At 39.6% G+C, this 102,386-nt stretch overlaps 1 protein-coding gene across 12 annotated transcripts; it reads left to right on the top strand.

The window, feature by feature from the left end:
• Positions 1 to 10,472: 10,472 nt before the first annotated feature.
• sgip1a (SH3GL interacting endocytic adaptor 1a) lies at positions 10,473 to 100,005 on the top strand. 12 transcript variants are annotated; one of them, XM_051947496.1, is made up of 28 exons: positions 10,473 to 10,632; positions 15,000 to 15,110; positions 24,735 to 24,869; positions 30,768 to 30,812; positions 67,092 to 67,155; positions 67,881 to 67,905; positions 68,048 to 68,068; positions 68,644 to 68,706; positions 69,189 to 69,279; positions 70,882 to 71,057; positions 75,454 to 75,465; positions 78,349 to 78,370; positions 78,484 to 78,568; positions 80,443 to 80,528; positions 81,879 to 81,959; positions 82,594 to 82,668; positions 82,897 to 83,691; positions 84,311 to 84,432; positions 84,685 to 84,838; positions 86,008 to 86,067; positions 88,956 to 89,015; positions 90,047 to 90,158; positions 90,725 to 90,880; positions 92,268 to 92,403; positions 92,566 to 92,768; positions 93,147 to 93,211; positions 94,836 to 95,000; positions 96,300 to 100,005. In XM_051947496.1, exons 3-28 carry the CDS (start codon positions 24,827 to 24,829, stop codon positions 96,320 to 96,322), a joined length of 2,940 nt encoding a protein of 979 aa, XP_051803456.1. In that variant the 5' UTR covers positions 10,473 to 10,632; positions 15,000 to 15,110; positions 24,735 to 24,826; the 3' UTR covers positions 96,323 to 100,005. The 12 variants fall into 12 exon arrangements, with proteins under 12 accessions (XP_051803456.1, XP_051803455.1, XP_051803454.1 ...); XM_051947495.1 differs by having other exon boundaries at positions 24,735 to 24,878; positions 80,446 to 80,528; XM_051947494.1 differs by having other exon boundaries at positions 24,735 to 24,878.
• Positions 100,006 to 102,386: the final 2,381 nt, after the last annotated feature.

Genomic DNA, 102,386 nt, shown 5'->3' with positions numbered 1-102,386 from the left:
CAACATTTTGTTATCTCCTCTCTGCCACTGTGGAAATCTCACTTCAACTTTACTGTGACATAACCTAGTAAAACAAAGGGATTTAACTTGAAGCCACTTCTTGCGTACATCAGACTGACATATGGGACAAGGGGCCTCTCCTGTCACTATCTTTACAAAGGCATTGAGTTCCATGGGGATGGCCAAGTTATCTAACAACACTAAAAACAGAGCAAAGCATTTCCCACCAGTCGAGGTAAATGACACCACTTAGCTTCTCCCCTGTGTGGCACAAAGAAAATGATGACGGATATTTTCAGCCCAGAAAAGGAAATGGTTAGCTCAGGAGATAATTGGGAACTGGCTTAAGGCTTTAAAATTCCCCATTGTAATTGTCCATTCATTGTGAATAAATGAGACAGAGACAAAGAGAAAGAAAAAGAGAAGGAGAGTGTGCAGGTACATTTCTAAGGGCCCAAATTGACAAAAATCTAAATAAAAAAATAGAAATTCTTTCAACGTAAAGAAAATATTTGACCTTCTTGCTCACAGTACTCCATAAGCATGTGTAGGGCTTTTGATAGTAATGCAGCATTTACTTAGCCTAGTCGCGCTAGACCCAGCTCTTATGACGCAAGGATCTAGTTACCCTAGGCAGGGAGGGAGGCAGGCTAAAAGGTTGTCTTTCAAATCACTCTGCAGCAATTGGGTAGGTATACAACCAATCAGCGCAACAAATAGGCTCCTGGAGCACCGGAAATCAGAGGATGCGGTAGTTCGGTGAAGCCTTATTTATACAGTCAATGGGTGAAGCTCAATTATATTAAAGACATGTTAACAGAAAGATTATTCAGAGTCTGTGCTAATGGAGCTCAACGACTGTTGTCGTTTTTGTTGTCGACCCTGGCAGAGAATTAAATTCGTTGCAGTGGGTTGTCTAGCGCGGCTAGGCTAGTTGTTTCCGGTTGTTTATGTCAGAATCGTCGTGCCTCTGTCATCACTTAGTTACGCCCGCCTTCTGACTCTACACTTCATGGTGATTCGTCGGCCAGTTTTAGGAGCATCCAGCCTCGAGGCTTACCGAGGGTAACTAGACCCTTGCGTCGTCAAAGCTGGGTCTAGCGTGGCTAGGCTAGCATATACTCTGAGCCGGTCTACTTGTTTAAAGGATAAATGGATTCGATGTCTGATTAAAACGAGAAACTACTTAAATATTGCAGTTTAAAATACCCCCCTCCCTCTTCCATTCCTATTAATTAATAGTGTTTGTTTTTAATTATGCAAAATAAAAAAGTTGGCTAAACATCCTATGCAGTGAGATGCTAAGCCGCTGCAACAATTTACACACATCTAAAGTTATAGTTTCATAAGGGGAAAGAGACCAAAACAGAGAGCGTGTAAGAAGCTGTCCTGAATAGAGGAAGGCCTCATTGAAATTTTAAGAAAATCAATTTAAATTTTCAGATCCCACGTGTTGTTTCACAGTATGCAGTGACAACAGTGGAGTTCTTCATTCTGTTAACCTAAGTCTAAGAGACTTCTTTGCTTCAACAAAAAGAAAAAATTATCAAAAATTTCTTGGTCATCTTCAAGACAAAGCAAAGTGTTTTGCACGTCAACCATTTTATGCAGCTTAAAAAGACTCAGTCCAATTAAATCAGACACAGTCTTTCACATCAACGTAAATGCCACCTCATACGTGTGTTAGAAGGAACTCAACTGTTCCTAGATGTTGACTGTTAACACTTTATGGTTGTCTGCAGAATGACAACTGATCATGACAAAAAAATGCCTGCCTCTAAAACAGCATGTATAAGAGCTTGCATGCATGCTGTGCTGTAAGTACAGAGTATGAGGCTATACACAGAAATGCTTAATTTTCCCAGTGTTTCATGCCAGTAGGGAACTGGAAATACAAATTAAGATGTCTTGTTAGGGGGTATTTGTGAAATAATAAACAGGTGGACTAGAAGTACCGGTTCAGTAGGGGTTAATGATGCCGTGTGATAAAGGCAGCCCACTTGTGTACATGCAGGACTTTAATTTATTTCTCAGGACTGTAATTTATTTATTTACTTTTTAAATAAGAAGTTCACACCTTACACTGTTTCCTTTTTTACTTGGCACGGAGTGGCTAAATTGGGAATTCTGATCTAAGTAAGAGATCACACATACAGGGTGCATTCTTTATCCAGTCTTTTTAGAGTTAGCATATAGTTATTATGACCATATAGGGTTAACTATCATCTTTTTTTAATGCAGATTATGTAGCCCCAGCTTTTGCGTCATTCTGGTTTTATAGCTGGCTGCAGCTGGGTCAAATACTGCTGCAGCTGCTCTCAGAGGAATACACTGTTAAAAATGGCAAGCACAGCAATTGATTTTAATTTGGATTAACCCTTTAACACCCAAGGGTCATACAGGCCACCTCTTTTTAAAAAAAAAAAAAAAATTTGGGCTGTAAAAGAGTCAGATATCATACTATGAGTGACTGCTTTTATCATTTTGTTTTTTCAAAACAACCTAAGCTTTCAATATCTGGCAATAGCTGACATAAACCATGCTCAGATAATGGAGCAATAGTTTAAAGTGGAAAACAACAAAAAAATGATTTGTTTGGATGAACAAAATATCAGACAACAAAAAATTTAAATATAAACTATAATAAATATTTACAAAAAAAATTATTTTATAATACATGTAAAATGGGAGCGGCGGTGCTTCCGTGGGATTTTGTGATGGATGTCATGGTGCACATGGTTCCTTTGACATACCGTAATACCCTGTAAAGTGTGTCTTCTCTTCTTTCAGGAACCGTTTGAATTTTCTCTTTAGTGCAAATAGTTGAGTTACGGTAATTTAAAGAGCGCCCGCAAAATTGGAGTGGCACCGCTCCCATGGGATTTAAAGGGTTAAGAACTACGGAGTTGTCTTATGACCATGAGAAGATCATTTTGTGAAGAAATTTTTTTTTTCTAAAATGAAAAGACACTGAAATTATTGCATGCATTTTCTGGATTAAATGATTGTTGAAAATTTGCTGTCGTCTTCTGGTTGTTCCATTAAGCCAGTTCTATTATATGTAAAAACAGTAAGCAAACACTTTTACAAAATACAGGATAAATACAGGACAGTTTTTTTTGTAGTTTTGTTGTTACTACTGTGCCATTCAGTGAAGAGGCAACATGATTCACCCTTTTTTGGTTCCCTGGGGCTACATAAACCTTGTCATGAAGCAAGTAAAATCAGTCTAGTGATGATACATGTGGCTATTTATATCCCTTGAGTTAATTTGAGGAGAAATGATAAAGTGGCAGAGGGTGTACAGAAACACCATTGACAGCCAGTTTAAGGAACCATAACACATTTATTTCAGGGTTCCAGAGTGCAACTGATTAGTTGGATTTTTACAGCTAATTGCATTTAGGTGTGAGCAGGACTTTGCTCCAAGCACATCTGAGAGTGCTGTATCCACAGCTGACGAGCCCTAAGACAATGCAAAAAGGGTACAGGACATATGGGAGACAGAGGGTGAAACAGAAAATGCAGCTGAAGATAAAGGAAATCGTGTGGCGAACAGAGTTCTGTATGCAAAACAATAAATACAGTACAATACAATAAAGAGAAAAAAACAAGATGCACTGTGAGAATTGTGCAAAATGCAGTGTTGACAGAGTTGGCAAGGTTTTCAAGAGCCTCCATGTCATGAAACTAGCACTTCAAAATGACAGCATGTGATACAAGCAGGAATGCTTATATTACCTGAAAAGCAGCTCCACGGCTGGTATCAAGATGAGTTAGGCGATGACTACCAAACTAGCAAATGTCCAAAACGATGACAGAAAATTTGGACACAGCATCCAGCATTTTTGGAACTATAAGTCACCACTTCTAGGTTGTAACTACAGCTCTATTTATGATGACTGTGTTGCTCACAAACAAATAAAGCAGAAGTCTCAAATATGCTGCATACGATGACAATGGATCAATATTATTCGAAGTATATCTTAGGTTCTACCCTGGAAAGAGCTGTGTGGTAATGAAGGTAAAAACTAAGAGCTGAGACTACAACCACCTGCTAATGTATGGAATAAGATTACTGTCAAAAGTATTCATCCACGATTCTAACCATTCGTATTCGTAATGTTAAACATTTGTATGTTAATAAAAAATGTGTACACAAAATTCTGCTGTCATATGCATGCGTTTGATAAATTAAGGGTTAGGATTGTTTTTACGAGTATGAACCTAAAAGTTGTGAGTGCAACTCTAATTTCTACGACTACGAAGTCTTCTCTGTGAGGACGAATTCAAGTTTATGGGTACGAGTAGAAAAATACTGGAATGACGTCACATAGGTCACAGGGGAAGGTAATCGAACACAGATTGCTCCAAACGCGCACGCGCCATTTATAAAGAGTAGACGCCGGGTGGACCCGGTGGACCTACCGGGGCAGGTGATGCCTCACAGGTCAAGTAAATGACACATCCAACTTCGTGTAATTTATTTATTTCATGAAACTGTACTGTTTTAATTGATATACAGTTTATGGACGAAAGACGTTACTGCTTAGCTTGCACGCTAACGAGCCGGGCCGGTGACACATTAGCCTTCTAATGCAAGGAGGCTAATGAGGAGGCTAAGGAGGCTTAATAACAAAACAAACATAATTTGAGATTATGAATCGTGGCAATTGGCGTATGAATCAGCCCATTGTACAGCCTAAATTGCTGTAAATTAAGTCCAGTTTTAGTTCTTTGCAAACTCAGACACGTGCATTAGTTTAGTTTACAATGAATCTGGCGGAGTTCGGTAAAGTTGGAAAGATATTCACAGATTCGGACTTCCGACATCAATAACTCATGAGATATATGTTGTCAAAACATGAACGACGCCTCTTTCAAATCGTTGTAAGGTAGACAATGTGCTACAAGGCCAATTTTATCAAAAGTCGCTGTATTTCAAGCTACAGAAATAACATTGGCGTCTATGAGCAGCCGGCGGTGCAACGAGTGAACAGGGACCGTCTGCAAATAGCAAAACCGCTGCAACAGCGAAAAGAGACACTACACATATATTCAATAACTTCACTGTAGAGCCACCAAAATCACTGGAGCCATGAATGGGCTCTTGCTGGTCAAACTACAACTCTTGCTTTGGCGCTAAATTAAAAATCTGAATTTTAAGGAATTTTTATGTTTTGTATGATTATTTTATGAGTATTAAAATGGCACTTTTCTTCATGTATGTGGTATATTTTATATAACACACAGGAAAAATGGCATAAGGGCATAGTGTACTTGCTGTGACCTGTGCTGGTCAGACCGTCAGGTTTATTACCTCCAAGTATTGTCTGTACAGTCCTTAACTAGAAAAATATTACTCTCAATTTAACATTATGGTATAAATGAATCAATTGACACTGAAACTTTGCAATAAAGTGTCTTATCGTCTTTCTTCTCAATCATCAGTACTTGAGGTGATAGTCTAAACAGTTTGTTTGGTATATTGGCGTTATCTGATACTCTCTTTGGTAAGGATTGTAAATTCCATTACTATACAGAATTATGTGTTTGGACAAACAAGTACACTATGCCCTTATGCCATTTTTCCTGTGTGTTATATAAAATATACCACATACATGAAGAAAAGTGCCATTTTAATACTCATAAAATAATCATACAAAACATAAAAAATCCTTAAAATTCAATTTTTCATTTAGCACCAAACAAAGAGTTGTAGTTTGACCAGCCGCAGCCGATTCATGGCTCCAGTGATTTTAGTGGCTCTACAGGGTACAAGAGTAAAGTTATTGAATAAATGTGCAGTGTCTCTTTTCGCTGTTGCAGCGGTTTTGCTATTTGCAGACGGTCCCTGTTCACTCGTTGCACCGCCGGCTGCTCATAGACGCCAATGTTATTTCTGTAGCTTGAAATACAGCGACTTTTGATAAAATTGGCCTTGTAGCACATTGTCTACCTTACAACGATTTGAAAGAGGCATCGTTCATGTTTTGACAACATATATCTCATGAGTTATTGATGCCGGAAGTCCGAATCTGTGAATATCTTTCCAACTTTACCGAACTCCGCCAGATTCATTGTAAACTAAACTAATGCACGTGTCTGAGTTTGCAAAGAACTAAAACTGGACTTAATTTACAGCAATTTAGGCTGTACAATGGGCTGATTCATACGCCAATTGCCACGATTCATAATCTCAAATTATGTTTGTTTTGTTATTAAGCCTCCTTAGCCTCCTCATTAGCCTCCTTGCATTAGAAGGCTAATGTGTCACCGGCCCGGCTCGTTAGCGTGCAAGCTAAGCAGTACCGTCTTTCGTCCATAAACTGTATATCAATTAAAACAGTACAGTTTCATGAAATAAATAAATTACAAGAAGTTGGATGTGTTATTTACTTGACCTGTGAGGCGTCACCTGCCCCGGTAGGTCCACCGGGTCCACCCGGCGTCTACTCTTTATAAATGGCGCGTGCGCGTTTGGAGCAATCTGTGTTCGATTACCTTCCCCTGTGACCTATGTGACGTCATTCCAGTATTTTTCTACTCGTACCCATAAACTTGAATTCGTCCTCACAGAGAAGACTTCGTAGTCGTAGAAATTAGAGTTGCACTCACAACTTTTAGGTTCATACTCGTAAAAACAATCCTAACCCTTAATTTATCAAACTCATGCATATGACAGCAGAATTTTGTGTACAAGTTTTTTATTAACATACAAACGTTTAACATTACGAATACGAATGGTTAGAATTGTGGATGAATACTTTTGACAGTAATCTTACTCCATACTAATGAAGACTAGCACATCCTTGCATCCTGGGGGCTGCTTACCATAAATAAAATTAGTTATAAAGGTTTGGGTGGTCTACGATAGTTCTTGTGTGTAGCCACAGTTTCACACAACAGCACCATAGGAGTTTAATTATCATCAAGTTTAAAATTACAATATACCAAAACTCTCACTTCAGCAAAAGCCAGCTAACCTCTGGGAACAGCCAGGTCAAAGACTGATGATTGATAAGATTTAGATAACGATAGGATTTGCTCATTGGGCTGAAAGTAACACAAGCTGTAGACAAAACATGCTAATCCTAGCAATACTTAAACAAAACAATGGTCCCCGAAACTCAGCTGATAGCAATTGCTTCCAAAAACAATGCATCAGTGTCAAATTCTGCTTAGACTGTGCTGTTTATCATAATCAAAAAATGCCCAGTATGGTAAAAGATGTACATGGAGCATACTGTAAGCGCCATCTGCACCCCAGACTCATAACCTCAAAATTATGAAAATATTTGACTAACCTGCTTCATCTCAGTCACCGAATGCAGTGAAAAGCTGTGTTGTGACCAGTCTGCCATGGACCAGCTCACTATAACCATATATCTATCACAACATTTCTACTGAATCACTGACATGAACAGACATAAACAGCTCAGTAATTGTCTCAACTGTTGACTCGAATGACGCAGAGAGAGAGAAAATTCCTAACTGAGAGCCAGGCTGATGAAAGTGTGTTTTTCTGTAGCGTGACCAATTTCACAGTTGTTTCTGTTTCCGTTTTCTTTGGTTCTTTCACAGCTGTGTCACTGAGCCCTTTGGTTCTAAGCTTCATTATTTATTTGTTGCTCTCACGCACCCTCGCCAAGTCATAGAGGTCTGCAGCACATGGGAACAATTCTTTGGCTTGCCTGAGAACTTGTGTGATGACACACGTGTATGTGTGTGTGTGTGTGTGTGTGTGTGTGTGTGTGTGTGTGTGTGTGTGTGTGTGTGTGTGTGTGTGTGTGTGTGTGAGTGTGAGTGTGTGCGTCTTTCACTCACCGTGCTCATGTAATGTCATTCTTTCCAGTAATCTGCTGTGCTTCACAGCATTTATAGTTTATGGCAGGCCCACAGAGGTCAGCTGCAAGCCTTGAACAGGATCATCTTGCATACGAACTCATCCTCTGACCGTTAAGCAACAATACTATTAGATTTTTATCAAAAGCTAAATAATAATTTGATATATAGAACAACTTTTAAAAGAGTTTACAAACACTGTGAAAAACGGAGAGTCAAACAGTAGGACTAAAGCAACGAAAAATTAAGGCAAAGTTAAGATAAAGTTTCAAATAAATGCTAAAAAATGCAAAAACCAACATAAAGAAATACAAATAAAAGAAAAAAGTAAAAGAAGCAAGTGAAAAGAAAAAAACCCCACCACCACCACATGAAAAGGGTTTTAAGAAGTGATTTAAAAGAGTTTGTGTATGTATCTCCTTGGTCACTGTATTGCTGGAGAAAGCACAATCTCCTTTAGGTTTAAGTCTCAAAAGCCAGGGGGATCTCATCCCATGATCTAAGGTTGTGAGCTGGGTCACATCAGATCAGCATTTCAGCAGCTAGCGATGCACCAAATGACAATGCAACAGAGTAGTGATGAACCTTCTGAGTATTACCACTCGCATCATAGCTACACTAAATGCTTAGCACCAAACAGCAAATAGACACAATCAGTAAGTAGCTACTGAAAAACATTATGCATTTATTAGCTTGTAGTCAACACCCAAATAAATAATAACGCTCCTCTACAGTTGCTGTAAGTGGAAATAAGCAACTGCCAACAAGTTTGACATATCACAATGTGGATGAACTGAAAAGTAAACAACTGGAAGTAGTAAATCTTTTAAATACTGTGTATTAGGACATACCAAATCTTCTTCTGGCATATGATAATGCCTTATACATAGTAGCTTAAATTCCTCATTTTTGAATTTTAGGTCTATAAAACTCTTTGAAAACTATAAATACTGTATATCGCAAAGAAAAATAATTTGAAACACAAGCTAGGAGCCAATGACTTACTGTACCAAGACAGTTTGGTGTGTCTTGTGTTTCCAATTGGCTTGACAAAATTATATATTATAATATTCAACACAAATTTGTGATTTGAGTGACAGAAAAGAATAACACAGAGAATGAACTCCAGTAGTATGTAGTAGCATTACTAAAGAGAGGAACTTACATTTCCGACAGACCTTGGTAAATGTCGTGCTTGAAGACATCTTAGACTCTGTCTCCAGCATTTAGGCCATGCTTCACAGGACAGGAACTTGCGGTGCACATGGAGCTTCATGTATTAAGCAGAATTCTTGATGTCAGAGTTCTGAATAAAATAAAAAGAATTCAAATTTTATATTTTAAGAAATGAACCGCACAGTTTGACTTACATGTTGTCAGTGGCAGATCCATGGCAGAAACAGAAATATCAAACAAGAAGTAAGATTTCAGCAGCTAAATAAACTAGGATCTTGTGGTTTGGTCACTTGACATAACTTAGCTGTTTCTCAAGGAAAGAGTATTGATCTAAGCTGTTCTTGTGGATGGATAGGCAGTGTTCCATCCACACATTGATTAGGGTGTGTTCACGAGTCTGTGGAAGTGTGTGGAAGTGAATGAGCAGACGAGCAGAAATGGACATGATAGGAAGAGTAAGAGAGACAGAGCCAGCCAGACAGCAAGTCGAGGCAGTGAATTAGGATTTTGACAGGGTCTTTCTCTCACGTTGTATCACAGGAACGACCAAGTCCTTTCAGTCAATCAGGTTGCCACAGCAACTGTGCCAGAGCTGAGTACAGAGACACATTCTCTAGGCATTTGTGTGGCGTAACATCACCACAGTCACATGTAGGAAACAGCTCATACAGCAGATGCCAGCACAGACAGATGAACTGAAACACGCATCTATAAATGCACATGTGGATTACAGCTGAATGTAAAAATGCCATGTACAATGTAATGCAGCCCGGCAGCACTGTTTTTCCTCTGTCAACATTACGTGGAAGTTAGCAAACCCGTTTGTCAGCAAAGACTTGGAATTCTAAGAGTTTAAAAAAATCAACTAAGATGATCAGCCAAATGAGCAGAAATTCTGCTAATCAATCAACTGTTCAATTATTTGAGATAAAAATGTCAAATATTCTGTGGCTCAAGCTTCTCATATGCAAACTTTTATTATTTTCTTAGACTTTAGTGAAAGTAAGCTAAATATCTTTGGGTATGGGACTGTTGGTTTGAACACAAGCATGCTGTTTACAGTATATTTAAATAATGAAAAATGAGAATTATCTGGGTTTCTATTCATTTTGTCCACTCCCTTTATATTAATGACAGCTGTATAAACAGAAACATCTAGTTATATACTGTATCAGAGGTCAGCAGCACTCCAAACTTTACCAAAAATATTAGAAAGATAAATCAACTGCTCAAAAAGGTCTAAATAACATTGGTGGATATATTGTAGCACAGTGTTTTTTGTGTTAGTTTTGTATAATTGTTATTGAATGTAAATTGACTGAACTGATTTTTTTTTTTTTTTAATCTATGTAATGTTTTTTGTAAAGGCCTTTTGATTGGGGAAACAGTGGCCAGGGACAAACAGATGGACTCAGCAGGTTGCTTGTAGCCTGCCTACACAAACAAACACGACGTCTACTGCCCAAAACCTGCATAGCACGCATACCCAAACAGTACCTGCAGTCAGGCAGGCGTCATTCTTAAAACACTGTATGCTCACTGTGAACCGACAAAACTAACTAACATTCTGCACGTCGTTAAAAGAGGAGACTGGACAGACACACGGACCAGGTAATGTTTGCATGCTCGGCCCAAGCTGGCCTCACGCTGCTACTGTAGAAACATTAGGAAAGATCAAATGCGGGCGGGCAGGAGGGAACACCTCCCTGTTATGCAACACTATTAGGCTGGCCGTCAAATTATTGAGATTTGCTGAAGGAAATTACTTTTCCTGGGCGGCTTTGATTAATTATTGACAGAAGTCTTCGGGGGAGTAGAGGAGCTGCTGCATGGCCAGGTGTGTGACTCAACCCAAACAGTGACACGCGACCTCTGAACGTGTGTATTTAGCTACGAATAGAAATAAATGAACAACTCACAACTACTACTAATGCACAAAAATATTATGTAGCAGTTTAGGAATAGAGGACAGTCTCTTTCCTTGTCGTGTGTACCAGCTAAAATACGGCAGCGTCCTCCATGCTAACTATCAACGCTGGAGGTAGGACCTGATTCACCGACAGCTTTAACTTTGCATTTCTGAAATGCAGGCTAAACTCAACTGCTACGGGCCAGTAGAAAACACTTACCTCTGTTTTGAAGACAATTCCATAAACAAGGAAAGTATATTTTCCACACACAATACCGTAAGGACGAACTTTTAGTAAGTTTCCTTGTTTTTTTCAAGTGGTTAACATTGAAAGGTCATGCCAGCTGGAAGTGAAACCCCTCCTCGATAATTTTGTCAAATAGTGCTATAAATCTATTTTTTCAATTTAATTTATTCAGTTTACATATACATATATTCAAAACCAAATTTAAATAAGTAATAACAAAAATGTGGAATATTAAACCTTTAAAGTTAGTAGTGCATGTTTCAAAACGAACAAGAAATTTTGTCACTCTCGGCCACCATCTTTGATAAACAAATGTAAAGAATTGAGAATTGTTTACGTTGTACAGAAGACGAAATATGTTTGGTTTTACCTGAGCTGTAAAGACTCAAGGGGAAGAGTTTATATAGTTTTTCCAAAAAAAGCCGTAAGTATTGTATTTATCTTTGAGGAAGAATGAAGATAACAGTTAACTAACTTTAACCAAACTCTTTGACTCAACGTTGAATGTTATTTGCAACGGTTTTAACCGTTAAAGTGAAAATGATGGCTAGCTACTTGAGAGATAGTGGGTCTAAACACTGCCTTAAGAATATTAATTTGTACAATATAGCTAAGTGTGTAATGTTACCAGCTTGCATTTCAAATCTTGTGCAGGGCTTTACTTGAGTTTGCCTGCTGAAATAATGGGAATTAGTACCAATCCACAAATGTAGTTATTCAAAGGCCAGCTCCACACATTAAACCACTGCAGACATTACACTGATAATGGTATCAATAAAAAATATAAAACAAGTTCTCAAGTTTGTATTCTTAATCAAGTTAAATGTGAGAATTCACAAGCCTGGGGGTCAGTTTTAGAGCTACGGCTATGAGGGAGCTAAACCACTGAATAAACTGTGACTCAGTCTCTCTTTGCTAACTTTTTAGAATGTGAGCAGCTGTGAACACTGAAATTGAAAGTGAGCCCAGTCCTTTGCAGTAAATGATATCATAGCTAGAAATTTATGATGCTAAATAAACCATGTTCCTAGAATTTCATTTACAGTAAACATACTTCCAACCCCAGAGTGTGCCTGTGCAGTTTTTGGATTTTAGTAATGCTCTCGTAACCATGGAGATCCTGTGCAGAACATCTTACATCCTAGAAATGAAACAGGAAACTGGTAGGATTTTTTTTGGTAACAGGAATTATCACTTATCATACTCGTTTCAGTCATGGCTGGGAAGTGTCAAACTTCTGGGAATCTGAGGGGCTGAACTCATGAGTTACAGCTTTGGTACAAGTGCACATAGATGACATATGTGTATTAAATCAGTGTCCTACTTTTGTTTACCAGTACGATTTCCAATTCAGATCCTGCCTGAGTCCTTTTAAAAGGTTGAAATGTTGTTGCCTAACCATTGTTTACATGTTAGTGTTGTAGTTAAAGATACATGTTCGTAATTGACCCCTTGAATTGTTTACAACTGCAAGTTGGTACTGTGGTTTAGGAAATATAGTCACATTAATTTTGAACCAGGAAGACTAAAAATGTGTTGGCCAGTTAACAACCCCTTAATGCAGAAAATGTTGCAATGGCTTTTTGGTAAGCCATACATTAACCAAATTTTGCATGTGTCTGTGTGATTAACACATTTGGGGTGACTTTGTTTTAGATGCTGCTTGCTGTGTGAATACAAGCAATTTAACAGTCTCCTTTTCAATATTGCATTCCAGATGCAGTGTTTGTTTCTGATTAACTTTAATGGCTTTCAGTTAAGTAAGTGCCTTTGGGTGTACAAGCAGCTGTAGTCTTGACAAAGTTGGGTCCTGACATTAGTCACCAAAGGTCCAGTGAGATCCCTGATTGTATATTTAAAAAAGAATGGGGGGGAGGGAAATAGATCAACCAGCTCAAGTTCATTGCGCAATGTTGCAGCACTGTACTTTCTGTCTTGGGGCTGGAGTAGGGGGTACAGGGAGTAGAGGTGGTCACAAGAGTGGTCCTGATTTTGATAAAATGACTGAGTGATTATATTTTGTCATCAGTTTGCCGCAGTCGATTCATTCTAGTGGACTGGTTGAGCTCACTGCACCTTGAGGATTGGCTCATCTGAACATTAATTACTCTTTGCATTGAAATGAATAATCAATTTGATTAATTAGATTGAGCACATTTTGTAAGAACTGTGGTGTTTATGCCGGAGGACAGTTGAATCGAAATGCCAGACTGCACACCTTTTAGCAGGTGATGTAATTTGTTTCCAGTCGATATGCAAATGTTTTTTCATTTGTTATTTATATTTAACAAGTGTTGTTGCATGTGATGATTCACATGGAGATACATCTGAGTTGTGGAGCTGGCTCCATTTCCAACACTTCCATCCTGTACCAGTGGTGGTCTGAGCATGGGCCAGCCAGCATCTGATCCATCGTGTCTGAGTCTCTCTCAGAACGTGCATGTTGTGTGATAACACATTCAAGATGTTTAAATGGGAACAAGTTGATAACACTTATGAAGTCAGATACTCTGGGAAGCAATTGCATACTAAATTCATATACTCTATGTTCATAACTAAATAAAACATTTGTTTGGCATACAAGTATAGACAGTGCCAGAAGACATGTAGCAGGTGTCTAGAAACAGCAACTCAGTTTAGACATTTGATGTGTGTTTCGGGGTATCATGTTGGAACAGCCTTTATATCCCAGAGGCCAGCTGCACATGTGAGTGTTGAAACCGAGTGAGTTCAAGTAGAGGTTAGTAATATGTGGGAAAAGCTGTGGGAGAGAGAACAAATTGCCAAGCTTGATGAATGAGGAATGAGGTTCCAGTTTTGGATGTACTCCGCCTGGGAATTTAGCCTAGGGAAATTTCTGATCCCTGTTTCCTGTGTTGAGCTATTAAAACCCTTACATGCAGCATTATCAGGCAATGGAGACTGAGCTCTAACCATTGAGACATTACTGTGTCCCCTAAGACACTTCTGTCTGGTGGGAGAGATACATGATGCAAACACAGACCTGTCCAGATATGTTCAAGTAGCATAAGTCAGAGTGGCAGGACTGAAATACCAGAATATTAAATTTTAACCCTTGTTCAGGACTTTGGTTTTCACGGTTTGTTCTGTAAATATAGGCAAACATCAGTTTACTTCAGAACTGCTGGTATACTTAAATTCTTATTTTATTGTTTTATTCTGAAATATTTCATGAACATCGCTAGAAAATTTGTGTGCCAGTGTAGTAAATTAGCAACACCTGCATGGTTTTTGTGAGTGATTTCCTGTAAGTCCTTTTCTGTACAGTGTTTGAGTTGTTTGTTTAAGGAAATAGAAATTGACTTTGAACTTAAAATGCATCTTTAGCTGATTTGCGTGGTTAAATGCACAAAGTGTTGGTGCTGCTGAAGAAGAGTGAATCATTCATGCTGTCTTTGCCATATATTTTTATTGGGGGAAACCTTATGTACTAGTGTGGAGGGAGAAGTGTTTCCTCAGCATGTCAATCATTCAGGTCTCTCTGCATATTCAAGGAAAACACCAACTATTATTCAAGCATTTCAACAGTTGTGTTTTACATTTTATGGCTGTTTCTGTTTTAAGTATTGAATGTTAGGCGTTTTCTAACTCCGTTAATGATTTTAAACAAGTCCTCCTTTTTAAATCGGTTGTCTGACAGCCAGTAAATGTTTATCAGCAAATATCCTGCTCATTGCTTGTTTTTCATTTTATTTTTAATGTTAGATATTTTTAAAACATATCTAACATCCATGAAGTAGTCATATATATATATATTAAGGGATTTATTCAGATATTTTGTAATGCTTTGTTGTGTTACAGATCCAGACGGACCATGCTGTAGAACAGCAGCTTACTAAAGGGAGAAGAGAACATCCTTGGACCACAGACTCTCTGATCGAGTGGTATCAGAGTTTTAATTTCCACATTGAAGTAGGTGTGGTTTAAATAATAATATACTGTATCATTTCAGTGCAAAAATGTACATATCAATATGTGTGCCTTTTGAGTCTAATCAGTGCTGGTGATTTTAAGGCAGAGAATTCTCCAGAAGTGTGTGTGCATGAGGGGTTTGGGTGAGCTGTTTGTGTGTGGGTGAGCTGTGGCTTTCTGTGAGAAAAAGAGCAGAATGCATGCTCAAATATTTAACACTCAGGAATTTCTGTGAAATAAGTCAGCGATGAGTAAGACAACGCAGCACGCTCTGCCTGAAGTGTCTATGTATGTACGTGTAAATAAAGATGCATGTGTGCGTATTTTTATAGACATGACTGTTTCTCCTGATTTATATTTATATTATCTGTATGTACGGGAATGCCTTACATGCACACGTTCTCCCAAAATAGTTCTTGGGACTCCTGTTAGTACATCTCCCCATAGTAAATCTAGATGGAATAGTGCATTCTGGCTAACACAAAAGTCACCAAAGAACTTAACTAACGGTGCTTTCAGACAGAAAGCAGTTGCTGCCACTGCATCGATTGTGGCAGATATGTCACTTAGGTCAGTGGCAGGTGCAAGGCCAGAGAGCACTCTCGTGACCATGCACAGTTCTGTGCAATGGCTGTCAGCATTCACAGTAGTTCAACTTTTTCAGCTCGTCACTATGACTATTGTGTGGCCATAGCAATTACAGCAAAGGAAATGATGGGAACTGATTTTGTCGCACCTGGGTTTCTGAGTTTCTCTACCATTGGGTTAATTCACACCCTAGCCAGGTGTGGCTTTAAAAGACAATGATCAGACAACATGACCAGTACACATACAGTCCGTTGTCAAGTTACTATGAAAGACCACCTTAAAATGCCAGCTTCATTTAACCCTGTGAATTCCAAGTTTCTGAGTTTTTTTTCTTTTTGCCCCTGTCACATGTTTTTTGCAGACTAATTTTTACTGAAATTTTAAATATTTTAATTTTTTGTTCAGATATGGTAGGTTTTTCAAGACAGATCCAAAAGCTACGCATGATTAGTTCAAGGACTGTTGGAAAGTTAAAAATCCAACAATTTGTGTTGTTTTTATGGTTTCTTGCTGAGATACACACGTGGACAAAATTGTTGGTACCCCTCAGTTAAAGAAGGAAAAACCCACAATTCTCACTGAAATCACTTGAAACTCACAAAAGTAACAATAAATAAAAATGTATTGAAAATTAAATAATCAAAATCAGCCATCACTTTTGAATTGTTGATTAACATAATTATTTAAAAAAACAAACTAATGAAATAGGGCTGGACAAAAATGATGGTACCCATAACTTAATATTTTGTTGCACAACCTTTTGAGGCAATCACTGCAATTAAACAATTTCTGTATTTGTCAATGAGCGTTCTGCAGCTGTCAACAGGTATTTTGGCCCACTCCTCATGAGCAAACAGCTCCAGTTGTCTCAGGTTTGATGGGTGTCTTCTCCAAATGGCATGTTTCAGCTCCTTCCTCATATGTTCAATGGGATTCAGATCTGGGCTCATAGAAGGCCACTTTAGAATAGTCCAACGCTTTTCTCTCAGCCATTCTTGGGCGTTTTTGGCTGTGTGTTTTGGATCGTTGTCCTGTTGGAAGACCCATGACCTGCGACTGAGACCAAGCTTTCTGACACTAGGCAGCACATTTCTCTCCAGAATGCCTTGATAGTCTTCAGATTTCATCGTACCTTGCACACTTTCAAGACACCCTGTGCCAGATGCAGCAAAGCAGCCCCAAAACATTACTGAGCCTCCTCCATGTTTCACCGTAGGGACAGTGTTCTTTTCTTCGTATGCTTGGTTTTTGAGTCTATGAACATAGAGTTGATGTGCCTTACCAAAAAGCTCCAGTTTGGTCTCATCTGTCCAAAGGACATTCTCCCAGAAGCTTTGTGGCTTGTCAACATGCATTTTTGCAAATTCCAGTCTGGCTTTTTATGAGTTTTTTCAGCACTGGTGTCCTCCTTGGTCGTCTCCCATGAAGTCCACTTTGGCTCAAACAATGACGAATGGTGCGATCTGACACTGATGTACCTTGGCCTTGGAGTTCACCTTTAATTTCTTTGGAGGTTGCTCTGGGCTCTTTGGATACAATTCCAATGATCCGTCTCTTCAATTTGTCATCAATTTTCCTCTTGCGGCCACGTCCAGGGAGGTTGGCTACTGTCCCGTGGGTCTTGAACTTCTGAATAATATGAGCCACTGTTGTCACAGGAACTTCAAGCTGTTTAGAGATGGTCTTATAGCCTTTACCTTTAAGATGTTTGTCTATAATTTTTTTTCGGATGTCCTGGGACAATTCTCTCCTTCGCTTTCTGTTGTCCATGTTCAGTGTGGTACACACCTTTTCACCAAACAGCAGGGTGACTACTTGTCTCCCTTTAAATAGGCAGACTGACTGATTATGAGTTTGGAAACACCTGTGATGTCAATTAAATGACACACCTGAGTTAATCATGTCACTCTGGTCAAATAGTTTTCAATCTTTTATAGAGGTACCATCATTTTTGTCCAGGCCTGTTTCATTAGTTTGTTTTTTTAAATAATTATGTTAATCAACAATTCAAAAGTAATGGCTGTTTTTGATTATTTAATTTTCAATAAATTTTTATTTATTGTTACTTTTGTGAGTTTAGTGATTTCAGTGAGAATTGTGGGTTTTTCCTTCTCTAACTGAGGGGTACCAACAATTTTGTCCACGTGTGTAAATGGTTATTTTAAAATTTGAAATAGGCTGCTGGATGCAGGCATGTCAGCTGGGGCCGAAGCTAGGCACTGTCCACATCTGTCCAGTTTGTCATTTAAGAACTAATTTTTCAGGATGGACAGATGCAACCATGAGATCCTATCCCCTAAAATATTCACCGACATCACCAAGCCCCTCAGAAAGATTGGGACAACATTCCACCAGCCAATATCGACAACCTCATTAACTCGATGCGTGTGTGGCACTGTGCGGTGTACATGGTGGATACAGTGACTTCTGGTCTTTGACCCCACTGTCAATCTGCCTGTTGTCATTTTCAGTACGACGTCCATTACGTTGTAGAGATGCTTTGTGTTGAAACAGCAACTGCTTTTTCTCCCTACATTAAAGATGTTGATCAAATTTAATCAAATATTACATCTTACATTTATATTTTTCCTGTATAGATGCTTCTTCAACAGCTGAGATTAGCTGGATCAATAAAGAGAAATAGTCTGCCAGAGACATCAGCTTCAAGGTGCTTTTAGATCTACCACTAAGCAGCATTGGCGTTCTGTATTTTTAATCAGCAGCAGCAGGGCGCAAAGTTGCGGCAGCTGCTCCCATGCAGCATCAATGCCGCGGGCTACTGCTTTCCACACCAGTCTGGAGTGGGTTATGCTTAAAATCAAGTAAGTGGTATAACAAGATGGATATAGCCAGTTTATCAACCAATATTTCCCTATCCCACATATGTAAATGTTTGCATGAATATGGAAAAAAGCAGTGAAATAGATAAATGCATTGACTGTAGATGATTTTCAATGTGTTCAACTCAAATTTGCTGCCTTAAATATATAACGGTTATCGAGTAGCAGTGCCCTCTCACAACCATCTGCTATTTTTGGAGTAATCTCATGACTTGCTTGAGTTAGTAAGACTCTCAATTTGATCTGTCTAATGAAATTACAGGAAAAATGGAACTGAAATCAGTAAAAACAGTGGCTGCATGCTTCTCGGAGGCCTCCCTTTACGTATACACAAAAATCTCACTTGTGTATTTTGTAGTATATCATATAAGATTCCCACATTGGTATTGATTATCGTTTTATTTCCTCCTTGGGCTCAGGAAATGTGGTGAATGGGTCATTTGTTGGTCCTGGATTGCTTATGCTTTCAGTTAGAGACCTGAAAGACTGGGAGAAGAGAAATACCACTGTGGCCACTATTTTTTAATTTTATTTTTTTAAGATCATATACTTCCTGCGTCATGACTTTGAGTCTCCCCTCATGACCTGTTATCGTAAGTCAGTAGACAGGTTCATTCTTCTTATTCTGCTTGGAAGGGCTGTCGGGTCCAGGAGTTTTGCTTAAAAATCTACGGTCCTATTTTAAGGTGCTTCATGAATTATGGGTCAGTTACATGCGTCATAGGGAGGCCTATCCGGGCTGCTATCTGCACGTCACAGCTTCTACACACATACACACGTAACCTATATTAGCAGCGTTCTTGTGGGTGGCCAGTAAGCAAGCGTAGGCAAGTTCTTTCTTTGTTCCAGCTAGAATTCAGCACTGGACCATGGGTTTTTCTTGTGTAAGTTGTCTTACACATCTTGGTGTGCTTTCCCGTTCCCACCACAGGTTTCGACAGAGAAGTTGCGTAACTCAGTGTCTTCTTTATTGGGGTTATGCCACAATTAAAGAGACCCAAACCTCTCAAATTAAATTAAAATCAGAGTTGAATTATCCAAAGAAGCTGTTGGGGAGTATAGAACCTGCATCTGCGCTATTCATGACGCCATTAAAATACACCTTTGAAATTCCCTACAGTGAGTTGATCTGACTTTATTCTGTCATCTCAGCCTGCCTGTCCAAGCAAAGTAGAATTCTTTTGGGACTGGTCTAATTTATACTGCTCCACTGTTTATAGATATAAGCTGATTGTATAGCAAGTTTGGGCTGTGTTTATTTAGGCCTGAGCCCTGTGTGGAAATGGTAATTGGTGTGAGTAAGAGGGACATATTGGAGTGGTGTTGACATCCTGGAGACCATTAGGAAGACCACAGAGCGACCGGCACTGTATCAGAGCGATGAGCTCATCTTTTCCATCCCCTGTTCTGAGGATGTAGGGGTGGACGGGGGTTTTAGAAAGGGCATGTTACAAGAGGTTGACTCTGGATGGGGTTTGGGTGTACAGAGTAGTTCAAGTTGATAGTGTTTGTTATTAAACTGGTGTTACAGGGCAGGGACCCAGTGGGAAATCAAAAATTCATTTTTAAGGTTAAAGTCTCAAGTTAATTTTCACTTTGTTCTGAGCTAATCACTGCCAATATAAACTGTGCCTTACCAACTACAACACTGGCTAACTTGCCCATTAACTGACTACTGATTGATCCACTGACCTGGCACCTAAAATACAATAACACAGTACTATATGTCCAAGAGAACAGTGTCATGCTATTCAAAGCTACCTCTCACTATAAGAACATAAAGCTGTGAATTAAAATAATGCCCCCAGGACATGAGACTAAATAAGCTAAATTTCCTATAGCAGTCAGCCTCCTCAGCATCATCAAGTAATTAAGAAGTGGGTGGTAATTATAAAGAAAACCTTAATACATGATGTAGTGTGTGTGTGGGGCTGTGTGCCTGCCCATCTGGGCAGGGCGGCAGTGGAGTAATGACAGAGAACAGTGTTTCTGCCTGGCAGTACTAACAGATAGAAGGCATCATGCGTGGCTTAATGGCACGTAGGCAAACAACAGGGCACCCAGCCATTGCCCCACCTTATCTTTCTATATGCCTTCCCCAGCTACTGAGTGGAATGTTGTTTTGGTTTGACTGCACTCACTGCTGCTTAATCGGTGGGTGGGAGTTGTCTGTGTACATTTAATGGCTGCTGCCTAATCATCATCCCTCATCAGTGCGCTTCGTGGGTGGGGAGGGATGGAGCGGGGTGGAGATTTGCAGGGATGTTTCTTTAGCAGTTTGCAGGAAATGGCAGAAGGATTTTGGACATGAGACGTGACCGCTGCAACATGAGCAAAGGGAAATCCCAGTATAGATATGACATTTACTGAGAGGCAAAATGTCTGTAAAACTCCTGCTCTGTGTTGACGGTACAGTTTCAAGGAAAAACTTGTCTAATTATGGAGCTGGGCCACCACCTGCTGCCAGAACAGCTTCAGCCCTACGTGGCATTGATTTGCCAAGTCCCTACAACTCTTCATGAGCCTTTTCCTTCAAAAGATAATCTTTCTTTTGAAGATTTGATGATGGTGATGGAGTACTCCAACATTTCTAACATAAATCTCCTGTAGGTATTAAACTCAATTGACTTCTGGTGAATAGCTAGGCCATAGCATATGATTTACGCCATTTTCATACTCATCAAACTTTTCAACCCAATAATGGGCCTTTTAATGAGGACTTTGTCATACTGAAAAAGACCAGTCCCATCAGCACAGAAATGGTTCATCATAGGATAAAGGTGATTACTCAGCACATGTGTGTTGATTTGCAGTGACTCATGCCTCCAAGGGGGATGAGTGGACCCAAACCATTCTAGCAAAATGCTCCCGGAAGCATTTGAACACCATACGGTCCCCTCACTGTAGGGATCAACAGTTCAAGCTTTTCCCTTAATTTGTCACTTATTTTTACCTCAAGCGTATGGAACACTCCTGGTAGCCGGTGACCTGTTCTTATAATTACACTCATCGCCCTGCTGTCCTCGATTGAGGGGTGAGAGAAAGAATCTCACTGAATTGGTGTCACATTTTCTTTTTCTTTTCTCTTTCTAACCTTTTCTAAAGTTAAAAGGTGACCCAAGTCAAGGCACACAATGCAGTAGTCACTTTCCTTTTGGTTAACCTGTCCTGTTGAGGCTCGTAGCCAGTCTATCAGCTGATGGCCTACATAAGGATAGAGTCACTAATCTCTTAATTGTTTTAATGATAGATTAGTCAATTTAAACATGACAGCAAATACAAACAGCTACTTTTCATCCAAGTTTTTATATTTAGAATGTTCATTTTGTCTCACCATCAACATAGCTTTCCTTTTACTAAAGCAGAAAATCGGCAGAGAGGTGGCATTTTCATTTGATTAGTCAGTAATCAGGTTTTACAAATGCTATTGATTGATTTATTGTTGATAGTCTAATCAACAAAGTTTTTTGTCATCAGCTGTTGCTAATGCAAAGGGAAAAGTACAATGTGTGCAAGATTGTTTTTTTTTTTGTTGTTGTATGGGCAAACTGAGGATGTAACTAGAACACATTTGATAAATGATCAGCAATTCAGGGACCCATACCTCATCCTCCACTCCCAGTGGCTCCTTACCTGCCAGATTATACCAACAGTTTTCTGTTAAATGGAGCATCTCTTTCCTAACTATGGTCATACGTTAACATTGATGAGCTCTTTGAGTTTGTCTTTTGGGTTTTGCTGGCGGTGTAAACACTTTTGGATCCGCAAACAGATGCAGAGATACATCACTGAAAAATATCCAGATTAGAGCAACACTGCACCCCACAGGCGAAAGGAATGAGCAAAGGTGGAGAGAAAGTAGGTCAGGAGGAGGGAGGTGGAGGGTTGTTTGTTGGTCTGTGGGGGGTGAAGAGAGAATGATACAAGGTAGACAGTGGGAAAACGTGAAAAAGAGAGACAGATAAGGTGAGAATAAAGAACAGTTGCTTTTTTTCTTTCTTTTTTTCTTTGCATCCTCTGCTTTTGAAATAAACATGCTCACTTTACACAAGTGGTTGCCGTCTGGGAGGTATATTTAATGTGCCAGAAATGAGAGCAGTCTTTCCCAGTCTATTTCTGAATAGTAAGTGCAGTCCGTCTAAATGCCAGAACCAATTCTGCTATCAGTGTTTTACAGAGATTTGCACCTTGGAACGTGCAGCGCTGTGAATATGACACTGAAATAAAATGTCATTGCTGTCACTGCAGGTATCAAGCTTATACTTAAAGCTAAATCATTCATATACTCCTGTACAGTGACTAGCTAATACTGGGATTATTGAGGTGAACCAGTCTGAATATCATTTTGCATATCTTGTGTCTGGATACTGGACAATCAAAAAAATCTGTGACAAACTGTATACCAAGCAGGTATATAAGCTTATTCAGAGACAGCGGTGACAGAGGCAGTGGTGTTTTTATAGGGAATAAAGCACTGTGTTTAAGTGAACAGCAGATGGCACTAATAGCACGTACATTTTTGGCTTCTCATTATTAAAGTGAATGAACCCATTTTGTTCCAGTTCACCTGTATTTGCCAATACTGTATGGATTTTTGGATGTCCTTATTATTGTACCATCTTACATTTAAAATCTGTAGATCCCATTCATATGTACTGACTGGTAGCAGGTTTTTTTTGGTAGCTTCTTACATAATGAATTTATGCATTCAATAAAAGATAGTCTGAGATACTGCTAATGTTTACAACATGCATTTATTTGATCAAAGTGGCAACCATTTTATATTACTGGAGTAAAAATAATTGACTGTATACACACACTTTTGTGTCTGTAAGGAGGTCATCAGGTTGGGATGACCCTAGCTCTTTGTATTACAAGGCCTGACCTTGCTGGAGCCCTAGCTGAAATTCTGGGAGTGTTCTGTGATTCTCAGGAGTGCTCCCACCTAAAACATGGCCGTGCACTCTCACCTGACATCCCAGTGCTCCCACTACTATCATCCCTGCTGTGAAACAATTTGCTCCACCTGTCGATCTAAGAATTACATAAATCACAAAAGACGCATACTGTGTACTGTAAAAGTACACAACGGGCATCTTTACTGTCCTTTAATTTCTTAATATGTGCTTAAAACAACCGAAAACTAGAATTGTAAGCTGATAACTAAGAGCCATGAAATAATACATGTGATGCAAAGTCCGACTAGTCAATTATTCCTTCAAATAATTATAGTCAAAATATTTGTTATTGCATTCCTAGTGCTGAACCACCCTGCTCTGCTGGCAAAATCCCAGAATACCCTGCCTTCTCATTACTTAGACTAGCCACCAGAGAAATGTAGGCAGGCGAGAATGAGAACTGTGTCATGTAGTGTCCCCTGGGTAATGTAGTTCATCTAGGACTATTATGAATCGCTCAGAGAACCTGATATGTAGAGAGTAGAAAATGGTGCTGGCAGTTACTGAGAAGTGCCAGTGCACAAGAAAAAGTTGCGGTCATCAAAGAGTAAAAGGTACAAGTGCAGCCTATGAGCAATGGAAACAATGGCCAAATATTCAAGGGCGTTTTTGCAGTGCAACTGAATCAGAGGGCTTCTTTGATTCAAGATAGCAAACTTAAGAGGTGAGAAAAGACTGAAATGCACTGATTACTTTCTCATCCTTAAGACAGTAAACCGACATTTTACACCACCTGTAATCACCATAGAACAAGAAAAGGTGGGGAAAAAGTTAGATTGTTCACTTTGATTTCATTATTTGTAGTGGAATTTACCTCTTTTAAATGGGCTAAGACAGCTTCTTTTTTCATATCACAAAAGACTTAATTATGCATATTAAATCATTTGGACAACAAACATATATAATGTATGAAGGCTTTTGCCTACATTGCAGAATTTGTACGGGATTTGGGAAAGCCATTTCTATTGTTTCTGTGTATAGATGTGTGAGTCTGTCTGTATGGCAGTAAAGGACACGTTGACCTTCAATGCCCGACCAGTCTGGACTCATAGCCTGCTGTGCCACATTACTATTCTCCACAGGTTGTGTGCCTGTCTTCGCTGGTACACTTGCAGTTGTAAATTTATGTCCTAGTATCGGCATCGGCATACACGCATGTGCTCTGAGCAGCTCAGGCTGTTGGTTTCTCCTCAGTCCTTGGTTACCGCTCATTGTCGTCTCCCTCTTCCCTTTTCCAGAGAGCCGTCTTTGTCTCCCGGTCATTCTTCTCCCTTTTCATCCCTCTTTTTGGCTGATGTGAAAGCAGGAGTGTCCATGGAGAGAGCTGTAAATGGCTGAGGAGCTGTGTACCGGATGGTTTCGTATCGTTGCAGGTACAGTAGGTAAAGCCTTTTTTTTTTTTTTTTTTAAACAGTAGCACAGAAGCACCTCAGCAGTGAGAATGTGCATTGTCAATGTGCCTTCAGTTTATTGCATTTTTATATTCTCAACCGGTTTACTCAGGTTATCTGAGCCTTGTAGTTGACTTTTGCTTTGCTAGTAAATATGTGTGCTTGTAGCTTTGTATGTTTGTAGCTACTCACCCTACCTTTATTAGCTGACTAAACTGACATGTTATTGGTGTAATACATGAACGTTTGTGTTCATATACACAATGTGGTCAACTGTGCAGTGTGCTGTGCCCTTAAAGAAGGTGCATCAGCAAAATGAAATATTTTGATACTGTCACTAAGTGATAGTAGTTACAGAGGACAGCATCTTCAGTGTACCAAACAGGGAAGAATATACGTCGTTTGCATCTTTTCAAGCTCATACAATTAAATTCCCTGAGGTTGCAAGCTTTAATAATTCTCTGTTTCTCTATTCTGCTCTCCATAAATAATCTGTATTTTAGTTGCATTTATTCCAAACCTCATACAGGTCAGATAACACTAGAGTTATCACAGGCAATCGTATCATCTTTTGCCAGTTAACTTGCATATTTGCATATCTGCCTTTAGTGCAAAAGTTTACTGGATACTAGCCTACATTTCTATGTTGATTTAGCATTTCAGTATTAAGTTAATGTCTGCAGTAAGAGAAGTGTTACCAGTTTGAATATTTTAATCATCATCTTTCAGTTAATAGGTGAATAATAATGTCACATGATGTACATCACATGAGTTGTGGATCACGTGGCACACAGAAGTTCCCAGTCGTAGCTTTGGCTGCAGTGTTTCAATGCAAGTTATAGCAGTGTTAAAGGTGAACATGCCAAGTCATACCAAGTTGTTTGCTACCCCACTGCATTTTAGGTTCATATTCAGTATTTTAAAAGACTGCTTCTGATTTGTCCGTTTGTGAGCAAGTGAGAAATGGAAACAATCGAGTTTGCAACCAGCCACCCACAATACAACTAATAGCAGCACTAATAACCATAAGTATTGTTTGGTCTGAAAATGTAAACACATCTAGTCTTAAAATCGTGGCATTTCACCAAAATCACATTATTGTGCTTGTCTCATTTAAAATTGACCAAAAAAATAAACCTTTAAGAATAACCAGATTTTACTAAAAACAAACATTTTTTAAAAAATTCTGTGCTTCCTGGTGCTCCCAAGAAACAATGAGTGGCTTAGCTGTGACCAGAGGTCATGACACAAATTCAGGGACTTGCAGTTGAAACAGGCTGAACGGTAGGCTGTGTTTGCACAGAGCTGACAGATGAAAAGTATGGAAACAGGTTCAAAATGTAAGTAGTAAGCTATTTATAGTATTTAGAGTCACATTTTTTTTTTTCCAGTATTTGGTTACAGCTATGGGTACAAGGAAAATTGTTGTACATGTGAATTACAATTTTTTCAGTTTTTGTCTAAGTAATCAAAGAAATTCAACTTTCAATTTTTATTTTTTTGTGATTCATGGCATTAAACTATGCCATGCTACACAGATGACATTCTAGAGTTTAATCTACTTCTGCAATGGTTATGATGTTTCTACAGATGTGCAGGAGTTCAAATTGAAATAAAAAAAAATAAACAAGCCCACAATGAGCAAAAATGTCACACTAGCAAAAACTGCTACTGGTTCAGAAATTAACAGTAGATTAATATCATGAAATTCTGAGTTGTTTTAGGATTTTTTTTATGTGGAGTGCATTGAATTATAAAATAATGTTGACTCAACTGCTAATCAAGATGACAATAATTGGCACTTCTCTCAAATTTTCTGTGCAGAAAATACCTTCTTATCTTCCATGGGAATTATTTGTCTATTCCCCTCCAGAGGAAACGACAAAGTGTGTTTCTTAACTTTAGCTGCTCCACTTCAAAACAGAGCTTATAGAGCATTAGGCTGTATCTAGCAAATCCCCCTCCCTTCTTTCTTTATTCAACACTCCTCTGCTAGATGTCAAGGCAGCACCAATCATCTGCATGATTGAAAGCTATGGCCATTTTTATCTAAGTACATGGCCAAATATTAGAATAATCAGCAGAGATATGTGTGGTATTTTAATGGTATTGCAGTACAGTAAAAGCAAAAAAGTAATTTGAAAAGTATCTGTTCTTCCTCAGCAGTGACCCCACTGCAACAGCACAATGGTAAATATCACTCATAATTCTCGGTGAACACTAGATGGCAGTGCAGGAAAAGATGCTGTTTGTTTCACGGCAAAGACAAGTGAGCAGGGGTAAGACGAGAGGAGCAATACAGAAGAAAATGGGAGAGGGAAAGAGAAGGTGATTGGAAATGGAGATTTAGAAAACATGGAGAGGCTGAGATACTTATGGGGAAGGAGCAGAAAGTGATCAAAATGGGAGAAAGGCAAAGAAGTCACAATTTAAGGTTTAGAGTGAGGGAGGCATAGGCAAAAAGAGGGGGATGGGAGTTCAGGCTGGGGCCAGGATTTGAGGGGGGATCTTCTCTTTGGGGGGCATCTGCTGTTTTTAATGCAGAGGAGCTGAGCATGATACAACAGGATGATGAAAGGAGGGAGGAGGCAAGTGACAGAATGAGCAACATGGAGGCAGCTTGACAAAAATAACTCTGTGAACACAAGCACAAAAAAGGGAAATCAGCAAAGACTCGAGAAGAAATAATGAATGTGTGAGCGAGAAAGAGAATTGGAGAACGCAGGTCAATATCACATGGTTTTAAGCATGGCTAAAGAGGTTTCATTGTGAAAATAAACTCATGTTGTCCCTCTGGATGAAATAAGTCACCATGGACTTCAAGTTTTCCAGTAAACATACAGTATAGAAAGCAGTTGTATGTATGCAAAGTAATCTATGTGAATGTACATATATCACATGTTATGCCTGCTGTGGAGACTAAATATTTTGTTTACACATAGAGCTTCTGAGATGTTGATTGTTTTATAATCTGTCATTTATCAGTGACTGCTATAATAAATACCATTATTTTGTTATTAACCTGGAATAATGGGAAAGATTATATTTTTTACAAGAATGACAAATATACAGATTGGTGGCTCGTTTTGAGCCAAAGCTTTAGCGTTGTTTTCATGTTTCTATTTAGATTTTTGTCAACTTGAATGAACAGTTAACAGCTCCGAGCTTGTAGTTAAAAGAACGATCAAATTTCCTTCTGTGTAAATGTTACATCTGCAATATAGGGACCAATGCACAGACATAGATGAACATACAGTAGACCAAGCAGCCACTTTCAGACAAGCATTCCCTTTACTTAATCTGACAACATCTGAAAGTGTGAATGAGCACCCTGGTCACCTTATACACACATTGTGATGGCAGTCTTTCTAGGTTGGGCCTAGCAACTTTACACAATAATAAATAGAAATCATCAATATTGTGTGCAACACAACAGTCTACAAAGTGACGCTGTGAAAACTGCAACCTAATCCCATGTATGTGGGGAAAAACAACACTGACTTATTTTATTTCTTTATACCAATCGCAGCTGTCTTTGCAATAGGTATAGATATACATCTAAGGAATCAGACTACTGTTGTGGGTATTCTGAATAATGTCAAGAGGAAGATTATCATAAAAAATAACTTAATTCTGATTGAAAGAATGTTCTCACCTTTTTAAATGTTTTGTATACCTTGTCTGGAAGGGCTTCTGTGACATTGCTATTCTTACATTAAGCATAAAGACGCTATGTAGGAAAATATTAAGCTGTTTGCAGTACAGGCTTTAATGATTTTAGCTGCAAAAGTGTGAACCACTTGTAAGGTTACTTAAAATTTAGACCTTTTTCCAAATTTCTTGGTTGTCTGGAACAGCTTGTGGACTTATGTATAAAGCGTGCAGGACACATTTTCACATGAAAATCTGCTTTGCTTCTGTTTGTCTTCATTTCCTGAAATACACTTCGTGTAAGCACAAAAAGAGGAGTGCATCCTGCTAAACACAGAGTGGGCTAATTTCAGGGGGAACGCTATAGGGACAGTCGGAAGCTGGCTGCAGTTCACCCAACAGTTACCAATGTCATTAATAGCAAGTGTTATCTCAGTGTTACAAAGACAATCTTTAATGTCATTGTTTTGCTGACATCTTGCTTTCTAATATTTAATTTAATTGTACTTGTATACATTCATTTGTCTTTCTAATTAGGTTTGTTTGACTGACCTTTTGAAATATAAATGCTCAGTTTTGTTTTACAACATGGTTATGATGTATGTATATAAAGACATATTGATTATTTAAAAAATGCAAATGTATTTACCTAAAAATAATGGAAAATGTATAAATATTTCAATCTTGTCATATGGACCTGGTGGCTTACCATATGGGCTATGTATTTACTGTACCAAATATTGATACGCAATGCCCTACTACTGCTGCTATGTACTACTGCGGTCAACAATACATATTATTGTACCACTAGTTTTGAAAATAATAGACACAGTTTGCTTACTGCTTTCATTCCCAGATTTTGATTTCTCATTAAGTGTCACTTCACTTCTTTTTTTTTTTTGTACATTTGTCTGATAGCCAGTGTTGTTGTGTATGTCCACATAAATATTCTCCCCACCCCTCTCTCTCACTCCACCCTCTCATAGAACATTAATGAGCACAAACACAAGCACACACCCCTCTCTGGAGGCTGGTCTACCCTCAGCCCTTCCTGCTTGTTGGTTGCAGCTGTAGCCTGCGTTGCCATGACGTCACGCCGATCGATCCTCGTCCCAGTGCAGTGGGAAAGCACAGAGACAGAAAAAGGCAGCTGAGTGAAACGGGCTGGCAGAGAGAGGATAAGGTGGGAGGGGACGGGGGAGGAGGAGAGAAGAGAGGGCAGTGTGAAACCACGGCGATATTCCATGGAGGGCGGGACACTGAGACAGGCACACACAGGCAGCTACTACAGAAATAGTCAGTGTACAGGACAGTGCAGAGCAAATATTTTGTGCAGTGGTGTGTTATTATAGAGTACATGTGTGTTTTCTCAACATGGGTTGTCACTTGACTCACACCTGCACATTATTCTCTCCGCGGCCACATAATTAATGCCATTCAGGACTGGGCAGGCTCGGCACACCGCACTGACATAAGGTAGGGTGAAGGGGAGGGGTGCATGTGTGTATATTTACCACGTTTGTGTATCTTTTGTATTTGCTCGTGTACATGCTTGCTTACATTTGCAGTGCCTCTGTTTGGATGTGTAAACATGTATGTGTATTTAGTGTATGCATAGTTATTTGTCAAGCAAGGGAGGTTACTAATGTAAGCGTCCTCTTGGGCCATCGTGTCAGGAGATTCAGTCTTCAAGCCATGTGACTCCACAAAGAGCTGCACGGATTGGCTGAGGCCATCTGTGACCTCAGCATACTGCCTCTGTCCCTCCTCAACACTACCGCCCCCCTCCCAAACACACACACAGCCCTCCCTCCCTCTCAGTCTCTCTGACTCCCTCCCTCCCCTCTCCATACCCTGCCTCTGTTTTTTTTTTCTTCAGTTAGCTATTTCCCCACCTCTCAGCATCCTCTGCTGTGTGTAGGTCAGAGTCGCAGTAGCAGCAGCAGTAGGAGTAGGAGTAGCAGCATCCATGGCTTAAGCCCGAGTTCTGATCGACAGCTAGCCTGGCCCCTACCCCTCCTCTTTCCTCTCTCTCTTTTTCTGTCTATCTCTATATCTCTCTCCCGGGCTAGTTGACAGGCGACGTCTGGGGGTGTTGGAGGCTCACAGTTAGCCAGGGCGTTAGCCACAAGCACACAGCTGCTCTGCTGCCCATCAATTCTACTGTATTTGTGTAACCGGGGGCTTCTTCTCTTCTCCCCCTCCCGACACCTCCTGCTTTCATTTCAGGCTCCTTGGAGATAGAGGAATGCAAATCTGCAACCATGATGGAAGGTAAGATTTGTCTTTTCTGTTGTAAAATCAGGTTAATCCTCCTTTATGTCCCTGTCCTGCGGTGCTTCATCTTGCTGGCAAGTGTGTATATCAGTGGTTATTTTTGAGTGGTTCAAATGTCATAAGCGGCCCCTCTATTTTGAGGGAATGCATTTCGGTGACTTGCATGTTATTCTTAGGAAAAGGGCACAGCCACTGAATGTCTACCACAGAGGCACAATGGCGAGGCTAATTGAAGCGTGTGTACCTTTGTGAGTGTGTGTGTGTGTGTGCGCGCATATGTCTGAGTGCCCCCCCCACCCCCCCTTTTCCCGCTTCCCATCGTAAAGGATTATTTGGATTTATTGTGCAGGAGAGCTTATGTGCCCAGCTGGCTCACTTGTATAAATTCTCTTTGTATGGCGTGTCCTGAAACACATGCACACGCTCGCTGTTCTGTATGACTATGCTGCGTGCTCACCCTACATTGCTATTTAACCCAGCTCTTGCATGTGGATTGCATGACTGTATGGGGGAGTGCATATGTGCATTTGCACCCACCCATGGTTGAACTGATCCATTTCTGTTGGGTTAAGTATAATATTGAAAATGAAAATTGGTGATTGTTTTAGAATTATGTCCCTTTAACTGATGACATCATCAGGGGCAGGCCGGTAATATAGGGATGAATCGTTACAGCTCTGCAGCTGGTACTCGAAACCCTCCGTCCATCTATGTCATTTGTCTTTCATTTTATGTATTTTGTTTAAATATTCTGTACTGACTGACTAGTAGTCATTTGTATCAGAATAACCTAACATGGTATCTTGTTTTAGTCAACCTTGAATTATGTAAGAGTTCACATTTGAGGCTACAAATGTACAAAAGTACGAATCGTATGCCTAAGATCATGGTTATTGCTGACTATTTGTCATCCAGTGCATCTTCTAGAAACAAGACAGTGTTCAAGTTTGATTATTCCAGTGCATTTAGTAAATCATCTTGATGCCAATTTGTCTGCTGCAAAGCGAGAACCTTATTAGCATGTTGTCTGGTTGTGAGTGTTTGTTTGACTATCAGTGTTTTACAATTAGTGGATGTTCTTGTGTTGTCCAAAAGTAGATGGACAAATACTTAATTAAATTGCAGTGACAGGTTACCAATAAGTTGGATTTTGTATTATTCATAGTGTTTGTCAGCCGCATTTACTTCTGTGAATATTAAGGATACTGACTTCAGCTCACATTTCTTAGTTTACAGAGCTGTGGTGCTAACTATAAAAAATACTGCGTAATGAACTGAAATGGACATTTGACAAAAATGGCAGTGTACATCTCTTGAACGATATCGGACTTTTGCCAATACCTAATATGCTGGTGTTTTCCACTTGTCATGGCTCGGTTGCTGATACAGATATACCTCAACATTTTCTCTACCTAAGGACACAGAAAATGAGATCTCTTCGTAGTGGAATTAACATATTAAAATATCTACTTTTATTGGAATGGCCCACTGGCAGATGCAGTAGATGTAGTGTTTTTAATGCTTCATTGAGCAAAAGAAAGAAATAACTTTAAAATACATATATAACATGCCGTATTTATTTTTTATCCAACATTTTCAAACAAAACTATAAATGCTGAACCTTACAAGCTTTATCAGCCTGCAGTTTAGACCAATGTCAGTATTTCATTTTAAAACCTTTGCCAGCCAATATCAGTGATCGTCAATGATGATGATGATCGCCGTACATCCCAAGTTGGCGAACTCATTTTCAGATTATTGATTTTAGGAGCTCATTATTTGGATATTTCATGTGCATTCAATGTTCTTTGGTTTCTGGCCTGCTGTGTTATGTCAGTGTACTGTAGGTCTGAAACTGAATGACATCAAAAAATCAGCCAAACTATCTGGTAAAACAGCATTGGCCTCTCTTGAATAGTTTGATTACAGTGAACTGCCATACTACTGTATGATGAAAAGGACAAAGTTGGCCAGACACCATAGAAAAGGTTGTCCTAACAGCTATCATTACTAGTATCGCCGCTGCATCATTTGTCATTATACAAACTTTGACTTGCTCAGTAGGTTATAATTTACAGTGCACTCAAAGTGTTCAGAATTTGCAAAACTTTATAAAATTCTTTTCACTTTGTCATTATGTAATATTGAATGTAGTGAAAAATCGATGTGAATAACTAAGAGAACAGTTAAAATCAGTAGTTGATGAGTACTGAGTTTGATTTTAGTGATCCTACAATAAAATAATCATACCCACATAGGGTGATTCTGCAAAATTTCAAGCATTTTGATGAGCAGACCTTCTTAACTTTACTTCCTCTTAGGCATAGTAGAAATAAATGCACCTCTACAGTTTGAGAAGCTAAACTAAAAACCTCCAAAAATTATGAAAGGCAGTAAGTTCAATTAGCCATAAGTCCACTTTTTCCTTTTTTCTCTGACTGTATCTGATGGGGCTTCACTATCAGAGCATAGAAGAATCTGTGTAGCTTAAAATGGCAATTTGTAGCTGCTGATAACCCGTTTGATCTCTTTCAAAGTACTACTGTTGTACACTGCTTATTTATTGCTTTCTGCTGGTGACATGGCCAACACATGACTAGTTGCAGATTCTAAGAGTTCGCTTAGCACAGATGGTCTCAGTACCTTCTTTAAAGTTGTCTGTATTTTTAACCTTTCATCTTTACCTGATACATTTCCTAAAGTATGCAAGGTAACTCGTTTACCTCCTGCTATGGTACATCTGACCTCTTTAATAACAGGCCTGTCTCCAGATGATCATTTCCTGCAAAAATATTACAATTACTTGCAAATAATCGGCTTAAATAATTTCTCTAAACACATTTGTGGACACACACTATTTTATGCATACGTGTTTTAAATGTTATTATTGTGGCTTTGAATAGAAAGAAAGACTGTGTGCCACGTTTTATTGATTTGTCTAATGCATGCATTGATCATACAGGAGTTAATTACTTATTTCCTTTGCAAATGCCTCACCGTGTTGGAGCTGATGAAAATAATAGTTGATTTCAGAGTTGTATTATGGTCAGACAACAGTTTGTGGCTACTGGAAAAAGTACATCTGAAATTGTGCAAATTACAGTTGGTTTCCTTCAAGGATCAAATTTTGGGGTTGTCCTCTTTTTGTGTCATGGTTTCTCTTGAAAGTGGATCTAAAGTACATCTTTATGCTGATGATTCCATTTTTTTGTACTACAGTGCAGATCCTGATCACTTCTTTGCTTCTTTGCAGATTGCACTCAGTAACCATGAATTACTTCTTAATGTAAATCAAGCTAAGTATACCCAAAGTCAACATGTCAACATGTCATCTCTACTGTGAATGTTACAGATATTAAAAGAAGCATAGAATAAAAGTATCTTGCATTTAGAATCAATGAGAAGGTGACATTTAAATATCATGTGGCTGTTAGTGAGCAGTTGGTGCTTATGGAGGCAGCTTTTTGATATAATGATATTTTATCCATTAGCAAGGATTTTCAAGCAACAGAATGTTACTTAATGCTCTGTTTCTAGTAAAGAGAACTAGTGCTGCAGTTAGTATATATTGTATTGTTCTGTTTGGTTGGTTCTGTAGTCCCAAAGCAGAACTAGTGTGCGTGCAAGAACCAAACCGATTTTGTGTTGAATGAAAAGCTTTTCATGATTTGTCAAGTGTGGTTAAGTCTTGGATAATCGGTGTTATAATGCTCATCATTGGGAGCTGTATTCTAAAAGTACAACTGTTGTACACTGGTTATTTATTTTTTGTGATAAACATTGGTATTTACTTATTTATAAAGCCTTGCTGTGCTTTTTACCTCCTCACATTACTTCATTGCTGTCTTAATGTTGACTCTTATCGATTACACTCAAATGATTGGTGCTGGAAATAACAGTTTTACTCCGTGTGCACCTGCAACCTAGAATATCGTGCAGAACAATCTAAAGCTTGACCTATTTTTAGAATTCGAGATTTGAATGTTGCCATATTATACTACAGCTTTTCTTGTTTTAGTTGACTTCTTTGTTTTAGATTACATTTGTTTTATTTACAGGTTATTGGCAGTCTATTAAATCTCTTCTCCTCTTGCAGGGCACTGTAATTCAACATGATATCATTATATGCCAGTGCTGAACCATGGTATTCAATCACAATAGTTGAAATTCTCAAAAAAATAGCCCAGTCACAGGACTGATTGATTTGTCAATACGTAATTTCTTTCAATAAAGAAATCTTCAAAATTATCTCCAGATTGGAAAATAATGAGCTGTTTCATTACTTGTCCTCCTGTGCTCGAGTGCTGCCCTTTCATCAACTGCATTTGTCATGAGCCAAGTTGTTAGGTAACAGTTGCAAGAAAAAAATAGGCTGTCTGCAAACACCTTCCCTTCCATTAGCATGGCTAGCACAGGCTTAGTGTGGACTCTGTGAGAGCAGGATTACAGTCAGGTGTTAAAATTGGATGCTAATCCTTGTTAGCTCTGCTTTTTAAAGCCCAATGCCATGGCCAGCATGACTGTCCCTGAGTAACACTCAGGGCAGAAGTTGTGTGGTAGTTACTTGATTATAATTCAGAGGTATAGCCAAGGATCTTGTGCTCATATTAGTGACAACCCATCCCTTGCCTCTAGAAAGAGGATAGAGAACAGAATAGATCGAAGACAAGGATGTTAAGAAAAAGCTGTGCAAGAGTGACAACACAATGAGGCAATGCTACCTCTCATGTGTGACTGCTTGGTGCATTCTTAGCTATTTTTGTTTTTAGCTGGTGTTGAATATTAGGACTGGAGCATCTCAATTTCAGAGACAGGCCTGAGTGAAACAGGTCTGTTGCAATGCCTCTTTTATTTGAAGGAGATTTTTTATGAATTTTACTTAGCATTGTGCTCTTTTTGACGTTGAAATTTGTAAAGCTGAAGCTTTTCCATACCACTAGAGTCAAGCTTATTTTGTCATTACCAGCTACTGCTGCTGGCATTTAAGAGGGTTTGACTGGCAAAGCTCACATATGCAGGTGTCAACATATGTTACTGTCATGACTCCAGGAAGCTGTTTCTAATTGCTAGCAGTGGTGTGGTTTAAGAGACCGTGGAAGAATATATCTTATTTTACAATTTACGAATCATTCACAGTGTGTAAGGACAAAAAGTTGAATTAAACATGAATTAACATGAATTAATTCAATATACTGACCAGTTCAGTCTTTCCTTAAATTTTTTAACAGTCTTTCACTGTAATGATCATTTGCTATGAAATTCCTATATTTGTGTGTGAGATTATCATGTGATTGTGGTGCACATTGATAGGCACATGACATTTTAAATCTCCTGTGTGTTTTTGTGGAGGATTGTGTCCATTGTTTGATAGTTTGCCTGTTCGTCTAAGACATACTCATCCAATGGCATGATATTCAGAATAATGTTTGTGGTATCTGTGACCCATAATTGATTCGGTAAAAGTGTTTAGCTTTTATCTAGCTCAATGTTTGGTTAAAGTGACACATCTTGACAGCCAAAGTGTTGATTGCCAGGCGCTTTGCTGTAAATATATTTTTACTGCGGAGGATGAATCTAAATGTTTCTACTAACAATCTGACCTTTCCTCTGGCATTACTATGAAGTCAAAACTTCCTCTTGTATGCAAAAAACATCGACATTTATTAGGTGTACTACCCTGACATTTTCACTTGGCTCCCATGAGCCTAAACATTTTCCATTTTGGATGCTTTCTCTTGTTTTACCCCTGGCCAAATTGTAGTGTTTGTACACACAATATCATATTAATGGATTGTTGTAAAGTGTGCTAATCGTGTTTATGTTCCCAGTGGAACAACCCTTGTAATTTTAATGACCCCGTGGCATTTCCTCTGGCATGACCATAAGGAGACAGTTAACATTGCAGTCTCAGCACAGATAAGATGCTAAGAATAACAAAATCAGTTTGTCTTTTGTTGGCAAATGTTGTTGACTACATTAAAACATTTTGTGGACCGCAAAGAATATTGTTGACTGTCATAGATTGACTTCAGACATGCAGTCTTGGTAATCCTAGTCACTAGGAGTAGGAATTAGACTGTGACAGAGAGGCCCCGTATTTAGAGCTTGCCTGGCTGAAACTTGGATAAACCCTTGACTGGAATGCTACATAGCAGAGGGCAAAGAGGACGTTAGGCCATATGGTGGGCTCCACGTTATTCCTTTAACGATGTGTTAGCTGATTTTACTTCAAAGTCTACCTTGTTTATTTTTTTAGCTTTTATGAATGTGTCAAATAGTTAATTATGTAAATATGATTATTTTGTTTCTGCTATCGTATCATTGAAAATTAATTAAATTCTGAATACCAATGTGTCATGGCACGCAAGCTCACCGGGTCATATAGACTGATTCAGCTTGTTAAAGCTGCTGTCCGGAGTTTCCGTTTGTTTTCAATTTATGTATCATTTTTTAACAAAGCTTAAATGTGTTAGTCTAGTTCGATACTATAATATAAAGTTAGTATAACGCGATATGAAAATGTATTCCTGAGCTCCGCCTTCCTCTCATAGACCCCCATGTTATTCCAAAAAGCGCCGGTTGCTGCCGACCAATCAAGTTCGAGCTTCAGCTTTGTCATGCTGTCAATCAACGGTTACGCGCACAGCAAGCAAGCCCATGCGGAGGTGTGGGAGAGCTCCGCACTACGCAACCGCACGCACATTTGTTTTGCTTGTGGAGGAGAGAGCATCAGGGCTCAGCAACTTCCAGAAAAGTTACCAATCCCACGGCTTGTCAGGCCAAGAGACTGCAGGACGTTTTTTGGCTCGGGGTGCTCGCATCGCTCCCCGACCACGGCCTCCATAGCCCGCCTGACGGCTTCGTTTAGATGCCCGACCTCTGGAGGAAGATGTTGGGGCGTCTGGGACATACTCTTCGTCAGAGGAGTCATGCGATTCTGAACTCTAGATAGAAATAAATAAACAATGTAACACATATACACACGTAAATACACTAAGTTTGATAAACAACGTCATCGAGAGGGAGTGTAATCACATATTGAAACTTTACTCGTTCGTCCTAGCAGATTCATGTTATTTTGGTATTAGGACAAGTTAGACTCAATACAGCATTCTAACGTAATTCCTTTATTATTTACTAAATGTACTAAATGTAGAAGAGGGGAAAACAGCAGAACAGGCGAGATGCTGCAGCACTCCGGGCACTCCTCTCATGTACTGCGCGCGTGCACAAATAAAGGGGCGAAATCAGAGGGAGGGAGGGACCAACAGTGTTTTGGGAGACGCTGCGATTCAAACTCCGGACAGCAGCTTTAAAGGAAACATCAGCATAAAATACCATCTCTTTCAGCTGAGTTGGAATGAAAGCATCATGACACTGCTGCTGAGATCTTAGATCCTAGATTAACCCGTCTGTGCCAGCACTTGGACTGCAGCTTAGCATTAAACCATCAATATTATCAAATTTGTCACAACATGCTTCCGTATCTATTCATGATGCATTGTTAAAAAATGTTGACAGACTTGTAATTAGTAAGACAGCACCATCATATTGAGTGCTTGAAGCATATATACTGCTATATTTTCATACTTTAGGGTCTGATGCCTTGAATAAGAATATTGGGGGTCAATTGCACAGTCAAATGCTGCCAGTTTTATCTTCACAGCCCTAAACTGCATCAGGAGAATTTGATTTCTGAAACACAACACACTCCTACAGCACTAACAAAAGACTAAAAGGGGAACTTCGGTTTTTTTCAACACTGGGTCTGTTTACATTTGTCATTTCATACATGTGAGTGATGGAGAAATGAATTTTCGACATAGCCCCAGTATTTAGCCAGGCAGGCAGCTTAGCAGCTCAGCGAGCAGCTCAGCTAGCGAAAAGTATGGGGCAACTTGCCCCCCCGCATCAAAGTCCGCCCGAGCGTGCTTCTTCCCCACACATTGACCGGCTCGGATAGTCTCAACGAGTGTCCCACAACATAAGAGAGATGAGAAGTGAACGAAAACCTCCACATTACTTGGCGATCGCTATTTGTTGTGGTCTGTATCCAAATCTCAGGATGCGAGAAAGCAAATCTCGTTCTGAAATCGCGCAATCGCTCGCGCCAACACCGGTGTTTTGCCGCGAGCTATTGCGCGATTTCGGAACAAGATTTGCTTTCTAGCGTCCTGAGATTTGGATACAGACCACAACAAATAGCGTCGGAGGTGCGGTAGTGGCGGCGGCGGCGGCGGCGGCTTGTGGCAGAGACGGCCCGAAAATTCGGATCCTTTCTCATTTTTAGAAAGTTCTGGCCACCATTTCCTGATGACAGATTGAACCCAGTGTAAACCAACCTTCGTTGCCTTCCTTTTGTCTTCAGTTAAACTGAAGAATTCCCAAACAGCAGAGGTCTTCGACATCTTGTCTTGTGTTTATGCAACGAAGTGAAGCGTGACGTCAGAGTCGGCAGCCACCGCCATTCGGGTGGTGTTTACAAACACGAATGGAGGGGCCGAAATGAGCCGAAGAACACGGCGGGATGAACCGAAGTGGGCCGAAGGCGCAGGGAAGAGACGAGCTCCGAATATTTTCGTCTGGGGGGAAGGAGGGAGTGATCACTTAGACATATGTGTATATGTTTATGTGATCACATGATGAGATGAGCCGATAAGTGCTGATGTGGGCCGAAGGCGGAGGGAAGACAGTAATGCGGCATATTCTTTCCGCCCGGTAACGTCCGATGGGGGGGGTATTCGGATACCAAATTAATATCCGGATAGTGCCGTAGCGAACGAATATTCGGATATTCGGGTCCAGCCATAATTAAAATAGAGTTGAAGTAGTATAACCATGCTTGATTGTGGAGAAATGTTTTCTTCCACTTAGTTAAAGCTTCCTTTAAACCAGCAACTGTGATACAGCTGTTAACAGACACAGTGACACATTACATTATCCCAAAAACATTACCAATCCCTTCGAGAGTCTTTGGGCTGTGTTCAAAGTCACTTCCTCTCTACTACATAGTGCACTGCATTCACTATACATTGTGTTTATTGTCCAGTTCATCTATGTGAAATTATTCACTGTATAGTGCTATGGATTTAAAAAAGTCACTGTGCGTGGCATGTGCGTCACTTTCTGCTAACACTTCCACAATGCAATGTGTCACATTGTGTGCATGCCAAAATTATGTTGTTGTGTGACTCAACAGCTGATGACAATGACACAAAATAATGATGATAAAATCTCATTCTATGGCTTAATATGGAGTCAATGAGTGACCATTATATAAGGAGTAGTAAATGAGTGGACAAAAGGGTGATTTTTGTCAAAAAGCCAGCATGTCTCCATGTCAAATCTGTGTAGGGGCAGGTGCCAATGTGCACATGTTCCTTTATTTCTGAATTAACAGTCACTTGCTTTGTTCATATGAGCTCAAAATGTAAAGTATGGTAGCCAGTGGTGCACCACTTCTCCCACTGTGGTGAAAACATTGTGAGCTTTATATCCTTTCTGTTGAGGTCTTTTGTGCTATACTGCTCCCCATCCCAGACCCAAATGGGTAATCTGAGGTCTTGTCGTTGGTCCATAACTTGGCACACATAATTCATATGGGCTGGTATATTGTTAACAGCCCTCAGTAGCCTAAGAAAACATTTATGATGGTATGACACAAAGCAACATGCTGCCTTTGAATGGGAAATGTAGAATTGGATCTTCCTGCCAATTAAGACATAAAAGTACTTGCATATAGGCAAGTTAAAGAGGAAAAAATCTGTCATCATCCAGTTAATACTTGTTAGACTGCTGTAGTTCCCTATTATATTAAGGAGACATTTTCTGTAGCCATATGCTTAAAGATATACAATCACAGAGACAAATAAAATGATGAAAGCATTGATACTCCCAACTAAGAAATTTCTGTACTGGAGAGCACAGTGTTTTCCTGGTTTGAGCATAAATAGATGCAAAATTCTATGTCTTAATGTAAATATGACAGGTTTGAGTTATTGGCTTTTTCTATTAGTAACTTATTATATTAAGTGTATGCATGGATGCAAACACAGCAATGCTAGTATGAAGAAGAAAAAAAGGAACGTATATGTCTGTTTAGTCTTCTTCACAGTGCTTTTTTGTGTGTGGTGGACAAAGTAAGGCTCATTGTTGAATGTGTCGCAGCAGAATGGGTCCATTGTGGCTGTGCTTGACAGTAAGTTTGACAGAGACTCAAATGAACTTTCCCACAACAAAGACATGCAGGGGCAGAGATTCAGGAGAGGAGGTGAAGTGAAAGCACTCAAAATAATATTGCTTGTTCTTGTTCACACTCTTTGTAACACCATGTTCATTCATAGGCACAACATCCTCACAACAGCCCATCCAAATTCCGTCTTGTTTTCTGTGCAGACACACCCACTCATGCACACACACTAGACAAGCTTATGTAATGATGCCCAAAATTCATAGCCAGATAAACAGACATGTTTGTGTAGTATAGTGGTGCTAAGATGGGCTTCTCTTACAGTGTAAACAAACAGTTTTCTTGAATAAAGTTCAGATTGAAAAGTGTCTTTGTCAAGAAGATTTTCAGATAAACACAACAGTTTAAACTGCTCAGGGTATTTACACATTTGGCCGGATCACACTTTAATGATGTCAAGTAGTTAAAAATGAAAAGCACAGCACACAATTTAGCCAGTAATTTCCCATGAATAAATAATGCTTTCTATGCGCTAGTTGATTCTAATCTTCCCATTAGTTGTGTGCTGGTTTTATCGAATTGAGATGTTACACATGGCACATTAAAAACACAAAGAAAGTAGCACAGAGCGCTAAACAACAGACTATGGGTGCTGTTTTAGCCCGACAGGGTCCACTCCAAGATTTAGGTGCCCACTGTCAGAACAGTACATGATTTGCTATTGTAGATATGCACTTCAGTTTAGTCAGGGGCTGTAGTTTTATCATAATCTGGAAGGGCACTTGGATAGAACAGTCCTCCACCAAGGCCTATGCCCTATCTCACAGTGTTAAAGAAAGTTATCCACATCCCCACTGGAATTGAATATTTTTCCTTTTTAATGATGCTTCACCTTTCCGCCATGTGGAGAGCCAGGTATTTTTTTTCTTCCTGACAGACAAATAGGATACGAGGCATATCATGAGGAAAAAACAAGTCTAGTGCTGTGTCTATTACTGTTGCAACACTAATACCATCATTAGCACCCTGGATGTGTTTGTGTTGTGGTTTACGACAAGAAAGAGGCAGAAAGAGTCCCTAATAGATTGATCACCAAAGCAGAATTCAGGCAAGGACCGGTTCAGTATAGTGCAGTGCCCTGTGATGCTCTATTATACTGTTGTGTTGTTACTGAGACAAGGTTTGGTGAATCGCAGGCTGAGCTGTTTGTTTGACTGATACAGTGGACGGTATCAGTGTTGTATCAAATCCAAATCCACTGTCCAATCCACTTATGTAATCTCACTGAATTAAATTGAATCTTGTTAAGTTTAACTTTCATCATTTGCAGCTAACTAAAGTTGCAGATCATTCAAACTCAAGGTATCAGTGATTCAGAATATGATCTGTGATCATCTGTTGTTAGGTCAGAAAACAGGGATCCTAAATTTTTTGTGGTCGCTGTTAGGATTTTTGATGATTTATTGTTGGTTGATTAATTGCCATTAGTAATTGAATCAATTAAACATATAGTACCAGTCAAAAGTTTGGACACACCTTCTCATTCAATGCTTTTTATTTATTTATATTATTTTCTATGTTGTAGTTTAATACTGAAGATTATCACTTATTTGTTCACAACATGATTCCATAATGTATTCTTTTATCATTTTGATCTTCAATATTCAAAATTCTTCAATGTACAAAATAATTAAATAAAAACCACTGAATGAGAATTTGTGTCCAAACTCTTGACTGGTAATGTGTATTACTGAACAAGGTGGGAGGCATGCATGCCAAAAAATGTACTGCACAGTACTTTGTTGTGCCATAAAGTGGAGTGTCTTACTATTTAAAGAGATGTAGAATTGTAGCTCATTTGCTGTGTTTTACACTGTAGCAACATTAGGAAGCAGTCACTCAAGCTACAGACAGTTTGTTGGCTTTTGTTAGGCTTTAGCTGGAATAGGTCACCATCACAGGGACTTTTGTGGCAAACAATGACTTCTACCCAGAGCTCACGTACTAAATACAAGCAAAAATTCACCAAGACAGTATTGTTATAGTCTAGTGCCAATGTAACTGAGCCACTTTAACAGCAACTGCTCCATGAGATTTATTAATTATGGCTTCATCAGTTTATAGAAAAATGTCCACTGTACATAATCCAAAATGAAATCTGATTGACTTTTACATCTCAGTTTTCACAAACTTCTTGATCCAAACAGTTGGAGATCCTGATTCACAACATTGAGCTCAAAATATTGATTTTTTGCATTTTTTTTCAACTGAGACTGCTGTATTTAACATATTCCTCTTTGATGCAAACACTATTGTTTACAAGGTCTCTCTTCGATTTGAGGCAGACACATTCAAAAAAATAAATGCTTCCATATTAGTGTATTCACAGATTCCACAGCAGAGCAGCTCAGAGAGCATTCTGGAGTATACAATTAGAGAAGAGACAGTAACAGAGACACAGAAGGAAGCTGACACAAGCTGGGAGAATGAAAGGAGAGTGAAACTATTTTCAGAAACCTAAACAAAAATGAGGAGTGGTGGAGATAGAAGAGAAGATGATGTGAGTTAAAATGTCCAAGAAGGATAGCGTGAGAGCGGCAGAGATACATAGAGAGGAGGAATTCGTGTCAGAGCCCCAGAGGGAGAGGGGAAAACAAATGGATACAGAGGAAGAGAGAGAGAGAGAGGGCAGCAGATCGTCACTCACATGAAAGGCCTGTGTTTTGTTGAGTCACTTCCTTCTTGGTATGACATTAGTGGCATTTTTGGATCAGTACAGCTCATATGGTAGGAAGGGAGATTTAAAATGGAAAGAAGGGGATGTCCCAAACTTTCATTTTGTTTTGTCATTAACATTGTTACCTTTCTGTATCTGGATTCACACAAAATGTTAAAAATGTAAGGCGTTTTATCACTTCTGTCATCACTCCACTTTCCCTACAACTAAATTATGGTTAGTTGTTGGAAGCTTGTTCACATCATTGAGCCGATGCAAACTGATATATAATAAACCCTCTCACTCCAATTTAATGCCCTAAATTAGTAACAGTGGCAACCACAACTCAGGTGTTGTCTCTGTCTTCAGTCTGTCTGCCTCATACCGTCACTATTTTGGCAAAGAACGTTTCGCTTTCTGGAAATATCTTTGCTTCTTTTCTCTATGAGTGTCTCTCGTACTTCCTGCTGTTGTGGAATGGTCCCCTTTGCTATCTTTCATATTACCGAAGAAAGAGTGATGGTGGCAGGGAAGCCCTCGGGGAAGTTGGATTTATTTGGCAGTATAATATTAATGTGCTTCTCTGCATAATGTATTCATCTCCCAAGCTGATTTTTAGTGTTTGGCTCAGTCTCCTTCGACTGTACTTAATTAATTAATCAACATGAAATCTTATTGCCATTAAATGGATTAAATTTGTGTGGTCTTTTTCTCTGTGACATAAACGTCAGTGCACATGATCATTAAATGATGCACTGATGAGATGTTTTGGCTTTTTAGTTGTTTTTTTAAGAGAACCTGCTTATGCTCAACTTACATCATCTCAGTTAGTGATTCCTTAGTTTCCCTGAATACCTTTTAACAATGCCTGGGGAAATTACATGAGCCTGTTCTGCGATGTGTAGGAATATTACAAGGGGGAGAATTAAAGGAATACTAATGCTGTACAAAAAGCAACTTATACTTACACTCTCTGTAGAAAGTGATGGTTATGCTTCCATTTATTGGACAATGACATATTTTGTCTGCATTTAATGAAGAATATATTTGTAAAATCTATTTTCTCTTTCATTTCTTCTCTGATTGACTCAAGAAAGAACTCTTTTCTCTTCAGTCTGCAAGCTGACATAAAAAACATGCATTTTATTGTTTGAAAAATATAGCAAAGAACAAATCAGGTAATGAAATACAAGAAAAAATGCTGACACCGGTTTTGCTTTTTAGCCTTACAATTTCATGTCCCTTCCTTCCCCTTGTCCTCCTTTCATTTTATAAATGTTTCCTTCCAGCACTAGAATTATGAGTGATTCTGTTTTCTTCCTTGTATGTGTGACAAATCACCTCTTTGCTGTATCTGGGGATGTGTCTGGGTCGAGAGCTGCATGTGTATTTGTGCTGTATGGCTACAAGCCATACCAGTGCAAACAGATGTCAGTTTCAATCAGCACAGGATGCACTAGCACAGTGACGCAGAGACACAGCTACAGGAAGAGATTACCAGCGTTTAGATTGATACTGGGTGGGTTGAGAGATGTAGTGATGAGGGAGGGATTTAAGGCTGGGGGGCTAGAGAGAGAGATGTAGGGATTGAGGGTGAGAGAAGTGTAATTCATGAAGAGGGATAAATTTTATCAGAGAAACATTGAATATGTAACAGTGTTCCGCAAGCTGGCATATTTTCAAGCCTGTTCTGTTTGCATGGTACATTTGTGTTTGTGTACGAGGCATTATATGTCTTTACTCTGTGTATATTGAACCATAGGCCCAATTTACATCCAGCCTGGTGCTGGGAGCTAAAGGAAAACTGCTAAGAAAAATAACCTCCTTCATTCTTGCATGCAGGATTTCAAAATCATGTAGTTCACTCACATGAATGCACCACACTGTGTGAAAACTTGTAAAGTAATGATGTTGCAAAGCTGACACCTCATGTTGGCAGCCTCTTAAATGAAACCATTGTTATTGGCACTCAAGATATTATTAGACAGTCACTGGTCCTTTGCCTCTATGTTTTTGTGTCTGTGTGTGTGTGTTTGTGTCAATTTTAATCCTGGCAATATATTTACTTCAAGCTATCAGTCAATGCTTACAAAAAGCAGATACACCAATCAGCTACAAGATTCATCTTCCTGTTACAGTTCAGTGTTCTGCTGGGAAACCTTGGAGCATAGCATTTATGTGGATTTTACTGTGACACATACCTAAACATTGCTGCAGTTCTAGGTCTCTTCCAGCAAGAGAATGCACGCAACTACACCACAGAACTGCTCAGTTACTGCTTGAGGAACACGACAAAAAGCCCAGCATGTTGGCCCGTCCTCTAAACCAATGGTTCTCAACCCTGTTCCTCAGGACCCACTGTCCTGCATGTTTTGGATGCTTCCCTGCTCCAACACACCTGATTCAAATGATCATCTCGTCATCAGGCTTCTGCAGAGGCTTGATGACGAGCTGATCATTTGAATCAGGTGTGGTGGAAGAGGGAAGCATCTAAAACATGCAGGACAGTGGGTCCTGAGGAACAGGGTTGAGAACCACTGCTCTAAACTCTGCAGATCTAAGTCTAGTTAATCATCCATTGGATACAGCAAAACAAGCCTTATCCAAAGAGACCACACCTCAAAACCCACAATATTCACAGGGTTCACTGTCAGTTTCTCAGTGCCAAACACCACAGGGCACCCAGGAGGGCCATGGTCTAACTGGTCGGTGCTGTTTTGGTGGCTTGAGGGAAATCCACAGAATATAAGGCGAGTGGTTTTACAGTTGTGCCTGATCGGTGTACATCAGTGCTAGTGTATGTGTCGGCCAATAAATAAGAGAGTTTCAGGACTTAAATGACATACTGTTTGAGGTGGCATAGAAACTGTAATACCACTAAATATATAGTGCACTAGAGAAAGCAGAGAACCGTAATTTTTCATTCATAATAGAAGCTAGCAGTCAAAAAGAATGACGACTGTTCCTTTGAAGTCATGGCTGCTAAACTTTGGGTATCCCGCTCAGTGGACTTAGGATCTGTGGATACCTTCAAAGAGCAGCTCAAGACCCTTCTGTTTAGACCTACCAATGAGTAAAGTTCTTGTCTTTTATCTTTTTTCATCTGTTTCTTTCTTTTGTCTTTTTTTGTAAAGCACTTTATGATGTCTGATCTGGAGAGGTGCTTTATAAATACTTTTACTCACTTCATCAAGTGTGTTATTCCCGTGGGTCACAATTTGTTTAAAAGCTAATTCATTGCAAGAATGTTTATCTTAATATTGGTTGAAATATATTTATTTATTTTTAAACTGTGTTCAGCTGTTCATAATTTATAATGGTATTATTACGTTCTGGTATCATGAGATAATGGTGTTATGAATAAAGTAGTGAATAGGAAAGAGTAATAACCACAGTTAATACATCAAGACTTAATGCATAGACTTGACATGGCCGCTGATGAAAAGCTGTGTGCTGCCAGATGCCTAGTTTGTTGTAGAATTATGTCTACTGCTGAATTTAGTTAAAGAGGAAATTAGCCGATCCAAATGTTGATCACTATATTTTTAATTTAATTTTAATCTCACCAAAACTGTGGCTGCAAGTTAAATGGCAGTTTCATGCTGATCCAATTAAAAAAATAAACATTCATGCTGAAAAAATAAGTGTCACTTTACATAAAAGTTAAAGTCAGCTTTATTGTCAGTTGTTCAACATGTACATGACATACCAAAAATTGAAATTAACTTACTGTCTGTTTGTGCAGCAGTAGACATTAAATAAACACCAAACAAGTTCTGAGACAGAAAATATAGTATAAATTTCAAAATATAATATAAATAATAAAAAAGGAAAAATAGAAAACGATTTAAAGAGGCAAACCTAGGTGAATTAGGAACTCAAAAGCAACAAGAAGTTTTGCCAAACTTGGACCGCCCGGCGACAAAGATGACCCCTGTGACCTTAAAAATGAGGTCACGGTCACCAAATGCGAACTTGACCTGTGTCTTATTATGGTACACCTGTGTACCAAATATGGTGAGGCTACATCAATATTTTATGGAGTTATCGCGCGGAAACCAAATTGTTGCAGACAAACAAGCAAGCAAGACCATGCAGCTGAAAACAATACCTTCCAGAAAACGCAGTTTTGCTGGGCGGTAAAAATCAGGTGAACTAAGAACATGGCCAGCAAAACTAGAACTAAGCAACTAAGAAAAGCTGGACTGAGTGATATGTAAACATGACAGTGAGAGAGTGGCAAATATATTTGCAGTGCAAATATGCTTGACAGCAGGATAACTGAATGAGGTTATATGCTGGTCTAAAGTCTGTATGTGCAGGTACATCATATGAAAGTTTATGCTTAATCATATGTCCAAAGCTAGTGGCCATGGTAGTACTTTGACCTTAAACAGAAACAGCTCAGCTTCTGTTTGAGAGAATATATGTGTATTGGATTGAGTCTAATGTGGGCAGTATAATTTGGACTGGGACCTCATATCAGTGTTTGCTTCTGTAGACAACACACTTATGTTTGCAAGAATGAATGTGACCATAAAGGTGTGCATGTTTGTGTTTGTGTGTGAGGTTATAAATGATGCTAGAGAGACGATCCTTCTGCCAGTCATTGCCACAGCAGCTATCAGATGGATGACTCATAGCAGATAGGATTTCATTAGCAGACATCAGACCAGTCCACAGAATAGAGGAGCCATTGATTTTCACCGTATCAGCAGTGAGAGAGAGAGAGAAAGAAAGAGAAGGAAGGCATACTTAGCAGTAAGAGGTACTGAGAGAAAACTTCACATCGCTGAAACTAAAGTACGCGGCACAAAGGACCTGTCATCTGTAGTCCCAATGTAAGACTACTGAACAGTACTGAAAGAAATGTTGGTTGTACACTGTTCAGTATCTGTGTCTTTTGTGAAAGCAGCTGCAAAGGATTTTTGATATTCTGTTTGTGTCTGATTCATTTTGATGCCAATATCATTTAGTAAATTGATAAGATTCACCAGTGAAGGATGGAGAGAGACTTCTTTATTAGACTTTTTACTGAGAACTGTGTTGTTGTGGGAAATGCAGTTTGTAATTTCAAGTGTGTTTTCTGTGTTTAATACAAATGTATTTGACCAACCAGTTTTCAGTTTGACACAATGGCCACTGTTTTCATAGCTTTCTCATAGGAGTTCCTCTATCTTCACTCAAGTCCTTTTTGGTCACCTGTGATTATTTGAATCAATTTTGTTTTAGTCTAGTTTTGTAAAAATCTGAATTCAAGCATAAACCAAACGAAATTCAGTGATCCGTGCAGTGTTTATTGCAACTGTGTGCTTCGTCAGTCTTCCTGAAAGACGTGATAGGATAATGCAGAGTTTAAACCAGCCTCTCAGCTCCCAATAGCAATAGTGTCTCATGTTAGAGAAGTGAAGGTAGTCATATAGTGTGGCATGTCTTCTTTTTTGTCTTTAAGTGTGATACATTGTCACCCAAGAGTTCAGATTTTATTTAGTTTCATCAGTCTTTTTTTTATTGTGTTCTTATAAATGCAGTACCAGAGAAGTGAAATGCTGATCAAGGCCAGAAAAGGGTAGAAACATCTATAGATCAGAGACAAAAAAGCCTGATTAATGTCAAAGTTCTTCCAAGTACATCGATTTTTAGAGCACTGTTAGTTATGCTGGGTTGCTGTGTCCTGCTGGGGTGATAAATGTCAAAAGAGTCAACAAAGTCATTTTCTCTTTGACTGGGTACGAGAGAAGACGGTATCATAACGAGAGGAGAGGGTAGAAATAAGGAAGTCTAAGTCAAATAAATTGAAACAAAATTACAAATACATTTTCTTAGAGATTCAGTGTCTCATTGACCTTATTGTTCAGGGACTGCACAGAGGCTTAAATCTGGATGTTTAGCATGCTGTCAAAAACAAATGGGTGAAGCAAACCCACTCTGTGGCCAGGGTCCAATTTGTCCAAATTAAAAAGGAGACTGGAAGAAAAAAATTACTGCCCTCACTTTTCCTCACATGTTAATTGCTATCTGTAGCTTCTGACATTGATGCAAGGACAGAAATACCTTCCATTTCTCATGAATCGAGATTAGGCTGTGTAACTACACCTTTAAACATCAGCTGAATGTTTCATCTTTGAAGGTTGTTTGAGAATGCTTTGCATTCAACACAAATACAGGATCTTTGACAAACTATTGCACCCATGCTGAGGGGCTTTTTCCCAGAATCACAAGGCTTGGTTGTTTCCTTTTTCTCCTCCTGCAAGTCATAAGGCTCTCTGCAAATAGCTTTATTTGCGAGCATTTGGGAACTAAAGTGGGAATTGTTTTCACTGCCTTTCAGAAGCTTTTTTTTTTGGCCAATGCCCTTAAGGAAACATCAGCATCTATTTACTGCAGCATTTGCCTTTAATGAAAGTGGTATCCAAGCACAAAATCAGCTGACTGTACATCTGCTCCCTACCACGTATTTTGTGTACAACATGAAATGGAACTTGTGTTTTAATTTTTCTGCCAACAGGACTTTTACAAATCATGCAGTTCAATATACTAGTAACAGAATCCCAGTCCATCCATAATATTTTGTGTAAACGAAATGCTTGCAGCGTGTTAACTTTGTCTCTGTCAGTGCTTCAAAGTATTATTTAAACTCTTACAAAATATCTTCAATTAATTTAATATTCTCTTTAATGACAATATGAACCAGAGTTGGAAGGGCTAGCAGTATGTAATCCAGCTCCTACCAGCACCCTTTACACTGTCTTGTAAGAGCATAGCATAAGAGCATAGCAATGAAGATCGACATAGTTGTATGCTGGTATGCATCTGTGTGTGCTCTTATCTATTTGTGTGTGTATGCATCTGCTGAGGAATGCTGTTTAGGACAGAGTCACACTGTCTTTCATTTTTCATTACTTCAGTGCAGCAGTTGTTGCAGTATTTTTTTCCCAGCAATGGCCCTTTTTGGTAGTTTTAGAAGTATCAGCTAGTTACATAACATGGAGTCACTGACAACAATTTCTTTTTTTAAGTACATTTGTGCAGCTTGCACAACATGTGCACCCAGTGTTAACAGGGCATACTCACAAATGTTGTACAAAGAAAAACATACAGGGCAGGTACACAATTGTTAAGGATTATGAAAAGAAAAACTTAGATCTGTTTTTTTTTGTGTGTATTCAAACTGTTAAAAATGACTTGAGGGAAAATGAAACGGTTCATGACTTGTAATTCTTACCTGTGCCTTTGCAATGCTTGCATGTGGTGTGTGTGTGTACAACCAGACTGAGTCAGTAAAATGATTCATATTTCTGACCAGAGATTCTGTTTAAGATTATATGTTTAGATATTTAGATACACGATTAGGGTAGGGAGATGCAGTCTCTATGTGTTGCCTCGGTCAACTTGTGGGTTGTATAAACTTTTCCAAAACACTGGATTGCTGGGCGTTAGAGTGACACTGGAATTGATGGTGCGTTCCCTCAAAGTGGTTCCAGATCTTGTGGTTCATCATGGTTTCTCCTGTCTCTCTTTCTGCCTCTCCTGCTCTGCTCTTCACCTCTTCTCTTAGATACAAATGGCACCCTAACTTCTCATGTTATTCATTTGAGGACTGTGACAGTGAATAGATGCATTCAGAGGTTTTTAATACACCCTTGTCTTAATAAACCAGTCAGGACATTCCTTTGCCGGCCAAAATCTGGCCAAGCCTATAATCTGGGTGTGAACAGGGGATGGGTGGAGTCAGTGGTCCGCCTTAACCAGAATGAACTGAGATTAGATTGTTGGGACGGAATAAGGCAAATGTAATCCACAGGAATTCAGAGTAGCTTTTTAGATTCCCATCTCAATAAGAGGGACAAGAGATAGAAGATAGTTTGTTGCTGACCTCATCCATTTTAATGTAAAAAGTTTGTAGGGTTGACAGCTCCTCTCTGTTGTATCCCTCTTTCTCTGCTTCAATCCACCTTTTTGTCCTCATTTTCATGATTATTTTTTCTACAAACAAAGTAATTTCCTGTCCTCCCCTCGAGGCGCATGGAAGGAGGACGTGACCAGGCTGCATCTGAGCTACTGATACATATCAACTTTCTGTCAAGTCTCATGTGGACAAGACCACACACACACACACACACACACACACACACACACACACACACACACACACACACACACACACACTTTGTATTCCTATCCTTGTGGGGACATACCATTGACTCCCATTCATATCTAACCCCTAACCCTTACCCTTTACCTAACCTTAACCCAGACCAAAACAATGCCTAACCCTAAAGAAACGTTTTTGCACTTTTACTTTTTTCAGTAACAACAACATGGCCAAGAAAACACTGTTTCCCCTCATGGGGACCCAAATGAGGTCCCCACAAATGACATTTCTTTTGGTTTTCCTATGGTTGTGAGGACATTAGGTCCCCACAACCCCTATAATTACCCGCCCACACATGCGCACGCACACACACACACACACACACACAGAGTAGTAGTGTGTTGTGTGCAGCGCTGCTTCCAGCTGATGTGGAAACGTGTCTTCTGTGCAAACTCATAATCTGACTGGTGATTTTCTATTTGTCTCTGCATTAGGGCTGGACCCGAATATCCAAATATTCGTTTGCTACGGCGGTATTCGGATATTAATTTTGGTATCCGAATGTTCCACTTTATACAGGCGTTTAAGAGATGGAGTTACGGCCATTTATGTGATGGGTACATTAGCCTACAGAAACAGGATTTGTCATTGAGAAGAGTTCACATAGACACACACCTACTCTACAAAACCTAGAAATGAAGCTGTCCTGAGGACCATTAAAGAAAGGTTTCCTGGGTGTAACTGAGAGTGTAAGCAGAGTTTCTGTAGCATAACATGCCTTTTCAAGACTGTAAAATATGTGTTAGACTTTATTATCTCAAGTCTCCCCATGAAGTGTCAGTTTTACCATAAAAGCATTCAAGGTGGGCAAATAACACTCAAACTACCGTTCCAAGCTCCTAATTGTGGCTTGGACCAAAGCCTTTGCTGATCAATATAAGCCAAAAGACTATACTAATACAACTCTGTTTTTCTTGTGTCAAACCACAGAGTTTCATCTAACTCCTTGCTATTGTGGGATAACCTCATGAACATTTCTTTTGCCATCCAACACAATGCCATAGCAACAAATAATACATTGTAAAGCAATAATATAACGTGTATAGACTTCACAAAGGGAATAATTGTTTCCGGTCTGTCAGATGGCATTGCATGGCACAGAGCTGCAGAATATTCTGTCAAGGCCTTGTATGTGCACTAAAGCGTATATTTAGTCTGTCATAGAGGTTCTTCTGCATATGGTCATTTATTTTATCTTAAACTGAAAACAAAGAAGAAAACTTTTATAGTCAATATAGTAACAAACTTCCCATACAAGCAAGCATAGATCATATCATGATGAATTTGAACAATGTCATGTGGCAGTTTCTAGACTTGGCTCTCTCATTTCCAGTTCTACTGCCAAGCTTTTATTGATTGAACTGTCGGCAGTGATCAGACTTGTACATGTTAATTTTACAGTATTTTTTTCTTGGAATAAAATAGCAAGGCCTGCATGTGTGTGCGTGCATGTGTGTGTCCAAGGGAGTGATGAATATTCATGTTTCCTTAGAGATGCCTCCCCTGATTTTCATCAAAATTTTTTCTGAAACAAACACAAAATGTATAAATACCAATACATTGTTACTTGTTGACTGGTAGTCTTTTTCATGTCAAAAATATCTTGCCATATTTCCTTTTGCAAACAACCTTGATGCTCCCAAAGAGATATTTTGTTTTTGCTACCTCATGGCCATTCCTCTTGCACTTTTGGAGTGTTTCCCACCCATGGCAAACTTTAATTCTGTCCAACACTTCATTTAAGATCTAATAAGCATACTACACTGTGAACATGTGAGAACAGGTGCAAGTGGTGCTGTCCGTGTCTCTGTCGAGTTGTTTATTCTTAATCATTAATGGCCAATCTGTTCTGTAAAATTGTAAAACTGAATCATCGATGACTCATGCCAAATGTGGGCTTGTGTTTGCTGTCTGTGTAGGTGTAGGGATGTAAGTGTATGTGTGTGAGTGAGTGAGTGTCAAATGTTTTCTCACCACAGACCCTCCATCCTTGGTCCTCCTCCATCCTTCTTCTCAGTGCAGAGTTCATACTCAGTGCAAACACAGAGCTCATGTTTTTTTTTTAAAATAAGTATTCATCCTCTCATCAGTGAATCACACTTCATTGTGCACCCACACTGTCTTATGCCTTATGGCTCAGCTACTTTCAATTCCTGCATTTCATATTAGAATGAAAAAAAAATCTCTGGACACTTGAGTCATTGCTATTTTTGTATTTAGCATGTTTGCTTTTCCACAATTATAAGAATGCATTCTTTGAATTAAGGCAACTCTCATTGGTGGATACTGAGTAATTGTGTCATATTTTCATAATAATCAGATGCAAGGGTAAACAGTGCAATGTGATCCTGGAAATAATGAGCAAGAAAACTCAGAAACAAGCTTATGACAAAGAGCTTTGTATTGGTATACCTACTTCTTTTTCCTCTTCTACTTCTTGTAGCCAATCTAATTTCATTTAAATTACTTCCTCTGTGTAGGAAAAATGATACTACACCAGGGGTCGGCAACCCGCAGCTCCGGAACCGCATGCGGCTCTTTCAGTCCTCTGTTGCAGCTCCCTGTAACTTTGGAAAATAAATTATCAGCAGGCTATTTAATTAAAATGTCTTTTATTTTAGATTGTTAATTTTTTTTTTAAATTCTAAATTTGAAGATTATGGTGATCTTGTAACATCAAAATAAAACGTCTTCATTTTTTGTCTGTCAAAATATGCGTCCCAGCCGTCAATCTTCGACACTCGCCGGCCTGCGTGTATTCATTTGGAGTCCTGTTGATCTTCGGATCCCAGTGTTTGCTCTACATTCATTCAGCAGTGGCGGGCCACCATTCCTAAATCCTAGCCGTCGCTCCTTCAAATTTCTTTCTTTTTCTTACTGTCGCAAATACACCACCGCCACACGTCTCCGCCTTCACAGCAGAGTCCTGCATTGGGTCGGGTACTCGTGAGTACTAAGGTAAACTACGGATAATTGTCTTGCTCAGTATCTACTCTTTGATATGTCAGGTTAATACAACGTTACTCGCGAGAACACGACTCGATGTCACGTCCAGCATCCAGGCAGCAGGTAAATAGATAAATAGATTTAACAAGTTAAAAAGACATTCGCAAATTATTGATTTCCAGCTAACATTACATAACATATGAGGTCCAGGAGCAAAAATGACATTATCCAAGTAAGATAAATATTAGTGGTAGACACAATTAAAAAAATAATCTGTCTAATTAGAGGCTTTTTAATTAATTAATCACGACCGATTAACAAGGGCATAGAGGTGAAAAAGCGATATATGCAGTGTTGTCTTCATTTTAAATGCCAAAAGGATTTTGCGGCTCCTAGTGTTTTCTTTTCTGTGAGAAGCGGGTCGAAATGGCTCTTTGAGTGTTAAAGGTTGCCGACCCCAGAACTACAATAACACTTTAGCAAGCTTGGTCTGTCAATTTCCTCAAACTACATCCTCCCCATTAGCATATATGAGATTCGCAAAAATATTAACAACATATTTATATGTAATACAATTCAGTACACTACCATCACCCTCCATGACCTCAATAGTAAACCTAAAAGCGGCAAGTTGCTCTTCTGACATCAACAAAAACTGAAAATGTAGACTTTAGCTATTAGCAATTCTAGCTAATAGCTAAAACCCCTGAGCAGCCTTAGCCTTGAAAGTCAGACAGTATCACACTAGTCGATGTCGCATGTGCCCTGAGAGTCCAAATGGAAGCTTGGAAATGGTTCTTGAGTATATTTCTGTCCAATTATCTGTTAGAGGCTGATCTTCAGGTTGTTGTCATGCAACCAACAAGCACATCAGTCTTGCATCTTAGCAGTCACATGTGGCCGTTTTTTCCTATACATTTCAGCGTCTTCCTTTGTGCAGGAAAAGGAATTATTTTTTTATTTTTTTATTTATATCCCTTATTAATCCCACGAGGGGAAATTCTGATTTTCGCATATCCCCCCATCTGGGGGGGGGGGGGGGGGGTCAGAGCGCAGGGTCAGCCACGGTACAGCGCCCCTGGAGTAATTAATATGTTAGTACACTGACAGTCATTAAAAACTTTGTGACCATATTTTTCAACATAATTTTTATTTTGAAGCCCGAAACTGGATTTTCTTCATATGAATCATTTGTTTAGCGTATTGGCATACAGAAACAAAAATCTAAAGTTTCGAGAATGATTTCAAAATAAAGAATTTCACAAAAGAAAACGGCACCTGCCAAACACAAAGTCACAACAGTCAATACCGAGTATGGCCTCCATTTGCTTCGATGCAGGCAGCAATCTGTTGGCGCATGCTTTGGACCAGGCTTCTGATTGTGGGTTGGGAACAGTCCATACACCTGGCTACATCACTGTAGCTCAAACCGGCCTCCACCATACCCAGTGCCCGGAGACGTTGTTCATGTGATAGACGCGGCATGATGCTGTTCACTGGACTAACAATGGTGGCCTTCTTTGGGCCTTTATATAGGCCTTCAAAACCCATTCTCAAATTGTGCAGATACTCACTGAGTATTGGTTGGTGTGTATTTGGTTCACTTTTGCAAAGTGACCAACCCATGTGCAATGAATCATGACAAAATGACAACTCATCATTATCTCAACTACCAGGGCACTAGATCATCAGTAAATCTACAATGAATAATTACAACCCCCCTACAAGTAGAATTCTGCATACATTTCTACCTCAAAGTTTCTATTGACTGTCAGTATACATTTAAACTCTCTCTCAGTACACATGACTATTTATCTGTGAAACTGTTTTGTCATTTTATAATATCATCGATGTAGGATTTTATTAATGAAAGATTGTATGAGAGTATGACCATTTGTGAAATTAGTAGCAGCAGGCCCATTATCAAGCCACCCGCATGCTGTTGATAGAAACCAGTGCTCTCCACAAGCGTTGATTTTGAGAAAGTAAAATATATAACACAGATGGCTTTACTTTTTCCCAGCGTCTGTGAAATGACTTCTGCTCTAGCTGAACTGATTGTTGAGCATCAAGCCACTGTCCCAGGTACCTGTGGCTCAGAAAGGCAGTTTGCATATACAGAGAAAAGAGGATATATCTCTTGCCTGCTATTTTTTCTTCCTACAATAATGAGGTTCAACTAGTGGCCACATATGCCGTTTCTGGGTGCTGTCACATTCATGTAGAAGAAGGGAGAATTTCTAACTTTTTTTTTTTTTCTCCATCAGTAGCAGCTGTGGTGATGTGTTTTGATAGGAGGACATGACTGGACTAGCTGGAGACTCCTCTTTAGGGAAAAATCTGAGGCATAGCAGGGGCTAACTGTAGTCTGGCAACAGCTATACAGCATTTTTTTTGTGTGAAAATAGTTAAAGGTTCTCTGCAGCATTCAGAATCACTGGACGACACTTGAGCACCGGCATGTCAGACCGAAACAAACAAGCATGACAGCCACACCTACCTCTCCCTTCACATTTCATTTACACAAAAGGTTGTGTACACAAGAGCCAACAGAAATATTCAACCGTACCCATTAGCCCATGCTAGCCTTGCAAAATACCTTGAATGACTCTATCGAGCTTCTTTTCCATCCGGTTGTGTCTGCTCCACTCCATGTTTGTCTGCTTCCACAGTCCATCAGAACAGAGCAGGCTTGTATGTGAAAGCAGACAGTGGAGAAGAAGCAGAGGAGAGCTCCAAAACTGCTGTAGAGACTGTTGCACTGAACTAAAATGAGACAAGTGCACAAAAGTAAACGTCAAAAATAAATATAAAAAATTACTTTTAAATGCATTGGAGCTTTGGGCACCAACTGAATGCTGGACTGCACTTTCACTATTCTAAGGCAGTGTGGAAGGTCACTATCAGTCTGTTTGTAAGGAATGGGAGCCTCAACAGATTCAGAGGGAGGGACTCACATGCACTATTGTACACTAACATGCACACTGGCTGCCGGTAAATAGAACTGAGAAGCTTGGATTACAACACAGACAGAGTAGGTCTGACTGCATTTTGCATTTTGGGCACGTGGCATGACTCACGAAATCTTTGCAGAGCAGATATTTGTTTGTTGCTATATTAATGACATACTCATGTCCAACATCTCACAGATTGCATCTTTAAAGAACTTGTGTGAGAAATAGCTGCCTGGTTGGTTGGCCAACCACATGAAACCCCCAAAATGTGGTTTTATACAGATTTCAGAGTTACAGTTTAGAAGCCTCGAAAAACTTTGTGTAGATACAGAAGAGACCTCAATAAATAGCAAAACAATGAACTATGAGTGTTTTTTAAAAGAGCTTAGAGCAATGATCCCTTGTGATTCTCAAGAGTTTAAAATCTCATTGTGATATGCTAATGCTTTGAGAGATATGCTTAAGCTTTCACAGAATCTTTAATTAAATTTTTCCTAACTAGCAGTCACACACTGAAGACCCAGCTTTGCTGTGAATCACATTATATGAACGAGACAGCCGTATTTTCGCTGTCTACATGTACCAAGCAGAAAATGCAGAAATATCACTCTTTGACATGAGGAACACTTTAAGCACCAGCTGGAGGCCAACAGGGTACGTGGTTCCGATATCTGCCTCGCTGATCTATGAAAGTCTTGAGTCAATAAACGGACAGAATGGTTGAAAATACATCTTCCCGCTTTGTCTTTGTGCCGATAATCCACGTTAAAAGCTACTATGTTGGCTCTGCAGCAGGGTCATTTACCACACAGTCCTTGGTGGATGCTACTATATTCGGAGCTCAGAGTGACAGCTGTTTATACAGATGTAGGGGATGAACAATGATGAGTGCAGAAGAAGAAATAGATGGCAATGAATATCAAAAACATACTGATTTTAACTGAGCAAAACAAATTAGTAAGATGGTTGTTGCTAGAGGTACAGACCCGTACCCGTAGCCTGTGGCCTACGGATACGGCACTTTCCATTTGCCAATCAGATACGCGAGATCTGGTCACATGACTCCCGGTAGACACTAGAGGTACGGACCCGTAGCATCGGTACTACAGGTACGGACTCTAAACCCTAACCCTAACCTTAACCTTTGCTTACCTTTCAACAGTTTGCAGTGGTTAGCAGCTTCTTGACTCGCGAGACTCGCATACGGGTCCGTATCTGTTGGCAAATGGAAAGTGCCGTATCCGTAGGCCACAGGCTACGGGTACGGGTCCGTATCTGTAGACACTACCTAGTAAGATAAACATTTGTTATATTTTAATTTAGGATATATATGCTATGTGTGGAAGTACCCTGTAGCAATTAGTATATTAAATAATAATTTATTAAGCAAAGATACAACAAAGTCTCGGCATGGTTTTAGCTACTTTAATCTGAATATTTTATGATTTTATTTGTAGATGTAAAAATTATATATGAATTAATACAAAAATCTGCAGAATAATTATTAATGAGAAGATCTGCCAATCGCTTCTCTAATCTATTTATTAAATACCCTGTGCTTAACTCCTCTATAAGATGCATCTGAATACGTGCAACACTAGATATTGAGTGGAAACAGAGTGGGTGCACAGATGGATGCATCACCACCATCCTCGCATTCTTTTGTTCGTCTCTGCACCAACTGCCAGCACACTGCTATATGGTTTCTGGCCCTGACCCACTTTCCTTAGAGGTGGGTGACGTCACTTGATGAACCACCTCTTTTTTTCCCCAAAAAAAGATGCATCCGTGCATCAAAACAAACGTGTACCATCCAATTCCTAATCTGTGTGTGTGTGTGTGTGTGTGTGTAGTGTTTCTGCACTGTGGGTACATGGTTGCTGCAAGTGTTATACTTGATAGCTCACAGTGCAGCCACCTGGACAGTACAGTCAAGTCCTAATTTTAGCATCCACAGCCTCAAATGCAAACTGACACCATCTCTTTGTCTTTTCTCTGCCAGACTGACACAGGCTTTCTTATTGAAACACATACACTGGTATGGAAACACAAAGTGAGGTTATGGCGATTTATTTCATGTCTCTCATTTTCTTCTGTTATGCCCCCATAGTTTTCTGTTTGGACTGCAACATGAGACAAGGGGATATTATTGCTTCTCTTCTCTTCTCTTGGTCTGTTCTGTCATATTCTCTTTCCATCCATGGGTTAGAGGCTAGAGCAGGGGTCGGCAACCCGCGGCTCTTTCAGCCCTCTGTTGTGGCTTCCTGTAACTTTGGAAAATAAATTGTTCTGCCTTTCAGGCACATTTCAATGCATTTTAATATAGAGAGTTTTATTGTGAAATTACCGCACTTATTTTGACATGTCACTCCACCAGATGTGCTGCTGGGGTTTTCCCCTGGGACATGAGAGCGCAAAGTTGATGCAGAGAGACAACACGGAGCTTCAGATTCCCACACATTTCATACCTTTTTTTGTTTTACTCCTGGAGAAGCAACGCCTGTCGTTTCACATCGTTTTGTACTCAAGAATGGAAAGACTGTATATTAAAGCTCCACTCCAAGAAAGACGCGTCTTGTCGTTGAGTCAAAAGTATTCATGATAAGGGTAATACATGTTACTCGCAAGAACACGGCTCAATGTCCAGGCAGCAGGTCAGAGAGTCAGAGGAGTGTCGTCTTGGAAAATGGGGCAGCGACTTACCAGAGAAAAGTTATTAGCTTAAGATAAATAGATTTTACAAGTTAAATAGACATTCGCAAAATATTGGTTTCCAGCTAACATTACGTAACATATGAGATCCAAGAGCAAAAATGACATTAAGATAAATATTAGTGGAAGGACACAATTTTAAAAATGGATCTATCTAATTAGAGGCTTTGTAATTAATTAATCACGACTGATTAACAAGGGCATAGAGGTAAAAAAAAAAAACGATACATGCAGTGTTGTCTTCATTTTAAATGCCAAGAGGATTTTGCTCCCAGTGTTTTCTTTTCTGTGGGAAACGGGTTGAAATGGCTCTTTGAGTGTTAAAGGTTGCCGACCCCTGGGCTAGAGGGTCAGAGAAGTGGTAAATTCAGTCCTGAGACTAGCTAGGAAAATGCACATGATGACTCAATAATTTTTTGTGCACTCCGTTCATGGGAATGTTTCTGTCTGAAATTAGTTCTTAGTGTGTTGCATATAGCTATTAAATAGGAGCTTATGGTTTTCATTAGCACATCCTGAGTTGAGAATTTTATATCCAGTCTCTTGTGTTTGTACCACAGTGCTGAGACTCCTTGTCAAATTTTAAGCTCCAAGCTAGTTTACAAAAGCAGTACATGGATTAAAATGGAGGCTGCATTCACATTGCGACACATCACTATTTCTGCCTCGGCGTCATTGCAGCGTTGCACGTTCATATCTGCCAATCTCAAGCAACATATCTTTCCTCACCTGTCTGTTTGTTCTCCTGCCTCTCAGGGCCAGGAGGATAGATGAGTCATTCTAACAAAGAGCCTTTTAAACCTCCTGTTTGCAATATCGCTGTCTATCTCTCTGTTTGTCTACTGTATGTCAGTCTGTCTGCCTTCCTGTCTCACTGTTTCACACTGTTTCTTACAGGCTGTCTATCTGCCTTTCTGTCTGTGTGCTTGTTTGCATGCCTGCTAGCCTTCATCTCCTACTACTAATTACCTATCTCCTTGTGCTAACCTGTCTCCCTGCCTGGCTGTCAGTGGATCCACATGCTTCTCCTCGTGCTTAGTCAACAGCTTGACTCAATACCCACAACAACCCAGCACACCGTCTTCACACTGTAATTCTCTCATGCCATTCTCCCCACTGAGCAGGCTCTGGCATGCATACCACACTGGCTCATAAACATGAACATGTTTATTTCATTTACCTTTAAAGAGAAGTATCCATAGTGCAGGTATTAAAACAAATCGCAGCATAAGGAATTTATGCCAATGTCCAGATTGGTAAATTGATATTCAAATGCCGTGAGCATAATTTTTTCCCCCACAAACATTCAACACTGCTTTTAAATCTCAATGGTGTATTATCGTCCTTCCTACTTACCATGCACAGCAGCACAGGTCGCCCATTCAGAGTTTGGAGTGGCCTGGCCTGCTCTGCTCTGCTGTGGCTGGCAGCATAAGCTGTGTGTGTATGTGTGTGTGTTTTGCTGGTTGACTGCCTGATAGAGCGTTTTCATCTCTTCTCCCCTTGGAGCAACTTGTTTAGCAGCCTCTGCTTTGCCTGTCCAGAAGTAGAGCTATCCTGTGAGTGTATTTTGTCCATGGTTGCATGCAGAAGCTTATATGTGCATCAGTGTGTGATTTAGATTTGCGTGTGTTTGTGTGTTTCTAGAGCACGATGTACCTTCCAGTTTAGTTTTCTTTTTGACTCTGACTTATGTAGCTAGGGCTAATGCACCAGGTCCCCCTGGCAAAAGGAGACATGTGTAAGCCCACAGGAAATCACACAATTGGTGCAGTGCACAGACTCAGTCACAACCCTTAGTTTGAAACAAGTTCTTTCTGGTTTTACTGGCTGCACTCAGGGAAAGATATGAGATAAGAGAAAGGTTTGCTTGAATTAAATCTCTCTGAAGCCGTGGTTATTTCTGGGAATGTCTGTAGTAGACCTAATGCAAGATAGAATAAAATTATTTTGATAGGAAATATCCTAATTTTAAACTAGGATTTGGTGACATTTTTCAGCAGAATTGCATAACACAGATGAGTAGCTCAAGGACCATCTGAAAGTTCAAATTGTCTTTCTTTTTTTACAGTTTCCAGCTTAAAACTGTATATATGTTTTTAAAGATAGTCTGCCTTGAAACCAATCTTCATGGTAAGGCTTGTCTTGAGCTCTTGTGCACATGCACTCATTTTAATGGTACAAAGGTATAATTGCAGTGTTTTTTAAGTGGTTCGTTTCCTTATTGAGGGTTGTGTTAGTGACAACCGCTTTCTGTAGGTTTAAGGGTGGGGCTCACAGAGCTGTAATAATAATACACTCGCTGCTGCTCAGGGTGGTGTTCCTTCTTTTGTGAGTTTGTTTTCACATCTTGGGACCCTTTCTAAAGTTAGCTTCTTATGTCTCTAAGGTTACCATGAAGCTTACATTCTTCACTTCAGTCACCAGATAAGCATTATTTGGAAATAATTGCCCAGAAAGCGATTCCTGCATTCTATAGACGTGTTAGAAAAAAAGCGTGTGCGTTTCCCAGAGCAAAAAAAAATGCATGACAAACACTAGTCAGTGTGCTGTTGCTCTTCAAATGTCATGAAGTTTTTTTTAGGTTTGGCAGTGTCCTGTCCTGTTTGGCCTCATGTCCTTTGGCTTTTCCTAGAATTACATTACTGTGTCTTGAGAGGAGACCACTAATTACGTTAGCACTTGTGCTAGCATCCCTCTGAACGGAAGTCATAAAGTCATTAAACAGTGCTTACCGCACACACTGTTATTTCCCCTCTGTTAATTATACTCTGCCATACACATTCATGCTGTTTTCTTTCACATTAATGTCATCCAGTCAATGTAGATCCTGACTGTACACATGGATAGTCCTATTTATTTTAAAATCACACTGATCCGTTCAGTTGTTTTTCTGCTGGGTCTCTGTATGCTGTTCTCCAATGCAAACCTTAGTCGCCATGATTATTTTCTGTCAATCATCGTTTCTGTTCTTTTAATTGTAAACAATGAATAATATTCACAAAAAACAAGTCAATGAAAGAAAAGAACAATGAATACAGTTCATAAAGACAAGAAAAACTAGAAGTACAGACCATGAAATATGAATAAAGGGAAATAATCATGTAGATTTTAATCTCACATAGTGTATGTTCCAGCTGCCGTGTGTACACTGACACATCCGGTGACACACACACACACACACACACACACAATGCTCTTTCATTAGTACAGCTGTAAATCTGTCAGCTCTTGCTTGTGGCCAATGTTAGATTTACAAGAAAAGGAAACAAACTCAAAATAAGAAAAAAAAATAGATGCTAAAAGAGGGGTTAAGAAAAGATGTTTGCAGACATCAAGTTTAGGCTGAACCTAGATGCTAAAGAAAACAATAGCTTCTGATGAAGTGGAGCATTTTGAAAAGAGACAAGACCCAGAATCTCTTAAAATGAGTGAGAGTTAGTATCTCTTGATTTTGCTCAAAGTAAAAAAAATAAGTTACAGTAAACTGTGGTAATGCATAGCAGAGGTAGCCTAGCCGCGCTAGACAACCCACGGCAACGAATTTAATTCTCTGCCAGGGTGGGTCTAGTTACCCTCCATAAGGCTCGAGGCTGGATTCTCCTGAAACTGGCCGGACGAATCACCATGAAGTGTAGAGTCAGAAGGCGGGCGTAACGAAGTGACGACAGAGGCGCGACGATTCTGACAGAAACAACCGGTGCACAATAAACAGTTATCTTTCGACTCGGCTTTGGCCACAGCCCTTAAAGATTTGAAGCTAAAAATCAACTTGAAAGATAAACAAAGGACGGCACTGAAGTGTTTCATTGAGAAGAAAGACGTATTTGGACTTATGCCGACGGGATATGGCAAATCCTTAATATACCAGTTGGCTCCGCTGGTTGGGAAGCTAATGGGACTTAGCCACAATCCGCCGGTGCTCTAGGAACTCCGTCAGCCTATTTGTTGCGCTGATTGGTTGTATACCTACCCAATTGCTGCAGAGTGATTTGAAAGACAACCTTTTAGCCCACCTCCCTCCCTGTCGAGCGTTCCTAGACCCTTGTGCCTTCAGAATTCAGAACATGGGTATAGCGCGGCTAGGCCTTAGCAGAGGCGCAATTTGTGGGGAAAACACTTTTTGAATCTATTTTGGGTCAGTCACCAAACTTGTCTAGCAGTTTCTTTCAGATTCGACTGGTGATTCTGTACATGCAGTTTTTATATCCTGCTGACTTCTGAAATTGCAGGTATGGCTCTCTGTCCATTCATGTAGATAGGGGCATCTTGTTAACAAGATGGCTGCCGAGTGTGGAGAGTTGCCTGTGAGTAATTTGCAGTCAGTCTGTGCTTTAAAAGCCCAGCTGTTGAAGGAAAAATCAGGGCTAACTCTCTATATTACACTACAGGGACACACCACGTCCTCTTGCTGACGCCTCCAACAGATGGTTCACTAAGATCAGAAAGGGGGACGTTGTCAAACCAGAGGCTGAAATGAGAAATCTTGAGGCTGGCTTTGCAAACACAAAGTCTTCAATGTTTTTGGAGTGAAAATTGATCTCAGTTCTGGGGAGGAGATTTCTGTGGACATGTGCACAATGATGCAGAATTTCTTAATGTCTGTAAAATGCAGAAAGATGAACTAACAGATAGCAAACAACACATACATGCTTATAAGTACCCACAAAAACAGTATAATAGTTTAAGCACTTGAAAGTATTGTACTTTAAAGTAGCACACTGTTTATGTTAATTTGTCACTTTGCTAAAGTCCACCATTTGTACATTTTTCTATTTTTATTCATGTTTCCAGCTTGTTAGACATGTTGTACTGCTACATTATGATACAGTAGGAGGAATGAGTTACAAAGACAATAGAACATTGCTATTTTTTGATATATTAACTGAGACAATGCCTATACAAACAGATTTTTTTAATTGTTTCAGAGAGAGAAATGTATATCTGGGTCTGTACCTTTTATCATATGTCTGAAGATTTATTCACATTGTAAGAGTACCAAAACTTTGGTAGCTCTTATCAAAACCTGGCTGTTTTTACCGTCTGATCAGCTAATGACTATGAATATTCATCGTACTGTTGACGTGTGTGCATAACACTGCAGGGACATGTGAGTCTGCCTGTGTGTACATAACAACAAGCCTTTTTTGAGAGTATGAACATGCCTTCTGGCTGTATGTAGTATATGTGTGCACTTCTCTGCCACAGCAGAATATTTATTTGAGGTTAAACAGTGACCGTTAATAGGATGCAAGGCCAAATATGTTAGTAGGATGAATGAGGGGGTATTTCTGGGTGAACTGTCTTGCATTGATTTCCCATCTTGGCTGCAGCCATGCAGATGCAAAACTAATGTAATGAAGAAATATGTAAGAACTGAGATGATCAACAATTCCAAGCAAGTACACCTTGCATGTGGAGCCCTTTGTATAGTGTACCAGACATATACAGCTTAATAAAGTGTTGTTCAGTGTTGTTAGACACGCACATGTCTGGAGATTTTTATTAATTATCTATAATGATGATGACCTTTGTCTTTAATTCATGAGTGGAGTCACTGGTGTTGAATTTGAGTAACAGACACAGATCAGAGACAGCAGCATGATACCTTATCTGTGTGTGAGTTTGCGAGAAGTGGCATCAAGTTTCTGATCTGAGTTTCAGTGTGTAATCTACATGTCGTATGAGGAAGAGATAGGCTGGTTAGAGTTAGGTGACAAAGCCAGACAAAGTCGAGGAAGAATGAGTGTGAAGGAGTTATCGGAGAAGAAATGGAAGGAGACAACTGGGCTTTCATTTGGGGTAAGAAAGAGGTGGGAGCTTTTGAGATTAGTTTGTCAGCTTAATTGGACAGCGCAACTGATAAAATTAATCATACATAGTGCAGTAGAGAGTTGGAATGAAGTACAGATGGACCGTGATTGAACTTCCTTTGGGGAGAGAGTGGATTTTTATTTTTTGAACATGGAAGATATTTCACTCAATGTGTGAGTGATTGAGGAAAATTAAGGTCAATATAAGTTAGAAATTTTGCATCATTAGATTCACTTCTCTTCTTTTATATGCTGCTTTCATCCTGCAGTAATGCCCCACTGGACTCACTTATTGTGCATCTCAGTGAAGTTTTTCAAAGTTTGTGCAGTTTTTTTAAACTAGCATTCAAATGGCTAATTAGGACATTGCAGATCTCACATGCTCTGTGTAGCGTTTCAGATTAACATTTTGAACTTCATCATCTGTCTGACAGTAAGTTCCTCTGTGCTCAACGGCTGTTTGTGATATCCTTGTTAAATTGTTGCCACATTGATTTTCACAGTGCTAATGATTTTTTCAATCTAAAAAGTTGCCTTGAGGACTGCAGGGCCATCAGTCCATCTGTAATGACCTTGAGCACAGTTTTAGTTCGGACTGTCAGTGTTTGCCTTCACAGTGATGCTGCCAGTCACTCAATAATACATAAAATCATTGCCTTTAATCTCCTGGATGATAGGTGCCAGACAGTTGACCTCACCTAGCCTTTAAGCCACCTGCAGATACCCCCTTTTAGTCATGGCTTTGGTGTCTTATCATGCAATAATTCACCCCTTTCTTTTTTTCTTCTCAGGATTGAAAAAACGTACCAGGAAGGCCTTTGGGATACGGAAGAAAGAGAAGGACAATGACTCCACGTAAGTCCTGGTTTTTACTTTCTAATGTCCTGTATGATCCTCGCACAGAGCAGATTCCACTGTTAAAAATGTTTAGTGAGGCTGTGCCATGGAACAAAGAGCTGGAACCACAGACAAACTGATATGAGACAGCACAACAGAATGAATCACAACAATTGAGAACAATTACACGATTACTATGACGTGTAGGTCTTGTGAAATACAGTAAATTATATGCTGTCAGTTTACTGTATAATCCTATAATGCATAAAATAATCTTTTAATGCCTGTATGATTACTCTATGTCATGCTATTATGGATCTAAAAATAATGGGCACCTAAAATACGTAGTGACTGTGACCGTGTTTGGTTGTGCAAGCTCATGTTGCCATATATTGATGAAGATGGAGATTTTCTGAAATTATACAGGATCAAATATAGCATTTGTAGGCCTGCTGCTTAGCCTGTGGTCAGCCTGATGAGTCTTTAAGAATGACATTTCAGAGGCATTTAGCCAATTTGAAACTCTGCATGAGACACTTAAAGGAAATGTAAAAGGTTTATGTACTTGGATGTCAGTGGGAGGGTAATTTGTGGGTGAATAAGTGTGCAAGTGTGATTGTATGAAAACATTATCCTTGAATAGCCTTCTTGAATAGCGCTTCTTAACCAATTAGCAAATCTTGATTTCCAAATGAAAAATCATGTGTTCAGGGACATTCATGTTCTTCTCTCTTCTTTCACAGGGGGTCCCCAGACAGAGATGGGGGTGTAAGTAACACAAAATATTTAAGATATATATGCCTTTCTATTCATTTGTAAATTAGTCTAGAATGTAAATATTACTGGAGGAAGTTGAGTCTGGTATATGTGAGGTGCGTCATTTATTTTCTCTGTTCTGTCCACTTGCCAGGAATCCCAAGAGGTTGAATCGGTACTGAACTCAGCTCTTCAGAATAGACTAGCCTCTAGAGTAGTGTAGTGTGTAGAGTTTAGACTGGTTATAGAAATCACAGTACATTCTTCAACTCAATCAGTCGCCAGTGTTGCTGTTTCAACTGTCTTTTCATTAGCAGGCTCTATAAGGAGGCAGGAGGCTATCCTGTAAGGCTTAATGTGAACAAACCTAAGCTGTGCAATATTATACAGCTCCACTAAAGCATTTGCAGCTCAGTCATCATCATTATCAGGAGATCCTTAGTAACCAAGCAGAAATTGATTTATTATATTTTGCAAAAATGGATGTTAATTTGATGACCTCAGGAACTGCCCATGACAAAGAGAGCAAAACTGAAAACAAATTATGCATCGAGAAGTTAAACTGAAAGTTTTGTCACTGTCTAACATGACATGAGATCTAGCATCCACAGGATCAAGCTTTAGAGGGAGAATTAACTGTACTAAAAATTGTGCTGTACTGTAGCAGCTTAGAAGTACTGCAAGCATGCATAACATACTGTGCCTACTGTGTGTGGAGGGATTTTAATCAAACAGTCTCTGTGTTCTCAGTCTCAGAAGAAGACGAACGGGGCCCCTAATGGCTTCTATGGAGATATTGACTGGGACAGATATGTAAGTTAAAGTTTCAGTGTAGTATTTTTCATTTCCACTGCTTTTGATTGTTGTTATTTTATCTGCATCAACTCACTTTCAAAGCTGCTGCTTTCTTTTGACTGCCATGAAGTTAATCACTATTATTGATCGATGTTATTGTAAAGTCAATGTGGTATTGACACATTTCTGGACATTGTATGTTAAATTAAGTGAGTGTAGATGTTGAATCAAATGAGGGGATTGAACTGTTAGAATAATGCCACATTTTATTTCTCACATTTTAGATGATGATTTTGCCTTTGTCAGTATGCTTTTGGTTATGTGTCAGTTAGCAGAGAACCTTGCATTTGTTTGCCTGGAAGGCTCAGTACAGGCACTGAAGTCCTCTTTGAACTAAACACTGTTTTTCTGTTAGCTTTATATTGTCATACAGCAATGTGGCGCTGATGCCATCATACAAATATTTTCAGAACTTTATGCTGAGTCACTGTGTGTTTCAGAATTCTCCTGAAGTGGATGATGAGGGCTACAGCATCAGACCTGATGAGGAGTCAGAGGAGGGAGATATCCTCCGCAAAGCCGAACGTTTCAGTATTTTTTTTGTCTCATTTTTCTCTGTCAAGTTACTCACTAAAAATATATGGCTCCTGTTTGTGCAGAATTTGCTAAAATAGTGCATACTGCTTAGGGGTGTAACAGTACATATATTCTCATATTCTTTGATAGGTTAAAATCTCGGACTATTCGGTGCACAACATTTATTTCAATCATTTCCGTGCTTCGATTGTCTTTATGAACCAAACAACTACTGTCAGAGGTCTATTTATGTCTACATACTTATGTTCCCAGAATGAAAAATAAGACCGCCAGCTCCACCTAGATCATTTTGGCAGAGCACCAGTTGTCTGTCAGCTGTAGCATGATAGCAAGGTTAGCTTTGCAATCTGGAAAGACACTGTTCCAGTTTTATCAAATACGTACCATGTGTTAGCTCACACTACACACTGAGCTTGAGTTTTAATCTGTCTTCCTGCGTGGCCAGAATCTTTAACTTGTCTGCTCACGTTGCACAGGCCAAACACCAGCCGCACTGAATGTAGACACTAAGCACCTGGCTGCTGGGTCTGCTGACAGTTCCAGTAAAGTTGTGCTCTCAGTGTTAACAAAAAGAGAGACTGGATTTTTTATTTATTTATTTTGCCTTTTTTTTTTAAGCTGAAATTGTACTTTTCGTTTTGGTGGGTAATTTCGATTGAATATCAAAATATTTCACTTGAAAATAAATCTTATTATTTAATTTTTTTTCTATATTTGAAAGTAAACAGCTTGGTCTTATTGACAATATTCAGCATTTGACAATCAGAATTGTGACAATATGAATTATGGCCAGTGTTACTTTTAAATATATTCATTGTCTTAAAATAAGTTAATAGTTTCTTTTCCTTTGCTGCTGTTCCAAAAATGCACCAAACCATGAATCCAAGTCAGTGTTTCAAACCATCCCTTTGCTTTTGTGTTTTGTGATCAATATGGATCAGTAAATGTTACTGATAGGAAATAACTTTATTATGACTTTTTTGTGAATTAAAATGTAGTTACTAAAGAAGTAAAAAATGTTTATCTTTTGTAAATATTCAGTTCTTATATTGCCTTGCAGAGAAAGCCTCACAAGAAGGTTCTACTTGAGGCACAGTGATGATAAAGTGAAGCAAAAACATCCAATTAACAGAGTTCTAAATGAAGTTAATAAGGCGCAAGATATAACAGTGTCACACGAGAATGAGTCATTGACACCGCAGGTATAACCAGGAAGTTTTTGAAAAACAACTCCATTACCTTTTTGTGAAGTGTGGAAATGTCACTGTAATCAGTACGTTGACTCTGAGCTGTCAGTTTTCATTGTGTTCTGCTTTTTGTCCTCCGTTTCATCAGTCATGAGGCAGAGAGGTTGTTTTTGTTTCTAAAAAATGTAATGGGTTAAACTACAAACAAGGGCCATTTTAATTAGGAAGAAGAAGAAGAAGAGAGTATTTTTAAAGGCAGTCACCAAGTTTCACAAGCTATGCGATTCATGATTTGAGCAGCTCTGTGGCAATTGCATCAATGCCTTTCAAACATTACAAAATTGCAGATAAACCCGAGAATACATTTTTGAAGAAAGGGCTGTTGCTTTCCTTGACATTGTGTTACTAGCTACCACCAAAAAGGCCCACTTCTTCTCCTCTGATGAGTCTGAAGAAGAGGAGGACCACAGGAAGAAATTCAAGATCAAGATCAAGCCACTGCCAGCTGATCGGGTTGTGGCGGCGCCCTCAGTTGATGAGCTGAAAGCCTCCATAGGCAGCATAGCTCTGTCCCCATCTCCTATGGTGAGTAGCTCTGACGTCATTGCCCTCTCACTGCCGGCTTTCATTAACAGACAGCTGTGTTGTCAGTGTTTAAATGTTTATAATGTATATTTGTATTCCCTCCTCTTCTTCACCCTCCTTTAGCTACAACTTAACATGCAGAACTATATATTTATACGTGGAGATTTGTGCATATATTGTTCACATGTTGATTATTTCTTTTGCATCTTGAGTGAGCTAGTGTGTGCTGAGCTACTGTGTTTCTCTACGATGTATATTATTACGCCACTGTTTGTTTTAACTATTAATAAGTTTCTGCTTGATAACAAAATTGGTCTGTTTAATGAGCCAGTATGCAACAGTGCGTAACGTCTCTGGTTTGAAGCCTAGACTGAATCTCAATCCATGTACCTCTGGGGTCATCGGATTTATACGTTAGCTTGAATTTCATATAGATAATTTGTGACGCTTGTGATAGTTGGTCAGTGCCGTCATTGACCTCAGTGTCCTCCTGTTTAGCTGGGAGTCATTTAACACAAGGCAGATGTCCCACTACGACAGAAACTGGGTACTGCTGCCAAATAGAAGAGTGTGAAGCTCTGTGATGCAGCCCCGTTGATGAGTCCAAATTCAAGCACACATCCCTTTTAGACGGCCTGTAATTAGCACCACGACTCCCAAGCAGGCTTCAGCCAGCCCTGCCTTTCTAGCTGCAACCTGTGATTCCTGGGTTGTGTTGTGCAGTGAGGGCGGTTAGCTTCGGTGTCCACCTTAAATAATTCAGGTAGGAAAGTGGGCACAATGAACCTGTGTGTCAGTCTGCTGTACAGTGAGACTGCCTGTGGTCATTTGAGCTTCTGGCCTCAATAATTCAATCCAGCTTCAGCGTGTTCACCCACTGACTCTGTTAACATGATCAGGTGCAAAGGTTTTTTCATGCTGCTAATGGTTGTGTGCTTGTGTAGAAAGAGTGTTATACAGTAGATATATAAGGAGACAGTTTTTGTTTTTGCCATTGTGTTTCTTTTCCTCAAAAACATGACACTCAAACAACTAGTCAAGAGAAATATAATTAACAGCAATTTTGGTGACAGATCTTCTGCTCAATGATTTATTAAGATAAAAGTAGGAACATTTGCTGGTTCCAGCTTATAAAGTTTGAGAGTTTTGTTACTTTTCTTGGTTTTCATTATGATTTTTTTAGATGTGGCTTTGGTCACTATTTCAACATCAATACTACTGAAAATCTACAATTTACAATACCAGTTTTGATACAGTAGTCAAAAACATTATGTTTCTCAAAATTAGTTTATCTCTGAGGGGAAAAAAAAGCTTTAGATGGGGCTCTGAAGGATTTGAAACACTATGGTACAAAAAACTGTAAAAACAATCAACTTTTTGTGGTGGAGTTGGAATCGCTACTGCAGTCTCCACCTGCATGATATTTGCAAAAAAATGCAAATCATACGTGGCCTAGGTGTAATAAATATAAGAAAATGTATGAACACTACAAAACAATGAAATGTAGTCTTCAAGTATTTCAAATGTGACATTCACATGAAGCTGTGTGGACACTTTGTTTCTTAGGCCAGAACAAGTGAACTATCTCCTTGAAATTCATATAATATTGTCAAGTCGCTTGAATGCTAACCGAGATCATGACACTGAATTTCCTGTGCTCAGGTTGTGATTATAAAACTGTCAGCTTCACCTCTACCAGTTTAGATTAGCATCACGTTTGCCTGGTCAGAGCTTTTCCCTCGCACATAAATTAGATGAGTCACAGAGTGGCTCCTGGGCCCTGGTAACCTTGGCGATGGACCGACAATAAAATGGCCTGATGAAGAGAGAGGGATGTTATCAGGCCTCCAAAAGCAAACACTGACTGTTTCTTTCTAGTTTTTGTTTTTCCTTACACTTTTCAAGTGAAGTTCTTTCTGCAGCCTAAAATGTTTAGGACTGACTGAAATAAAAATAAAAAATTCCAACTTGACAACAGCCTACAGCCAGTTCAATATCAGTGATATTCCCTGGACTAATTACTGAGCCTCAGTTTTAATATTTTTGACACAGCTTTTCTACGTGTAGATATGCATTTGCAAAGGCTTAACATGCTCTTAACCCAGCATGTGACAAGCCTGAAATACATACCAAGTGTTATGTGTGCCTAGGTACCTAATGATACCTATTCTGTCTGTTTGACTCAGATTAATATTTTGCATTTTCAACATGATTTATTCATTTGAACACAGGCTTTTGAGAAGGACATGGTGATGCAGGTGATTAGCTTCTTTCACATAAAGGCTGAGCCAGGATATGGTGTTCACATCATGTTAGGGGGAGTGGCTGGTAGTATGTACATAAAGAATGAAGGACTGACTGAATGTAGGGAAGAATCATAGCCCTGCACCACTTTAGTGTGTCTGTATTTATGTTTGCTGTGGATATAGAACATTGTTCACAAAAGCTTTCTTTGCCAATATTAATATCCACTCCGCTTCAGTCTTCTAACTATTCCACTCCTGTCTTCTTTTTTTTATCCCTCTCCTATCTCTTGTTCTTTTGCTGAATCAAATCATGCTAACCCCTGTAGAGGAGTCCGGTAAGCGTTTGATTCGTTTGTGTCACTTATATATTTTTGCTCCCTCTTTAATCTTTCTAAATGCCTCCTTATTATTTATAAATGCATTTGTTGTGTTTTGTGTTGCAGAAAATTGGTTAACTACATATGAAGCAGTGTATTAAGCCAGTGTGTAGTAACGGGAGGTTTTATTATCGGGCCTGCATTTAGAGGGCAGATTGCCAGTATTGTGTGATTTCTCTTTTCACATAACTTGTGTTGTTATTCAGGCAGATTATGTTGCATGTGTGTGACCACTCAGCATTTTTATGCCACATGCAAGCTGATTTGTTTGCCTAAGTACTTAGACTACAAGACACTGTCTTTTAACTTGTTTCCGCTGACTAAGACATCTTAAATCTGACTTTAATTGGTTTTGGAGCCTTGAGTTTCCAGTTCTCAGTCCAAATAACAAGCTCCAAGCAGTGGTGGAGGCGAGGAAAAGGTCAGAGACAGGGGTGAAATGAAAGTGAAGATATCACATCACAAATTATTTCTCTCTTGTCCTATTGTTTACCAGCATACAGCTAGAAAAGCTTATTTTAAAATACATTAAAATATAAAAAATTGAAGCAATCTTATTTTTATGATAAATTCTTCATGTTTCATATTATTTGCCATCATTATAGTCAGCCAATGTGCAGTCAGTTGTGCACCATTTCCCCTCAGGCAAAGTCTGTTGGTTTACAGCCCAGCTAACACTTTGTTCTGATATGAACTGTCAAAATTACAAAAGGTATCTTCACTCTTCTACCAAAGGCACAAATGCAACACTGAACTTAAAACTGCAACAAAAACAGACGGCCTTTTAATTCCCTTATATGTACATAGTTAAAATGTATGAAACAGTTGTATTAAAGATCAGCGTCAGTCCCTGAGAGACTAAAAGGTCATAGTGTGTGTCAAAACACTTCCTGATGCTCTTCCTGTTTACATACAGCAAAGCAGCAGAGATTGGTTCGGCCAAACAGTATTAATCTGTGTCCTTCACCAGGGTGTCCAATGAAATAAGTCCTCTCCAGCAGAATGCCCCACCCACTGTTGCATCACTCTAATCACTCATGGCTCACTGCACAACTGGAACAAGCACAAGAGTGAGGGATGGAGGGAGAGAGCAATGATGCGAGGTGGACATGACGCAGACAGATGGAGAGATTTCAGAAGAAATTAAAGAGACCAAGGGGGCAGATGGGAGATTGCAAGGGAAAATAGAAGGAGACTCAAAAGGATTAGGCAGTAAAATTATAGTTTTTACTGAAAAATTATCACAAAATAGATACATGGAAACAAATGTGGGGTGGGAGAAGAGAGGGAAGCGATTGAAGCAGTGCCACAGGATATTTTGAATTATGTAGTCAGAGGAGCTTCACAGATGATATCAGAGAACCGTGCAAATTCTAAATAAATTAATAATAATAAATGCTGAAATTCTAATTCATGTGAAGATCTTTAATTGCTACACATTGGTTTCCATCACTTACATAAACACATACACACAGATCAATTTGAGTTAGTCATCTTGGGCTGTTTCCTAATACCCTATTGCCTTAGCATACGAGACTGATTGAGCTATTTGTGTTTATACAAAAAGCCCTTTATCGCATAAGGCCACACAGGATGTTTCTCACAAAATCTGAGATAAACGAGCCCTCTTGAAGGAGTTGGTGTCATCCACAACCCCAAATCTGTCCAGCCAGGCCAAACATTCTTCTTCTCCTGATGCGTATGATGTCTACTTTACTGATTTGTCACTCTCTGACCAGGTGTCTCTTCTCTCTTCCTTTTTGCTGGTCACAGAGACGTAGCCCGGTAAGTGTCCTTTTGCTCCTGTCGCCCTGGGATCAGACTGAATATGTCACATGGCCTCTTGTACCTTTTTGCTTCTCACTTTCTTTGGGGTCACTTGCATAAGAGAAAATACGTAGCTGGGTTCAGTGGCTGAAGCGATGGGTCAAAACTGTTGAGTAATATGTTTTGATGTTAAATAAATAAATGTGCAAATATAAAATATATATATGTATATATACACTGCTCAAAAAAATTAAAGGAACACTTTTTAATCTAAGTATTGCATCAAGTTAGTTAAACATGTGGAATACTGATCTGGTCAAGTAAGTAACAGAGGAGGTTTTTAGTCAGTTTCAGTTGCTTTGGTGTTCATGAAATTAACAACAGATGCACTAGAGGGGTAACAATGAGACAACCCCCAAAACAGGAAGGAGTTTACAGGTGAAGGCCACTGACATTTTTTTCCTTCCTAATATTGTCTGACTGTTTTTCACTAGTTTTTCATTTGGCTAGGGTCAGAGTCACTACTGGTAGCATGAGGCGATACCTGGACCCTACAGAGGTTCCACAGACAGTCCAACTCCTCCAGGGTGGCACATCAGTGTGTGCCATTACCAGAAGGTTTGCTGTGTCTCCCATCACAGTCTCAACAGCATGGAGGAGATTCCAGGACAGGCAGTTAGTCTAAGAGAGCTGGACAGGACCGTAGAAGGTCCTCAACCGATCAGCAGGACAGGTATCTGCTCCTTTGTGCAAGGAGGAACAGGATGAGCACTGCAAAAGCTCTACAAAATGACCTCCAGCAGACCACTGGTGTGAATGTCTCTGATCAAACAATCACAAAGAGATTTAATGAGAGTGGTCTGAGGGCCCAGCGTCCTCTAGTGCCCGCTGTGCTCGCTGACCGGCACCGTGGAGCTCGGCTGGCATTTGCCATAGAACACAGGAATTTGCAAGTCCACCACTGGTGCCCTGTGCTTTTCACAGATGAGAGCAGGTTCACCCTGAGCGCATGTGACAGACATGAAAGGGTCTGGAGAAGCCGTGGAGAATGTTATGCTGCCTGTAACATTGTTCAGCATGACCGGTTTGGTGGTGGGTCAGTGATGGTGTGGGGAGGCATATCCATGGAGGGACGCACAGACCTCTACAGGCTGGACAATGGCATTCTGACTGCCATTAGGTATCAGGATGAAATCCTTTGACCCATTGTCAGACCATACATTGGTGCAGTGGTCCTGGATTCCTTCTGGTGCACGACAATGCCCAGTCTTATGTGGTAAGAGAACTCATGCAGTTCCTGGAAGATGAAGGAACTGATACCATTAGCTGGCCCCCATGCTCACCTGACCTGGATCCAATAGAACACCTTTGGAATATTATGTTTTGTTCCATCCGACACCATCAGGTTGCTCCTCAGACTGTCCAGGAGCTCAGTGATGCCCTGGTTCAGATCTGGGAGGAGATACCCCAGGACACCATCCATCGTCTCATTCAGAGCTTGTTCCGACATCGTCAGTCATGCATACAAGCACATAGAGGCCATGCAAACTACTGAATACCATTTTAAATTGCTGCCAAGGAATTTCAGCAAGATGGACTAGCCTGCCACATCAGTTTTTCACTTTGATTTTGGGGTGTCTTGAATTTAGCCCTCCTGGGGGGGTTGATAATTTTCTTTTTCATCAAACAATGTGGCATCTTTTCATTCCGAACACATTATCCAGTCCATATCAATGAAAATATCCAGTTTGTTTTTTTCCCCACATTGAAATATGATGTGTTTTCAAAGTGTTCCTTTAATTTTTTTGAGCAGTGTATATGTATATATGTTTTCAGATTCTCAAGATCACTCGTGTGCTTGTGTACTTGTTTTTCATCTTGAATGCTTCATGCTTGTTCTCTCTACTGGGAGAAAATTTGCACTTTTGACAGCTGGACCCTTTGATGTCTTACTTCAGTCACTCCCCATCGTGTCTTCTCATCTGCTGCTTCTCTTCCCCTCCTCTTCCTCTCTCTCCCTTTCTGCACTCAGCCTTTCTTGGCCTCTTGTGCCCTGCTCATGGTGAATTTATACATAGGCTCACTTATACTTGGGTGTCTAGGATTATAGTTTGAAAGGCAACAATAATTCTACTGTTGCCTTTTCATCAACTGAAGTTATTTCTCTTTTAAGTTTTTCACACTCCAACTTCATCAGTCTCACACCTCATCTCGTACCACGGGTGGCTTTTTAAGACTTCAAAAGCATGTTCTGAAAGCTTTCCAATATTTCTCGCTTTAACGCCACAAACCACTGCTCTGAGCACAGTTAGATCACTGCTGGTAGCAGCTATTTATCAAGTTGCCATTTTCTGACTAATATAAGGCTTACAGTATTATTAATGTTGAATTTTGTAGTGATTTGTTGTCCTTCATTTATATCTAACATCATATTTTTTTCAGTTTACCATCTGAAATGTAATAGGTCTTGAGCATTCAGTAAATTCACAAAATAAGACTGTCAATATTAGCCTCCACAACAAAAGATATAACTGTACTCTAGACACAGAAGATAGTGTTGATATTGTTGCCACTGGAATGCGTCTACGACGAGTCAATATGTCTATTCATAACATATATGCATATATCTTTCTTGTGTATATGTATTGGTAATGCCTACTCTTGTGGAGCTCATAGTTACACAACAGTAGCTAGTCTCATCATATTAAGTCAACCTAAGGCTGAAGTTCATCCTCTGACCTTCAGTGCTGTACAGCCTACATCACTGTTGTGTTTAAACCACGCAGCATTTTCACAGTTTCATTGGATTAAATTAAAAAAAACCTATTTATTTGCAGCTCATTTTGATGTTTTATGTCTTTGGATTTTTACATGTTACTGTTATTTTTCCCCTTATTACAGGGTTTGAAAAGGAATACATCCAGTAAGTATAAGTCTTATAGCACCTTAGGCCAGGCTCACTTTTTGATAATTGTAAACTCGGAGAATGTGATACAAGATTCACTTGTTGTAAACAGATTTAATTTGTGATTCCAGATGAAGAGATTGCCAGACCCAGACGCGTTGTCCCTACTGTACCCACTGTGGCCCCCACACCAACTCCAGCACCACAACCTCCCAGGTAGGTACCTCATTGTCCCTGACAAGGTTGTGGACTAGCACCTGGTATTAAGAGTCAAGGTCCTATATGTATATGCCGTTTTGCGTGCATCACTACTCATCCCTTCTCCTGTCTTGACATCATGCTGCATACATTTATATTGTATACTTGGTTTACTTTTTTGAATTATATCACATCTTATTTGATTGTCTGTGTTTGCATGTCTTGACTGTCATGCATCTTTTGAATGATGTTCTTAAGGGTGCTATATGAATAAAGTTGCTTAAAGGTACATTTTTCTCAGCTTTTCATTTGTCCCCCTGCACACTAGAAGACACATTTGTCTTTCATTGTTTTTATGAAGGCTGTCTTTCTTTGTTGTTGTTGTTGTAAAGCAGTACAGTAGGTTTGTTGTGCTTTCATGTGCATAGTGGCAAATGCAGTGAAGAAACTAGTAAAAGTGGTGGCTGTGAGGAGGTATCGTGTGTGTAATCACTTCATGGTGTTAAAATTTTATATGTAGCTTCACTTAATTGAGAAACTGCATAATAATTTGCTCATATATTTGTAGCTTTTACACAATGTAGAGCTTACAAATGTCGCCATCGTGCTTCATCAAGCCTCTTTGGGAGTTTGTTGTGCCCATACAACCATGATGCGCTCTGTCATGGTCAGATGAACTAGGGATTTAAGTCGCACGAATCAATGGGCCAAGAAATTTATACAGCTGTTAGGTAGGTAAAGACTGGTGTGTTCTGTATTGTAATGGTTAGATAGACCGTGTCCATGTTTTAACGTCCGGGTCTTTGCTGCTTGTCATGCCACCATATCTCTCCCTGCATTTCCTTTCACAACTCTCACGATCATATGAAAGGCATACATGCAAAAATAAAGTTTATATAGATTAGGTTTTTCCATTTGTTGTTTTATCAATATTTTCAGCACGAGTGGAGTCTGCTGAGGTTACCAAGCTAGGTTTTACCATTTATTTGTTGACTTTAACATTAACTGAAAAGTTTTCAACAGAGTTAAATCTTCAGAAAGCCTCGGCTTTGTGGAATAGAAGAACTGTCTTTGAGTAAAAGTCTTGATATTATCAAAGGTCTTGTTTATGGAGATATTCATAATATCCATATTACTAAAAGTGTTGACTTTGCTTGAGGGCCACAGTTCACTGCAGTGAATCAACACAACTGTGTGCTAAGAGAACTATATCACAGGTTCTTGTTGTATGGATGCTTAAAACGATGTGTATAGTTGTAACATTAGTCACATTATTTGGCTTTTTGTGGTCTGATGGAAGGATATTTTTTGTGGTCTTGTGTGGGGTTTTGTTCAACAATTTGAATCTGGTGTCAGTCCAGTGCAGTTTGTGTGGCAGTCATTTTACAGATGACAAGTCAAGTGTATTTATTTCTCTGTAAATGAGAACTCCAACGACTTCCTGTATACAGTGTATCTGTTACATCTGGTGTCACCTCCTTTTTTGTTCTCTACTGCCAGAAAACAAATGTCAAAAGCAAAGGCTAACTCGTGTTATTTTCATTCTACTCCAAAACACAGAAAAATGCAATTTTGTCCAACCGCTCCTCTCTATCTTTTGCATTTGTTGTTTCAAATGTCAGTCTCTGTCACTATTTATGCAGCCACCACAAGAAATTGTATTGTACAGTCCTTCCAATGTCTTAATGAACTTTTGAAGATCTAATGCAAATTGGGGAGTATCTAAGGTATGATAGAATGCTTTCCATTTTATAAAAAACAGCACTTGTCACCTATGTGGTCCTTCCAGATCAGATGACACAAGCTGCAGTGAGATGATGCACCTTCTAACAGTCCTGTTTACTAAACTGGCTGTTAATAACTCCTCACATATTGTCCTTTGTCTGTCGCAGCAGTCAACAAACGCCAGTCCCCGAAGACACCACAGCCTTATTTGGGCCTCCTTTGGACACAGCCTTCGGAGATCAAAAAAGTGAAGGTAAGCCTCCTTGCTGTGTCTTTGTTATTGTCTGTTTCAGTTTCTTTATGTGTATATCTTTGCTTTTATTGGTTCTTAGAATATGCTTGTGTTGACAGTTGTTCCCAACATTGTTTTGGTGTCAAATTATGTTTGCAGTATGACATAAAAAGCTTTCTGAACCCACATACACACTTATTGTCTGTCTGAGGCTGCCAGCTAAGCCCTACTTGGCTGTCAGAGCAGATACACTCTCTCTCTCTTGTCCTCATTCTTTCTCTCTCCCATGCTGTCACCTATTCCTATAACATCATTATTCTCCCCTCTGGCTCACTGTGCAGTTGTGGATTCTCGCCATCTGTCTTTGCAAGGGTCAGAGTTGAAACTTGCACTCTGAGGTTATGCACATGTGTAATGTGAAGCTTGTGCTTTATGCACATTCTGTTGTCACCTTCTCACATCCATCACTGTAGGATTTAGGATTTAGTGATGCAGGCTGGGATGGCGCTCTCGGCTGTTACGCAAGTACAGTGTCAGGCATAACTAACATCAGCTCAACACAAATTCCCTTTATATATTAACTCAGACAACTAGAAGAGGTCTGAGTCTGACACTGGTAGCTGGATATATTTTACTTTTTTCATTGCAGTTCTGTCTTCAGATGATATAAGTAACACGTGTAAAGCCCTAAATAGAAAGTGTAGGGCAGTGTGATGAGGTTTATATAATTTTAATCTCAATTGCCAGTACATACAACTTGGTTAAACTAATGATACACTGCTGTAAAAAATCCTTCCTTCGTAAAAGTAAGAATGCTCAATTTTTGCTGAAGATAGATCTTGTCTACCTTATTTATATCAGGCATGTTATATTTGGTTATAAGCTCTGATTATAATACAGTACAAATTAACAGCACCACAAACTACAGCTTCCAAAATTACCATAGAGTTCAATCATCAAATCAGCTTTGACAAAACGTAACCATTTTAACCTTCATGAAGATAGGACTTTGGAGCAGGGCTGCTGGGTTACACTGCCTTATTTTTAGCAAGTTGTCTAGTATGGTTGTCTTCACATTTCTGGATATTTTTCTTACCACTGCTCTGACAAAGTCCTTGGTTATAGTGGCATTCTTTCTAATGCAAGAAAAATACATTTTCTGTGTTCTAGCATTTTCCCACATTCTGACTGCAGGCTGTCACTGAGACTTGAAATCTGTTTTGTCTTCTTAAACGTTCTATTGGCATGCTCATCTATGCCTGTTTCCCCTCATACATCTATTGCCTCTCAAGCCCCAGAGAATCAGAAACTCTTAAGTGTTTTGCTGCTAATGCCCTTCACATGCCCTTTTCTGTCCCCTCCTGAACGTAGTGGGTCTATCTGAGTCTGATGTGTGGGGGACTCCTCTGTCAGAGCCTGAATCCTCTTTGACAAGATCCTTCCCCACAGGAAGTAAGTTTAATAGTTCGCTGCATATCGTGCCAAACTTCCTCGTCTCCCTGGAATGACTGCACCGACCCATCAGCTCACCTCATGATCTCCCTCATCATCCGACTAACAGACCTGCAAACTAACCCGATCAAACAAGTGTGTGGCGATAACACTCTCCTTCTCTTTCTAAACAGACAGCTGTAACCCGTTTCATTTCATCAGCCATTTCCCAAGCTCGTGATTCAGGGTTGGTCGTAGTTTGTTTTATGGGAGAGGTTTAATACTGAACTTTCATTCTGCACCAGCCCCTCCTCCCCCGCTGCCTCCTCCTTGCATTTGGCATGGTGGTGACTGAATGTATTGTGCTGCATGGTGGATGGTTTGGGGTGATCCCCCCTCAAGTTGTTATAGATATATTTTGCAGGTAATGATTATACCTGTTGTTTTAAGTTCCAAAAGTTTAACTTTTTGTTAAATGATCAGCTGTGTTGTTATAAGCTAAACTTAAAATCCTCTTTATTTTTATTCTTGCCATAGTCAGCATTGTATGCAACCCACCATAAGTTGCAGTGATGTAAAACAAGCACTAGAGGAATCTCCAGGAATCACCTGTTAGACCTAAAAGGCTCATGCTTGATTTATGATATCATTGCAGCTCCACCTCCTCTCCCACCCAAGAATGTCCCAACTTCTCCCCCGACAACTGGCCCTCCCTCTGCAGATGATGCTGGTGAGAAGTCTTCTTACCTATTTCTGCTTCCCATTAAATCACCTTTTTGAATAAAACTAACTGTTACATTTGATCCCAGCTGCCTGTTCATGTTCAGCTTTCTGTGTCCGACTTTCTCTGTCAGTCTATTTACCTTTGCCTCTGTGATGTTTTATCTCTTTGTGTAAGCTTTCTGAACGCCTCTGCAAACACAGCCTTTGATTTATTCACTGGTTATCTCTGATTTAGAAGTGTCAACAGAAGCAGACAGCTCAACCAGGAAGCCCTCAATAGCTGACTTGGACAACATTTTTGGACCAGAGCAGGCTGTTCCTCCTGGCGAGGATACAGGTGAAACATGGGTCTGCTTCAGTGAAGAATCTTCTGAGCGGCCACCTCTACCAAAGGACCCTGCGCCTCCTCTCCCCACCTCCCCTCCTCCGCCAGAGGAACCAGCTCCTCCGTTACCAGCCTCCCCACCCCCACCTGAATCTCCGGCTCCACCCTTACCTACGTCCCCACCTCCTCCAGAAGACCCAGCACCACCTCTCCCTACATCCCCTCCCCCAAAAGAAGAACCCGCCCCTCCTGTACCAACCTCTCCGCCTCCCACAGAGGAGCCTGCTGCACCTCCTGTCCGTTCAGGTCCTCCCACACCTGAAGACAGAAATCCTCCCGTCACTTCTCCACCCCCTGCACCAAAGGAGCTTACATCACCTCCCGCTTCCTCCCCTCCTCCCATAGACTCACCTGCCAGTGTCCCACCAGCCCCTGCTCCTAATGCAGGCACCCCCCCAGCAGTCAGTCCTCCTACTGAGGAACCTGCAGCTCGTTCTGTCCCTCCACCCCTTGTCCTCTCTGAAGAGGAGCAGCTCAAGAATACAGACACCACCCAACCAAAACAGGACGGAGGTGAAACTGCCACCTCACCCAAAGATTCCAGCCAGGGGAGTCGGACTACGCCTCCCCCACCTCCTCCTCCAACATACCGTGCAGTGGTTTCATCACCAGGTCCCACATCAGGGGCTGGTGGCTCAAATAGCGGTAAGTAGTTCATGACTTTAACTGGAGTAGCGTTCACAGAGGACAAGTTTCTCACATCCCATTTAGAAAATAAACAACAACAAAAAAAAAACTAATCACTTCTGCATAGTCAAAGTTGTGTTCGGGGAATGATTGTCAGGCTCTTACCCTAAACCTTTTTGTACAAATGAGATTTTGAAAAACGCAGAGACAATTTCCTGGTCATTGATCAGAGTTGAGAAGTGATCGTATTGCCAGCAGAGCATCCTCTTCAAATTTTCTTAGAACTGATTTCACCACCTTTGTTGGTAATGTTGTGCAAACTGAACAGTGACTCTGCATTTTATTTCCTGAAAAGAGGTCATGTTTTGGCCCAGATGGATGTACAGTAGCCTCCTGCCACAGAATGTGTTATGTTGGTTTGTAGTTGAATATCATTTGCTTGACTTTCATAGGAGTTCTTCAGTTCTTTATATTAAACTGGAATGTGTGCACTAAAAAATGAATATATGTATAAGCTATCAACTTGGCTCTAACTACTGTGTGTTAATCCAGTGTAGCGTTTGTGTTCTGCAGTAGTTTTCTGAACTGAACTAGTGATCTTAACTGAGCTCCTGTGTGTTTTTGTTCTCCTCTGCAGGCTCCTCCTCACCGGTACGACCTGCTACACCTTCGTCAGTCAACCCCACTCCTCCTCCACCTCCACCTCGTCCCCCTTCACGACCCAAACTTCCTCCAGGGAAACCCACTGCAGGAGATGCAGTAAGATCTACTGTTTTTACTTTATAATTTGGTTGTCCTGTGTCATTGTTGCATCACTTATTTTTATGGCAACACTTATATTTCTTGTCATTGCTCACCTGTCCATTAGAATCTATCGATAAATAGCCAGATACGTCTATATACTGTCGTCCTAGCAGGACTGAGTTTATCACAGTCTGAGCTAGGATGATGAATACAATGGCCCCAAAACACTGCTCCTTTTCCTTACTCTTCTCCTTTTTGTCTTTTTAGAATCGCCCATTCAGCCCACCGATCCACTCGGCCAGCCCTCCTCCCATCGCCCCATTGGCGCGGGCTGAGAGCACCTCCTCCATCTCCTCCACCAACTCCCTGAGTGCCGCCACCACCCCTACTGTCAACAAGGAGCTCTCCGTGTCTGTGTCAGGTGTGTGAACCATGAGCCGTCACTGAGCTGTGCAGCTTGTCACCTGATGGCTGCTCACTGAGGCTAACAGTCCTGGCTGAAATTAACTGTTTTTTTTTTTTTTTCTGGAATATTAAAAATCTGTTATTTATTTTATGAACTGGCCTTGTCCTTCCTTGTACTCAGAGTGTGCTTGCAATGAGTCATGCACTGAAGTATTTATATATTTAATTTTTTTCTGGAAATGACAACAGTTTCTGAGCGACCATGTTTGACTAAATGATGGATATAGTCAACGTTTTGTGGCTTTTATTTACCGTACACCTTTACATTATCTCCATTTGATAAATATGTACACCATAAATTCAAATTCTTTAAATAAGAATTAATTGCTTCTAAAAAAAATATTTTTCATGCAATGAGTTACAGGACTGCACATAAATATTGATTAGAAATTCATTTTTACACTCACACATGCAGGGTGTGAGGAGGAGGTGAGAATACGAAGCAGGGTGTTAATTTTAAAATGCAAACATTCAGCAAACCTTTGATGAATTACTGACATAACAGTTTATACTCCTTGATCTAACTTTAGAGTCAGTGCTGAAGGACCCTACAGTGCCGAGTAAGTGGGTAATAGCAAATCTCAGTCGACTGTAACATGGCTGAGTCACAGTAGATTTAAAAAATACACACTCTGGAGGCCGCAGTAGTTATGTAAAAGCAGAATGTAGTCCCTGATTGGAGGGTGCATTTTTAAACAGATTTTAGAGACAGACTGAATAAGTTACTAGATCCTGACTGTAACATGAAGGGATTTGGAGATTTTACTGAAGTCTCAATTACCGCCCATAATTCATACATTATTTATTCATTGTGGTTTTGTCGATAGGCCGAAAAGATGTTGGGCTGGCAGCAAGAAAAGAGGTTACAGAAACTGTTTTAATTATAAACCGCTTCCTTTCCAGTCCCACTGCTTTGTCATTTTGACACGTGAATCACTGTTGTATTTAAGATGTTTCTTTTATGTTGGTTTTTGCTGTTTCATTTTGTATGCATGACATTATCTATCATTTCAAATTATTTTCCCTGAGTTTAATTTTTTTTCTTTCGTCTCCTTTTGTGTCCGTTTGTTTTTTGTTTTTGTCTTTTTTGCTATTTGTCCCCTTACTTGTTCTTTGGCTTGTCAGAAGACGATGCTTATGTAGACAAACTGCCCACCTTTGAGAGACACTTTGATTCATTTGCAGGTATGGTAAAGTTCCCCTCTGAGGGGGAACGGGTTCGGGAAAGGGTTGGGGAAGTGCTCCTTTGTGCGTTTCAAATCTGTTTGATGCTCTTTACCCGGAGTGCACTTGACATAGAAGGGTAAAGGTCATCACTGAGTGTTTTTGTCCTGTTTTGATGAATGTCAGTCCAAATGTGTAGGTATTCAAACAGTGAGAACAGGTCTTTTTTCACATAGTCCCAGTCTTTAGGCCCCTGTCAGTCTTTTCAGGCAAAATGGAAATCAAATTATGAAATATTTTTTTAAAAGACCACTGCTTTGTCATTGTTCCAATACCTACTTGCTCCACTTGTTTACTTTAGGTTTTGTGCACAGATGTAGGGACATACCACACATTCATTTTTTTTCTTTTCAAGTGTGGCAGCATTTTTCAGTGAAATCATCATTTTTCTTCATTGTTTTGCTCTTGCCAGCTCATACCTTCCCACACATTTCCAGTGCACTAAATCCATATGATAGTCTCTTTCTCACTCTCTCTCCTATCTGCATATCTCTCTCACCCTGTCCTCCCCTTTCTCACTCATTCTCTTCTATGTCACAAGTAAAATCTGCCAGAAAAAAATGAAAGCTGTGGTGACACAACAAGCTGCATCTATTGCATAATATTCTAAAAAAGTTCAAAAAGTGTCTTCCCCTCTCCCATCTGCCCGCTCGTGAGACTTTTCTCTCTGTTTTATGACTGTGCACCAGTTACTGTCTTGCCATGTCACCATGGCAACCTCCCATCTCCTCTCTTGGCGACACATTTTATGTGTGCAGAGCGCAGTGCAGTCACTCCCAGGTACCTTTTCTGCACCGCAAGAATGTATTTGAGTGTTTGTGTGCTGTGTGTTCAATGAGCATGTCTGAAGAGCTCCTTATCTGTGGGCCCTTGAGATCCATATTGTCTGTCTTTCTCACACACACACACTCAAACACATACAGAGTCACGCATACTGTCAGATCAGAGCTGCTGCTTAAAGCTGTTTGAAGTCTGGCTTGAGAATTAGGCCATATTAGACAGGCAGCAGATGTTTGGTATTCATGCCATCTCCTCTCTTCAGCTGGAGTACACAACACAGCCTCAGGTTTAACCAATCTCTCAGCCAGACTGGAAAACCTCAGTCTACCCCCCACACTTGACCCCTGACAGCCACCTCTCACACCTGACACTCAGGCACTCAGCCATAGAGACCCCACCCTCCCAATCTGAGCACCTGCCCTTTTGTTCTCTTCATGAAGCATCGCGCTTCTCTCATCGTTCCATCACCCAACACTCTGATAGTGTAATGAGTCACTCAACAGCACATCTTTGCTCACAGAATTCAACAATAATTGTATGAACTAAAACAAGCCTACCCTGCACTGCCAGGATGGTGACCCAAGTTTTCGGTGTTAAAAAGAACCACTGCAATCAGTTAAATGCACTCATTTGACATTGTAAGAATCATGCTATTGCTGCACATCACATGGTTGAAGTTATTTTGAAAAGGCACCAAATGTAAACACAACTCTTCAAGCAGCCGTGCTTTGTGTATTCACTCTGGTCCTGCATCTCACTTCAGGAACTGGATCCTTCAAAGTCCATATTACTAGACCAAATACATCATGGAAGGTTGACAAGGTCTGTCTTTTTTGAAAATCTTCTGCAAATACAGTTGAGAGATATCTCCTTCTTTTGCTAAAGGAAGCAGCAAATGTATCATTTGTGGTCGGCAGCATCCTGGCCATGGGTTTTGGCATGTGCTCCCTCAAAACAAGGCTGCTTCTCTGTTTCATTGCAGCTTTAATTTGCCTTGAGTCATGATTAGTTCTGCCATTTTACCCTATCAGATTATTTGAATAAATGCTTTTTAGAGCCCTGAAAGGATCAAAATATGCATTTTTTACAAAAAAAAAAAATGTTACTTGGCAAGTCAGAAGAATACACAGAAATATGTTTTTGCCATGATCTCATTAATCATGTTGTGGCCCCTCAGAGGTTTAAGCCTTAATATTGATGTTGATTGACAATACGTTGCATGTTTTAGAATTATGGGTTTATTTTTGGATTCGTTGCAACATTTTTTAGCTGATTAGTTAAGAAACAGCTGTTTTTTGGTTGAACAAACGTTCTGCATTTCTGTATCGCATTTTACTTAAAGGGCATTTCTTGCAGATTAAATTATTCTAACAGTGAAGCAGGACCCTAAGCACCCATCCTTAGTTTTGAACTAGTCTGTGTCTCATTGCTGCCCTCTGCAGGATGTGTTTGTACATAGCTGTTATTCTCCATCTGTTTCATAATGAGACAAGTAGAGGCCTCGAGGAAAATGTAAGACCTAGAGAAAGCATAGACAAGATACATGCAATGTGAACCCTATGGTTGCCACTGGTTAACGTAGTGCAAGGAAACTGCTATATTTGGAGCTTGTTTCTAATACTGGAGAAAACATTGGCTGCTGGCCCTGAAGCTGGCTCCACACTGTCTCCTCACTAGCTTCGACATCCCCTCTCCTGTATCGCACATCTTGCACATCGAATTTTACCGCTGCCAGCGTCAAGCGGCACAAACCTGGCCTTCAGCCCCACCTTTCCTCATGCACGCAAGCATCTACAAAAAAATAAAAATAAACCGCACCCTGTGTCACCCATTTCCTCACATGTTCTGTCCCGGCTGTGTCCCGGCCTCTCTGGCCTCCACCTCCACGTTTCACCTCACTGTCTCACTGTGACGTGTGATAGACCTGCCATGTGAGACTCACGCTACTGTCCTTCTCTCCCCTCCTCACCCACTTCCCTCCTATCCATCCCTCTGCCTCCTCCCACCCTCCTCGTCCTTCTCTCCTGACCCCACCTCCCCCCGTTCCTCCACCCCTCGTCCCCACACAGAGAATGACCAGCCATCCCTTGTATGGTTTGACAGAGGGAAGTTTTATTTAACCTTTGAAGGTAAGTTTTCTCTGCACCAGGGTAGCGTGCACACTATTTGGAGGCTCATTTGTGCAAGCTTCGCCCCTCCTCTGTCCCGCCCCTTCCCTCTTCCCCTTTTCTCCTCCATCAGCCTAACCCAAGTCATGCTACCTGCTGGCTGGGCTCCCTCATATTCAGTCAAATATGCAGTGGTATATCTTCCCCTGACTTCTTTTCCTGTCATTGTTCATTCTCATTTCATCTCTGCTGACCGCCTCTCATTCCCTGAAGAGTCACCATTCTTCGTGTACTTTACTAATCACTTTGTCGTCACTCCTTTTTTCGTGCTGGTTTGATTTTTGGTTTGATCTGTGAGCTCTCTGATCTTCTTTGATCTTGTCAGAGTATTTCAGCTGTATCCGCATGTCTGGAATAAGCATGCACATCTCTCTCAGTCTTTCTCTATGTCTGCCTCTGTCTTTTCTTTCTCATTCAGCTATGCCAGGTCAGTTTAAAACAAATATCAGTTTGTATTGTAATCTATACCAAATCATGAATTTGGGGGAGATATTTGAAGTAATTGTGTTTAATTGTACAATTTCACAGTCAAAGAGCAGAGAGAAATGGGTATCCTTCACACACATAATGTGCTGTTTTCATGCCACATGACTAACACCAGGATTGGTTCTCATTTCAAATAGCTTCATTTCATTTCATCACAGTAGTTTGCACAAGTTTTGTTCCTCATTTCATCCACACAGATAGAAAAAAAAAATAGAGTCCTGGTTTTGGAAGTGGAACATAATTGTAAACTTATTGAGCTCTAATGCATTTTTATTCTGAACTGAAGCTTCGAAACATTGATGTCAGATTGATTTGATAAACAAAGATTTTGATTATGACTTCAAAGCATCCCTGACTTTGACTTTAACAACCACAAAAGGATAGCAGATAACAACAATTGAGCTGAGTGGATTTTTTTCGAAGTTACAGACTTTGGTTTTGTGTGTTTCATTCCCTTTTCAGACAACTTTAATGTGTGTTTCTATGTGTTGGTTTGTTACTACTAGGCTGCTCCCGAGGGCCCAGTCCTCTCACCATGGGAGCTCAGGACACGCTACCTGTCGCCGCTGCTTTCACAGAGACAGTCAACGCCTTCTTTAAAGGAGCCGACCCCAACAAGTGGGTCTTCACACGTTCACATACATCATGTCATGACTTATTACAGTAGAATTCACCAATCAAGATCACATACTTCTCTTTTTTTGATGGGAAAAGAGTGTGTTTGTCTAGTTTAGATAGTAGTACTTACAGGATAATGCTGACAATTTTAGTAAATTTGCCCAAATTTAGCATCAAAAAGCAGCATATAGGCATTTAATAACATGTTGACTGTAATGTTTATCTAGGAAGATAAAAGGATATTCTGTTTATCAAGGTATTTATCATCCTAAACAGCTATTTAAACACTAAAAGGATTGGTATCAGTCTGTAACAGCTGAAAGACATCACTGAACATGCTCAGTTTTTGTGTTTGCGCTGCCTTTGATGTGGGCTGAGGAGCTGAGAGGAGTGAACTGATGGGTTTAAATTATTGATTTTGTGCGTTTGTGTTGATGTCAGTGCTTTAATATTGTAAAAATGCATGAATCATGGTTGTTCAAGAAGCTGCAGAAATTGACAAAATAAGCATGTAGTGTATTTGTGCACTGTGTCTCTCTTTAACACTCTCCTCATCTTCCTCTCAGGTGTGTTGTGAAGATCATAGGTGAGATGGTTTTGTCGTTTCCAGCGGGCATCACGCGGCACTTTGCCAATAACCCGTCCCCTGCCGTCCTAACCTTCAGCATAACCAACTACAGCCGACTGGAGCATGTGCTGCCTAACCCCCAGCTGCTCTGCTGGTAATGACACCACTGTGAACTCACCACCTCACTCTTAAAAATAAACAATAATAAAAGTTTTCACTGGAGGCAGCGTGTCAGGGAAGAAGTGGAAATACCGACCTATCCATCACTTCTACTCCATCCATCTCACGTGTGTAGTTCAAATCTAAAGGCTTTATTCTCTAATTTATAATTTTCCCATAACATTTAACAAGTTATGAGTGTTATAATTTCACTAAGCTTCATTAAATCAAAGCTGTGTGCTTACTATACATTCTACATTGTATTGTTAATGGTAATTGCACCTGTAGAGCATGTGAGATAGCAGCTTAAATAGCATGCTACATGTAACACATACTGTATGTTCACTGTGACTTTGCAGCAAGGTCCTCTTAAGTCACCTTCTTCTTATGTAACCATGGTGTATTGTTGATGACATTTCAGCACCATGAAGATATTTTTTCCCAGGAATCCTGTAAACTACACTTATGGAATGTAATACAAACAGAGTAAACTTCACTTATACATATCTTATATCCTAGACAAGAAAAGGCATTGTGTGTGTAGAAAATAGTAGAAATTCATTATTACCATAAAGAAAAAAGGCGTGCAAGAACCAGGGGGCTGTCAAAAGATCATTTAAATATAATATAGTAGCAATGTAGTAGTGAATATAATTTGAATTTTTTTGAAAGAAACCTTTAAGAAGCTGGTGGCCTATTTATATATTTGCAAACTGGTAAACCTAATTCAGAACTGGCTCATAAAACATTTGTAATCCAATATGCTTTGTTAATAGAACAAAGGATGAGGGAGACTTTAGTGAGACAATAATGCTGACTGTGTTGAGTCATTATGAGTTCATCTGGCTTTCCTGATACAGTGCTTTAAGCTTTTTTTTTCTTTTTTTTTTACATGTGTGTGTCATCCTTTTTGGGTCATATTGCACTTCATATTAAAAAAACATAGACCACCTTTTGAAACCATAAAAACTAAATATGAAATGCTCAGTCACAGCTATTATGGCAATAAAAATATATTTTTTCACATCAGGAAAGGGGCTGTTATCCTTGTGATTCATAAGCAAATATAATTTGTCAAATGTTTTTGTTCCTTGCTTTAAAGTTTGCAACAAATCATTCTGATGTTTTACTACAGCCCACCTAACTATTGCTAAATCAATGTAAAACTGGCCTTTTTATGGCTCATTGTTAAAATTCAAACATGCTAATCATTACTTGTGGATCTCACACTTTAAAATTTTCAGTAATTTTTACTATAAACACGTTTGTTGAATAGCTGACAACTAATTTACAGAATGTGAGTGTTTCACCAGTTTAGAAAATCAGCAGTCATGTGAAAAGTCTGTATTTTGATCGTGCTTTTCTACCTGCTTTCCCACCAGCGACACTACCACACAATGCACGGCCGATGCCAAGAACTTCTGGGTGAACATGCCAAACCTGATATCACATTTAAAGAAGGTGGCAGAGCAAAAGCCACAAGCAACATACTACAATGTGGACATGCTCAAGTATCAGGTAGACTCAACCTCTGGTCATAAAACAGTCCTCAAATCTTCCACCGTTTCACTGTAAAGTCGAGTCAGCTCTAACTAACCGCTGAACATGATTTGCTGGATAATAGGTTGGCCTCGAACCAGCAGTAAAATGCGGTTTTATATTGTGTGTGTCTATGGGCAGGTGTCTGTGCAGGGCCCCCAGTCGACTCCTCTGAACCTGGCGGTGAGCTGGAGGTGTGAGCCAACCAGCACTGACCTGAGGATAGACTACAAATACAACGGGGAGGCCATGTCGACGGCGATGGCTCTGAACAACGTGCAATTCCTCGTCCCTGTCGATGGAGGCGTTTCAAAACTACAGGCTGTTTTACCTCCTGCTGCATGGTACTGTCTACACGGTTTCTAGGCTTATCACATTACATACAGCTAATCAACTAAACAGGCTGATGAAGTAAAGAATAGGGTTTGGTGTGTTCACAGTTTGCTTTTTCTAATACAATGAAAGGACCTGCTTAACTTGATGTCGGCTTGTATCAGCTTCATACCTGTAATCCACTAAAGCGTAGGCTCTTGAATGTCCTTGATAAAATAAAAGGACTACAGATAAAACTACATATTTAAAACTGTTTACCAAATATGGGAATTATATGTCATTACTTATGTTTTAAATTCAGAAGTAAATAAATGATAAACATCGGCAGCTGATGGCAGGTTTTGGTGGTCTTCTTCACTGGTTTTCTGTCGTCTTTTTCATTCTAACAGGAATGCAGAACAGCAAAGAATCCTTTGGAAGATCCCTGATATCTCACAGAAATCTGAGAATGGAGGTATTGCAGTTTATTAATTATTTAATCATTGTTAAAAATGTACATGTGGGGATGCCTTGTGGCTATGGATGAGAGCCCTGCTTTCAGTTTAATATCTGTAACAATTAGATATTATCCTGAACTTTACATTTTTTATTAAGTGCAGCTTCAGGGCCAACGTTCCAACGGTATTAGGAACCTTAATCAAGATTTTGCTTTTTGGGTCTCCCTAAGCCAGCGTCAGGATCCTTCACACAGTCTGATTTTTATCTTACTGAGACAAAAATTGAAAATCATGAGAGAACTGCACTGAAATATGTATTTGTAGAAATGTGAACAGATTGAAATGTGAACTAAAGAAAACCTACCGCAAAAATCAGTGTCTGAAAGTTGGGACAGCTGCTACCTGATATCAAAACCCAGCATCAAATGATGCACAAACTACTGGCTGACATGACAGTAGTGCTATTTTTTGAATACAGTTGAGGGAAATACAAACAGACAAATGTGCAAACCACACTGGATGCAAATGTAATGAAAAATTTGCAGCTTTGGAAGGAACATAGCTTTGTGGATCATTTTCAAAACAACCTGGTGACATGGCTCTGTTTTCATTTACTGAAATGTCATTGATACCTGATATGTATGAAATTGTTATTGTACAGTCTGACAGAACTTGGAGCACGGTTTTGTTAAAGCTATCTCTTATAATGTGGCATAGAGTGAAGTTACAGAATCACTGATGCCGCTACAGGTGCCTTTAGAAAAGTCACTCAGAGAGCATCAGCTCAAACTTGAGTACATTAAGTCAGTTTTAAGACCTGGGGTATGTGTTCATAGATATCAGTTATCCGAAGCCCTGGTTAAAGGTCTATGTGCACAATAGCTGTAATCGAGACAGCAGTTGTACAAATACTGAAAATAAAGCCACAGATCAGAACCAGAATGTAGGAAGAGGCATTCAGATTGAAAGAAAAAATAGGTTCAGCCTCAGTGGGAAATTATTGGACAGAGCTGAACTAGATTCATTAGCAGGAGTCATGGATGCAAACATCCACTGCATCGTGTTTCTCAGGAAAGGTCTGCCTAAAGTAACCACCGCCCCCTACTGTCTGGCAGCGGTGTTACAATTACTTATCACCACTGTGACATCTTTGCCAGGTCTTCTTTTAATCCCTAGGCATGAATTTTATTAGTATCTCACAGTACTTTGATTTATTGACCTGCTTCACATAACACAAAGCAGAAAGTCTGTATCACTCGCCTGTTGTCCTGAACAACAGCACTGAACTGGATTATGAATTCTCTTTGAGATGAAACAGACTCTGTGATCAGTTTAATGCTGCTTCTTTTGAATGTGGATGACTGATAAATGTCAATCTCTCATGTCCACTCTACAGCAAAGTGACCTCCAATGAACCCCATACAATGCTCACACTTCAAATGTACACTCATCAAACATTTTGACATTGAACATGCACTGATTCAACAGCATGTTCCTGCACTAAATAGATGAGTCCTCTAGAACTGCTGCCAGCGTTTTTCATTTTGTAAAATCAGGTCCAGCATATTTTCTTCAAGTTTTGAGCTTTAACCCTGTCCTCATGGCTCATGAACCCATCCTAACTGTACTCTCTTCCCTCAGGTGTGGGATCGTTGTTAGCACGCTTCCAGCTAACAGAAGGTCCCAGTAAACCAGCTCCACTGGCAGTGCAGTTCACCAGTGAAGGCAGCACCCTGTCGGGCTGTGACATTGAACTAGCTGGACCAGGGTACCGCTTCTCTCTCGTCAAGAAGAGGTTTGCTGCAGGTCAGTCGAGTTTTTCAGCATGTAATGGAATTTTCCATACCAGAATGTTAATGATCACAGTTTAATGATAGCTTTACCAACTCTTTAAGGAGATCAAACCTTTCGAAACCAACACTGATGCCATAAATTGTTCATTTATTGAATATATTAGAGAAGTTGTCATCTACTATTGTTCACTATAAATTGTTTGTTTCTTTGTATATATCTAAGATGCATTTATGCTCAGAAATCTGTGTATAATTTGACTGTCTGGATGTGGAGCAGACAGCACATGATAATTAATTAAGATAGGTATGTTTAATTTTTCAAAGTTTGCTAGTCAGTGGTGTTACCTTGAGTCTTTGGAAATTGAGAAGTCCATTCAAATTATAAATATGAATTATATTGCAGTATTATTATAGTAATGCAACTGTAAACTCGAACCAGTCAAAAGTTTGGACACACCTTCTCATTCAATGCTTTTATGTATTCGTATTATTTTCTACATTGCAGATTCATATTGAAGATGAACCCTTTTTTGTTTACAGCATAATTACATATGTATTCTTTTATGATTTTGATGTCTTCAGTAATAATCTGCAATGTATGAAATGATTAAACCAAAACCACTGAATGAGAAGATGTGTCCAAACTTTTGACTGGTAGTGTTTGTTAAATGCTGTTGTACATAATTTCCTTTATGCTTGGCTGCTGCTTTCTAAATAATCACCTCCATTACATTAAAGAAAAGAGGCAGTGTTCTATATGTAGCCTGAGACAGGAAAATAGAGTGAAATTACTGAGAACACAACGTAAGACTTAAAGTGACATAGATGGATGTAATCATTTTTAGAGATATTTAATATAATGGAATATATGGGATAGAAGTACTTCATTGATCCACAAGGGGGAATTCTGTTGTAACAGTAGTGAAGTGACCACCACCACCACAATAGAAAAATATACAAATGTACAAAAGATTTTAAATGTACTATGAATAAAAATGTTCTACATTGAAAAGTGCACCATAAAGTGTCAAATGCTGACATCAGACTCTATTGACTAAATGTAAATTCAATCCTGAAATTGAGGAAATTACACCCTTGTGACAGAAAGTCCATTAGTAGCAAACTGTAATCATTGCAAAATTATTATTGAAAGCTAATAATACATCATTTTAACAAATACAAGTGCAGTTGAATAATCTTTTCATGCTAGTGTCAATCAATAATGTAAATACATACTACCAGTAATATATTACCAGCTATAAAAGAGCCATAAATGACTAAATAAGTGGATGATCTCATTGGTGTCTTTCAGGAAAATACCTGGCCGACAACTGACCCATGCTACTGAGAGCAGCACTGTTCAACAAAACGACTGCAATGGACTGAGGTCGACACCGAAGACAGAGGACAGACCGACACCAGACAGAACCTCCAGTAACCTTTTCTGAACCCACATGACAGGTCCGCAGCCTACCCAGCAGTATTGTATAACCTGCATATAGCATTGTGGAACTGTTTTAGGTCATGTAATTATCGTATTTGTATTCATTTCATAACATCTGTATTGCTGCAGTTAGACACCTGGGTTCTTCTCTCCTCTAAAGTCTGTGCCACTGTCTCCATCCTCCTCTGTGTGGTGGTGTTTTTAAAGTTTCACTGCAGCTGCCTGACCCAAGCCGTGGACAGAAAGAGTATCGGACAGATTTATCTCTGGATGACCTGTTGTATGTTGTCCTCAGTCTAGAAAATGTGGGCCATAAATCCTGGAATACCATCTTTGCGGTCAGACATGCAGTTCAAAGTTAGATTATGTAGAGCTGAAGGGACGCCCACGACAATACATAGCAAGTTCTACACCTTTATTAGCACATAAGAAATCACTGGGTTCCGGCTCGAAGCCTGAGACAGCTGTGCTTACTGTTTTGCACTGACGGCGAACATCTGTGTGACAAGTAACTGCTTAAGCCGACACACAAACTGTTGTCACAAAGTGTTAAATCAAAGTTGGTGTTTCTTGTCGGTGCTTGTGTGCGATCACATGAAACACAGAATCAAGTAGCTACGTTCAACTAGATTTTTCAAGCATCACCTGCTGGTACTACAGGGTCACATGACTTTGGATCGCATCCTTTTTACTATAAATGCACCGCTCAGTCGATCAAACTGCTATTTTATTTCTCTATACACACACGTGGAGAGGTTTTCAGCATGTTAGGCAGCTGCAATGACAAGTCAGTTCACTGGTTGCAAAATAAGAAAACATGTTTTCCCGTCAGAACAAAAGAAGTGTACAAAGTGTCATTTAAATCAATATGTATCTTAAAGGGCGTTTGGTGTTTTCCTCGTATCGTCAGATAGCCTTTCTGTTGTTCCCAGGACAGCAGTGTTAGACTCCAGAGTACATGACAGCATTCTATTTTTATTTATTGATGACAATGATTTGTTGTATAAAACATGTGATTCTGTATATGAATAGAATTTGAATAGTATCACACAACTCAGAACCCTTAAAGGTATAAATATTTGAATTCTCTCTCATTTTTGTTATCTGTGTAGTTGGGTAACCTGTGTACAGTATAAGGTATAATTTTTGAATTTATTTCAGATATAATTTTTTAAGTCAAGTGCAACAGAAGAATTGAGCTATATATGGGTGGGGAGGGGGGGGGGAGGGGTAATTTAATGAAAAAGATAAATATCTTCCTGGATGCTGTGTTATGCTTTGTGAAAGCAGTGTTAATGTAGAGTTAGCTATACCATGGACAAGGATCACACTCAAAAGAATCAGTTTGACATTCTGGAAGGTGCTCCACAGATCTGTTTTATCTGCATTGACACGGTTAGCTTAGCATAAACACTGGGAACCGTTAGCCTGGCTGTGATTGACACTTATCAGCGCCTCTAAAAATCTCTGATTTTACGCTGTGTTTGTTTGGTCTGTACAAGGATCTGACTGTATAGATTCCAGACTATAACCTATTAATATATATATATATATTCAGAACTTTTGTATGAATTGCCATGAAATATTGTACAGACATTAATGTCCCTGAGATAATGAAATGCAGCCACTTTTAAATCCCTGTAGTTTTTTCTATCGCCACCAGCAGATCAACATTTCAATTAATCCATCACTTTGGTTTAACAGACACTATTACAACTGGCAAAATTCCTATTAACCGCAGCAGTACTATATGTTTAGCGCTGAGTAGCTAATTTAGCAGGCTAACATGCTAAACATTGTCATTATGAGCACGTTAGCACGATTTCATTGTTAGTTACACCTAGAAGAGGCGCTAGCAGCTAGCTGTTGACTCTTATTCATTGTTCACTTTTGGAGCAAAGGTAGCTGTTTCCCTCCGATTCCAGTCTTTATGCTAAGCTAAGCTAGCTGACTTCTGGCTTAGCCTCATATTTAACAGTGATTATAAAAAAAAAACACGAGACTGATTCTTGACAAAATAATGAATGTGTGTTTTCCATAATGTCAAACTCATCCTTTAAATAAGACAATTCCAACAACAATCCGTTTTTCCTCAGTGATGAAGTTTGGTGACAACGGTACCGTTACTGGAACAAGATCTGTTTACTGGGACCAGCTTGTTTCTTTAATTCAAACCTCATTGTGATAAAACAGAAAGGAAGCATTGATCCAGCACTCTCAGTTCCTCCATCTGTACCTCAGCTTTGACTGTGGGTCACCAGTTAAGCTTCTTCTCTGCTTCCATCCACCTCGCTGGTACCTAAACTCCCTGATTATATCATGAGCACACCCCTGATCATCCAGCCAGCACTTGAATCCATGGCTTTATTTTGCATAATCGTAATGGTCTCTGTGAGATGACATGATTTGAATGAGGTTGTGGAGCAAGGTTAAGTTGACCAAAATGCTTTTTTTTTCTTTTTCTTTTTGTATTTTCTGTGTGTGTACCCCGGACAGTCAGTCCTCTGTTAAGGCGAATAAGCTGAATATTTTTAAAATCGATAAAAATGAAAAAATATATTGTTTAATGTGAAAAAACACTGTGCTGATGATGTTGAACTTCCTGAATGCTCTGACACTCAACATGAAGAACAAAAAGTGTGTGTGAAGTGTAGCCGAAAATCTCTGTACTGTACTGTATGTCGGCACTCTGCTAAATGTAACCAATCATAGTCCTTTCAGATCTGTAGTACCAGCATCTTAGGCTGAATTTAGGACAGGAAGACAGTTAATCTCACTACAGTACTTGTAATTGGGTTTAGTTTTTAAAGATGATGTTCTTACAAGTCTGGGCTGTGCAGGTAAAATAAACATCATGGTTCATGTCCTGCTTTTTAGTTTTTCATGTGTAGACCCAGTCTGAGAGAACACTGATGTTGCATTTGGTTGAAATGACGCAGTGATGGATGATTGGTGCCATTTAGCTCCTGGTTATATATTTGTTTGGTAACATTTTCCTTCAGTCATGTTGGTCTTTCATCCAGTTAGCATGAGCTGACAGGACTTTGTTACCTTCTGGTTGACTCTTGAAGTTACCAGTGCAACAGTCACTACAGCATTATCTACAGAGGCCCACCGTACACCCCATCTGTTTTAAATCATCACTACACAAAACTTACTCATCTTTCAACTGGAAAGGCAACACAAAACTCTTTCAGTGTTAGTTGCTAAAATAATGTTTTCATCTTTTAATTAAAAAAATGGATCAAAACTTGTTTTTCCAGATTTTCATCTCTGTGGTGAATTTGTCCTGCAGTAACTCCTTATTGCATGCAGCGCATGCAGTAAAAGGTGGGGCATCTACGATGATAGATAGTACTGAAATGACGTGTTGTGCTGAGTGTCAGTTACCTTGTATTAATGTTGAGGAGAGCAGGGAGTGTGTTTATGTGTGCTATAAGCCAGAATGCTTTTTGGTTCTGTACCGTTAACCTCAAACACATGTGCAAGCTGTTTGTACAGTACATAACAATGCTAAGATGAACTGAGAAACTTAGTTTGCTTCTTTCCAAAACCAATAAAAGTTATAACTGGATGCCTGTGTTTGCAGTTCTCTGTATATTTTATAGTTCTGAGTGATACTTCTGCTCTATTCTTTTGTTTCCAGCTGTGTAAGCAGCTAGCTATATAATATAGATTTTATATATATTATATAATATATATTTTATACATAAAACAAAAAAACATAATCGAAATTCATCATGAGAGAGAAAGTTTTTAATTTTTTTTTAAAAATGAGTGCAAAAATAACCTCTAAGACCTGACGTCCACACATCTTTTTTTGTTGTTTTTAAGAGATTATTGTTCATAATAATGCTAATAATAAAATACTGTCAATAAAAATAACAGCAACAATAGTGACCATATAAATATAATATAAATATAAAAAATATAATACATGTAACAATCAAATATTAGGTATGATCCAATTATTACATTTATTGGTTACTTCTTATCCCAGATAACTAGAAGAAATCTAAAATGCAAGCTCAACCAAAGCTTTGGTTTACCTATCTAAACACACAAAAAAAAATAGAAAGAAAAGAAAAAAACAACAAAACTAGTAATACTGAGATGCTATGTCTGGCTCCTAATTGCAGATTATTCAATATTTTTTATTATTGTTTTTAATTGGTGCAGTATACACCACAAGAGTTCTCAATAACTCTGTTACAGGCTACATTATATGCAAGGGCGTAACTTTGGGTCTTCCATTGGGGGGGTTAAACTCTGTGCCTGTTTATTGGTATTTATTGAATCGTTTACTTTTGTAAAAGGAGTCGTGGTAATTTGGCACGTCTGTATTAGAAATACATTGGTGATTTACTTGAAGTTGTTGCAGCTGTGTACTCATGTATTTATGCAACAATGACCAATTAATTCCTATTGTGTTTAAGTACTAGCTAGTAAGACCATAGCAGCTTCCACTTAATTGATTTAGGGTTTATGTCAACTATCTATGAAAAGAAAAATCAAGAACTTTAAAGATTAATCAATTGCATCACTGTATTGACACAACTAAAGTACAAACAGAAAATGTCTTATGCACAATTCATGACAACACTCAATACATCACACAATACAGGGTGGCACACTGGAGTGCAGCTTGCACCTCTATTCTGGCGTGGAGCATGTATAGAGAAAGCTAACACAGTACAAGGGCTAAGGTATGTTACCTGGTCATTTGTGCCTCCTCTGCTGCCTTTCCCTGTGCTCTCTCTCCCTCTCTTTGGTCACCTGATGATCCTCCATCACCTGGACTTCCTCTGTCACCTCCTCCTCCTCTCTCTTGCTCAACTGTTGTACCTCCTCTGTCACCTCCTCTCTCTCTCTCCTCATCTGCGACTGTGCTTCTCCCTCTCTGGTCACCTGCTTCTCTTTCATGGCCTGTTCGGCAATCATATTCTTGAACCTGGTATAAAAAAAAAATGCTTAGTTAATGTTAAAATGGTATCAGCCCGGTTAAAAATAACCAGTAAGGTCAAAGAACAATTTGAGGAAATAAATACATTCAGGTATTTCCCAAATTTTGTCAAGATTCACAAGATGAAGTACTTCTCTTCCCCTCCTCTGTCACTGTCACCGGCTGCGTGTTCCGCAGCCACCCTGCTGCAGCAGCAGGACGGACATGGAGGAGCGTCTGTTGTCACCATGGTTACCGCTTCAGGCCGACACAGACATTCCTGTTCCTTCAGGATTTAGAAATGCCTGGAAAAATGTAGCTTCTGTGTATGCTATTGCGTTGTTTGATCAGTAAAATAGCTTCACTACTGAAAAGATATTTGATGTGGAAAACAGCGACGTTACGACCTGCCCGGTTCCCCCGAAAAATGTAGTTTAACTACGCCGCCATCCATCACTGTGTATTGGAGCAAAGTCAGCAAACAGCCCTTTAAGTTACAATTCAGTGAAAACTGACATTGGTCCTAAACAGTACATCCCCGACATTCTCTGGCTGTACCTCACAGGACAAGCTCAAACCAACTCCAGTCACAAATCATCAGCTAGCTTAACAAGACAGGTAGGCTATTTTACCTCTTTTTGGTCAAGATATTGCCTTTTTTTAGTTGTTGGTGTCGACCAACAATGAAGAATTCTTCATTGTTGGTCGACACGTTGTTTGTCCTTTTCGCGCTCTTTTCATTTCTTCACGGCTCTGCTATTTCCATCCATGCCAAATATACAGGGTCAGGGAAAAGTGAACGTTCCGTAGAGGAGGCGCCGCGGATTGGGTGATACCAAGTATTCAGTGGGGGTGCGGGGGGTTACATTAAGATGATTAAACTTGCTACTGTTTTGATGGCAAATGATATTAATAATAAAAATCAACAAGATAATTAATGCTTTTATTACATTGGAAAAATGTGACGATATTGTGGGGGTTACATTAACTGAACGTGATTTTTGCGGGGGTCA

The sequence above is a fragment of the Acanthochromis polyacanthus genome, chromosome 4, assembly GCF_021347895.1.
Source record: "Acanthochromis polyacanthus isolate Apoly-LR-REF ecotype Palm Island chromosome 4, KAUST_Apoly_ChrSc, whole genome shotgun sequence".
NCBI classification, from domain to species: Eukaryota; Metazoa; Chordata; class Actinopteri; family Pomacentridae; genus Acanthochromis; species Acanthochromis polyacanthus.
Note: the sequence above shows the minus strand (reverse complement) of the source record. Positions and strands in the feature narration are given on the sequence as shown.

What these genes read in the sequence shown, in the direction of transcription:
- sgip1a (XM_051947494.1), top strand. Translation starts at nt 24,827, where the DNA reads ATGGCTGAGGAGCTGTGTACCGGATGGTTTCGTATCGTTGCAGGTACA. An exon ending in TATCGTTGCAGGTACAGTAG is followed by an intron (nt 24,879 to 30,767) that starts GTAAAGCCTTTT and finishes CTTTCATTTCAG; the next exon opens with GCTCCTTGGAGATAGAGGAA. An exon ending in CCCCAGACAGAGATGGGGGT is followed by an intron (nt 67,906 to 68,047) that starts GTAAGTAACACA and finishes TCCACTTGCCAG; the next exon opens with GAATCCCAAGAGGTTGAATC.